General features: G+C 47.1%; 2 protein-coding genes across 6 annotated transcripts in view; both read right to left on the reverse strand.

The window, feature by feature from the left end:
- Positions 1–202: 202 nt before the first annotated feature.
- Positions 203–58007, reverse strand: LOC115464831 (oocyte zinc finger protein XlCOF6-like). The gene is made up of 4 exons (XM_030195189.1): positions 57805–58007; positions 53484–53610; positions 23949–24068; positions 203–2188 (listed from the first exon to the last, which is right to left on the reverse strand). Exons 1-4 carry the CDS (start codon positions 57826–57828, stop codon positions 255–257), a joined length of 2205 nt encoding a protein of 734 aa, XP_030051049.1. The 5' UTR covers positions 57829–58007; the 3' UTR covers positions 203–254.
- Positions 58008–84775: 26768 nt separating this feature from the next.
- Positions 84776–144179, reverse strand: part of LOC115467302 (popeye domain-containing protein 3-like) — a 160091-nt gene continuing 100687 nt past the window's right edge. The window contains exons 1-10 of one of the 5 annotated variants that reach the window (XM_030199164.1): positions 140080–140163; positions 133421–133483; positions 124327–124472; positions 120612–120848; positions 116924–117048; positions 111917–112104; positions 109454–109562; positions 107377–107544; positions 101990–102128; positions 84781–86199 (exon numbers count right to left, since the gene is read on the reverse strand). In XM_030199164.1, the coding sequence (XP_030055024.1) occupies positions 86081–86199; positions 101990–102128; positions 107377–107544; positions 109454–109562; positions 111917–112104; positions 116924–117048; positions 120612–120837 (1074 nt within the window). In that variant the 5' untranslated portion in view covers positions 120838–120848; positions 124327–124472; positions 133421–133483; positions 140080–140163 and the 3' untranslated portion in view covers positions 84781–86080. Of the gene's footprint in view, positions 86200–101989; positions 102129–107376; positions 107545–109453; positions 109563–111916; positions 112105–116923; positions 117049–120611; positions 120849–124326; positions 124473–133420; positions 133484–133905; positions 133910–138735; positions 138754–140079; positions 140164–144179 lie in introns of those variants that run through there. The other 4 variants (XM_030199169.1, XM_030199165.1, XM_030199166.1 and 1 more) reach the window with 4 other exon arrangements.

Here is a 144179-nt window from a genome sequence, read left to right on the forward strand (position 1 = left end):
CTGCTTGGTATTCCCTTGGGTTCGGCCCTAGTTTGTTTACGAAGGTTTCTGGATTAATATTTCCCTGATGCAGATTCTTGCGTAGATTGGTAATTTTTTCATCAAAGTATCTGGCAAGTTTGTCTGCATGTGGGAGGTTTGCATTCGGTGTAGTTACCATTTTGATGTTAAGTTGTTTATTACTTTGTATCGTTTCTTTGTGTCTTTGCGATCCGTGCCTGTTTGTTCTCTGTAGAAGTTTCTTTTGGATTGTCTTATTTTCTATTTGTATTTTGTTTGAATGGTTTCAATCCCGCATGCATCATTTCGTGCCTTTTTAGGTTTGAAAGTTGAGAGAAGCTTTTATTACACTCAGCATATGTAAATGGTTTCTCTCCAGTATGCCTCATTTCGTGTCTTTTCAGCCCTGAGAGCAGTCTGAAGCTTTTATTACACTCAGTACATGTAAATGGTTTCTCTCCAGTATGCCTCATTTTGTGCCGTTTTAGCGTTGAAAACCGAGCGAAGCTTTTATTACACTCAGCACATGTAAACGGTTTCTCTCCTGTATGTACCATTTGGTGCATTTTCAGCGCAGAGAGCCGTTTGAACATTTTATTACACTCAGTACATGCAAATCGTTTCTCTCCTGTATGGCTTATTTGGTGACTTTTCAGCCCTGAGAGCAGACTGAAGCTTTTATTACACTCAGCACATTTAAATGGTTTCTCACCTATATGCATCATTTTGTGCCGTTTTAGTGTTGAAAACCGAGAGAAGCTTTTATTACACTCAGCACATGTAAATGGTTTCTCTCCAGTATGGCTCATTTGGTGCCTTTTTAGGCGTGAGAGATAACAGAAACTTTTATTACACTCAGTACATGCGAATTGTTTCTTTCCTGTATGGCTTGTTTGGTGACTTTTCAGCCCTGAGAGCAGACTGAAGCTTTTATTACACTCAGCACATTTAAATGGTTTCTCACCTATATGCATCATTTTGTGCCGTTTTAGCGTTGAAACCCAAGCGAAGCTTTTATTACACTCAGCACATGTAAATGGTTTCTCTCCTGCATGGCTCATTTGGTGACTCTTTAGGTGTGAAAGCTGAAAGAAGCTTTTATTACACTCAGTACACGTAAATGGTTTCTCTCGTTTCTCTCCAGTATGGCTCATTTGGTGCTTTTTTAGGCTTGAAAGCTGAGAGAAGCTTTTATTACACTCAGTACATGCAAATGGTTTCTCTCCCGTATGGCTCATTTGGTGACTCTTTAGGTGTGAAAGCTGAAAGAAGCTTTTATTACACTCAGTACACGTAAATGGTTTCTCTCCAGTATGGCTCATTTGGTGCTTTTTTAGGCTTGAAAGCTGAGAGAAGCTTTTATTACACTCAGTACATGAAAATGGTTTCTCTCCCGTATGGCTAATTTGGTGCCTTTTTAGGTTTGAAAGCTGAGAGAAACTTTTATTACACTCAGTACATGCAACTCGTTTCTCTCCTGTATGGATCATTTCGTGCCGTTTTGCAGCCGAAAACCAACGGAAGCTTTTATTACACTCTGTACATATAAACGGGTTCTCTCGACAGTGGCTCATGCGGTGTTTTTTCAGTGCTGAAAGCTCAGTGAAGTTTTTCTTACGCTCAGTACACAGAAACTGTTTCTCTTCAGTTTGGGTCTTCCGGTGTGTTTTTCGAGTTGAAAGCACAGCGAAGCTTTTATTAGTAGATTCCATCCATGGAACTAGTTTCTCTCTTTTGACTGGTGAGTGACCTCTCTTCTGTAATCGGAGCTTTGAAAACCAGGGGAAGTTCTTTGGACCATGAGGAGATACAAAATCGATAGACCTGTTAGATGAAGTACATGTAAATTCTTCCTGGCCTTTTTTTCTCTCGTCTCCCTTCTTAAGGTAAGAAGCCCTGTGATCACTATTAGTACTTTGGAAGGGTCTCTCTGGTAAGTGTCTCTGGTACCCATTGATGTTAGAGAGCTCCTTGTAAGTTCTCTCACACTTTGTGACTCCATCCAGTGAGCACCCTGCAGTGTCTGTTTTCTCTTCTGATTCCTGGTGATCCTTCTTTGCATTTTTCCTCTCAAGACCTTGGAAAATATTCTCACAGACATTTTCCGATTGTCTTTGGATTTGTTCTATTTTTTCAGAATCTTTATGTTGATTCTTTTCTCTCTTTCTTTCTTGTGGGAGTAGCTGATCTAGAGGATACAAACAAAATACATTATTGATGTGGTAGAAGATAGGAGCGGTTTCTAAAATGTTACCTGTGTAGAATAAGAGAAAGGACAGGTTCTAGGTATGGCTTTAAAGTGATATGTTCTTATTTACATGGAGGGGCATAATCGAACGCCCATCTCCATGGGCGTCTATGTCCGAGAACAGGTATGTGAAGGGGTGGGACAGACCGTATTTTCGAAAAAAAAAAAAATGGCCGTCCATCTTCCGTTTCAAAAATACGGTTTGTACGGACCAAAATGCCATGGATTTAGTCGTTTCCGAGCTGGGGGTTTGTTTTTTTTAGCGATAATGGAAAATAAAAACGCCCAGCTCAAAAACGTCCCAATCCAAGCCATTTGGCCGTGGGAGGGGCCAGGATTCGTAGTACACTCTCCTGACATGCCAGGACACCAACTGGACACCCTAGAGGTCAGTGCGGTGGACTTCACACAATGCTCCCACATGCATAGGTCCCTTACCACGGGTGCTGAGCCCCCAACCCCCCTCCCCCAAAACCCACTACCCACAAATGTACAACACTACCATAGCTCTTAGGGGTGAAGAGGGCACCTATATGTGGGTACAATGGGTTTTGGAGGCCTCCCATTTACCAGCACAAGTGTAACAGGTAGGGGGGATGGGCCTGGGTCCGCCTGCCTGAAGTGCACTGCGGTACCCACTAAAAGTGCTCCAGGGACCTGCATACATGCAAGCCTCTAGGACTTGTTGCTGCTGTATAATCTTGGCACACCAGTTGACACCTGAAGACTAATGTTTACAAAAACATCCTTTATTGGAATAAGCACGTTTACTCACAATTAACTGCAGATGAGAGGTTGTGCCCCACTGGCAAAGAGTCTCCCTGGTACTGAGATTAGCAGTAGGTCAGAGCTGGCAGAATGCTGTATAATGCCCTCTTTCAGCAACATTCAAGGTAAGAACTAAGTTCTGTAACGTGGCTAACACATGAAAGGGATCTAAAACTGGCTTACAAAAATGGCCACTACCGCATGGACTACCAGAAACAAAACAGGGCACACTCTGACCCAGTAAGCAGAGGGAAAAGCACCACGGGAGTAGAGCCTACCAACTACCAACATCGTGAGCATGTAACACAAGCTAGTGGCGGAGCCCAATACCCTACACCCACCACAATGCATTGCTGATGTGACTCTGCAGTGCGCATAACAGAAAAGGTGTCACACTCACCCGAGAACCACATCAGAACCAGGGAAAGGCTGTCAGAGGATAGAACACATTCTGCTGTCATGGAGGTGGATACGACATTTGAGGCTGGCATACAGGCTGGAAAAAAAAGTTTGTAAAGTGGGTTTTTTTTGGTGGGAGGGGGTTAGTGACCACGGGGGGAGTCAGGGGAGGTGATCCCCAATTCCCTCCAGTGGTCATGTGGTCAGTTGGGGCACTTTTTTGGGACTTGGACCTGAAAAAAAAGGGTCCAAATAAAGCGGACCAAATTCTCGTCAAAAACGCCCTTCTTGTTTCGATTATCAGTTAAAGACGCCCATCTCTCCTCGACCGATAACCACGCCCCAGTCCCACCTTCACCACCCGTTCCCCCCCCCCCCCCATCAACTTTGTTCGTTCCTGCGACGGAGTGCAATTGAAGACGACCAAAATCGGCTTTCGATTATACTGATTTGTTCGCCCACGGGAGAAAGACGCCCATCTCCCGATTTGGGTCGAAATATGGGCGTCTTTCTCTTTCGAAAATAAGCGGATAGTAACATAGTAGATGACAGCAGAGAAAGACCTGCACGGTCCATCCAGTCTGCCCAACAAGATAAACTCATATGTGCTACTTTATGTGTATACCTGACTTTGATTTGTATCTGCCATGTTCAAGGCACAGACCGTAGAAGTCTGCCCAGCATTAGCCCCACCTCCCACCACCGGCTCTGCTACCCAATCTCCGCTAAGCTTCTGAGGATCCTTTCATTCTGAACAGGACTCCTCTATGTTTATCCCACGCATTTTTGAATTCCGTTACTGTTTTCACCTCCACCACCTCCCGCAGGAGGGCATTCCAAGTATCCACCACTCTCTCCGTGAAAAAAATACTTCCTGACATTTTTCTTGAGTCTGCCCCCCCTTCAATCTCATTTCACTTCCTCTAGTTCTACCACCTTCCCATCTACGGAAAAGGTTCGTTTGCGGATTAATACCTTTCAAATATTTGAACGTCTGTATCATATCACCCCTGTTTCTCCTTTCCTCCAGAGTATACATGTTCTGGTCATCAAGTCTCTCCTCATACGTCTTGTAACGCAAATCCCATACCATTCTCGTAGCTTTTCTTTGTACTGCTTCGACTCTTTTTACATTCTTAGCAAGATACGGCCTACAAAACTGAACAAGTGGGGCCTCACCAACGACTTGTACAGGGACATCAACACCTCCATTCTTCTGCAGGTCTATTTGCAAATGGTTGGATCATCTCCACCCAGCGCAAGTTTGTAGGAAGATGAGATATAAGAACCATGAGGAATGGTCTGAATGAGAAGGGGATAATCTGTGTTCTCAGGGAGTTTCTTCGACAGTGATGAAGTAACAACCCCAGCTCCAGACTCCTACGGCAACAGAGCCATTGTCAGGGCAATTCTGGCATCACCCTATCTTACAGAGATATGATGGCAATGTTTATAGTCAACCTGTTAAATGTCTGAAAATGATTAAAGAAGAAAGGTTTCTAAAAAAACAAGATAAAAGATAAAGGGCCTCAGATTCAGTGGCACTTATCTAGGAACATGACTCAGTGAGCAGGAGTTATACCCAGATTTTCAGCAGTATTCACCCAGATAGTGCCATTGAAAATCTGGCAAGAGCGTCTTAGCACGATCCAGATAAAGGAGAGTTAAAGACAAAAATAATTATTATTAATTTAAATTTTGTCTTAACTAGAGCGACTGGTTCGTGTTAAGATAATGTGATAATCAATTAAGCTAGAACCACTTTAGGTGATCTTTCTCTGGGCTCCTAGGCAACGGCCTATCGACATCCTGACGGGAATATCGTCCTAGGCCTTATTATTCTACTTGTGAGATGTCTGCTTATTAGGTGCACAATATGGACACAGCTGTCACTCCAATTTCCAAGAGGTGGAGTGATGCAGAATGAAACTAACCTGCTTCTTTACTGGAAATTAAGGATCCTTCAAGACCTCTGGAAAACCTTATCTGACAAGCCCTTATTTACACAGTTGAAGAAATCAATCCCTCTAGGCCAGATTTCTAAAACAGTTTTACTAAGGGGCCTTCACCTTCCTTTCCAGTAAGGAACTGGGAGTGAGAAGCATTCCTTTTCTGTGTACGTATATATATGCTGACTGGTCACCCTGTCCAGGTTGTGCCCCCTTTTGGGGCAGGCAGAGCAAGAATATAACCAGGGCTTAATTTGTGCCAGAATGGAGAAGAACGGTGTTCTAGTACTTCTTTGGCCTCAGGAAGTGATGTCACAATCTCTGACTCCCCCCACCCCCCCCCCCCACCGTCTCTAATTTGTGATGGCATCCCTCTATCCCTCTTACCCTCCCCCCCCCCAGCCACCTGTATACCTTTTCAAAGCAGTCTCCTGTTTTAGAGGTTGTCAGCAACAATTCACAATGAGCTGCTCGTGCTGACATCAGAGCCTTTTGTATGATGCAACTTCCTGTTTCTGCAGAAGCGGGAAGTGTCAAACAGAAGGCTCCTGATATCAGCACGAACAACGCGTTGTGAATCACTGCTCGCTGCCACCAACCTTTAAAACAGGAGACAACTGACAGGTTAGAGGGAGGGATCCCATTGTGAATTTCAGAAGGGGCAAAGGGGAGAGAAGCTGGACTGAGGGGAGGGGGGGGGAGAAAAAGAAAACCTGGACCATTGGTGGGTGGGTGAGAGAAGAAGAAAAGCTGGATAGGGAGGAGGAGAAAACTATGGGGAGAAGGGGAGGGAAGAGAGTGGGATTCTAGATATGAAGAGGGAGACAGAGGGGAGATACTGACAATTGGGGGAGAGGAAAAGAAGATTGAGTGGAGACAGAGGGGGAGGGGGGGGGAAGATGCTGACTATGAGGGGAAGGAGAGCGAGAAAAAGAAGACGTTACATTGTAGGCCAGAAAGGGGAGAAGCTGAACTACTGGGGTAGGGAATAAAGAGGGTACAGGGAGAAGACAGGCTATAAATGATGGGGGGGGGGGGAGAGACGGAAGATGTTTGGTTACAACAGTTGTGGACAGAGTAAAGATGGGCTCTAAAGCTGTGGGTAGAGAGAAGGAGAAACATGAGATACTAAAGCGACAAAGGTGGAGGAAAGGGAAAAGCTGAACATGGTGAAACCTTGTGGGAGGTGTTTGTTAAGGAGATGAGCAAGAGGAGGGTGGTGAGGGTAATAATGTGGTAATGGTGAGGTGACAGGACGGAATAGAAGACTGGGGCAGGAGTGAGATCAGAAACTGGAGAGCTAGGGATGGAGAGATGATGAAAAGATGACAGGTATGTGAAAAGAAAATGAAGAGAGTAAAATTGCGTTGACAGAAAGGCAGAAAAGAAAGGGAGAAAGAGCTAAAAGGGAAAGATGGATGTGAGGGAATAGAAGAAGACAGAAGGAGAGAGGAGAGAGAAGAAAGGACAAAGACAGCCACTGGAGAAAGTTGGAAGAAGACAAACTCACTGGGACCAACACGATTGGAAAAATAAAATGCTCAGGTGGGGAAAAAAAAAAGTGTTTCTTTCTGAATTTATGAACTGGAATATGTTAGTTTTGGGATATGTGAATTACAAAAGTGTCTTGAGGGTCCTCTAAAAGAATTATTTGTTGTTACATAAGTACATAGTACATAAGTAGTGCCATACTGGGAAAGACCAAAGGTCCATCTAGCCCAGCATCCTGTCACCGACAGTGGCCAATCCAGGTCAAGGGCACCTGGCACGCTCCCCAAACGTAAAAACATTCCAGACAAGTTATACCTAAAAATGAGGAATTTTTCCAGTCCATTTAATAGCGGTCTATGGACTTGTCCTTTAGGAATCTATCTAACCCCTTTTTAAACTCCGTCAAGCTAACCGCCCGTACCACGTTCTCCGGCAATGAATTCCAGAGTCTAATTACACGTTGGGTGAAGAAAAATTTTCTCCGATTCGTTTTAAATTTACCACACTGTAGCTTCAACTCATGCCCTCTAGTCCTAGTATTTTTGGATAGCGTGAACAGTCACTTCACATCCACCCGATCCATTCCACTCATTATTTTATACACTTCTATCATATCTCCCCTCAGCCGTCTCTTCTCCAAGCTGAAAAGCCCTAGCCTTCTCAGCCTCTCTTCATAGGAAAGTCGTCCCATCCCCACTATCATTTTCGTCGCCCTTCGCTGTACCTTTTCCAATTCTACTATATCTTTTTTGAGATACGGAGACCAGTACTGAACACAATACTCCAGGTGCGGTCGCACCATGGAGCGATACAACGGCATTATAACATCCGCACACCTGGACTCCATACCCTTCCTAATAACACCCAACATTCTATTCGCTTTCCTAGCCGCAGCAGCACACTGAGCAGATGGTTTCAGCGTATCATCGACGACGACACCCAGATCCCTTTCCTGATCCGTAACTCCTAACGCGGAACCTTGCAAGACGTAGCTATAATTCGGGTTCCTCTTACCCACATGCATCACTTTGCACTTGTCAGTAGTATTTTAACTTGGCCTAGAACACTAGTCTTTCTGGTTCACAGTTTTTTGCAGTCTAGTAGATGGGAATTTTGGTTTTAAAATATCAAACATAGTTTGGGGAAATATGCATCACTGGTATCTTTGTATTGTGCTCAATACAAGAGTAAATTAAATTGTTTATATTTTTCCAGGGTTGAGTTTGTCAGGCACAATACAAATAACTCCTCCCTTGACATAATAAAGGAACTTGCTGTGTTTTGCCTGTGACTGAGGTGTGATATGCTGTCTACATGTAGTTTGTGGAGAGATCTATAGAAATCCCACTTGTTCTGCTTGACCAGTAGTAGGTGTATTGGTGTTCTAAGGCCCAGTGCAACATTTGTAATGTTTCCTATTCAAAAGTACGGTTCTTGCTGTTTGAATCTAAGGCATTAATGCTACAGTTTTATGTCAGGTTTGCCACGTGTATGTTGAGTTGGAATTTATTCATGTTTTGTAGTTCACAATGAGGGGCATAATAGAAGGAAAACGTCTATCTCCATGGGCGTTTATATCGGAGAACGGGTCCGTGAAGGGGCGGACCGAACCGTATTCTCGAAAAACATGGATGTTTATCTTTTTTTGAGCTGGGCGTTTTTGTTTTTCAGCGATAATGGAAACCAAAAGTGCCCAGCTCAAAAACGAATAAATCCAAGGCATTTGTTCGTGGGAGGGGCCAGGATTCGTAGTGCACTGGTCCCCCTCACATGCCAGGACACCAACCGGGCACCCTAGGGGGCACTTTTACAAAAACAAAAAAAAAAGGTAAAAGAGCTCCCAGGTGCATAGCACCCTTCCCTTGTGTGTTGAGCCCCCCAAATCCCCCTCAAAACCCACTGCCCACAAGTCTACACCATTACTATAGCCCTAAGGGGTGAAGGGGGGCACCTACATGTGGGTACAGTGGGTTTGGGGGGCGGTTTGGAGGGCTCCCATTTACCAGCACAAGTGTAACAGGTGGGGGGGGGGGATGGGCCTGGGTCCACCTGCCTGAAGTCCACTGCACCCCCTAATAACTGCTCCAGTGACCTGCATACTGCTGCCAGGGAGGTGGGTATGACATTTGAGGGTGAAAATAAAAAGTTGTGAAACGTCATATTTTGTGGTGGGAGGGGGTTTGTGACCACTGGGGGAGTCAGGGGAGGTCATCCCCGACTCCCTCCAGTGGTCATCTGGTCATTTAGGGCACTTTTTGGGCCCTTATTCGTGGTAAAACAGGGTCCAGGAAAAGTGCCCTAAATTCTCGCTAAAAACGCATATTTTTTTTCCATTATCGGCGAAAGGCGCCCATCTCTGATCGCCCGATAACCACGCCCCCGTTCCGCCTTCACCACGCCTTCGACACGCCCCCATCAACTTTGTCCGCATCCGCGACAGAGTGCAGTTGAAAACGTCCAAATTCGGCTTTCGATTATACCGCTTTATTCGTTTTTGTGAGATAAACGTCCATCTCCCGATTTGGGTCACAATATAGGCGTTTTTCTATTTCGATTATAAGCTGGAATGTAATTGGTGGTGGAGAGATTTATGTTGCTGTTGCTCAGATGACAAGAGAATCATTACGAGAAGAAATGCCCTAGCTGTTGTGTCAGACCAAACGTCTGTGGAAATGTATGCTCTCCTCCGCTCCCACCCAGCTACTCCTTCATGCCATCCGGCTGCCAGATTTTCAGAGAACAACACTATGGTATCAAATGTGTAAATGTTAAAAAAAAAACAAAAAAAAACAAAACAATGATTAGTCCAAGATTTTGTTGATCATGTTGCAAAATTTGTACTACTGCGGGTGATATTTCTAAATATAATTTGAAAATTCAGATATTTAATTTACTTTATGTGTCAACATTTTTATTGATGATTCCACCTGGTAACACACCCTTGGGGTCATCTTTGACTCTTCTCTCTCCTTCTCTGCTCATATCCAGCAGACCGCCAAGACCTGTCGTTTCTTTCTTTACAACATCCGTAAAATCCGCCCCTTTCTTTCCGAGCACTCTACCAAAACCCTCATCCACACCCTTGTCACCTCTCGTTTAGACTACTGCAATCTGCTTCTTGCTGGCCTCCCACTTAGTCACCTCTCCCCTCTCCAGTCGGTTCAAAACTCTGCTGCCCGTCTCATCTTCCGCCAGGGTCGCTTTACTCATACTACCCCTCTCCTCAAGACCCTTCACTGGCTCCCTATCCGTTTTCGCATCCTGTTCAAACTTCTTCTACTAACCTATAAATGTACTCACTCTGCTGCTCCCCAGTATCCCTCCACACTCGTCCTTCCCTACACCCCTTCCCGTGCACTCCGCTCCATGGATAAATCCTTCTTATCTGTTCCCTTCTCCACTACTGCCAACTCCAGACTTCGCGCCTTCTGTCTCGCTGCACCCTACGCCTGGAATAAACTTCCTGAGCCCCTACGTCTTGCCCCATCCTTGGCCACCTTTAAATCTAGACTGAAAGCCCACCTCTTTAACATTGCTTTTGACTCGTAACCACTTGTAACCACTCGCCTCCACCTACCCTCCTCTCTTCCTTCCCGTTCACATTAATTGATATGATTTGCTTACTTTATTTATTTTTTGTCTAGTAGATTGTAAGCTCTTTGAGCATGGACTGTCTTTCTTCTATGTTTGTGCAGCGCTGCGTACGCCTTGTAGTGCTATAAAAATGCTAAATAGTAGTAGTAGTAGTAATACATAACAAATTGTAAAGCTATCGTTCTTATGTACATTAATCTTTTAAGTTGCTATCATCAATTTTTGTTTTTATAACAGTACCCTATCTTATCCCCCTCCCCCCTTACTACCTTCACTTTTGCCATGCACACTGAAAGAAACAATAGTCAGCATGTTACTTTAAACTCAAACCGTAATTTCCAATAGTAACACCTTACGTTATTCCGTAATTGAACCCCTTATTACTATTATTCCCCCCTCCCCTCCCCCCCCCAATCTTTTTAAATACTCCATGCTCATTCGTAATCCGTTCATGGTCTAGTCCTAGCCAACCTCTTCATTTTCCTACATTTAATGTGTTGGTAAAGGTTCACTGCCTTACTGGTGCTTCTTAAAGCTCTATATACCATTATCCTCTCTGTCTATTGTATTCCTTGTCCAGACTCCCCCCACCCCCCCCCCCCCCCAAAGATACCCTGAGACTCCCTCTCCCTCATGACTCTTCCTTCTCCTTCTTAATGTGTAGAAAATTTATTTAACACTGCACTTTCAGATATTTAATTTAAAAAATATTATGTACGTATTAGCTTCCTTTTTATCTGATGCTTTTTGTGTGTAGGAGTAAGTTGACTTCTGGCCCTGGCCCCACCCCTAGTTCCACTTCCTTTCTGCCTACAAATTAGGCCCCGAGTATAACTGTACTTATAATTTGTTTCTGTTTGCTCTGTTGTTCCATCTCTGGTCACTGTGGAGATTTTGCCACAAGTCTCTGCAGTCCAGGCCCTTCATGCCCCCTCCCTGTGCAAGGGAGGTAAGAGACTGCTATGAGTATCTTCCACCTGTAACTAGAAGCTGTGTAGCTGTTTACTCTGCTGGCATCATATTAAGGGTACTGAGGCAGGTTGTGGGATACAGCTTCTGCTCTCCCTTACCCTGAACAGGTAGAACTTCTGAAAATGCTGTAATGTTGAAAAGGTGAGGTGATGTGGTTAAAAGGTGAGGTGAAGGAAGCTATTAGGGCTAAAAGAAACGCCTTCAGAAAATGGAAGAAGGAACCGTCTGAAACAGGAGCAGACGAGAGAAGGAAAAATTCTAGACTTGGTCCTTAGTGGAGCGCATGATCTGGTGAGGGACGTTACGGTACTGGGGCCGCTTGATAACAGTGATCATAATATGATCAGTTTTGATATCAACCTTGAAGTAACTATACATAGGAAGTCAAATACACTAGCGTTTAACTTTAAAAAAGGAGACTATGATAAAATGAGAAGAACGGTTAAAAAAAAAACAAAAAAAAACTTAGAGCTGGGCAACTGAGAGGGTAAAAACTGTACAACAGGCGTGGACGCTGTTCAAAAATACCATCCTGGAGGCCCAGGCCAAACATATTCCGCGAATTAGAAAAGAAAGACGGAAGTCCAAAAGACAGCCGGCGTGGTTAAAAGGTGAGCTGAAGGAAGCTATTAGGGCTAAAAGAAACGCCTTCAGAAAATGGAAGAAGGAACCGTCTGAAAATAACAACCAGCATAAGGAGTGTCAAAGCAAATGCAAGGCGCAGATAAAGAAGGCCAAGAGAGATTACGAAAAAAAAAAGATAGCAGCAGAGGCAAAAAAACATAGTAAAAAAACTTTTCGGTATATTAAAAGCAGGAAGCCGGCAAAAGAATCGGTTGGGCCGCTGGATGACCGAGGGGAAAAAGGGGCGATTAAGGAAGACAAAGACGTAGCGGAGAGATTAAATCAATTCTTTGCTTGGATCTTCAGAGGATGATTTGGGTGGGATACCGGTGTCAGAAAAGGTATTTCAAGCAGACGAGTCGGAGAAACTTACTGAATTCACGATAAACCTGGAGGACGTAATGGGGCAACTCTTGAAGAATCCATTGAAAAACGAACACGAAGTCCTCCTGAACAGGAACTGAAGACTAAACTTGAACCTGAAATGTAACCAGAATATAAACAATACAGATATCTGGGAGGGGCTATGGATTGATCAGCTATGATTAATGGAAAGAAAATTATCAGGTATGATACATAATTTTACCTTCCATATCATCATGCTGATCAATCCATAGACTGGTGGGATGTACCGAAGCAGTACTCACCCAGGGCGGGACATTGAAATCCCTGACCGCAACACTGAAGCTCCAAACCGGGCCTCCGCCCGAGCAGCCACAGCCAAGCGGTAATGCCTGGAGAAGGTATGGGCCGATGCCCAAGTTGCCGCCTTGCAAATCTCTTCCAAGGAGACGGACCCGGCCTCTGCCATCGAGGCCGCCTGAGCTCTAGTGGAGTGAGCCTTCAGCTGGATAGGCGGCACCTTCCCCGCGGCCACATAAGCCGCTGCAATGGCTTCCTTGACCCATCTTGCCACTGTAGGCTTAGAAGCCTGCAGACCCTTACGAGGACCTGCAAACAGGACAAACAGATGATCCGATTTCCGGAAATCATTGGTCACTTCCAAGTATCTGATGATGACTCGTCTCACATCCAGATATTTGAGAGCAGAGTATTCCTCTGGGTAGTCCTCCCTACGAAAGGAAGGGAGACAGAGCTGCTGATTCACATGGAAGCGAGAAACAATCTTGGGCAGGAAGGAAGGCACTGTGCGAATAGTCACTCCTGCCTCAGTGAACTGCAGAAAAGGCTCTCGACATGAGAGTGCCTGGAGCTCGGAAACTCTTCTGGCTGAAGTGATAGCCACCAAAAAAACTGCTTTCAACGTCAGGTCTTTCAGAGATGCCCTAGACAAGGGTTCAAAAGGCGGCTTCTGCAAGGCTCTTAGCACCAGGTTGAGATTCCACGCAGGCACCACTGAGCGCAGAGGAGGGCGCAGGTGATTAACTCCCTTGAGAAAACGTACCACATCTGGCTGCGAAGCCAGGGAAGCACCCTTCAGGCAGCCCCTGAAGCAAGCCAGAGCCGCTACCTGGACTTTAAGGGAACTGAGCGACAGGCCTTTCTCCAGACCTTCTTGCAGGAACGCCAACACTGAAGAATTTGGAGCAGTGAAGGGAGAAAGTGAGCCTGCTTCACACCACGCTGCAAAGGTACGCCAAACCCTGGCGTAAGCAGTAGAAGTAGAGCGCTTCCTCGCTCTCAGCATAGTGGCGATGACCTTGTCTGAGAAGCCCTTCTTTCTCAGACGCTGCCGCTCAATAGCCAGGCCGTAAGACCAAAGGGGGAGGGATCCTCCATCACCACGGGACCCTGATGTAACAGGCCCTGCTCCACTGGCAGCCGCAGAGGATCGTCAACTGAGAGCCTGATCAAGTCCGCATACCAGGGACGTCTGGGCCAGTCCGGACCCACCAGGATTATCCGGCCCGGATGCTTTGCCACCCAGTCTAGCACCCTGCCCAACATGGGCCAGGGCGGGAACACATAGAGAAGCTCTTGTGTCGGCCACTGTTGGAGAAGAGCATCTACTCCCAGGGATCGAGGGTCCCGTCCTCTGCTGAAAAAGCGCGGCACTTGGCAATTGGCCGATGACGCCATCAGATCTAGGCTCGGCTGGCCCCAGCGCTTCGTGATGTCCAAGAATGCCTGAGCAGATAGCTGCCACTCTCCGGGCTCCAAGGTATGGCGACTGAGAAAGTCCGCCTTGACATTCATGACTCCGGCAATGTGGGCCGCTGACAGCTGTTCCAGGTTCGCTTCCGCCCACTGGCATAGATTCATGGCCTCCTTGGCTAGAGGGGCGCTCTTGGTACCTCCCTGGCGGTTGACATAGGCCACAGCCGTGGCATTGTCCGACAGGACCCGTACTGGCTTCAACGCCAGTACCGGGATGAACTCCAAAAGCGCCAACCGAATGGCTCTGAGTTCCAGGAGGTTGATAGACCACTTTGCCTCTGCAGGAGACCAGAGCCCCTGCGCTGTCCTTCCCAAGCAGTGGGCTCCCCAGCCCGACAAAGAGGCGTCCGTCGTGACGACAATCCACTCCGGGGTCACCAGAGGCATTCCTGCAGACAACTTGTCTGTCTGCATCCACCAGCTCAGCGCCTTGCGCACTGCTGGGTCCAAGGGAAGGCGCACAGCATAATCCTCCGACATCGGAGTCCAGCGCTGCAGCAGAGAGAGTTGTAGTGGTCTCATATGAGCCCTGGCCCAGGGCACTACTTCCATCGTGGCCGTCATAGAGCCCAACAGCTGCACATAGTCCCAAGCCCGAAGAGGAGAGGCTAGTAGGAACTGGTCCACCTGAGCCTGAAGCTTGACAATCTGATTGTCTGGCAGGAACACTCTGCCCACTTGGGTGTCGAATCGAACTCCCAGATACTCCAGGGACTGAGTTGGGCGCAGCTGGCTTTTCTCCCAGTTGATGATCCACCCCAGGGAGCTCAAAAGAGCAACCACCCGGTTCACAGCTTTGCCGCACTCTGCATAAGAGGGGGCTCGGATCAACCAGTCGTCCAGATAAGGATGGACTTGTACTCCTTCCTTCCTCAGGAAGGCCGCGATGACCACCATTACTTTGGAGAAGGTCCGCGGAGCAGTAGCCAACCCGAACAGGAGGGCTCTGAACTGGAAGTGTCGGCCCAGGACTGCAAAACGCAGAAAGCGTTGATGAGGAGGCCAGATGGGAATATGCAAGTACGCTTCCTTGATGTCCAAGGATGCCAGGTACTCCCCTGCCTTCACTGCCGCTATAACAGAGCGGAGAGTCTCCATGCGAAAGTGCCGAACTTTCAAGGCCCGATTGACCCCTTTGAGGTCGAGGATAGGCCGTACAGAACCTCCTTTCTTTGGTACCACAAAGTAAATGGAGTAACGCCCCTTGCCAAGCTGACTTTCTGGCACCGGAACGACCGCACCCAGGCGGATCAGATTGTCCAAGGTCTGCTGCACTGCCACAGCTTTGACCGGAGACTTGCAGGGAGAGAGTACAAACCCGTCTCTTAAGGGTCGGCAGAACTCTAACTTGTAGCCGTCTCTGATTACTTCCAGCACCCAAGCGTCTGAAGTTATTGTGGTCCACTCGCCCAGAAACGAGGACAGCCGTCCTCCAATCTGCACTGGGGCGTGGACCAAGGCCCCGTCATTGGGTACGAGACCCTGGGGGAGGACCGGAGGGAGCACCTCCGGGACGGCGGTCTCTGCGAAAGGAATGCTGCTTGGGGGAGAAGTTCCTCTTGAAGGAAGAGGGGGCAGAGGAGCCCGACCTGCCCGGGCGGTACCGACGGGCTTCCTGAAACCGTCCTCTGGAGGTACCGGGGCGAGTACTAGCCCGAGCCCTGACCTCTGGTAACTTCTTGCCCTTAGACGTGCCGAGATCGGTCACGATTTTGTCCAGCTCGACCCCAAAGAGCAGCTTGCCTTTAAAAGGCAATCTAGCCAGGCGGGATTTAGAGGCGTGGTCAGCAGACCAATGCTTCAGCCAAAGCCACCGCCGCGCAGAGATTGTCTGAGCCATGCCTTTAGCTAAGGCCCTCAAGACATCATACAGCAAGTCTGCCAAATAGGCTAAGCCCGATTCCAGGGCCGGCCAATCAGCCCTCAAGGAATGATCCGAGGGGGAAGCCCGCTGCACCATAGTCAGGCACGCCCTGGCCACATAGGAGCCGCAAACTGAGGCCTGCAAACTTAAAGCAGCCGCCTCAAAGGACGACCTTAAGGCCGCCTCCAATCTTCTGTCTTGGGCGTCCTTTAGGGCCGTGCCACCTTCCACCGGCAACGCCGTTTTCTTAGTCACCGCAGTGATTAAAGAATCCACGGTAGGCCACAGATAGGCCTCACGTTCACTTTCAGGCAAAGGATAGAGGCGGGACATAGCCCTAGCCACTTTAAGGCTCGCTTCCGGGACATCCCATTGAGCCGAAATTAAGGTGTGCATGGCATCATGCACGTGGAAGGTTCTAGGCGGGCGCTTCGTCCCCAGCATAATGGCAGAGCCAACAGGGGCTGAGGGAGAGACGTCCTCCGGAGAGGAAATCTTCAAAATGCCCATGGCCTGCACCAACAGGTTGGGCAAATCCTCTGAGCTAAAAAGCCGCGCTGCAGAGGGGTCATCCGCTCCATCCGAGCGGGGATCAGTCTCCTCCAAGGAATCCGCAAAGGACCGTTGGGAGAACTCAGATACGCTGCCCTCATCTACATCGGAGGAAACAAAGTCCTCCAAGGCCTGGGAATCAACCCGAGGGCGTTTACCTCCGGGGGCCTCAACCTCTTTACCAGACGAGGGAGCAGGGGCAGCGTTTTGCATAAGGAAGGCCTGATGCAGCAGCAAAACAAACTCGGGGGAGAAACCCCCCAGACTGTGCACTTCCGCAGCCTGGGCTACAGCCCTAGACGCACCCTCAACCGGCGCTCGCAAGAGCGGGGGAGAGACATGCTGCGCATCCAAGATGGCGTCCGGCGCAACACTCCGTGAAGGAGCCCGCGCGGGAAGAACGGCACTTAACTTTAGCCGCTTTTGTGCCGTCGCCCAAATTAAGGGCGTTCATGGCATTAATGTCTCCTACCTCAAGGGCGGCCCAAGAAGAAGCCGTCCGAGCCGCGTGGCCGGCCAAGATGGCGGAGGCGAGCAGCGGGGGATGGGCGTTTATGGCGGGAAAAAACCGCCGCGCCGGAGGAAGGACCGGGACACTCATCGGTCACGAAACTGTCACCCAACAAGGGCGAATCAGACTTTAAGACCCCCGCATCCCCTCTAGAAGCGCCCAAGCGATCCGGGGAGCGACTCTTTGCGCCCTCGCCCTCCGACGCCATATGCCACGTGGAGATCAATCGGGGAACCCCCTGCCCGCTATAAAAAGGTAAAAATTACCTGCTTTCCGCTCCGAGCTGTAACGACCTGGTGTCCCAGTGAGTAGCTGCAATAAACGTTTAAATAAACGTCGAAATAAACGCCTTTAAGGACGTTCAAAAATTTTTATTTTTTTTTTGTTTTAACGGAGCCAGCGGGAGGGGGGAGAAAAGGAGGGACCTGGCGCCACCAGGTTTGCACTTGCTCAAGAAGAGCCCTCAACCCCAGGCACTCAACAAAACCTAAAACTTAGGCTTGGAGGCCTAGCCAGAGCTGCTGCTGTGTGTGACCACCACCTGCTGAGATAGAGAACATACTGAGGAGTTTCCGGCAGCACATGACCACATATAGGGAGGCAAAAGTTTGCTCTCTATCTCCACCTGCTGGTAGATGGACACAACCCACCAGTCTATGGATTGATCAGCATGATGATATGGAACACCGATTTTTAAAAAAGGTTCCAGGGGAGATCCAGGAAATTACAGAGCAGGTGAGTCTGACGTCGGTGCCGGGGAAAATGGTAGAGGCTATTATTAAAAACAAAATTACAGAGCACATCCGAGGACATGGATTACTGAGACCAAGTCAGCACGGCTTTAGTGTGGGGAAATCTTGCCTGACCAATTTACTTCAATTCTTTGAAGGAGTAAACAAACATGTGGACAAAGGGGAACCAGTTGATATTGTGTATCTGGATTTTCAAAAGGCATTTGACAAGATACCTCATGAAAGGGTACAGAGGAAATTGGAGGGTCATGGGATAGAAGGTAATGTCCTATTGTGGATTAAAAACTGGTTGAAGGGTAGTTAGTGGGGTTCCTCAGGGGTCAGGGCTAGGACCGCTGCTCTTTAATATATTTATAAATGATTTAGAGATGGGAGTAACTAGCTAGGTAATTAAATTTGCTGGTGACACAGTTATTCAAAGTCGTTAACTCGCGACAGGATTGTGAAAAATTACAGAAGGACCTTACGAGACTGGGAGGCTAAATGGCAGATGACGTTTAATGTGAGCAAGTGCAAGGTGATGCATGTGGGGAATAAAGAACCCGAATTATAGCTACGTCATGCAAGGTTCCACGTTAGGAGTTACGGACCAAGAAAGGGATCTGGGTGTCGTCGTCGATAATACACTGAAACCTTCTGCTCAGTGTGCTGCTGCAGCTAGGAAACCAAATAGAAAGTTGGGTATTATTAGGAAAGGTATGGAAAACAGGTGTGAGGATGTTATAATGCCGTTCTATCGCTCCGTGGTGCGACCACACCTTGAGTATTGTGTCCAATTCTGGTTGCTGCATCTCAAGAAAGATATAGTGGAATTGGAAAAGGTGCAGCAAAGGGTGACGAAAATGATAGCGGGGATGGGACAACTTCCCTATGAAGAAAGACTAAGGAGGCTAGGGCTATTCAGCTTGGAGACACGATAGAGGTATATAAAATAATGAGTGGAGTGCGACAGGTGGATGTGAAGCGTCTGCTCACGCTTTCCAAAAATACTAGGACTAGGGGGGGCATGAGCTGAAACTACAGTGTAGTACATTTAAAACAAATAAGAGAAAATATTTCTTCACCCAACGCATAATTAAACTCTGGAATTCGTTTCCGGAGAACTTGGTGAAGACGGCTAGCTTGGCAGAGTTTTAAAAGGGGTTGGACGGTTTCCTAAAGGACAAGTCCATAGACCGCTACTAAATGGCCTTTGGAAAAATCCACAATTTTGGGAATAACATGTATAGAATGTTTGTATATTTGGGAAGCTTGCCAGGTGCCCTTGACCTGGATTGGCCGCTGTCAGGGACAGGATGCTGGGCTTGATGGGCCTTTGGTCTTTTCCCAGTATGGCATTACTTATGTACTTATGTAAGTCTCCGTCTCAACATTTTAAAATCTCTCTGCAGATGGATAAGAACATCCATTTAGAAAACTTACTTTATTCTCTGATTTCACCAACGATTTGATCTGTATTCTTGCTAGTTGAGAATCCTGGGAGAAATTTAACCCCTTTTTTTGTCCCATTTAACTGAGTTTCCAAGTTAATGCCTCTAGTAACGAAATCGCCAATGAGTAACAATTGTCTGTTCTGTAGAGATCTGACATTGCCCGATGGTTTTTTTGGAACATTGGGAGGGTAATTCTCAATGGCTGGTTTAATGCTCCTGTCTAACTGCTATAGTATTCTAGAAACTGTCCACATAACGGACTACGCACGCCCCTGAACTACCCAATCCTCTCCCAGGTCCACACCCCACTGCAGTTGCCTGCTATGGATTTTGCACACTCAGGGGCTGAAGAAAAGTTTGTGGTCAAGCCACATATGGATGTCTGAGCGCAAGGATTCTATTTCAAGTATAATACTGTGGAATGCAGCAAGTTAATTAAATGCAAATTTTATACTTAGAAAACCTGAAGCAAATGATAGACCCCCCTTCTACAAAGAATTAGATTGCTGGAGAGATGTTATTTTTCTTTTGTTGGATACCTTTCTTGTACAGTTGTGCTTTGTTAACATTGTACTTCCAAAATAAAAAAAAAAAAGAGAGTTATGTAGTTTGAATACGGATGAAGATCTTGAATTACATCCGTAAAATCCGCCCCTTTCTTTCCGAGCACTCTACCAAAACCCTCATCCACACCCTTGTCACCTCTCGTTTAGACTACTGCAATCTGCTTCTTGCTGGCCTCCCACTTAGTCACCTCTCCCCTCTCCAATCGGTTCAAAACTCTGCTGCCCGTCTCGTCTTCCGCCAGGGTCGCTTTACTCATACTACCCCTCTCCTCAAGTCGCTTCACTGGCTCCCTATCTGTTTTCGCATCCTTTTCAAACTTCTTCTACTAACCTATAAATGTACTCACTCTGCTGCTCCCCAGTATCTCTCCACACTCGTCCTTCCCTACACCCCTTCCCCGTGCACTCCGCTCCATGGATAAATCCTTCTTATCTGTTCCCTTCTCCACTACTGCCAACTCCAGACTTCGCACCTTCTGTCTCGCTGCACCCTACGCCTGGAATAAACTTCCTGAGCCCCTACGTCTTGCCCCATCCTTGGCCACCTTTAAACCTAGACTGAAAGCCCACCTCTTTAACATTGCTTTTGACTCGTAACCACTTGTAACCACTCGCCTCCACCTACCCTCCTCTCTTCCTTCCTGTACACATTAATTGATTTGATTTGCTTACTTTATTTTTTGTCTATTAGATTGTAAGCTCTTTGAGCAGGGACTGTCTTTCTTCTATGTTTGTGCAGCGCTGCGTATGCCTTGTAGTGCTATAGAAGTGATAAATAGTAGTAGTAGTAGTCTCTTGTAACCAGAGCTAATATTGTGATGTCATAATGCCTCAGGCCACCAATAAGAGCCAACCTCATCAGTGATGTCACAATGGCTTGATTGTCCTATACTTGGCTTACTTTTATTACATAGCTCTTTGAGCAGGGACTGTCTTTCTTCTATGTATGTGCAGCACTGTGTACGCCTTGTAGCGCTATAGAAATGCTAAATAGTAGTAGTAGTAGTATGAATGATACTTATTTGTGCAAAAAAGTATGTTTAATTGCAAAGAAATGTATCTTGATATAATGGATACAATCCAAACAGTGATGTTATCGGAGAACTAAATCCATATGTTGCTACGTATGGAACGTTGACAGTTCAGAGGAAGGGAGAGAAGAAAATAGCTGGTTTCACAACAATTTGGATTCCGTTTTTGAATTCCCTAACTTCTTGAATGAGAAGTATATTGATAAATACTTTAACGGCTGGAGATCTCGGTGGGACTCAGTTTAAGTAAATGATTCCAGGAACTGTTTCTTTTTACATAAAGACCTTGGATGGATGGAACAAAATCAGCTGTATTGATTTCAAGTGGAAGGGGGGGGGGGGGGATTTTATGGAAAATAACAGAAAGTGTTAATTGAAATACACACCTTACTTGGTATTCCTGAAATGTTTGTAAAATTATTGAGATGTTTATTAAATATGATACTCAATATAGATTGGAAGGTGAGGGGGTTTGATTCAGAGAAACTGAGGAAGAGGAGAGTAGTGGAGTGCCTCAGGGATCGGTGCTGGGGCCGATTCTATTCAATATATTTGTGAGTGATATTGCCAAAGGGTTAGAAGGTAAAGTTTGCCTTTTTGCGGATGACACTAAGATTTGCAACAGGGTGGACACCCCGGAGGGAGTGGAAAGCATGAAAAAAGATCTGCGGAAGCTAGAAGAATGGTCTAACGTTTGGCAATTAAAATTCAATGCGAAGAAATGCAGTGATGCACTTAGGGAGTAGAAATCCAAGGGAGACGTATGTGTTAGGCGGGGAGAGTCTGATAGGTACGGATGGGGAGAGGGATCTTGGGGTCATAGGAGCTGACTCTGTGGGTGCTGTGGGTGCTTGAGCACCCCCAGTATTGAGAAAATTCCTTGTGTCTAGGGAGGGGTTATTTCCACTGGGCTTAGCACCCCCAATAATTTTGAAAAGTTGGCTCCTATGCTTGGGGTGATAGTATCTGAGGACCTGAAGGCGACGAAACAGTGTGACAAGGCGGTGGCCGTAGCTAGAAGATTGCTAGGCTGTATAGAGAGAGGTGTGACCAGCAGAAGAAAAGAGTATAAGACGTTGGTGAGGCCCCACCTGGAGTATTGTGTTCAGTTTTGGAGGCCGTATCTTGTGAAGGATGTTAAAAACATGGAAGCGGTGCAAAGAAAAGCTACGAGAATGGTATGGGATTTGCGTTACAAGACGTATGAGGAGAGACTTGTTGACCTGAACATGTGTACCTTGGAGGAAAGGAGAAACAGGGGTGATATGATAGACGTTCAAATATTTGAAAGGTATTAATCTGCAAACGAACCTTTTCTGGAGATGCGAAGGCGGTAGAACGAGAGGACATGAAATGAGATTGAAGGGGGGCAGACTCAAGAAAAATGTCAGGAAGTATTTTTTCACGGAGAGAATAGTGGATGCTTGGAATGCCCTCCCGCGGGAGGTGGTGGAGAAGAAAACGGTAACGGAATTCAAACACGCGTGGGATAAACATAAAGGAATCTTCCTCAGAAGGAAGGGATCCCCAGAAGTTTAGCCGGTGGTGGGAGGCAGGGCAGGTGGTTGGGAGGCGGAGATAGTGCTGGACAGACTTGTACGGTCTGTGCCGGGGTTGGGAGGCAGGGCTGGTGGTTGGGAGGCGGGGATAGTGCTAGGCAGACTTATAAGGTCTGTGCCACAGCCGGTGGTTGGGAGGAGGGGCTGGTGGTTGGGAGGCGGGGATAGTGCTGGACAGACTTGTACGGTCTGTGCCGGAGCCGGGGTTGGGAGGCAGGGCTGGTGGTTGGGAGGCGGGGATAGCGCTAGGCAGACTTATACAGTCTGTGCCAGAGCCGGTGGTTGGGAGGAGGGGCTGGTGGTTGGGAGGCGGGGATAGTGCTGGACAGACTTGTACGGTCTGTGCCAGAGCCGGTGGTTGGGAGGAGGGGCTGGTGGTTGGGAGGCGGGGATAGTGCTGGACAGACTTGTACGGTCTGTGCCGGAGCCGGGGTTGGGAGGCAGGGCTGGTGGTTGGGAGGCGGGGATAGTGCTAGGCAGACTTATACAGTCTGTGCCAGAGCCGGTGGTTGGGAGGAGGGGCTGGTGGTTGGGAGGCGGAGATAGTGCTGGACAGACTTGTACGGTCTGTGCCAGAGCCGGTGGTTGGGAGGAGGGGCTGGTGGTTGGGAGGCGGGGATAGTGCTGGACAGACTTGTACGGTCTGTGCCAGAGCCGGTGGTTGGGAGGAGGGGCTGGTGGTTGGGAGGCGGGGATAGTGCTGGACAGACTTATACGGTCTGTGCCGGGGTTGGGAGGCAGGGCTGGTGGTTGGGAGGCGGGGATAGTGCTAGGCAGACTTATACGGTCTGTGCCAGAGCCGGTGGTTGGGAGGAGGGGCTGGTGGTTGGGAGGCGGGGATAGTGCTGGACAGACTTGTACGGTCTGTGCCAGAGCCGGTGGTTGGGAGGCGGGGATAGTGCTGGACAGACTTATACGGTCTGTGCCGGGGTTGGGAGGCAGGGCTGGTGGTTGGGAGGCGGGGATAGTGCTAGGCAGACTTATACGGTCTGTGCCAGAGCCGGTGGTTGGGAGGAGGGGCTGGTGGTTGGGAGGCGGGGATAGTGCTGGACAGACTTATACAGTCTGTGCCAGAGCCGGTGGTTGGGAGGAGGGTTGGTGGTTGGGGGGCAGGGATAGTCCTGGGCAGACTTATACGGTCTGTGCCTTGAAAAAGACAGGTACAAATCAAGGTAAGGTATACACAGAAAATGGCACATGTGAGTTTATCTTGTTGGGCAGACTGGGTGGACCGTGCAGGTCTTTTTCTGCCGTCATCTACTATATTACTATGTTAAGAGGGAGGGGGAGAATGAAATGTCATGTTCGTTATCATGTTAAACAGAAAACTATTAGATGATTAAACGATTGGTGACTCATGGTAATGTTCACTCTGTGTGACTTAATAAAAATATTTTCACATAAAATGGATCGTTGCCCCCATCTAAGGACCTGAGTATCTTGTGCCTGCTCAGATAAAGACAAGCCACAGTTCATCTCAGCAGTTTCACCCCAGTCCATCTTCTTACTGCACTCACCTGAGCGTCTGCTTGTCACAGCTTCTCTTTCCTCTGATCCTGGCTCTTCCCTGACGTACGGCTCTTCCCCTCGTTCAATGTGGGATATAATGTCAGGGAGGACAGTCGGAGAGCCTGTTCCTGGGGTTAAGAAAACTGCATTAGGTTTCCCAAAATCATTTACCCCCCAGATTCCATAAATGGCGTGTAAACTTCCACGTGCAAAACTGTGCGCTATCCTGAGATGCTTGCGCAATTAAACTGGCTAATGAGCCGATCAGCTCCAATAACAGTGTGGTAACACTTAATGGCGTTTATTGGCAACAATTAGAATTTGCGAGTGGATATTGCTCAGCGTTATTCTATACAGATCCGCATGCAAAACTTATTGTGCAACGCAAAAGGCAGCAGGGCCACAGGAAGGGCGTGGGCGGGTCAAGTGCACTGTATTACTGAACATTAGGGATCCGTAACTAAATTACGTGCCAAGATTTACACCAGGTTTCCGTTGGCGTAAATCCCTGCGCCCAAAATTTGGCCTGGAAATCAGCTCTGAGCACGTTTCTGTAAATGATGCCCAATTTGTGACATTTTTTGAGTGCCATTTACTGAATCTCGTCCTTAGTGTCCGACTCCTTCAAATTCAAGACTTAAGACAGAAATACAAAAAATACAGAAACCCTCAGGGGAACAGTTTTGGACCCTGCAAATCTAGTTTCAAAAACCTTAAACTCATCTTTACAGCCCAGTTCCTACTTTAAATAGTGCAAAACATCATCATCTTCATTTCAATTTGTGTGAGCTTCCTTATCAAACATATAAACGGCGAGCGACTGTACTCACTCGCAAATGCGCAGTAGAGACTTCCCTCTCTGCCCCGTCCCCCCCGTCAATATGTGATGATGGGGGCGGGATAGAGAGGGAAGTCTCTACTGGCATGCTGCAGACGTCGGAACCGCTCCCCCTCCCCCGGAATTGCCGCTGCCCCTCCATCTGGCCCGAGCACTGTGAACTTACATCACCATGCAGCAGCAGGCACATCAGCAAAGCTGCCGTCGGGCTTCCTTCTCTGCCTTTGTCCCGCCCTCGCCGACGTTACGTCACACGAGGGCGGGACACAGGCAGAGAAGGAAGCCCGCCCCGTCGGCAGCTTTGCTGATGTGCCTGCTGCTGCGTGGTGATGTAAGTTCACAGTGCTGCTCGGGCCGGGTGGAGGGGCGGTGGCGGCGACTCCGGGGGAGGCGGGGTGTGGCCGACCTAGGGGGGGAGGCTCGGAAACCCTCCCATTCCAAAAGTAGCCCGTTTTCACGGGCTCAACGGCTAGTCCCATAAACAACACACAGGTCTCCTTCATCACATCCAGAATAATTCCTACACCAAGTCCTTAGTGGGGAGCACGACCTGGTGCAGGAGGCAATGGTGCTGGGACCACTTGATCACAGTGATCATAAGATGATCTGATTTGATATAAACTCTGGATAAGTAAACCCAAGACAATACGTTAAGTCTCCTTTTTGAAAGTTAAAGGCTATGATAAAATGAGAAGAACTGTCAACAAAAAAACACAAAACTTAGAGGAGCAGCTGCAAAGGTCAAAGATTCATATCAGGCGTGAATGCAGTTCACACATAAAACCAAAAAAGGAGAAACCCCTATGGAGTGTCCAAACCGCAAGAGACCTCCTGCCAGAGGATAAATGCCAAGATAGTCTTTATTGAGTAAAGAACCAAAATGGGACCCATTTATCCTCTAGCTGGAAGTCATTGCGTCATCTCCTATTTCTTCCACTGTGCTGTTCAAAAACAGCATCCTGGAAGCCCAGGAATATTCCATATATTAAAAAAGGAGGTGAAGGAAGCTATGAGAAAATCATTCAGGAAATGGAAGAAGGATCCAACCGAAAATAGTAGGACACAGCATCAGGAATGGCAAATCCAATGCAAAGCGCTGAAAAGGAAGGCAAAGAGGGACTTTATAAAAAAAAGTCTGCATTGGAGAACAAAAACACATGGAGGGGTATAATCGAACGCGAATGCCTATGTGTAAGAATGTCCATCTCCGAGAACGGGTCCGTGAAGGGGCGGGCCGAACCGTATTTTCGAAAAAAAATGGACGTCTATCTCAAAAAAGATATAGTAGAATTGGAAAAGGTACAGCGAAGGGCGACGAAAATGATAGTGGGGATGGGACGACTTTCCTATGAAGAGAGGCTGAGAAGGCTAGGGCTTTTCAGCTTGGAGAAGAGACGGCTGAGGGGAGATATGATAGAAGTGTATAAAATAATGAGTGGAATGGATCGGGTGGATGTGAAGCGACTGTTCACGCTATCCAAAAATACTAGGACTAGAGGGCATGAGTTGAAGCTACAGTGTGGTAAATTTAAAACGAATCGGAGAAAATTTTTCTTCACCCAACGTGTAATTAGACTCTGGAATTCATTGCCGGAGAACGTGGTACGGGCGGTTAGCTTGACGGAGTTTAAAAAGGGGTTAGATAGATTCCTAAAGGACAAGTCCATAGACCGCTATTAAATGGACTTGGAAAAATTCCGCATTTTTAGGTATAACTTGTCTGGAATGTTTTTACGTTTGGGGAGCGTGCCAGGTGCCCTTGACCTGGATTGGCCACTGTCGGTGACAGGATGCTGGGCTAGATGGACCTTTGGTCTTTCCCAGTATGGCACTACTTATGTACTTATGTACTTGTTTTGCGAAAATACGGTTTGTGCCAGGCAAATGCATTGGATTTGGTCGTTTTTTGAGCTGGGCATTTTCGTTTTTTAGCGATAATCGAAACCGAAGCGACCCAGCTCAAAAATGACCAAATCCAAGGCATTTCTTTGTGGGAGGGGCCAGGATTCGTAGTGCGCTGGTCCCCCTCACATGCCAGGACACCAACCGGGCACCCTAGGGGGCACCTTTACAAAACAAAAAAAAAAGTAAAAGAGCTCCCAGGTGCATAGCACCCTTCCCTTGTGTGTTGAGCCCCCCAAAACCCACTGCCCACAAGTCTACACTATTACCATAGCCCTAAGGGGTGAAGGGGGTCACCTACATGTGGGTACAGTGGGTTTTTTTGGGGGGGGGGGTTGGAGGACTCAGCATTCAGCAGCACAAGTGTAACAGGTAGGGGGGATGGGCCTGGGTCCACCTGCCTGAAGTCCACTGCACCCCCTAACAACTGCTCCAGTGACCTGCATACTGCTGTCAGGGAGCTGGGTATGACATTTGAGGGTGAAAATAAAAAGTTGTGAAACTTCATTTTTTGTGGTGGGAGGGGGTTAGTGAACACTGGGGGAGTCTTCAAATCCTTGCTCAAAGCCCACCTCTTCAGTGTTGCTTTCGGCACCTAACCTTTATACCTTTCAGGAAATCTAGACTGCCCCTATTTGACTGACTGTACATTTGTCCTTTAGATTGTAAGCTCCTTTTAGCAGGGACTGTCCTTCTATGTTAAATTGTACAGCGCTGCGTAACCCTAGTAGCGCTTTAGAAATGTCAAGTAGTAGTAGTAGTAGAGTCAGGGGAGGTCATCCCCGATTCCCTCCGGTGGTCATCTGGTCATTTAGGGCACTTTTTGGGGCCTTATTCGTGAAAAAACAGGGTCCAGGAAAAGTGTCCTAAATTCTAGCTTAAAACGCATACTTTTTTCCCATTATTGGTGAAATGCACCCGTCTCTGTTCAGCCGATAACCACGCCCCAGTTCCGCCTTCGCCACACCTCTGACACGCCCCCATCAACTTTGTCCACATCCGCGACGGAGTGCAGTTGAAAACGTCCAAAATCGGCTTTCGATTATACCCATTTATTCGTTTTTGGGAGATAAACGTCTATCTCCCGATTTGGGTCGCAATAAAGACGTTTTTCTCTTTCGATTATAAGCAGGATAGTAAAACTTTATAGGTATACTAAAAGCAAGACGCCGGCAAAAGAAATCAGTTGGACCGCTAGATGACAGAGGGGTAAAAGGGGCAATCCGGGAAGAGAAAGCCATAGTGGAGAGATTAAATGAATTCTTTGCTACGGTCTTCACCGAGGAAGAGTGATACCAGTGCCAGAAATGGTATTCACTACTGGCGAGTCCAGAGAAACTGAATGAAATCTCTGTACACCTGGAAAATCTAATGGAGGAATTTCACAAATTGAAGAGCAGCAAATTACCTGGACCGGATCGGATACATCCTAGAGTACTGATGGAACTGAAAAATAAACTCGCAGCGCTACGGTTAATAACATGTAATTTACATTTTATATCAAGCATGGTACCAGAAGATTGGAGGGTGGCCAACAACCGGATCAAGTTCGCATACAACGGACAACGAGGCCAATCCGGAGCCACAAGAATCACCAACCCTCGGTGACCACTGATCCTGCGCAGCACTCGGCCGATCAGAGGCCAAGGAGGAAACACGTAGAGCAGGCACGCCTGCGGCCACGGCTGAAGAAACGCGTAGACACCTTCGGAGCCGACCTCCCTGCGTCTGCTGAAGAATCTCGCTACGTTGGCATTCCGACGCAATGCCATGAGGTCGACCTCCGGCAAGCCCCAGCTACAACAAATCTGTCGAAACGCGCTACTCGACAGTTCCCATTCCACTGAATTGAGCAGCTGCCGACTGAGGAAATCTGCTTAAACACTGCAATATGGCCCCCCGACAGAAGTCAAACGTGATTCTCCGCCCAACCCAATCTGATCCGATCTGACGAAGAAGGGCAACCTTCAAAAGCTAATCAAGAAATGTATTAAGTTATGTCCAATAAAAAAGGTATCATCTTATTTTCTTTTCCATGTTCTATTTTGTTTGATTTCTATTGTTAACCTTAAGAGTGGACTAACACGGCTACCACACTCCTCCGCCCAACCCAAAATTCTGCTTGCTTTGGCTTGCAGAGCTCAACTCTGAGTTCCGCCTTTCCGATTGATGTAGGCTACTGCTGTCATGTTGTCTGAGAACACTCTCACTGGAGACCCTGGCAGAAGGCTCTGAAATGCCAGCAGGGCGTTCATCACTGCTCTCAACTCCAACCGATTGAAAGGCCAGGCAGCTTCCTCCATAGACTAACGCCCCTGCGCACCATGAGAGAGACAAAAAGGCATCCCCTTCCTCAGGTGGGGGAAAGGAGCCACCAGGTCATACTGCCTCGAGCCCGCGGTAACCAAGGGAGCCTCCTCCAGTAATCCTGAGACACAGGAGACCGGCGGCTCAAAAGGGCCAGCTTTAACGGTTGCGTATGCGCTCTGGCACAAGGTACCACTTTCAAGCGTGGCTGCCATCGACCCTAGCACTTGAACATAGTCCCACACTCAGGGACTCAGTAGTCGCAGGAGACTCCTCACCTGAGAGACTAACTTGAGCCTCCTGCCCTCTGGTAGGAACACCAACCCTTGGGCTATATCGAATTGTACCCCCAGGTATTCCAGCTTCTGGGATGGGCAAAGATGACTCTTGGAGAAGTTGATTACCCAACCAAGGGATTGAAGAATCTCCACTACCCGCTGAGTTGCTAGGAGGTTTTCCAATTCTGACGACACCCAAATGAGCCAGTCGTCCAGATAGGGATGAACTCGAATCCTCTCCTTGCGCAGATAAGCTGCCACCACTAACATCACCTTGGAAAAGGCGCGTGGCGCCGTGGCTAGCAAGAAGGGCAACGCTCAAAATTGAAAATGCTGGCCCAACACTGCGAATCGCAAGAATCTCTGATGAGGAGACCAAATCGGAATGTGCAGATAAGTCTCCTTGAGGTCCAGTGAAGTTAGAAACTCCTGAGGTTGTACTGCCGCGATCACCGCCCTTAAGAGTTTCCATGCGGAAATTGCGAACCCTGAGAAACTGGTTCACCTTCTGGAGGTCAAGAATGGGTCTGAAGGAACCTCCTTTCTTTGGAACCACGAAAAATATGGAATAGCGACCTGTGCGAGTTTCTGGAGTCGGCACTTGCACAACGGCTCCAATGTCCAGAAGATATCTTAAAGCAGCCAACACTGCTGCTCGCTTGACAGAAGTAGAGCACCGGGACTCCAAGAAAGAATCTCCAACCTGTGCAGCAAACTCTATTTTGTAGCCTTTCCTTATTACCTCAAGAACCCACTGATCTGAGGTGATCCTGGCCCACTCTTGGAAATAATGGGTCAGCGACCCCTTATTTTGAACTCCAAAGAGTGAACCGGCACCCCCTCATTAGGCAGGGTGAGCGGCTGCTCCTTGATGGGAAGCCGCCCTGAACCTCGTTTGTCACCACAAAAGGAAGATCGCTGCTGAAATCGAGGACGTTGAAAGGACGAAGGTCTTCCCGGTCGATAGCGTTTCAGCGTGGCTTCCAGACGGAGATCCTGCATATCTTTTAATGCAACCCCTCCCCCTTCAACAGGAAGGGTAGTTTTCTTAGTGACCACCGTCACCAAAGAATCAACGCGGGGAAGTTCAAACTTCTCCGCTTGCCTTGCACTGGGTAAAGACGGCCCATAGCCTTGGCCACCCTTAGGGGTGTGTCCGGCTCTGACCACTGTGCCGAGATCATCTCCTGAATAGCCTCATGAAAGGAAAGGCTTTAGAAGGCCCCCTCGTGCTCGCCATGCGCACATTTACCGCTGCAGCAGCTTGAGCCTCAGGCTCCTCAATGTGCAAAACTTCTAATCCAGAAGAAATAAGAGAGGTCAGCTCTTCCCTTTGAAAAATACGGACCGCAGAAGGATCATCAGGCTCCTCTGCTATGAGTTCCCCCTCCTCCAAATCCTCCGTGCCCAAGGTCCTAAACGAAACCCCGGAACACCCAGGCAGAGGAGGGGCGAGAGACAGCGGTCCAACTGAAATTCCATCGGACCCAGAATCCAGGCACCTGTGCTTGTTAGCCTGAGTCAGACAGATCGGCAACAAACTTGCACCCATTCGCAGCAGGGCAGCCCCAAAATCCCCCTGAGAAGCAGAACAAGAGGGAAGGGAGCGCATCATCAGAAAAGCCTGATGAAGTAGTAAAATGAACTCAGGGGAGAATCCTTCCCTTGCATCAGCAGGGCCCGCCCCCGGTGCTGCTGGAAGCGCAGATTAAGAAGGCCAAGAGGGAGTATGAAAAAAAGATAGCATTAGAGGCAAAAAAACATAGTAAAAAATTTTTTCGCTATATTAAAAGCAGGAAGCCGGCAAAAGAATCGGTTGGGCCGCTGGATGACCGAGGGGTAAAAGGGGCGATCAAGGAAGACAAAGACGTAGCGGAGAGACTGAATGAATTCTTTGCTTCGGTCTTCACCGAGGAAGATTTGGGTGGAATACCGGTGTCGGAAATGGTATTTCAAGCGGACGAGTCGGAGAAACTTACTGACTTCACGGTAAACCTGGAGGACGTAATGGGGCAGTTCGGCAAACTGAAGAGTAGCAAATCTCCTGGACCGGATGGTATTCATCCTAGAGTACTGATAGAACTGAAAAACGAGCTTGCGGAGCTACTGCTAGTGATATGCAACTTATCCTTAAAATCGAGCGTGGTACCGGAAGATTGGAGGGTGGCCAATGTAACGCCCATTTTTAAAAAAGGCTCCAGGGGAGATCCGGGAAATTATAGACCGGTGAGTCTGACGTCGGTGCCTGGGAAAATGGTAGAGGCTATTATTAAAAACAAAATTACAGAGCACATCCGAGGACATGGATTACTGAGACCAAGTCAGCATGGCTTTTGTGTGGGGAAATCTTGCCTGACCAATTTACTTCAATTCTTTGAAGGAGTGAACAAACATGTGGACAAAGGGGAGTCGGTTGATATTGTGTATCTGGATTTTCAAAAGGCGTTTGACAAGGTACCTCATGAAAGGCTACAGAGGAAATTGGAGGGTCATGGGATAGGAGGAAATGTCATAAGTACATAAGTAGTGCCATACTGGGAAAGACCAAAGGTCCATCTAGCCCAGCATCCTGTCACCGACAGTGGCCAATCCAGGTCAAGGGCACCTGGCACGCTCCCTAAACGTAAAAACATTCCAGACAAGTTATACCTAAAAATGCGGAATTTTTCCAAGTCCATTTAATAGCGGTCTATGGACTTGTCCTTTAGGAATCTATCTAACCCCTTTTTAAACTCCGTCAAGCTAACCGCCCGTACCACGTTCTCCGGCAACGAATTCCAGAGTCTAATTACACGTTGGGTGAAGAAAAATTTTCTCTGATTCGTTTTAAATTTACCACACTGTAGCTTCAACTCATGCCCTCTAGTCCTAGTATTTTTGGATAGCGTGAACAGTCGCTTCACATCCACCCGATCCATTCCACTCATTATTTTATACACTTCTATCATATCTCCCCTCAGCCGTCTCTTCTCCAAGCTGAAAAGCCCTAGCCTTCTCAGCCTCTCTTCATAGGAAAGTCGTCCCATCCCCACTATCATTTTCGTCGCCCTTCGCTGTACCTTTTCCAATTCTACTATATCTTTTTTGAGATACGGAGACCAGTACTGAACACAATACTCCAGGTGCGGTCGCACCATGGAGCGATACAACGGCATTATAACATCCGCACACCTGGACTCCATACCCTTCCTAATAACACCCAACATTCTATTCGCTTTCCTAGCCGCAGCAGCACACTGAGCAGAAGGTTTCAGCGTATCATCATCGACGACGACACCCAGATCCCTTTCTTGATCCGTAACTCCCAACGTGGAACCTTGCAAGACGTAGCTATAATTCGGGTTCCTCTTACCCACATGCATCACTTTGCACTTGTCAACATTGAACTTCATCTGCCACTTGCACGCCCATTCTCCCAGTCTCGCAAGGTCCTCCTGTAATCGTTCACATTCCTCCTGCGACTTGACGACCCTGAATAATTTTGTGTCATCGGCGAATTTAATTACCTCACTAGTTATTCCCATCTCTAGGTCATTTATAAATACATTAAAAAGCAACGGACCCAGCACAGACCCCTGCGGGACTCCACTAACTACCCTCCTCCACTGAGAATACTGGCCACGCAATCCTACTCTCTGCTTCCTATCTTTCAACCAGTTCTTAATCCATAATAGTACCCTACCTCCGATTCCATGACTCTGCAATTTCTTCAGGAGTCTTTCGTGCGGCACTTTGTCAAACGCCTTCTGAAAATCCAGATATACAATATCAACCGGCTCCCCATTGTCCACATGTTTGCTTACCCCCTCAAAAAAATGCATTAGATTGGTGAGGCAAGACTTCCCTTCACTAAATCCGTGCTGACTTTGTCTCATCAGTCCATGTTTTTGTATATGCTCTGCAATTTTATTCTTAATAATAGCCTCCACCATCTTGCCCGGCACCGACGTCAGACTCACCGGTCTATAATTTCCCGGATCTCCTCTGGATTAAAAACTGGTTGAAGGATAGGAAACAGAGAGTGGGGTTAAATGGGCAGTATTCACAATGGAGAAGGGTAGTTAGTGGGGTTCCTCAGGGGTCTGTGCTAGGACCGCTGCTTTTTAATATATTTATAAATGATTTAGAGATGGGAGTAACTAGCGAGGTAATTAAATTTGCTGATGACACAAAGTTATTCAAAGTCGTTAAATCGCGACAGGATTGTGAAAAATTACAAGAGGACCTTACGAGACTGGGAGACTGAGCGGCTAAATGGCAGATGATGTTTAATGTGAGCAAGTGCAAGGTGATGCATGTGGGAAAAAAGAACCCGAATTATAGCTACGTCATGCAAGGTTCCACGTTAGGAGTTACAGACCAAGAAAGGGATCTGGGTGTCGTCGTCGATAACACACTGAAACCTTCTGCTCAGTGTGCTGCTGCGGCTAAGAAAGCAAATAGAATGTTGGGTATTATTAGGAAAGGTATGGAAAACAGGTGTGAGGATGTTATAATGCCGTTGTATCGCTCCATGGTGCGACCGCACCTTGAGTATTGTGCTCAATTCTGGTCGCCGCATCTCAAGAAAGATATAGTAGAATTGGAAAAGGTGCAGCGAAGGGCGACTAAAATGATAGCGGGGATGGGACGACTTCCCTATGAAGAAAGACTAAGGAGGCTAGGGCTATACAGCTTGGAGAAGAGACGGCTGAGGGGAGACATGATAGAGGTATCTATATAAATAAAATCCCCCTCAGACATTCTGAATCCCCCTCAGACGTTCTGAAGCTCACCTCACTCCAACTGTGGCTCCTGACCTAGGCTATTTGGACTCCCGCACTCAGCCACGCCCATCTGCGCCCTAGGCCACGCCCCATCTGGACATAAAAACCACTCTCAACGTTCCATTGACCACTGACGTCAATGAAGCCAGTTCGTTTGTTCGAAGCTCTGTAGCACAGTCTGTGGGCCCCGCCCTCGCGTCAAACGTAATGACGTTGAGGGCGGAGCACATTCAAGGAGCCAATCAGTAGCCGAAAGCAGGAGAGAGGGCGGAACGACGAAGAGGAGGCGGGTTCGAACCTCTGTAGCACAGTCTGTGGGCCCCGCCCTCGCGTCAAACGTCATGACGTTGAGGGCGGAGCACATTCAAGGAGCCAATCAGTAGCCGAAAGCAGGAGAGAGGGCGGAACGACGAAGAGGAGGCGGGAGAGAGGGCGCAATGTGGAAGAGGAGGCGGCCCGGCAGCGCTTCTACACACTACGAGGAAAACCTGGCTAGCGCCCGTTTCATTTCTTTCCGAAACGGGCCTTTTTTACTAGTATAAAATAATGAGTGGAGTGGAACAGGTGGATGTGAAGCGTCTGTTCACGCTGTCCAAAAATACTAGGACTAGGGGGCATGCAATGAAACTACAATGTAGTAAATTTAAAACAAATCGGAGAAAATTTTTCTTCACCCAACGTGTAATTAAACTCTGGAATTCGTTGCCGGAGAAAGTGGTGAAGGCGGTTAGCTTAGCAGAGTTTAAAAAGGGGTTGGACGGTTTCCTAAAGGACAAGTCCATAAACCGCTACTAAACGGACTTGGAAAAATCCAAAATTCCAGGAATAACATGTATAGAATGTTTGTACGTTTGGGAAGCTTGCCAGGTGCCCTTGGCCTGGATTGGCCGCTGTCGTGGACAGGATGCTGGGCTCGATGGACCCTTGGTCTTTTCCCAGTGTGGCATTACTTATGTACTTATCCCCCGGGGTTTCTAATCCAGCCAAGTCTCACCATTTGGAGACAGTGGGGGAAGGAGCCAGAAGCTGCGAGTCTGACAGCGGAGCTCTGGTGAAATCCAAGATGGCACCCGTCTCCACGGTCCCTGTGCGGAGAAACCGCAGCGCCAAAAAAAGTACTGGACTCTTCTCCTCCCTCTTCAGTGCAGCCTGCGCTACAGAGCCCTGCCGCCGACCTGCGCTTCCCACAACGGGAACAGCGCATCACCGTTTCAGCTGCCATCAAACATGGCCAGAAACAAACGGGGGGGGGGGGGGGGGGGGGAGGGGGGGAGAGGAAGAACACTGCACTCACCGGATCGCTGGGAAAACAAAACTCCCTGCCACAAGCAGCCACTGATTCTCCGGTCCATCTTAGCAATGGCTTATGGACTTTTCTTTTAGAAAATTATCCTTTTTTAACCCTGCAAAGCTAACTGCTTTTACCACATTCTCTGGCAACGATTTCCAGAGTTTAATTACATGTTGAGTGAAGAAACCTTTTCTCCGATTTGCTTTAAATTTACAACTTTGTAGCTTCATCGCACGCCCCCTAGTCCTAAGTATTTTTGGAACGAGTAAACAAATGATACACGTCCACTAGTTCTACTCCACTCATTATTTTATAGGCCTCTATTATATATGTTCCCTCAACCATCTTTTCTGCAAGCTGAAGAGCCCTAGCCACTTTAACATTTCTTCATAGGTGTTACGATTGCCACTGTTTTCCATGTCTGTGCTCACCTCGCCTTCTGGTGGCCAGAACCGGTGGCTGCTATAGACTGTTTCCCAAGCATGTTTCAGAAGTCATTCCAGTCCGGTTTGGATCTTCCTGTTTGCCAGACTTGCTTGGGTTGTTTGGAACTAAGCAGCACCCTTACCTGTGACCTCACTTGTAATTGCCTTATGCACCTGGCCCTTTCAGCAGGGCCTTTGCAACGCCATAGGTCCCTAGGTTAGTTGGTGTGCTGATAGTAGCACTTCTGCCTTGCTTTATTTCTTGCCTGCATGCCTTGTGTGCTGATAGTAGCACTTCTGCCTTGCTTTATTTCTTGCCTGCATGCCTTGTGTGCTGATAGTAGCACTTCTGCCTTGCTTTATTTCTTGCCTGCATGCCTTGTGTGCTGATAGTAGCACTTCTGCCTTGCTTTGTTTCTTGCCTGCATGCCTTGTGTGCTGATAGTAGCACTTCCGCCTTGCTTTGTTTCTTGCCTCTATGCCTCCTTGTGCGCTGAAAGTAGCACTTCTACCTTGCTTTGTTTCTTGCCTGTATGCCTTGCCTTCTTCTTGTTTGGTCTGTATCTCGCTGCACCTCACGCCTGGAATAGACTTCCCGACATTGTACGTCTAGCCCCATCCTTAGCTGTTTTCAAATCCAGGCTAAAAGCCCACCACTTTAACGCTGCTTTCGACTCCTAACCACTACCCACTTGCCCTGTACCTTTTATCCCCTCCTCTTTAATTCCCTTACCTCTTAATTGTTCTGTTTGTCTGTCCTACCTAGATTGTAAGCTCTTTTGAGCAGGGACTGTCTTTTTATGTATGATGTACAGTGCTGTGTATGCCTTGTAGCGCTACAGAAGTGATAAGTAGTAGTAATAGTAGTAGTCTGTATACAGTTAAGCTCTTAAAGCTCTTCTGCTTTTATCCTTTTGTGGCTGCTTGTCAGCCTTCTGCCATTGTTTTTATTGTTTGTCTGTGTTTGTTGCTTTGTATCCTGCTTGCTTGTCCCTAGCTTCAGTTCCCTTCCTACTTGTCTCTGTCTTGCAAGCCTGCAGCTTTGGTTCTGACCCTGCTTGTCCCTAGCTACAGTTCCCTTCCTATTTGTCTCTGTCTTGCAAGCCTTCAGCTTTGGTTCTGACCCTGCTTGTCTCTAGCTTCAGTCCCTTTCCTGCCTGAGTATCCTGCATCCTGTGTCTGCCAAGCTTTCCGCCTAGCCTGCCTTGTTTGTTCTTTTCCCCTCTGACCTTGAGCCCCTGTTCAGTCAAGCTTGTTTCAGTACCCTATACCCTGTGTGAGAATCCTGAGCCCTGAATCCTGTTTCAGTCAAGCTTGTTTAGTATTCAGTGTCCGGTTTGAGAATCCTGTTGTTCCAGTCAGTCCAGTCCAGTATTTCTTGTCTACCAGCTCCGTCCTGTAAGTCCTGCAGGCCGCCCGCACCTAGGGGCTCAACCTCTGGGGAACGGTGGTCAGCGCAGGTGAAATCCGGTTGCTCCAGTCCTGCTATTCCAGCCAAGTCCGTTCCAGATTCCAGCTCCATCCTCGCTCGTTTGTCCAGTCCTGGTTGGGGGATTTTGTTTGCTGCTGCCGCTCCTCAACAGTAGCCCAAGGGCTCACGTTGTTCCAGTGTCCGAGAGTCTGAGACCGTGACAACAGGGAAGTCGTTCAATGCTCTTTATTATTTTCGTCGCCCTTCTCTGTACCTTTTCTCACTCCACTATACCTTTTTTGAGAAGCAATAGAATGTTAGGAATTATTAGGAAAGGAATGACAAACAAAAACGAGGATGTTATAATGCCTTTGTATCGGCTCCATGATGCGAATGAATTTTGAATACAGTATGCTATTCTGGTCAATGCATCTTAAAAAAATAGCGGAATTAGGAAAGTCAGAGAAGAGCGACGAAAATGACAGAGGGGATGGAACAACTTCTAGATGAAAAAAAGGCTAAAGCAGCAAGGGTTCTTCATCTTGGAGAACAGAAGGCTGAGGGGAGACATGATAGAGGTCTATAAAATCCTGACAGGTGTGGAACGGGTAGATATGAATCGCATGTTTACTCTTTCCAAGCGTACTAGGACTAGGAGGCATGCAATGAAGTTACAAAGTTGTAAATTTAAAACAAATCAGAGAAAATATTTCTTCACTCGGGGATCCTTTTACTAATCTGCATTAAAAGGGGGCCTGCGCTAGCGCCAGTGCGTGCATTTGACGTATGCTGAGGCCCCCTTTTACTACAGTGGGTAAAAGGCTGTCCTTTTGTCAACAAGAAATGGCCATGCGCGGGAAGACAAAACTACTGCTTGCCGCGTGCCAACCCTTTAGTAAGGGGCCCCTTAATTTTCAATTAAACTCTGGATTTGTCAGAGAATGTGGTAAAATCAGTTAGCTTAGCAGGGTTTAAAAAAGGTTTCCATAACTTCCTAAAAGAAAAAAGTTCATAAGCCATTATTAAGGTAGACTTGGGAAAATTCACTGTTTATTTCTAGGATAAGCAGCCTAAAATCTGGTTTACTGTTGTGAGACCTTGCCAGGTACTTGTGACCTGGATTAGCCACTGTTAAACAGGATACTGGGCTTCATGGACCTTTGGTCTGCCCCAGTATGGCAACGCTTATGCTCTTATGTTATCTTCTAACCACAGAAAGGTGATATATCAAACCCCTTCGCCTTTCCAAGATTCAGTGGAGAAAGCCAATGAAAAAGCATGGGGGACTTACTACTACTACTACTTAAAAGGCTGTATTAGAATATTATAATGCCTCTGAAAAAGCATGGGGGACTTACTACTACTACTACTTAAAAGGCTGTATTAGAATATTATAATGCCTCTGAAAAAGCATGGGGGACTTACTACTACTACTACTTAAAAGGCTGTATTAGAATATTATAATGCCTCTGAAAAAGCATGGGGGACTTACTACTACTACTACTTAAAAGGCTGTATTAGAATATTATAATGCCTCTGAAAAAGCATGGGGGACTTACTACTACTACTACTTAAAAGGCTGTATTAGAATATTATAATGCCTCTGAAAAAGCATGGGGGACTTACTACTACTACTACTTAAAAGGCTGTATTAGAATATTATAATGCCTCTGAAAAAGCATGGGGGACTTACTACTACTACTACTTAAAAGGCTGTATTAGAATATTATAATGCCTCTGAAAAAGCATGGGGGACTTACTACTACTACTACTTAAAAGGCTGTATTAGAATATTATAATACTTCTGAAAAAGCATGGGGGACTTACTACTACTACTACTTAAAAGGCTGTATTAGAATATTATAATGCCTCTGAAAAAGCATGGGGGACTTACTACTACTACTACTTAAAAGGCTGTATTAGAATATTATAATGCCTCTGAAAAAGCATGGGGGACTTACTACTACTACTACTTAAAAGGCTGTATTAGAATATTATAATGCCTCTGAATCGCTCCATGGTGTGACATCAGCTCTAGTATTGCATTCTGGTCGCCTTATCTCAAAAAAGATACAGAGGAATTAGAAAAGGTTGAAAGAAGAGCGACCAAAACGGTAAAGGGGATGGAACTCTTCCCATATGAGAAAAGGCTAGACAGGTTAGGGCTCTTCAGTTTGGAAAAGACACGGCTGAGGTGGGATATGATTGAGATCTACAAGCAATGAGTGGTGTAGAACGGGTAGAAGTGAATCGATTTTCAATCTTTCAAATAGTACAAAAACCAGGAGACACTCAATGAAGTTACATTAAATACTTTTAAAACAAACAAATATTTTTTTCACTCAAAGAATAGTTAAGCTCTGGAACTCACTGCCAGAGGATGTGGTAAACTGCGGTTAATGTATCTGGGTTTAAAAAAAAGGTTTGGACAAGTTCCTGGAGGAAAAGTCCATAGGCTGTTATTGAGATGGACACGGGGGAAGCCACTGCTTGCACTGGGACTGGTAGCATGGGAAGGCGCTACTAATTGGGTTTCTGCCACGTACTTGTCACCTGGATTGGCTAACGCTGGAAGCAGGATACTGGGCTAGATGGACCACTGGTTTGACCCAGTATGACTAGTTATGTTCTGACTTAAGACCTCCTGACCAGCATCAATGCAGATCATGCACACTCTCCGAGCAACATCAAATTCCCCCTTCCTCCCCCCCCCCCCACACACACACCCCACATGGCAGCAGCCACACTGTTTCACACCCCCCTCTGGTAGACCTCCTCCAAGAATCTACAGAAAAATCCTCCTATATGTCATCAACCCCACCCCCCCCCCCCCCCCCCCCCCCACACACACCCGAGGATAAAATCCCTAAAATATCCACCCCTGTCAAACCTCTCCCTTTCCCGATAGACTCCCCGGGCTTACTGGCAGAAGTGATGTCTACTCACTTCCTCCTTGATTCCATTTCTCAAAATGGCCTCCTTGATTCCAGTTCTCAAAATGGCTGCCGAGGTATTACTGTTAGGTGTCAGATGTCCATATATGGGCATTTTTCTGAAGAGCATTTTGCCCATATATGGACATCAGCATTCTAGGGCCACCCTAACCTTATTACTAGATAGTGAACATGGACATAGTTGTATTTTTACATTACAAAGGAGCCTATAAATCGCTTGTGCCCAAAGAGTTCACCATCTAAAGAGACTAAGGAATTACAAAGAAATAACTGCAGTTCTGATATTAAACAGATAACAAAACATACTTTTTGAATAGAAAAGTTTAGAACAATTTCCTAAATATCAAATACTGTGTTGCCAGTTGGATTGATGAAGGCAATGAGTTCCACACCGATGCAGCCTGATAGAATAAAGACAATTTAAGCAACTTACACGATCTCGTCTTTCATACAGCAGGAAAACAAAGTAATAGATGTTGTCTGGTATCATAAATCACATTAAACTGTTCCCAGATCCTATCAACTGGTACAGCAGATCTTTTTGTGTCACAAAATCACTAACATTAACATTTACGTCCAACTGACTTCTAATCAAGAAGCCTTAGGAGCCACTGAATTAGTAGTAGAAATTAAAAAGTTTACATCAAGAAGGGAATTCACAATATTAAAAAGTTCTTTAGGACCTAAAGTGTTCGTTCCTATTCATTTGGAATGATACTCTGTTTTACTCAAGATTAATTGTCATTTATAAGCTCCAATCCAGGTCCACCATCTCCATTTCCTTTCCAGCTTTCTACCTTCTCTTTTAGAAGCAATACATCGTCAGTAAATCATTTATCAGACCATCCTAACCTTCTGGGTCAAAAAAGGCAATTTTGTCAATTCCAGTCTTTTAACCAGTTCATCAGTCCTTCCTATCTCAGATCATCACCTAATCACCCTCGCACTTCATCACCCCCCCCTCAACCTCGCCCAACTATAGCCACTGCCTTCAGGAATCTCCAGGCCGTCGACCCCCCTTATCCTATCCTCTCACATCTCCAATCTCTTCCCTTCCATCTTGTCTTCCGAATCTGTCGACACGGCTGTCTCTGCCTACAATGAAATTCTCTCCACTGCTCTGGATACCCTAGCACCATCTGTCTCTCGACCCACTAAGCGCATTAATACTCAGCCCTGGTTAGCCCCTTGCATCCGTTACCTTCGCTCCTGCACCCGATCTGCTGAACGACTCTGGAGGAAATCTCGCACCCTGTCAGACTTCACCCATTACAAATTCATGCTATCCTCCTTCCAGTCCTCCCTATTCCTTGCCAAACAGGAATACTATTCTCAATTAACTAATTCTCTCGGCTCCAACCCTCGTCGCCTCTTCGCCACCCTCAACTCCCTACTTAAAGTGCCCTCCGCTCCCACCCCCCCTCACTCTCTCCTCAAACACTAGCTGACTACTTCCGCGATAAGGTGCAGAAGATAAACCTTGAATTCACTTCCAAGCCTTCTCCTCCCTGTGACTTCTTAACCCACTCCCCCAACCAACCTAGCCTGGCCTCCTCCTCCTTCCCTGAGATCACCGAAGAAGAAACTGCTTGCCTTCTCTCTTCCTCTAAGTGCACCACCTGTTCTCCTCTGATCCCATTCCCACCAATCTGCTTAACAACATCTCTCCTACAGTCAACCCCTCAATCTGTCACATCCTCAACCTCTCTCTCTCCACTGCTACTGTCCCTGACACCTTCAAGCACGCTGTAGTCACACCACTTCTCAAAAAACCATCACTTGACCCCACCTGTCCCTCCAACTACCGCCCCATCTCTCTTCTACCCTTCCTCTCCAAATTACTTGAACGCGCTGTCCACAGCCGCTGCCTTGATTTCCTCTCCTCTCAGGCCGTCCTCGATCCGCTCCAATCCGGCTTTCGCCCACTGCACTCGACAGAAACAGCACTCTCTAAAGTCTGTAATGACTTGTTCCTCGCCAAATCCAAAGGTCACTATTCCATCCTCATCCTCCTCGACCTATCTGCCGCCTTTGACACTGTCAATCATAATTTACTTCTTGACACACTGTCCTCATACGGGTTCCAGGGCTCCGTCCTCTCCTGGTTCTCTTCGTATCTTTCCCATCGCACCTTCAGAGTATATTCTAATGGCTCTTTATTTATTTTTTGTCTATTAGATTGTAAGCTCTTTGAGCAGGGACTGTCTTTCTTCTATGTTTGTGCAGCGCTGCGTATGCCTTGTAGCGCTATAGAAATGCTAAATAGTAGTAGTAGTAGTAGTAGCTCTTCTTCCACCCCCATCCCGCTCTCTGTTGGGGTTCCTCAAGGTTCTGTCCTTGGACCGCTTCTTTTCTCGATCTACACCTCTTCCCTGGGCTCGCTGATCTCATCACATGGTTTCCAGTACCATCTCTATGCTGATGACACCCAGCTTTATCTCTCCACTCCCGACATCACGGTCGAAACCCAGGCCAAAGTTTCGGCCTGCCTTTCAGACATCGCTGCCTGGATGTCCAACCGGCATCTGAAACTGAACATGGCAAAGACTGAGCTCCTTGTCTTTCCACCCAAACCCTCTTCTCCTCTTCCCGTCTCTGTTGACAACGTCCTCATCCTCCCCGTCGCTTCAGCCCGCAATCTCGGAGTCATCTTCGACTCCTCCCTCTCCTTCTCTGCCCATATCCAGCAGACAGCTAAGACCTGTCGCTTCTTCCTCTATAATATTAGCAAAATTCGCCCATTCCTCTCTGAACAGACCACCCGAACCCTCGTCCACTCGCTCGTCACCTCTCGTCTTGACTATTGCAACCTTCTTCTCACTGGCCTTCCGCTTAACCATCTATCCCCCCTTCAATCTGTCCAAAATTCTGCCGCATGTCTTATCTACCGCGTGAACCGATACTCTCATATCACCCCTCTCCTCAAGTCACTTCACTGGCTCCCGATCCGCTACCGTATACAGTTCAAGCTTCTCCTTTTAACCTTCAAATGCACTCAATCTGCAGCCCCCCATTACCTCTCTACCCTCCTCTCCCCTTATGTTCCCACCCGTAACCTCCGCTCTCAGGACAAATCACTCCTTTCTGTACCCTTCTCCACCACCGCTAACTCCAGACTCCGCCCATTCTGCCTCGCATCACCATATGCCTGGAACAGCCTTCCCGAGCCCATACGTCATGCGCCCTCCCTGCCCATCTTCAAGTCCTTACTCAAAACCCATCTCTTCTCCCTTGCTTTTGGCGCATAACCACCTTCCCCACTCTTGATACCTACACTGACTACATAGTTTGTAACCTTTAGATTGTAAGCTCTTTTTGAGCAGGGACGGTCCTTCCCCATGTTAAACTTGTACAGCGCTGCGTAACCCTGGCAGCGCTATAGAAATGCTAAGTAGTAGTAGTAGATAACTTTCATCGACCTTAGTCCAGAACTGAAGCGGGTCAACTAGAAAAATATGCAGTTTTTACATTCCAATTCGGCTTGGACCTTCCTCTCCAAGTACTACCAAAATCAAAAAATAATCTGAACAGGGGACCTCCCTGTAAGAATAGGTCACGCGATCCTTGATTAAAAAATGCAATTATATCCAACTGATGGCCCTTTTCATGTGATTTATGAACCCTCAGCCACACAAACCCCAGTGATCCAAAAAAAAAAAAAAAAAAATCTAAAAAAATAAAAATAATTTGTTTTAGAATCTAAACCATTATCTAAATGTAAATTACTATTACCAACTATCAAACTACACTCATAATCTATTATATTCCTCTTATAAAATAAAATAATGAGGATCACGTGATGGATTGAGAGAGAAAGACGTGGTTCTACTCTCTCCTGGGCTAGCCCTCCCCTAATAACCCATCGCGCCAATTAAAATCTGCGGAAAGACCTGAATTAGAAAAAATTAACTAACCAGAGTGCATGGACTCCTTCGTAGTCAGAGAAAGCAGGGTAATGCCGGGTAGAACTGCGAAGAAAAATCCTGAAAAGCAGCGCGGGCTGGGAGAGGTAAAGATGGCGGCGAGCCCGAAACAGGAAGCCAGCCCTGTGTTTAATGCGACGCAATTATTACAGCTAACGGAGGCAGTGAAAACCGCGCTAGAACCTCAAATAAACTATCCGACCAGCTTGCTGGGGTGGAAACACTCTTGGAGGAGACGACCCGACGGACCGGAGAGCTGGAGGTACGAGTGTCAGAGATCGAGGACAATGAGGCTAATATGGCGGCGACGGTCAAAGATTTGCAGCGCAAGATAAGCTCCCTCACTCAACATATTGACGATCTTGAAAACAGATCCAGGAGGTCGAACTTAAGATTGATCGAAGTACCTGAGTCGGTACCAGACCGATCCTTACCTACTCAATTGGAGCGCTGGTTGAAGACGGAGTTTGCGCTGATAGTGCAGGGCCACTGTGCCTAGAGAGAGCCCACAGAGTGGGGAAAAGAAACGCCACTGGAGCCACGTGATTATAAAAATACATAATTTTATCCATAAAGAAGAAATACTGAGAGGGGCCCGCCTGAAATGGGACACATTGATATTTGAAGGAGCAAACATAAAAGTGTTTCAAGACTATTCAATGGCTGTACAAGAGCGAAGGAAAGCTTTTAACCCTATTTGCAAACGCTTAGTGGAAAACAAACAACGCTTCATGCTGCTTTATCCAGCGCTTCTAAAAGTCCAAATAGAAGGGGCATGGAAGATCTTCTCAACGCCGCTAGAAGCACAAAAGGCCTTACAGCATGAGAACAAGGAGGGCTCAGGACATAGTTGAAAGGCTCACAATGAGTAAATGCAGAGAGAAGTCCAGGATGAGACGGAGATTGGCACAGCCGAAGAACGAGGCTGAAATGCAGACTGAAGCCAAGTAAACCATACAGGATAGTATAAAGAACTTTACGGGGATGTTAATTGCTAATAAGTTGATAAGTTAAGGTTAAGAGCGATAATTTGTATTAGGGTCTTGAACAAGTTTGGGATGGGGGGCAACCCACCATCATTAGATCCTCACTCTCCTAGCAGACGTTGGGAGAGGAGAGTGTGGGGTTAATTGCAGGGAAATGTGGGGGGAGGAGGGAAGAGAGGGAGGGGGAGGAGGGAGGGAAGGGGATTATGAAGGGAAGGGTCCAGAGGGATATGTTAGTAGTGTTGGGGAACAAGGCAGACGATAAGCCAAGACTGTTGTTTACTAAATGTTGATGTTAGTAATATTGAGCAGAACGCAGGGAAGATCCATTATGAGATAGGACAGGGAGCCGCGGTGAGCTGGGCACCGAAGGTTCCAGGGGTTAAATACCATTGTGATGTAAGCCTCCTGAGTAAATTAAATGGTAAAAGGTAACTTAATAAGGTTCTTAACATGGAACGTGGGGGGCGTCTCCACACCAGTAAAAAGGGCTAAGATCCTAGCTGCCTTAAAGAGGCATAAAGCGGATGTGATCTGTTTGCAGGAAACCCGCCTGTCCCCGGAGGAGCATCAAAAGTTGAAACGCAGCTGGGTTGGAGAGGTACATGTGGCTTCGGCAGAGGGGAGGAAGAGAGGAGTAGCCATTTTAATTAGGAAGGGCCTGGTGGCTAAATCACAGCTAATAGGAAGTGACCCCCAAGGGAGGTTTGTGATAATACACTTATGGCTCCATCATAAAGAATATTTAGTGGTAGAGGTGTATGGACCGAATCTCTATGACAGGACATTTTATGATAACACTAGTAAAAAAGCCCCGTTTCTGATGCAAATGAAACGGGGGCTAGCAATGTTTTCTTCTGTGTGCATGTGGGAGTGTGTGTGTCCCTGCCCTCTGGCCTCTCTCCCCTCCCCCCTCTGAGTCCTTCACTGTTACAGAGCCAGCGATTTGATTTCCTGCTCTGCTGTTTTCCTTCACTGACTGTTTGTGTTACAGAGAGGGCGGGGCAGACACTCATGGGGAAACCGGATATCTCTCCCCCTTCACACTTCCAGCCGGAGGCTTCATAGAACGTTGGTGTTGCCTTTTATATAAAGAGATAGTGCAAACTTGTCTTCTCTATAGATCCCTGCCATTACTAATTTTAGGAGATTTTAATTTAGTGGCAGACCCCCTGCTAGACTGCTCAGCGCCTAGGCGAGAAATGAGAGGAGGACAAAGATCAAGAGCCCTAAACCAAATATATGCAAGCACTTAGTACAGTAGATGCGTGGAGGACGTTGCATACGGAGGGCCGAGATTTCACGCACCTGTCCAGAGCACACAGCACGTTCTCGCGAATAGATTATATACTAGTGGATAGGAAGATTTTCGCACAGGTAAGGGCAGCGGAGATTGGACCAGAAGAAATAACAGACCCACGCGATGGTTTGGATAGATCTGAAGGTCCCTGGCACAGATCAAAGAGAGGCAGGGTGGCGTTTCCCATCCTACCTGGCTGCGAATAAGGATTTCCAGCAATATATCCAGGGAAGGTGGGCAGAGTACGCAGAATTCAACTCAGATTATAAGAACCGCCCTGCTATATTTTGGCAAGCGGCAAAGGCAGTTATAAGGGGAGATATAACTGCTTACACGGCCAAGCGGGAGCGTAGATTGGGCCATTACTAATCTGGAGAAAAAAAAATTTCAAAAAGCGCAGATTTATTCAACCCCCCAGTAATTATTTTAAAGCACAAATGCAATCGGCGCAAATAGCGTTAAACACTCTACTCCACGAGAGAGCCTCTAGAGCATTAGTATATAGGAAATACAAACTACAAAGATTTGGCAACAAAACTGGGACGCTATTGGCTCGAACAGATAAAAACTGCGGGGGGGGGGGGGGGGGAGAGAACTGAGTGATAACAGCAGTAAAAGATGAAGAAGGTACTCTCCAGAATGAGAGGGAGAAGGTGGCCCAGGTTTTCCAAAACTTTTTCAGCACTATGTACAAAATCGAAACAGGCGCCAACCCTGGCTGCTGTGCAGGAATACCTACGCACGGCGGGTATAGCCCAACTGACTAGTGAAGAAGCGAGGGACTTAGATAAACCAATCTCAGGGAAGGAGCTGCAAGAAATTATTAAATCCTTGCCTAGCCACTCCGCTCCTGGGCCCGACGGATACACGAGTGAGTTTTATAAAATGTTAGGCCCCTCAATAGTAGGAGCATTGCAAGACTATTATGAGGCAGCAATGGTACTCCAGGGATTCCCTGCTTATGCAAACGATGCCCTGATAACCTTAATCTTAAAACATGGGAGGCCAGAAACACAAGCAGACTCAAGAAAACACAAAGGCAAACGGTCTGCAAGCTCCAAGATGGAAAACAAATGAAGCAGATCGCAAAAATAAAACAGTAATTTATTATTAAAACCTGAAGTTATATATACTGTGATAAACACAGTGTCTGCCCTTACATGAGGAGGCCGCCTGATGGCGCTCGCCTACCGGAAACCTGAAAATGCCCTGATCTGGCCGCTAGAGGGAGCCAAAGAGGATAGTCCATGGTAGTGACCAGAAGGAACGGCTAGGGGGTGCTCGTGGCATAGGACCTGTACTTCCCTGGGGAGGCCACCAGGGGGAACTCTCTGAGTGGAAGCTGGAAAGGTGGAGAGAGTTCTGGGTGCGGACCTTTCTGGAAGCAGGAGGAGAGGCCTAAAGAGAGGGGGGATGGATTATTGGGGACACTATAAAAAGCACCCTCTAAGCCGAGGGAGGGGAGAGAAGATGGGGGGGGACCTGCAACACCCAGAGCCGGAGGATTACAAGCAGGGAGACTGAAGGAAGAGGCCTGCTGAAGGAGAGCTCAAGAGAAGGGTCAGGAGAAGGTTCCCTCCAAACCCAAAGAGGTACTTACCTGGCGGGGGGAGCCAGGAACTGGGTACTATGGTTATGAACAGTTGCTAAGGAGAATGGACTAACAGCCGTGGGGGTGGAGGATAGGACCGTAAGGTTAATGTGAGTAAAGAAGGTCCTATCCAGGGGTGGAGTCTGTTATACCCTGAGACCCAGGTGTCCCACAGTAAACGGTCTCAGGGGGGTGAATTTGCAGTACAAGAATAGCAGCTGGAAAGCCAGGTCCCACTAGACTAGAACATAGTTCCAATAGACTGAATTTACATGTAATCAGCTAATCTGCATATTTCTGTAAGCAAAGGAATCCGCGCTATATTGGTGAATGGCAATGTGCAAATTATCTTATCTTTATTTATTTTTTGTCCTGGCTTAAGCAATGTCTCTCTTGGAATGCTGGAAGCTTCCTGTAGACCTTCTCTTATACATTTTTGTGGGTATCCTTTTTCTTTGAACCGTCTAGACATATCTTGAGACCTGAGTGTATATGTTTTTGTATCTGAACGTAACCGTCTTAACCGTAAAAATTGACTAAGGTAAATTTGTTTTAAGAGCTTTACTATGACAACTTTCGTAATGTAGGTATTTATTGGCATCTGTGGGTTTACGATAAATATCTATGGAGAATTTGTTTTGTTTGATGCATATACTGATATCTAGAAAGGGGATGCTTACTTTGTTAAAATTCATTTGAAATTTCAAATTGACGTCCAAAGTATTTAACCACTTATCAGTGGCGTAGGTTCAGGCCCACCAAGTAGCAGCACGCCTATAATGTGGCTGGCAGGGACCCCAAGCCCCACCAGCCAAAAACTCCCAACAACTGTTTGCTGCCGGTGAAAATCTGCTATTTAAAAGATATACGGGGGGGGGGAGAGGGGATGTTTGAAAGACTATATGGCATGCAGGCAAGAGAGGGAGAAACCAAATCACTTGTAGGACAAGGTGGAGTTCTGCCCACCCACCTTGGGTCCAGGCCCACCCAAACTTGGGTGTCTGGCTACGCCCCTGCCACTTATAGAAATCTTTTAATTCACTTTCTGTGCCTCTCCAGATCATAAAAACATCATCTATGTATCTTCTCCAAATATATTCTTCATATATGTGTTCTTTAAAATATACTTCTTTTCAAAATTTGCTACATATAAGTTGGCAATGGATGGTGCGAATGTGGCACCCATAGCTGTACCTTTGATCTGTTGGTAGAAAACGCCATCAAATGCAAAGAAATTTTTTGTGAGTGCTATTGTGGCTAGTTCTATAATAAATTGAACTGGGATCCTGGGTTGTACATTCTGTTTGAGCAACTCTCCTTTAATTATTTCAATGGATTCTTCTTGTGGGATATTGGTGTACAGACTTTCTACATCAAGGGTGACTAAAATCATATCTTTACTTGATAAATGTGGACGTAAAAATACTGGCCAAATTGATTTCAAATAGGCTTCACCAGTACATTCCCCCGATTAGTGTGTCCCGAACAGGTGGGGTTTGTCCAGAATCGCCACTCAGTGGTGAATGTACGAAGACTATTGCTTGCAATGGGCCAGTGTCAGCAAATAAAGGCTGAAGCAGCGCTGATCAGCCTAGATGGTGAAAAAGCGTTTGACGGCGTAGGTTGGGAATATATAGTTGAAGTATTACGATACTCTGGAATTCAAGGTTGGGCCTATCAGGCGATCCGGACATTACATTCCAGCCCGACGGCCGCTGTGATGGTCAATGGCGTATGAACCCAGCAGTTCCCCATATTGCGAGGAACTAGACAAGGATGCCCCCTCTCCCCCGCGCTGTTCTTGTTGGCCATTGAACCATTATTAAGGACCCTAGTTAAGGAGGACAGAATAGTGGGGGGAGACAAGGTTAAAGTGATGGCTTTTGCTGACGATCTACTGATTGTGACAACATGCCCTGATTCTTCAGTGCGAACATTAATCAATAGAATTATCTCAATTTGGGGATATATCAGGCTTTAAGATAAATCTGCAGAAATCCTACATAATGCCCCCATACAGGGGTGTGCTGGTAAATTTTTAACAACAGGCTCTTTCTCCGGATGTAGCCAGCTCTGCAGTTGGAAGGGCCAGGGATGGCCGGGGGGGGGGAGCAACACTTGCCTCTCTCTCCTCCCTCCCTTTGTGCGGGCACGCTAGGCATACCTTTGCTGGCAGCTAATAAATGGACCGCCACCACTCCCAACATCTTGCTCTGAGCAGCATGCTGAAACTTCTCACACATGCTGGAGAAGTCCAAGCCTGCTGCTCAGAGCTAGAAACAAGGAGCTGGGAGCAGCAGCAGTCTATTTACTTGGCTGGCAGTGCTCAGCATCCCCACCAGCAAAGTAAAAGAGAATTCAGCAGGGGGCCCAAGCCCACATTTTGGGAGCCAGTTGTTAAAGTAGCCATGGAGGGCCCTACTTTAACAACCGGCTCCCAAAATTCTTAAAAACTTAACAACCGGCTCTTGTGAGCCTGTGAGAGCCTGCTCCAGCACACCACTGCCCCCATACCCCCAGGGAGCTACCTCAGGGGTTGAGGATGATTACAAACTAAAAACAGAGGTAGAGATCAAATATTTAGGAGTACAAATCCCACAAGATCTGTCTAAACTTTATAACTTAAATATCCAAAAGCTGTTAATAGACACAAAAATAAAACTGAAACAGTGGCAAACGCTTCCCATCTCGCTTTTGGGGCGTATTGCCATGAATAATATGATGATTGTACCATGCTGGTTATATGTCTTTCAAATGTTGCCACTATACCTTACTAACACAGATGAGAAAAAAGTTGAACACAACATTACAGACATTTTTGTGGCAGGGGAAGAGGCCAAGATTGCCTTTAAATATGGTGTGTACCCCAAAGGAATATGGAGGCCTGGGCTTATTGAATACCAGATCGTTATCGATAGCTTGTACCATGAGACATCTAAATGACTGCTTTCGAAGAACCTCAGATTCTTCTGCAACTAAGATTGAACTTAACTTATTTAAGCCTTATCACTTCAGCAGCTGAAATGTAAAATATCACCTGTCCTGGAAGTTTCTAATATCCTACCAGCTGCCCAAAAGACTTGGAAATGGATATGTAAACCGCATCATTGCTCCCATAGAGCGACTCCCTTTCTGACGCTGTGCGGCAACCCAGCCTTTCCACCAGGTCTCTTATACGGAGTATTTGGCAGGTGGAAAGACCAAGCAGTAGCAAATAATTACCGAGGAGGGAAAGCTCCAATCTTACATAGACTTACAAGGATTACAACTTTTGGGGCCAAAAGACCACTTCTACTATTGGCAATTACACCATTATGTGTCAAGCTTGCCTTGGGAGGCACTTACGGAGGATGTACAGGAGGAACTGGCCTCGGCGCTTTCCTTGAACTCGCAACAAAAAGTACCATTACTGTATCATCATAGACATATTAAGGACACTAAATCTGAGTTGGATTATGCAAAATACGCCAGAGACTGGGGGAGAGGCTTTTCAACCCAGATACCAATCAATGTGTTTAAAGATCATGTGTTAACCTTGCGATAGGTGACCACCTGGTCAGCGTATTGGGAGTTCCAATACAGGCTTGCATTGAGAATACATGTTTCCCCCCCCCCCCCCCCCCCCCCCCCCCCCCCCCCCCCGCAGGGCATGCCACATGGGAGTTTCTCCTGACGGGGCATGCCCAAAGTGTGGAGGGAATGAAGCGACATTGGGACATATGTTCTGGAACTGCCCAAGAGTTGTAATGTTTTGGTCAAGCCTCCTCAATCAAATAGCGAGCATATGGGAAGCGAAGTGGAGATACTCACCCTTATTACTGTTTGGTAAACCAGAACTAAGTACTCCACGGCCTAAAGGATTCTTAGACTTTGTGAAACGTGCAACCCTGATAGCAAAGAAAACCATTCTTTTAGACTGGCTTGAGGTAAAAGGACCCTCGATTTAGACATGGAGAATACAGATGATATCTTTACTGAGGATGGAGAGACTACTAATTCTGGAACGCCCACAGCAGAACAATTTCTGGAGAGCTGGAGTCTGTTCTTAAAAACAATGCCTTCTGGAACTAGGAGTCAGTTGCTGAATATATAGTTATGTGTTTAATGATGTTTAACTGGAATTGTCCCCGTAGCTCAGAGGAGGGGAGGGAAGGGGTAGAGGGTGGGTGGAGGAGTAGGGAGAGAGGGTAGTAGGGGAAGGTTAACTAAAATGGACGATGGCTCATAATATTGATGGTAAATCTAAACGTGTCTGTATATGTTGTGTCATCAATAAAAATGATTTAAACATAAAATAAAATCATTATAAAATAATAAAAACTATCACTGCTGAGGAAAATAAACTAAAAAGCAGCTTAAAAGCCCACTAATGAATCATCTAAAATTTCACACACTATCATTTCTAATGATGGAGAACCTAAAGAATCTAAAACTTTAATTGTAATAACAACTGTGTACGACTGCAATCTTACCACCCCATTTATTAGATCCAGGGAGATGAGCAATTTTGTAGCCTGAGGGACAAACATCCTTCCATCTAGGTTCCCCGATGGATGCTGTTTAGGTTTCAACTGTAAACACAAAGCCTGACTGACTCTCTACCAATAAGACCTTGAGAATACTAGTCTTGCTAACAACAGATCGTGAATGAATGTAAAAATCAGATATCGGAAAAAGAAAGATTCCTGATTAGTACATGCAATTTTTACCAAATTACATCTACATTGGGTTCCGGTTCTCCGAATCCTATAACCTCTCTCTGAAATACCTCTAGGAATTTCTCTGTTCATTGAATATGAACAATTAATCAAATGATCCCTTACTGGCACAGTTCTAAGACTTTCTGCCTCATACATCTATTAACAGAGATATAAACAGGAATATACCATTCAATCGAATCCAGTATAACATAAATCCAATTCATCTTAAACATACTACAATTAATAAATTCAACAAAAATAATCGCTTAACTCTTACCTCACCTAGCAATATAATAAAAACTTCTCAAAAAGCAAAAAGTCACACACAAAATTATGCAAAGTTGCACATGAAGGGGGTGCTCAAGGGGGCACGAGCTGTACGCCCCTTTGGTGTGATGCCTCAAGAGCAGGTGCCCTTATCTGTGAGAGTCACATTGATGTCACCCAGCTGCGACGCAGGTTCGAGTGTCTGCTCCTCCCACAGGTCCTGTTCTTACAAAGAACTAGGGAACGTCTAGGGTGGAAAGATGGCTGATCCCGATGGAACAGTCAGGTGGGTAATGGCTCAAAGTCATTATCACTGTTTACATAGTTTTAACGTACTTGATGGGTTTAACAGGAGATATACACTGGAGGTTCTGTTTTTAATCTATGATTAATAGGTGCCAATTTGTGATGGGAGACTGTCAATTGCTGGCTATTTGATCACTGATGTGATCATTTTGAGTGCAACATCATTTCTACATCATTCTATTTTTGAGTATTATTATATTTCATTTTCTGTGTGATTTTTTTGCTCTTTCTCCGTTTACTTTTTGGCTTTATAATGATGCCCAAACACTGATAATAAAAATGTAAAATTATTCCTTACCCAGTGAGATCAAAGTCTGATAATTCTCCTTCATCACCTCCCTGTAAAGCTCCTTCTGCTCTTCATCTAAATACTCCCACTCCTCCTGGGAGAAAGAGACAGCGATGTCCTCAAATGTGCACCACTTCTGAAATACAAAGCAGAAACACACTCGGAATCTTCTGCATCTCATCCATCAGGATCTCCCAATGCCGGTGCTCAAAGGAGCAGGAAAAAGTCACCTAGGTGCATATTAATTTAAAATCTGTGGAACTGAGAACGTTAAACTTATGTTTTTAACAGAAATGCAAGAAATTGTCTTAAGTGAGCTACTGACAAAATCCTGGCTTAGCTCACCTAGAAAAAGGCCAGTAAGTAGAACTGTACCGAAGACCTCTTTATATTTGCTGCATTTGTATCCCACATTTTCCCACCTATTTCCAGGCTCAATTATTGACAAAGAAAGGCCTTCAGATAAGAGAGGTTAAAAGAAGGTCTGAAACTGACCAATATCTGTGATAGATAGATATCTTCTTTTAGGAAGGCGAAGCTTATTCTGTTGAAAAACAGGTAATAAATGTTTGTCCATTAATAAAGGTAATTGAGAAATGCTATGTAATAGGTTTTCCACTGACCTATGCCCTTACACTTTAGACTTTTAGCATCCTTGCTTAGCTTAATTTCAGCCTTCTAAAAAAGTATGTTATGTTGATTCCATGGAATTCTGTATAGATTAATCAATTACCTCATATGTGTTTAAGGGGTATAAATGTAAGCACTCTAGTCTTGGAAGGAAAGAGTCTTCTCTCCCTGTTTGCATCTCTAATAAAGACTTGGATTGATTATTGGCGAGTGGTTGTGAATATCGAAGTTTGTAATGAGGGATATTGGGCACGTTGTTTAATAAATGAAAATGATATGTTAATGCTAGTCCGGAGTACAATTAATGAATGCAGATAAAATTTAATGCCAAGAAGTGCAGAGTGATGCATTTGGGGTATAGAAACCCAAAAGAGAGATACCGAATAGTAGGGGAGAGATTAGTAAGCTCGACTCAGGAGAGAGACCTTGGGGTGTTAGTGTCGGAGGATATGAAGGTGAAGAAACAATGTGACAAGGCGCCGGCCGTGGCCAGAAGGATGCTAGGCTGCGTAGAGAGGGGCATAACCAGCAGAAGAAAAGAGGTGTTGATGCCCCTCTACAAGTCGTTGGCGAGGCCCCATTTGGAGTATTGTGTTCAGTTTTAGAGGCCGTATCTTGCTAAAGATGTAAAAAGACTGGAAGCGGTGCAAAGAAAAGCTACAAAAATGGTATGAGATTTGCATTGGAAACCGTAGGAGGAAAGACTTGCCAATCTGAACATGTATACCTTGGAGGAAAAGAGAAACAGGGGTGACATGATACAGACGTTCAAATATTTGAAAGGTATTAATCCGCAGACGAACCAGAGACAGGAAGGTGGTAGAACTAGAGGAAATTAATTGAGGTTGAAGGGGGAGCAGCCTCTGGCGTATGCCAGGAAGCATTTTTTTCACGGAAAGGGTGGTAGATATGTGGAATGCCCTCCCGCGGGTGGTGATGGAGATGAAAACGGTCCTCTTCAGTGCACAAACTTATACGGTCTGTGCACTAAAGAGGACAGTACAAATAAAAAAGTAGCACATATGAATTTATCTTCTTGGGCAGACTGGAAGGACCGTGCAGGTCTTTTTCTGCCGTCATCATCTACTATGTGTGTGGGGCCAATATGTTTATCTGTATTAATAAATCCCACCTTGAACGTTCTGAAGCTCACTCCAAGGCAGAGAAGCACAAAAATCCTGTAGTCTTCATAGGCTAGGACCAGTCACCCTCACACATAGACCCGCCCTCAGCCACGCCCCATCTGTACATAAAACGCTACCTCAACATTCTGAAGACAACCTGCTGAAGCCATCTGCAAAATCCCTAAACAGTTCGTAAGTTCATGGTGGTGAAGCCATCCAACTCACCATGTCTCTCTGCCCCGCCCTCGAGGGCGGAACACAGAGAGTAAAGGGATCCATAAAGGCACCCCTACCAACTGGCAACCCCCTCCAACAAACAACGACCCAGGCAGGGGGAGTGTTTCCGTACTCCTCCCCCTGCCTAGGAATCGCTACAGACTGCTGGCAAACTCCCCAACCATACGACCACAAAAGCCACCCGCAAACCCCCCCCCCCACACACACACAAACACACACACGCACACAAACACACACACGCACACAAACACACACGCACACAAACACAAACACACATGCACATAAACGCACGCAAACGCACACACATGCAAACACACACGCAAACACACACACACATAAACACACACACACGCAAACACACACAAACACATACACACGCAAACACACACACACAAACGCACACAAAGAAACACAAACACACACACACACACAGAAACACACACACACACATACAAACAGCCTTGATGGTGCACCTTTAAGTGCCCCCCCCCCCCCGCCGCATCGCCACAACAACCCGTGCAACGGGGCATCAGAAAGCCCCTACCCCCCTTCCCTCCTCACCCAACCCCTCCCCCGCCGCTTCACCGAGCCCCTCTACCCCCCCACATCGACCGCCTCGCCACCCGCGACCGCTAATACAAACTCTGTTCGGCGGCTGCTGCTGTTTCTATTCAGCAGCAGCAGCCCGTACATAAAGAAAACAAACAAACAAAAAAACAACCTCCTAAAACGCACCTCCGTGGAGAACTATCTCACATTGGCTGACGTCTCTGCAGCCGCTCCTCCTCTCCCCTCAACGTCAGTGCCCCTGCCGGAAGACCCTGGAGAAACGCCGAGACGTCAGAGGGGAGAGGAGGAGCGCATGCTGAGACTCCAGCCAATGTGAGCTGCTTCTCAATGGAGGTGCGATTTAGGAGAATTTTTTTTTTTTGTTTTCTTTATGTACGGGCTGCTGAATAGCAGAAGCAGCAGCCGCCGGACACAGTTTGTATTAGCGGTTGCGGGTGGCGAGGGGGTTGATGAGGGGGGGAGGGGCTTGGTGATGTGCCACGGTGGGGGGGGGGGGTCGGGTGATGCGCGAAGGGGGGGACAAGGGGCTTACTTTGGGTGCTGCGCCGGCTGGGGGAGGAAGGAGGGGTCTCGCTGGACATGGGTGGCTGGAAGGAAGAAGGGGAAGGGGAGGGGAGGTCGCTGCACATGGGTGGCTGCAGGGGGGGCAGAGAACAGGGAGATAGGGATGGGGCGCCACACACCACATGGGTGCCTGCAAGGGGAACAGGGGATACAGGACGGACACTGCAGGGCGGGCAGGGGGACAGAAGGGTTGGTGGTCATCAGGGGGGACAGGTGGGTCGATGGACATGGCTGGCCACAGGGGAGGAACAGGGAAAAAGGAGAGAAGTGTCCTCAGACATGGGTGGCTGCACAGGAGAGGAGGGTCGCTGGACATGGGTAGCTGCAGAGGGGGCAGGGGGACAGAAGGGTCGCTGGACATGGCTGGCTGCAGGGGGGACAGGGGAGAGAGGAGGGACGCTGCACATGCGTGCCTGCAGGGGGACAGGAGGGATGCTGAGGGGGGGGGGGCCTGAGACCACATGGGTGGCTGCAGGGGGAGCAGGGGAGACAGGAAGGACGCAGCAGGGGGAGAGGAGGCTTGATGGGCATGGGTGGCTGCAGGCGGATGCTGGACATGGATGACTGCAAGGGGAACACGGGGAGAGGAGGGTCGCTGCACATGCCTGGCTGCAAGGGGGCAGGGGAGAGGGAGGGGGTGAGGGGGTTCCTCACACCATACACACAGTCACTCATTCTCTGTCTACCACATACACTCTCACTCACACACTCACTGTCTTTGTCCCCCTCTTTCACACAGTGTCACACAGAAACACAAACTGTCTCTCACACACTCTCTCTCTCGCACAAACACATACACTCTGTCTCTCTCTCTCTCTCACATTCTCTCTCTGACACACACACTCCATCTCTCACACACGCTCTTTCTGCAACATACACTCCAAGGAAAACCTTGCTAGCGCCCGTTTCATTTCTAACAGAAACGGGCCTTTTTTACTAGTTTTCTATAAATGTATATACCTTCTACAAATCACATAACTCAGCACAACAGAGGTAGAGACTTCTGAGTATGTATAAAATTTGCAGACACAGTTACAATGCGATTACAGCAACCAGAAACCAGTTACCCAGAACCTGAACCAGAAAATCTAATCTCCCTTTGTAGGACCCCTGATTTCCCTCCATCCCCTCAGTATCATTCCCTAGCCCCAAGTCTGCCCAGCAATGTTTGCAACAAAATAAGAAGTTGGGAACAATCCTCCTACCTGAGCAGAAGCTCCTGCAGGCATTTCCCCCTCTGCTTTTGTAGTTTGCAGGATTGGAAATAAATGGGGAGAGAAGCTGAATGGCCTGTCTTTTGCAACGCTGGGAGAAGAGACAAAAGGGCAGAAGCTGAGATTTGATGATGGAAGTTTTAATCTTTAACCTAATGGTTAACAAGAAAAGACTCTGCTCGACCCCTCGTGTCTTCGTTTGCACAGATTGATGACATCATAATGGCAGGGGCGGAGCTTTAGTGCTGCTAAGAGAAACGGTTTTGTATCCTTAGCCCTACCCCTTTTAGTGCTGATTGGTCAGAACGGTGCCAGGGGTTGGACTAGCAGTAGAAGGGTCTGCCCTCTGATAAGGAAGGGGAGAGAACTAAAAGAGAGGGAGACTGGGTCGCTGTGGAAATGGGCGGGGCGGGAGAATGGCTACTGAGCCTTTCTCAAGGAGGTTTAATTGAGCAGAGGCGGCGTGACGTCAAAACGTTGAAGCCACTCTTTCCCCTCACCCCGCTCCATCGTCTTGCGCGTACACTCAAAACAAGGCAAACAAAACGTACGATCTGCTGCACCTCCCTCGTCGTCATTCTTTTGTTGGTAGCATTTTTATTTTTATTTAAACACACTTATATTTTTCAAACATGCACAAAGGAGGCATAATAACAGAATAACTTTTAGCAATGTATTTTAAATCGTAATCAGTGTGTCATTTGGAGGAGCTGGTTAAAGGGACACCCAGTACTACTACTACCACTTAACATTTCTAAAGCGCTACTAGGGTTATGCAGCACTGTACAATTTAACATAGAAGGACAGTCCCTGCTCAAAGAGCTTACAATCTAATAGATAAGAGTGAGACAAATATAGGACAATCAAGCCATTGTGACATCACTGATGAGGTTGGCTCTTAGGCATTGGTGGAATGAGGCATTATGACATCACAATCTCAGCTCTGGTTAAATCACTGCTATATGTAATACTACTACTACTACTTAACATTTCTAGAGCACTACTAGGGTTACGCAGCACTGTACAATTTAACATAGAAGGACAGTCTCTGCTCAAAGAACTTACAATCGAAAGGACAAATGTACAGTCAGTCAAGTAGAGGCAGTCAAATTGGGGCAGTCTAGATTTCCTGAATAGGTATAAAGGTTAGGTGCCAAAAGCAACATTGAAGAGGTGGGCTTTGAGCAAAGATTTGAACATGGGTAGGGAGGGGGCTTGGCCTAAAGAGCCACTAAAACAGGCATCATGTTATGAGATTCAGAGTTTCTATCTACTTATGGCAGTTATATATTATTATTCAGTGGCGTACCAAGGGGGGGCAGTCCGCCCCAGGTGCACGCCGCTGGAGGGGTGCCACACACCTGTCGGCTCTTTGTTTTCATGCTCCCTTTGCCCCGGAACAGGTTACTTCCTGTTCTGGGGCAAAGGGAGCATGAAAACGAAGAGCCGGCAGGCGCGCAGTGCCCTCCCCCCAGCGGCGTGCACCCGGGAGGGGTTCTTTCGCCGGGGGACCAGGGGTTCTTTCGCCGGGGGGGGGGGTCGCGCTGTTCCGGGGGGGCGGGGCGCATCGGCAATCCGCCCCGGGTGTCAGCCCCCCTAGGAATGCCACTGTTATTATTATTTGTTACATTTGTATCCCACATTTTCCCACCTTTTGCAGGCTCAATGTGGCTTTGCCGATTACGGTCTGAACAAATACATGGTATGAATGAATACAAAGTGATATTGTGGTAGAATGATATCCTATATAATAATTCTCACCTCCAACAGGACGTGCCTGGGACCGTGCCTGCCAGAAGAGGTCTGCTAGGCAGGCACGCACTGACCTCAGTGACATCAGTGACAGACAATTTGGCAAAGCAAAACAATCTGAGTGCTGGCCATTAGGACACAGGGTTGATAGGAGAGTTTTAAAAGACTGAAGGAACCGAAAGTGTTAAATGGGGGGAGGGGGGGAGTTCTGAACTACTGAAAGACATGAACATTTGGGAAAGGAAAACAATCTGAATGCTGGCCATTAGGACACAGGGTAGATAGGAGAGTTTTAAAAGACTGAAGGAAACGAAAGTGTTAAACTGGAGAAGGGGGGGGGGGGAGTTGTGAATGACTGAAAGACATGCAAATTTGGGACAGGAAAACTATCTCAATGCTGGCCATTAGCACACAGGGTACATAGCACAGTTTTAAAAGACTGAAGGAACCGAAAGTGTTTGGGGGGGGGGGGGCAAGTTCTGAATGAATGAAAGAAATTAATATTTACGAGAGGAACACAATCTGAATGCCGGGCATTTGTACACAGGGTAGATAGGACACTTTAAAAAAAAAAATGAAGGACGTGAAAGTGTTACATCTTGGGGGAGGAGTGAGGAGGAAAGCGGTGGGGTATCTAGATACTGGGCGTTAGGGCCACTGGGGTACATAGACTTTTGAAAGCCTTAAGGAACCCAAAGTGTGGGAAGGAGGAGGAAAAGGAGGGGAGGGAACGGGGTGAGGGGCATTAGGAACAGGGGAGGGGGCCCTGTCACACACTCTCATTCTCACACACACACACTGTCACACACAGTCTCACTCTGTCACACACCCGCACATTCACTCTGGCTCTCTCTCTCAAACATACACACTCCCAGGAAAACCTTGCTAGCGCCCGTTTCATTCGTTCCAGAAACAGGCCTTTTTTACTAGTATCCCATATTAAACAGGAATTAGGTTGAAACCTGGGAGAATTTCAAATCTTTTTTTCTTCCTGTGCCTACTACTACTACTATTTATATAAATGATAAATAGTAGTAGTAGATCAAAAGATGGTTGTGGGAACTTGCTCCTTTTGTTTTGTGGAATGTAGTGTTATAAAAATGCACCTGATATTATAGTTTATCACTACTATTTGTTTTTTAATTATTAAATGACGAGGGCAGAGCTACCTTCATGCAGAAATCCAGAGTCAGTCTACATGTGCCAACATTTTCCACTTGTGATATATATGTATTTCTTCTTCAAGTCAGTTTTCAATTGCAATTTCTCAGTTATTACCCAAATTTTATTTATTTATTTGTTACATTTGTATCCCACATTTTCCCACCTATTTGCAGGCTCAATGTGGCTTACATAGTACTGGAGAGGCATTCGCCGACTTCGGTATGAACAATTAAAAAGTGTTGTGGTAAAATAAGGTTCATGTGGAACGGACACATTGGTAGAGTTACCATATGTCCGGATTTACCCGGACATGTCCGGGCAACCAGGCGGGTTTTGCCAATCTGCCCGTTCGTCCGGATTTCTGGTGGTCTAGTGACCTCTTCCGCCTTTGGGGCAGGAAAGAGCCCCCTCTTTCCTGCCCAGAGCACTGCCCTTCTGCATGCATCCTTCCTGTTCCTGATCCTCTGCGCCGATTCAAAATGGCCACCGAGAGTTGAAGTGACCTCGCGAGACTTAAACTCTCGGTGGCCATTTTGAATCTGCGCCGAGGATCAGGGACAGGAAGGATGCATGCAAGGCAGCGCTCCGGGTAGGAAAGAGGGGGCTCTTTCCTGCCCCAAAGGCGGAAGAGGTCACTAGACCACCAGAAATCCGGACGAACGGGCAGATTGGCAAAACCCGCCTGGTTGCCCGGACATGTCCGGGTAAATCCGGACATATGGTAACTCTACCAATGTGTCCGTTCCACATGAACCTTATTTTACCACAACACTTTTTAATTGTTCATACCGAAGTCGGCGAAGAGATCACTAGACCACCAGGGCAGTAGTAAGGTAAGGGGAGGGGGGTGACGGAGTATGTGACCGGGGGGGGGGGGGGGAATGTGACGGGGGGTAGGGTGGGGCGTTAAAGGGGTGGAGCGGGTGTGTGGTGGGGCGGGGCATGTGTCCTTTTTGGGGGACAAATTATGATAACCCTATGCATTCGTGATCGTAGAGCGGAAGTTATGTTATACCATTGCGTGCTTTGGTTTCGTTGTGTTGCAGAGTTCAGGCATTTATGTATGATCGGTAGGGTATGCCTTTTTTTTAAATTATTTATAAGAATTTACATTTACAAGCAATAAAATAACTTGCCAGAAATACAGAGAAAGTAATACACAAGAATTATTTCAATCAGGTAATTCTATGCTCTTCCTTAGACCGATATACTCATATCACCCCTCTCCTCAGGTCACTTCACTGGCTTCCGATCGGATACCGCATTCAATTCAAGCTTCTCCTTCTTACCTACAAATGCACTCAGTCTGCTGCCCCTCACTACCTCTCTACCCTCATCTCCCCTTACGTTCCCGCCCGTAACCTCCGTTCACAGGATAAATCCCTCCTCTCAGTGCCCTTCTCCACCACCGCCAACTCCAGGCTCCGCTCATTCTGCCTCGCCTCACCCTATGCTTGGAACAACCTTCCTGAACCCTTACGCCAAGCCCCCTCCCTGCCCGTCTTCAAGTCTTTGCTTAAAGCCCACCTCTTCAATGCTGCGTTCGGCACCTAACCCTTACCGTTCAGTGAATCCAGACTTCCCCAATTTGACTGCCCCTATCGGACCGACCGTTCACTTGTCTATTAGATTGTAAGCTCTTTGAGCAGGGACTGTCTCTCTTTGTTAAATTGTACAGCGCTGCGTAACCCTAGTAGCGCTCTAGAAATGTTAAGTAGTTAAGTAGTTAAGTAGTAGTAGTAGTAGTAGACCGCAAAATAGGGAGAGTGAAACAAGACAAGGAGATGAACTAAACAACAGTAAACAGAAAAAAAATGTGGTATTAACCTGATTCCCCAGTTATTATTTATCTGAATCATTATTCCACATTGATCGTCTGGTTGGCTTCTTCAGACCCAAAATGGTGTATATTCAATTTATTTCATTGGAAACATACTTGTTGTCCAATATGAGTAGGAATAACACACCTAATTTCATTTTTTCTCTTTTAAAACCAGAAATTATTTAACAAAGCGAACACTTGAGTCTCTAATCCAATTCCCACTGATTAAGGTAATCCCAGTTTCACAGGCTTCACTCCTTTTGAATTAATATTACTAAGTAATAATTTATATTACTAAGAGGAATCATTACAAAGGAAAATAACAAAATTTTCAGGAAATATTTCTGAGGAAATCTTTAGGAGTCATACCCGGAACTCTGGGAAAACAGCAATCTCAATATTAATCACCTGTAATAATACTCATTTTGTTAAAATTTCTGGTCTATTATCATTTTCAAAATCTTAACCATTTCCTACTCCTGTAGTACTTCATTTACTGTATCAATTTTTCTTTCTCAAAGGGTTCAATTAGGTTATCCATGTAGCTCGCTAATAAGATTATATCTGAAGCAAAGTTACTTACTACCACCATTAGGTCCTGGAGCGCCTTCCAGATGATATTCAATGTAACCTCCACGGGATCCAAAAACTCCAAGCTGATAGCTCTTACGGGTTTAGGAGTGGCACCGCTGTCTCGGGTTCAGCTGTAAACAACTTGATTTGTATTTAAATCCTTTGCAGCTTGGGTAGTGGAGATTGAGATATGTTTGTGTTGATCCAGATGTGTTTCTGGTTGGTAGGTCTATGAGGTCTGTCATGTATCCTGGGGCTTCGCTGTAGATAATTTTGTGAACCAGGGCACAGATTTTGAAAGCAATACGTTCTTTGATTGGGAGCCAGTGCAGTTTTTCACGTAGGGGTTTTGTGCTTTCAAATCGCGTTTTTCCGAATATAAACCTGGCTGACATGTTCTGAGCGATCTGAAGTTCCTTTAAGATTTGATCTTTGCAACCTGCATGAATTCCATTACTGTAGTCTATGTGGGTTAGTACGATTGATTGTATCAAGTTGCGAAATGTTCCCCTTGGGAAGAATGGTTTCACCCATTTAAGTTTCCACATTGAGTGGAACATTTTCTTTGTTGCAGATTTCACTTGGCTCTCTAGTGTAAGGTTACGGTCCATTGTGACGCCGAGGATTTTCAGGCTGTCTGAGCTAGGGAGGGTGTAATCTGGGGTATTTATACTTGTGGGGTTGTCCGCATTGTATTGGGATGAGAGGATGAGACAGTGTGTTTTTTTTTCTGTATTTAGTTTTAGTTGAAATGCATTTGCCCATGATTTCATGATGTGAGATTGATTTTGTTGGTGATTTCTGTCAGTTCATGTTTGTAAGGAATGCATATATTTTATTTTTGTTACATTTGTACCCTGCGCTTTCCCACTCATGGCAGGCTCAATGTGGCTTACATGGGGCGATGGAGGGTTAAGTGACTTGCCCAGAGTCACAAGGAGTTGCCTGTGCCTGAAGTGGGAATCGAACTCAGTTCCCCAGGACCAAAGTCCACCACCCTAACCACTAGGCCACTCCTCCACTCCACATAGTGACATTGTCTGCATAAATGAAAGGGTTTAGGCCTTGGTTGGATAAGGACTTGGCTAGTGGGGTCATCATTAAGTTGATCGGTGATAGTGGTGATATATTTGAATTTGATGTCACTTGATATGTTCTAGTGGTTAGGAAACCCTTGATCCAACTAAGTATATTTCCACCAATCCCGAAGTAATCTAGTAGTCTTAGTAGTATATTATGGTTTACCATGTCGAATGCACTAGACATGTCGAATTGGAGAAGAAGTATGCTTTTACCTGTTGCTATTTCCTGCTTTATTTATTTTATTTTTTATTTGTAGCATTTGTATCCGACATTTTCCCACCTATTTGCAGGCTCAATGTGGCTTGCATTTGCCGTAATGGCAATTACCATTCCGGACTACAAATATGCACATGGTTTTGCGATCAAGTGCGTACAAACATGGTGAAAGAATACATTGTGATCTTGCGTACATATTAGTACATGGTTTTACAATCAAATGCGTACATACACGGTGGAGGAGACATTGAGGCATATTTTCAAAGCACTTTGGGAGGCTAAGTTCCATAGGTTTCTATGGAACTTTGGAAGGCTAAGTGCTTTGAAAATATGCCTCATTGTGATCTTGTGTAGGTGTCAGCGTTGTGTAATTGCTCAGGTGAGGACATTAGGGTGAGAGTATTAATGTATGACGGTGAGGTTAGTTGGCCTTTTGTGGTTGCATAGTAGACGATCTTGGCTAGGAGAGTCACTAGTACGGTTTCAGTGCTGTGGATGGGGCGAAATCTTGATTGTGATTCATGTAGTATTGAGAACTTGTTTGTATAATCAGTAAGTTGTTTGGTTACCATGCTTTCCATCAGTTTGACTACCAGTGGGATTGATGCTACTGGGCGGTAGTTAGTGATTTCGCTTGGTTTTTATTCTTGGTATATTTTGATATAGGGGTGAGTAGGATATTGCCATTTTCCTTAGGGAAGAGGCCTTGCTGAAGCATGCAAACACAATTAAGTTTTGGAATGTTACTGAATTCTATTATTCAGTCTCACTGTATTTCCAGTTTTGGCACAGTATGAGTCATCACAAGGGCAAAATAGAAGAAAACCAATGGACTACATTAGGGGTTTATAGCCCATTTAGTTATGCTTAAACAAGTGAGAGATCTACATGAAAGAAAATATTGATTTTTATTATGTTGACTTATGAAAACAACTTGGCCCAGAAACATGCTCAAAACAGAATAATCCATTTGTACAAAAGAGACGAGGTGAAGATGTGATTTCATGCGCCCCAACGAAAAGAAAGTTTAATTTTACTTCCAATCTTTAGGACACCGGGCTTCCCAAGGCAGATTACAACAACACGTAAGATGAACCCATCAGTAAACAGGACATCCTCACTGAAATTTGGCCATGTATTACTGTATTGTATAGAACAGTGTAGAAAAATGAGCACAAAGCACAGCCTTTGTTGGTGCTGTTTCCACCAGTTACAATCATTTTTAAGCTGTTTTAGTGATATACTACTACTACTACTACTACTACTACTATTACTACTACTTAACATTTCTAGAGCGCTACTAGGGTTAGGCAGCGCTGTACAGTTTAACAAAAAGGACAGTCCCCACTCAAAAGAGCTTACAATCTAATGGGCGAAATGTCAAGCGTCAAGTGGGGGCAGTCTAGATTACCTGAATAGAAGTATGGTGGTTAGGTGCCGAAGGCAACATTGAAGAGGTGGGCTTTGAGCAAGGCTTTGAAGATGGGCAGGGAGGGGGCCTGGCTTATGGGGTGAGGCGAGGCAGAAAGGGCGGAGCCTGGAGTTGGCGGTGGTGGAGAAGGGAACTGAGAGGAGGGATTTGTCTTGAGAGCGGAGGTTACGGGTAGGAGCATAAGGGGAGATGAGGGTAGAGAGGTAATGAGGGGCTGCAGATCAAGTGCATTTGTAGGTTAATAGGAGAAGCTTGAACTGTATGCGGTACCTGATCGGAAGCCAGTGAAGTGACTTGAGGAGAGGGGTGATATGAGTATATTGGTCCAGGTGGAATATAAGACGTGCAGCAGAGTTCTGAATGGACTGAAGGGGGGATGGCAGAGTGGGAGGCCAGTGAGGAGTAGGTTGCAGTAGTCAAGGCGAGAGGTAATGAGGATATTCAGTTTTTATTTCATTATATTTATATCACAAAAACAAACAGAAGTGTCCCCTTGACCATAAAAAACACAGTGTACGAAAAAAATGAGGTAGGGGGTAGACCAAATGTCCATCCAAACAGTAGGATAATTGAAAAAAACAATTCCAAAGGTACAAATTTGTACAACTCAGTTCCAAAGACTCTATGCATTCCTGAGTTTCGGCGCTACTGCGCTTTCCTCAGGAATCAAAGCCACTGATGATAAACACTGTGAAGGATCCCACCGCTCCTCTCAGGAAAACTCTGGCCTCCGGCCCAAGTTTTATATAATATTCCAGCACAGCTCCCGAGATACCCACCAGGGAAATTATCCCAGCGGTTTCAAGAATGCAATCCCAAAAACAAACAGTTTAGAAAAGGTAGTTTTTAATAATGCAGTTCCAAAAGCAAAGCAGTTCAGGAATCTCCACAGCTTCAAAAATGCAGTTCATAAACCAACAGGACATGAATCTCAGCAGTCCCAATGATGCAATTCAAAATAAGTAATCCCAAAAGCAAAAAACGTTCCACAAAGAAAAACAAGCAGTTCAAAGAAAACAAGCACTTCCAAACAGGCAGTTCAAACAAGCAGTTTAGAAATCCCATCAGCAGTTCAGAGGCAGAAAGCTTCCAGGAGTTCCTTCCCTCTTCTGGCCAGCTTCCTGGCTCCTCCACGATAGCCACTGCCTTCCCTTGTTTACCAAGACCCTGCACCAAGCGGTTACCTGCTGCCTGAACCTTTTACCTTTGGATCTTGCCAGAGCTGCAATCTCCATCAGCTCCTCTTGTCTCACTTCTTCCTCCTTTTCTTCCCCCTTCCATTCCTTGGGATCCTCGCCCCACCAGTGGCGTACCAAGGGGGGGGGGGCGGTCCGCTCCGGGTGCACGCCACTGGGGGGTGCCGCGGCATGTGCTTGCTGCGAGAGTTCGCTAACTTCTCTCCACTGCAGCTCCCTCTGCCTCCGGGGCACAGGGAGCTGCAGCGAATGAGCAAAGTTAGTAAACTCACAGCAGGCGCGCGCTGTGGCACCCCCCCCCCCAGCGGCATGCACCCAGGGGGGGCTCTTTCGTGGGGGGGTGTCTTTCACCAGGGGGGGTCCGCGCTGCATCGGGGGGGGGGCGCTGCACCCAGGGGCGGGGCGCCACCCCGGGGTGTCCACCCCCCTAGGAACACCACTACGCCCCACCCATTCCCCAGCTGATCATCCTCCCCCTCATTTGCTCTGCTTAGAGGCTTCCCCTCCACTCCTGGCCTCCTCTTCGTGTCTTGGGTTTCACCTTTACCTGCCTTTCCACTGGGGGCTGCTGGGGTAGGAAGTCTTTGATTCTGTTGTAAGACTTCCTCAAGGTCTGCTGGGAACCATAGTTTTTACCCTGCCTCCAGCCCTCTGGGGAAAATGATCTATGCCTTCTCCTGACATGTGGGACTCCCTGAGCAAAGAATCTGGGTTGTCCCCTCCTTTGGGCCTCCTCTGCCGGTACCCCCCCCCCCCCTCTCTGTTCCCTTATCCCCTTCTTCACAACACGCATAAATTAGCTAGAGAATCCAAAGTACAGCATCCATATGCTTATGGCTTTTCAAACGACGAGAGGTTCCGCACTGAACTATCTTCTTAGCCAAGCCCCCATATACATCAGACACGAGACCGTGGGACCCTCTCCACCATTAACTCGCTTGGAGATGAGGGTCCAGAAAGCCTTCAGCCTGACTGGACTGTGTCGGCAACAGCACCTCAGCCACTGTCATATACAAATAAACTGTTAGTGCAAATTTGTACTTTTTGAAATTTTTTTTTCAATAAACCTACTGTTTGGACAGACATTTGGTCTACCCCCTACCTCTTTTTTTTTGCACACTATGATTTAGTGAAGAGAAATCTTGCCTCACAAATCTACTACACATCTCTGAAGGGGTGAACAAACATGTGGATAAAGGTGAGCCGGTTGATATTGTGCATCTGGATTTTCAAAAGGCATTTGACAAAGTACCTCATAAAAGACTCCAGAAGAAACTGGAGAGTCATGGGATAGATGGTAAGTGGGTCATGTGGTTACGCAAAAGGGGTGGGGTTTGGGCAGAGTGAAAACATCATATCCAGTCACATCACCCCTGGGTGCAGGGAGTGGGCATGGCGGGCATATCCTCACTTCTGACTGGCTGAAACCAGAAGTGGGCACGTCACCTGTCAGATTTGACAAAAGCTATGGACATATACTACTGCTACTGTCCCGTTCCGGGCTCTTACCTGGCGCCCCGCGGCCCGTGGCGGTCGTCAAAGGCGTCAGGGGAGCGCTGACCGACGGGTGGGGGCTGCCGCGGGGATCGTCGCGACGATGGAGTGCTTCGAGGCCGGCGATCCCAAAGAACTAACGCCGGCCTCGGAGAGTGAAACCCGCCCGCCAAGATGGCGGCGCCGACGTCGGCGTCCTCCTCGCTGCAGCAGGACCAGCGAGGAGGCTCCGCCCACCCGCGCCGGATTGGCGCATCTTCTGGGGAACTCCGCCCATCAAACGAAGGGACCAATCCGGTTCCCGGGGTCGGCGGGGCTGGAGACGATTGGCGCCAGCTGTTCTTCAGTCAAGGCAAGCGGGGGATTTAAACGGAAGCACGGAGGGGAACCAGTGCTTCCGTTTTCTTGTCTGAAGCCGTCCTGCCAAGAGGATTCCAAGCCTGTTTGTTCTTCAAGACTGCTAGCCGCCCTGCTAGCCCTTTCCAAGTTTGTTTGTTCTTCCAGACTGCTAGCCGTCCTGCTAGCCTTTTCCACGTTTGTTTATCCTTCAAGACTGCTAGCCGTCCGGCTAGCCTTTTCCAAGTGTTGTCTGTTCTTCAAGACTGCTAGCCGTCCTGCTAGCCTTCTCCAAGTTTAAGTTTGTCCTTCAAGACTGCTAGCCGTCCTGCTAGCCTTTTCCAAGTTTGTTTGTTCTTCAAGACTGCTAGCCGCCCTGCTAGCCTTTTCCAAGTTTGTTTGTTCTTCAAGACTGCTAGCCGCCCTGCTAGCCTTTTCCAAGTTTGTTTGTTCTTCAAGACTGCTAGCCGCCCTGCTAGCCTTTTCCAAGTTTGTTTGTTCTTCAAGACTGCTAGCCGCCCTGCTAGCCTTTTCCAAGTTTGTTTGTTCTTCAAGACTGCTAGCCGCCCTGCTAGCCTTTTCCAAGTTTGTTTGTTCTTCAAGACTGCTAGCCGCCCTGCTAGCCTTTTCCAAGTTTGTTTGTTCTTCAAGACTGCTAGCCGCCCTGCTAGCCTTTTCCAAGTTTGTTTGTTCTTCAAGACTGCTAGCCGCCCTGCTAGCTTTTTCCAAGTTTGTTTGTTCTTCAAGACTGCTAGCCGCCCTGCTAGCCTTTTCCAAGTTTGTTTGTTCTTCCAGACTGCTAGCCGTCCTGCTAGCCTTTTCCACGTTTGTTTATCCTTCAAGACTGCTAGCCGTCCGGCTAGCCTTTTCCAAGTGTTGTCTGTTCTTCAAGACTGCTAGCCGTCCTGCTAGCCTTCTCCAAGTTTAAGTTTGTCCTTCAAGACTGCTAGCCGTCCTGCTAGCGGTTTCCAAGACTGTGTTCCTCCTCCATGCCAGCTAGCCGTCCGGCTAGTCCTTTCCAAGACTGTGTGGTGCTCCAAGCCAACTAGCCGTTGTGCTAGCAATTGTCTAGTCAGCGTACGTCCCTGTTGTCCGCTAGCCACCCGGCTAGTCCACAGTACCTAGGACCCTGTACCCAGATCCGACCAGGCCAGCCGTTCCCCGTGGTTCCAGCAGTCCTGCTGGCCGCCCGCAGCTGAGGGCTCAACCCTCGGTGAACGGCGGTCGCCGCGGGTGAAGATTCGGGGTGTTCGGTTATTTCCTGGTCTGCGGAGCTCGGGAAATCTCAAGAGCTCACCTCCACAAACGTGACATCAGAGACGCGACAGAAAACGGAAGCCATGAGCTCGCCGACACAACCGGATCTACGGGACCTGGCCAAGGTTCTACAGCAGCAACAGGAACAGCTGAATGCCCTGTCTGGGGCGCTCCAGAATGTATGTTCTCAACTTTCCACGCTTCAGGTACAGAACCAGGCCGCTGCGGTCCAAGGGGCCGCAGCAGCTCCCCGTATGGGAGGGTTCCGCGTGGGACCTCGGTTCCCTGAGCCGGCACGATACGACGGGAACCCAGCAGGTTGTCGAGGGTTCCTCCACCAGTGTAATCTGGCCTTCCGGATGCAACCAGAGGCCTTTGCTTCGGATCACAGTAAGATAGGCTACATTATGGGCCTGTGTACAGGAAAGGCCCGGGACTGGGTGGTTCCTCTGGACGAACAACAGGATCCTATTTTGGAGGACTATAGCGAATTTCAGCGCCGGTTCCGGATGGTGTTTGACATTCCGGGCAGACCCTCCTCCGTGGCATCGGAGCTGCTTCGGATTCATCAGGGAGAGGGTACAGTGGCCGACTATGCCATCCGGTTTCGTACCGTAGCCGCAGAACTGCGTTGGAATCCGGAATCCTTGATGGCCATTTTTATGGAGGGATTACAAGAACGAATCAAGGATGAATTAGCCGGACGGGAGATTCCCGGATCATTGGATGCCCTCATCTCACTCTGTATCCGGGTAGACACCCGATTCCAGGAGCGAGCCAGAGCCCGGATGGAGCGGCAGAAGTGGGGACGAGGCGCCCCCAAGACGAGCAAAGGGTTGGCCTCTCGTCAGGCGAGCCGGGACGCTACGGAGCCCGGAGAGGAGCCCATGGTAATGGGCCGGCAGCGGTTGACTGCCGCCGAAAGACAACAACGACAGTCTAAGGGATTGTGCTTCTATTGTGGACAGGCTGGGCATTTCCTGCGGACTTGTTCTCTCCGGCCGGGAAACGCTCTCCCCAAGGCACCCTGAGGGGAGGTTTCTTGGGGCACTCCGCTCCCCTACAGGAGACCTTGCTCGTCCTACCAGTGACCTTGCGGTGGCAGGAGGCCACGCTTCAGACCCGGGCCCTGGTGGACTCGGGGTCTGGGGGTAATTTTATTGGACTTGAACTGCTCCAGCAAATGGGCTGGCCCCTGCTCCCCCAGAGACCAACGCTGCGAATAACCTCCATCCAGGGAACTACCCTTCCACAACCGGTCACTGAGATTACGCCGATCTTAGGATTGCAGGTTGGGGAGGACCATCGGGAGGAGGCCGAATTCTTAGTATTACCCCGGACCATTCACCCGGTGGTTCTGGGATTACCATGGTTACGATACCACAACCCTGTTATTGACTGGACCAGAGGGAAGATTCAAGCTTGGGGCACTTCCTGTCAAGAAACTTGTTGTAAGGGTCGGGCTGGTTGTTGTCCGGCGTTAAATACGGTGCCCGGAGAAGAACCAAGTGAAGGGAGCGCCCTGCCTGCGGAGTATAGAGACTTTGCCGATGTGTTTAGCCCCAAGGAGGCGGAAGTACTACCTCCACATAGGCCTTTTGACTGTGCCATTAATCTGAAGACAGACACAGTGCCTCCTCGGGGTCGATTGTACAAATTGTCCCGCGGAGAATTCAAGGCTATGCGAGACTATATCCAAGAAAATCTACGGAAAGGATTCATCCAGCCGTCGACCTCCCCAGCCGGAGCGGGGTTTTTTTTTTTGTCGCCAAGAAGGATGGAACCCTGAGACCTTGTATTGACTATCGAGGATTAAATGCCATCACCGTGAAAGATCGGTTTCCTCTGCCCCTCATTCCGGAGCTCTTGGACCAACTTCAAGGGGCCCAGATCTTCACGAAGCTAGATTTACGGGGAGCCTACAATCTAGTACGAATCCGGTCAGGGGATGAATGGAAGACGGCCTTCAATACCCATGAGGGACATTTCGAATATCGGGTAATGCCATTCGGTCTGTGTAACGCCCCTGCGGTATTTCAACGTCTGATCAACTGTGTTCTAGAAGAATTCCTCAATTCCTCGGTGATTGTATATCTGGACGATATCCTAGTTTACTCCAAGGACCCCAGGGAGCATTCGGGCCATGTACGGGCGGTATTGCACCGCCTACGTCAAGCCCATCTTTTTGCGAAGCTGAGTAAATGTGCCTTCCATCAGCACTCCTTACCATTTTTGGGGCATATTCTGCTTCCAGGAGGGTTACAGATGGAACCAGATAAGCTCCAAGCCATTCGGGAGTGGCCTCAACCGAAGGGCCTGAAGGCCTTGCAACGATTCTTGGGCTTCGCCAACTATTATCGCCAATTTATTCCCCAGTACTCCAGCTTGACAACACCGCTGACGGCGCTCACCCGTAAGAACGCAAGGGTCAAGGATTGGCCGCCTGAGGCGCAAGCGGCTTTTCGTCTAGTCAAGGAGGCCTTTGAGTCCGCGTCTATTCTGTTGACTCCTGACCCTGCGAAGCCCTTCACGGTAGAGGTGGACGCATCCGCGCTGGGCGCCGGAGCGGTCATTTCTCAAATCAACCCCGAGGGCCGGCGTCAACCGTGCTCCTTCTTCTCACGAAAGTTCTCTCCAGCCGAGCGGAACTATACGGTGGGGGATAGGGAACTATTGGCCCTGAAACTAGCACTACAGGAGTGGAGACATTTACTGGAAGGAGCGGAACACCGGTTTACGGTCATCACGGATCATAAGAACCTCCTATACCTTCAAGAGGCCCAGCGGCTGAATCCCCGACAGGCCCGGTGGTCATTATTCTTTGCTAGGTTCCATTTCCAACTAGTGTTCCGGGCAGCCTCCCAGAATACCCCGGCCGATGCACTCTCTCGGGCCTTCGAGGTACCAGAAGAGACTACGGAGACTCACCCCATGCTAGACCCCGATTGTCTTAGTGTGGCCACGGGGGAGCTTGCCCAAATCCCGAAATTCGTGGCGGCCGCGGATCGGAAGAAGGTGCTGCAATGGGGACACTCGTCAAGATGGGCCGGTCACTTCGGGTATCACAAGACGCTCCGATTCATCTCGCGACAATATCGATGGCCACAGATGAGACGAGATGTCTTCCAGTTTGTGACCTCCTGCCCGACATGTGCCCGCACCAAGCCAATAGGAGGACCTCCCGTAGGAGACCTACAGCCCTTGCCCGTACCGACCAGCCCTTGGACGGAGATATCCATGGACTTTATCACGGAATTACCACGGTCCCAGGGTTATACGGTGATCTGGGTGGTGATCGATCGATTCTCTAAGATGGCTCACTTTGTTCCCTTTGCGAACATTCCGACGGCCGCCGCTCTAGCTCAAGCATTTATTCAGCACATCTTTCGACTACATGGACTACCCACCAGGATCATCAGTGACCGAGGGCCCCAGTTTACCTCCCGGTTCTGGAGAATGTTATGCAAGGCCTTGGAAGTGGAGAACCATTTCTCATCCGCTTACCATCCACAAACCAATGGCATGGTAGAGAGGATAAATCAAACCCTGAAAGGATTCTTAAGAGCCTTTGTTAACCAGCGACAAGATAACTGGGCGTCTCTACTTCCTTGGGCCGAGGTCGCATATAACCAAAGTACCCATTCCTCCTCAGGACAGTCCCCGTTCTTCCTGGTATATGGACGACATCCGCGGGTTCCAGGGCCGTTCCCGGCTACCGCCATGACGCCAGCTGGGGACCAAGTGGTCGCCGACCTACAGAAGGTCTGGAGAATGGCTAGGGAACAATTACAGAAGACCGCGACCAGGAACAAGCTCTTTGCTGACCGTCATCGGCGGCCCGCCCCCGTGCTTCAGCCAGGACAGAGGGTATGGTTAAGCACGAAACACTTGAGACTCCGAGGGTCTTCCCGTAAGCTGGGACAGCGATACGTGGGACCGTATGCCATCCAAGAACGAATTGGATCAGTAACATATCGCTTGCGGCTACCCGCCACCCTGCGAGTACATAACGCCTTTCATATCTCGCTATTGAAGAGGTTCCGGGAATCCAGGTGGCACCCGACTCCAGCCCAGGAGAAGGATCTCCAGGTGTCCCCAGAACCGGAGTACGAGGTAAGAGAGATTCTCGACTCAAAGTGGCGGCGGGGAAGACTGTATTACTTATTATCCTGGAAATCTTTTGGCCCCGAAGATAATTCCTGGGAACCCGTGGCTAATGTTCATGCTCCAGAACTGGTCAAAGCCTTCCATGCTCAATATCCATTCAAGCCCGGGCCCCGAAGGAAGGGGTCTTCCGGGGAGGATACTGTCCCGTTCCGGGCTCTTACCTGGCGCCCCGCGGCCCGTGGCGGTCGTCAAAGGCGTCAGGGGAGCGCTGACCGACGGGTGGGGGCTGCCGCGGGGATCGTCGCGACGATGGAGTGCTTCGAGGCCGGCGATCCCAAAGAACTAACGCCGGCCTCGGAGAGTGAAACCCGCCCGCCAAGATGGCGGCGCCGACGTCGGCGTCCTCCTCGCTGCAGCAGGACCAGCGAGGAGGCTCCGCCCACCCGCGCCGGATTGGCGCATCTTCTGGGGAACTCCGCCCATCAAACGAAGGGACCAATCCGGTTCCCGGGGTCGGCGGGGCTGGAGACGATTGGCGCCAGCTGTTCTTCAGTCAAGGCAAGCGGGGGATTTAAACGGAAGCACGGAGGGGAACCAGTGCTTCCGTTTTCTTGTCTGAAGCCGTCCTGCCAAGAGGATTCCAAGCCTGTTTGTTCTTCAAGACTGCTAGCCGTCCTGCTAGCCCTTCCCAAGTTTGTTTGTTCTTCAAGACTGCTAGCCGCCCTGCTAGCCTTTTCCAAGTTGTTTGTTCTTCAAGACTGCTAGCCGCCCTGCTAGCCTTTTCCAAGTTTGTTTGTTCTTCAAGACTGCTAGCCGCCCTGCTAGCCTTTTCCAAGTTTGTTTGTTCTTCAAGACTGCTAGCCGCCCTGCTAGCCTTTTCCAAGTTTGTTTGTTCTTCAAGACTGCTAGCCGCCCTGCTAGCCTTTTCCAAGTTTGTTTGTTCTTCAAGACTGCTAGCCGCCCTGCTAGCCTTTTCCAAGTTTGTTTGTTCTTCAAGACTGCTAGCCGCCCTGCTAGCCTTTTCCAAGTTTGTTTGTTCTTCAAGACTGCTAGCCGCCCTGCTAGCCTTTTCCAAGTTTGTTTGTTCTTCCAGACTGCTAGCCGCCCTGCTAGCCTTTTCCAAGTTTGTTTGTTCTTCCAGACTGCTAGCCGTCCTGCTAGCCTTTTCCACGTTTGTTTATCCTTCAAGACTGCTAGCCGTCCGGCTAGCCTTTTCCAAGTGTTGTCTGTTCTTCAAGACTGCTAGCCGTCCTGCTAGCCTTCTCCAAGTTTAAGTTTGTCCTTCAAGACTGCTAGCCGTCCTGCTAGCGGTTTCCAAGACTGTGTTCCTCCTCCATGCCAGCTAGCCGTCCGGCTAGTCCTTTCCAAGACTGTGTGGTGCTCCAAGCCAACTAGCCGTTGTGCTAGCAATTGTCTAGTCAGCGTACGTCCCTGTTGTCCGCTAGCCACCCGGCTAGTCCACAGTACCTAGGACGCTGTACCCAGATCCGACCAGGCCAGCCGTTCCCCGTGGTTCCAGCAGTCCTGCTGGCCGCCCGCAGCTGAGGGCTCAACCCTCGGTGAACGGCGGTCGCCGCGGGTGAAGATTCGGGGTGTTCGGTTATTTCCTGGTCTGCGGAGCTCGGGAAATCTCAAGAGCTCACCTCCACAAACGTGACATCAGAGACGCGACAGAAAACGGAAGCCATGAGCTCGCCGACACAACCGGATCTACGGGACCTGGCCAAGGTTCTACAGCAGCAACAGGAACAGCTGAATGCCCTGTCTGGGGCGCTCCAGAATGTATGTTCTCAACTTTCCACGCTTCAGGTACAGAACCAGGCCGCTGCGGTCCAAGGGGCCGCAGCAGCTCCCCGTATGGGAGGGTTCCGCGTGGGACCTCGGTTCCCTGAGCCGGCACGATACGACGGGAACCCAGCAGGTTGTCGAGGGTTCCTCCACCAGTGTAATCTGGCCTTCCGGATGCAACCAGAGGCCTTTGCTTCGGATCACAGTAAGATAGGCTACATTATGGGCCTGTGTACAGGAAAGGCCCGGGACTGGGTGGTTCCTCTGGACGAACAACAGGATCCTATTTTGGAGGACTATAGCGAATTTCAGCGCCGGTTCCGGATGGTGTTTGACATTCCGGGCAGACCCTCCTCCGTGGCATCGGAGCTGCTTCGGATTCATCAGGGAGAGGGTACAGTGGCCGACTATGCCATCCGGTTTCGTACCGTAGCCGCAGAACTGCGTTGGAATCCGGAATCCTTGATGGCCATTTTTATGGAGGGATTACAAGAACGAATCAAGGATGAATTAGCCGGACGGGAGATTCCCGGATCATTGGATGCCCTCATCTCACTCTGTATCCGGGTAGACACCCGATTCCAGGAGCGAGCCAGAGCCCGGATGGAGCGGCAGAAGTGGGGACGAGGCGCCCCCAAGACGAGCAAAGGGTTGGCCTCTCGTCAGGCGAGCCGGGACGCTACGGAGCCCGGAGAGGAGCCCATGGTAATGGGCCGGCAGCGGTTGACTGCCGCCGAAAGACAACAACGACAGTCTAAGGGATTGTGCTTCTATTGTGGACAGGCTGGGCATTTCCTGCGGACTTGTTCTCTCCGGCCGGGAAACGCTCTCCCCAAGGCACCCTGAGGGGAGGTTTCTTGGGGCACTCCGCTCCCCTACAGGAGACCTTGCTCGTCCTACCAGTGACCTTGCGGTGGCAGGAGGCCACGCTTCAGACCCGGGCCCTGGTGGACTCGGGGTCTGGGGGTAATTTTATTGGACTTGAACTGCTCCAGCAAATGGGCTGGCCCCTGCTCCCCCAGAGACCAACGCTGCGAATAACCTCCATCCAGGGAACTACCCTTCCACAACCGGTCACTGAGATTACGCCGATCTTAGGATTGCAGGTTGGGGAGGACCATCGGGAGGAGGCCGAATTCTTAGTATTACCCCGGACCATTCACCCGGTGGTTCTGGGATTACCATGGTTACGATACCACAACCCTGTTATTGACTGGACCAGAGGGAAGATTCAAGCTTGGGGCACTTCCTGTCAAGAAACTTGTTGTAAGGGTCGGGCTGGTTGTTGTCCGGCGTTAAATACGGTGCCCGGAGAAGAACCAAGTGAAGGGAGCGCCCTGCCTGCGGAGTATAGAGACTTTGCCGATGTGTTTAGCCCCAAGGAGGCGGAAGTACTACCTCCACATAGGCCTTTTGACTGTGCCATTAATCTGAAGACAGACACAGTGCCTCCTCGGGGTCGATTGTACAAATTGTCCCGCGGAGAATTCAAGGCTATGCGAGACTATATCCAAGAAAATCTACGGAAAGGATTCATCCAGCCGTCGACCTCCCCAGCCGGAGCGGGGTTTTTTTTTTTGTCGCCAAGAAGGATGGAACCCTGAGACCTTGTATTGACTATCGAGGATTAAATGCCATCACCGTGAAAGATCGGTTTCCTCTGCCCCTCATTCCGGAGCTCTTGGACCAACTTCAAGGGGCCCAGATCTTCACGAAGCTAGATTTACGGGGAGCCTACAATCTAGTACGAATCCGGTCAGGGGATGAATGGAAGACGGCCTTCAATACCCATGAGGGACATTTCGAATATCGGGTAATGCCATTCGGTCTGTGTAACGCCCCTGCGGTATTTCAACGTCTGATCAACTGTGTTCTAGAAGAATTCCTCAATTCCTCGGTGATTGTATATCTGGACGATATCCTAGTTTACTCCAAGGACCCCAGGGAGCATTCGGGCCATGTACGGGCGGTATTGCACCGCCTACGTCAAGCCCATCTTTTTGCGAAGCTGAGTAAATGTGCCTTCCATCAGCACTCCTTACCATTTTTGGGGCATATTCTGCTTCCAGGAGGGTTACAGATGGAACCAGATAAGCTCCAAGCCATTCGGGAGTGGCCTCAACCGAAGGGCCTGAAGGCCTTGCAACGATTCTTGGGCTTCGCCAACTATTATCGCCAATTTATTCCCCAGTACTCCAGCTTGACAACACCGCTGACGGCGCTCACCCGTAAGAACGCAAGGGTCAAGGATTGGCCGCCTGAGGCGCAAGCGGCTTTTCGTCTAGTCAAGGAGGCCTTTGAGTCCGCGTCTATTCTGTTGACTCCTGACCCTGCGAAGCCCTTCACGGTAGAGGTGGACGCATCCGCGCTGGGCGCCGGAGCGGTCATTTCTCAAATCAACCCCGAGGGCCGGCGTCAACCGTGCTCCTTCTTCTCACGAAAGTTCTCTCCAGCCGAGCGGAACTATACGGTGGGGGATAGGGAACTATTGGCCCTGAAACTAGCACTACAGGAGTGGAGACATTTACTGGAAGGAGCGGAACACCGGTTTACGGTCATCACGGATCATAAGAACCTCCTATACCTTCAAGAGGCCCAGCGGCTGAATCCCCGACAGGCCCGGTGGTCATTATTCTTTGCTAGGTTCCATTTCCAACTAGTGTTCCGGGCAGCCTCCCAGAATACCCCGGCCGATGCACTCTCTCGGGCCTTCGAGGTACCAGAAGAGACTACGGAGACTCACCCCATGCTAGACCCCGATTGTCTTAGTGTGGCCACGGGGGAGCTTGCCCAAATCCCGAAATTCGTGGCGGCCGCGGATCGGAAGAAGGTGCTGCAATGGGGACACTCGTCAAGATGGGCCGGTCACTTCGGGTATCACAAGACGCTCCGATTCATCTCGCGACAATATCGATGGCCACAGATGAGACGAGATGTCTTCCAGTTTGTGACCTCCTGCCCGACATGTGCCCGCACCAAGCCAATAGGAGGACCTCCCGTAGGAGACCTACAGCCCTTGCCCGTACCGACCAGCCCTTGGACGGAGATATCCATGGACTTTATCACGGAATTACCACGGTCCCAGGGTTATACGGTGATCTGGGTGGTGATCGATCGATTCTCTAAGATGGCTCACTTTGTTCCCTTTGCGAACATTCCGACGGCCGCCGCTCTAGCTCAAGCATTTATTCAGCACATCTTTCGACTACATGGACTACCCACCAGGATCATCAGTGACCGAGGGCCCCAGTTTACCTCCCGGTTCTGGAGAATGTTATGCAAGGCCTTGGAAGTGGAGAACCATTTCTCATCCGCTTACCATCCACAAACCAATGGCATGGTAGAGAGGATAAATCAAACCCTGAAAGGATTCTTAAGAGCCTTTGTTAACCAGCGACAAGATAACTGGGCGTCTCTACTTCCTTGGGCCGAGGTCGCATATAACCAAAGTACCCATTCCTCCTCAGGACAGTCCCCGTTCTTCCTGGTATATGGACGACATCCGCGGGTTCCAGGGCCGTTCCCGGCTACCGCCATGACGCCAGCTGGGGACCAAGTGGTCGCCGACCTACAGAAGGTCTGGAGAATGGCTAGGGAACAATTACAGAAGACCGCGACCAGGAACAAGCTCTTTGCTGACCGTCATCGGCGGCCCGCCCCCGTGCTTCAGCCAGGACAGAGGGTATGGTTAAGCACGAAACACTTGAGACTCCGAGGGTCTTCCCGTAAGCTGGGACAGCGATACGTGGGACCGTATGCCATCCAAGAACGAATTGGATCAGTAACATATCGCTTGCGGCTACCCGCCACCCTGCGAGTACATAACGCCTTTCATATCTCGCTATTGAAGAGGTTCCGGGAATCCAGGTGGCACCCGACTCCAGCCCAGGAGAAGGATCTCCAGGTGTCCCCAGAACCGGAGTACGAGGTAAGAGAGATTCTCGACTCAAAGTGGCGGCGGGGAAGACTGTATTACTTATTATCCTGGAAATCTTTTGGCCCCGAAGATAATTCCTGGGAACCCGTGGCTAATGTTCATGCTCCAGAACTGGTCAAAGCCTTCCATGCTCAATATCCATTCAAGCCCGGGCCCCGAAGGAAGGGGTCTTCCGGGGAGGATACTGTCCCGTTCCGGGCTCTTACCTGGCGCCCCGCGGCCCGTGGCGGTCGTCAAAGGCGTCAGGGGAGCGCTGACCGACGGGTGGGGGCTGCCGCGGGGATCGTCGCGACGATGGAGTGCTTCGAGGCCGGCGATCCCAAAGAACTAACGCCGGCCTCGGAGAGTGAAACCCGCCCGCCAAGATGGCGGCGCCGACGTCGGCGTCCTCCTCGCTGCAGCAGGACCAGCGAGGAGGCTCCGCCCACCCGCGCCGGATTGGCGCATCTTCTGGGGAACTCCGCCCATCAAACGAAGGGACCAATCCGGTTCCCGGGGTCGGCGGGGCTGGAGACGATTGGCGCCAGCTGTTCTTCAGTCAAGGCAAGCGGGGGATTTAAACGGAAGCACGGAGGGGAACCAGTGCTTCCGTTTTCTTGTCTGAAGCCGTCCTGCCAAGAGGATTCCAAGCCTGTTTGTTCTTCAAGACTGCTAGCCGTCCTGCTAGCCCTTCCCAAGTTTGTTTGTTCTTCAAGACTGCTAGCCGCCCTGCTAGCCTTTTCCAAGTTTGTTTGTTCTTCAAGACTGCTAGCCGCCCTGCTAGCCTTTTCCAAGTTTGTTTGTTCTTCAAGACTGCTAGCCGCCCTGCTAGCCTTTTCCAAGTTTGTTTGTTCTTCAAGACTGCTAGCCGCCCTGCTAGCTTTTTCCAAGTTTGTTTGTTCTTCAAGACTGCTAGCCGCCCTGCTAGCCTTTTCCAAGTTTGTTTGTTCTTCAAGACTGCTAGCCGCCCTGCTAGCCTTTTCCAAGTTTGTTTGTTCTTCAAGACTGCTAGCCGTCCTGCTAGCCTTTTCCAAGTGTTGTCTGTTCTTCAAGACTGCTAGCCGTCCTGCTAGCCTTTTCCAAGTTTGTTTGTTCTTCAAGACTGCTAGCCGCCCTGCTAGCTTTTTCCAAGTTTGTTTGTTCTTCAAGACTGCTAGCCGCCCTGCTAGCCTTTTCCAAGTTTGTTTGTTCTTCAAGACTGCTAGCCGCCCTGCTAGCCTTTTCCAAGTTTGTTTGTTCTTCAAGACTGCTAGCCGCCCTGCTAGCCTTTTCCAAGTTTGTTTGTTCTTCAAGACTGCTAGCCGCCCTGCTAGCCTTTTCCAAGTTTGTTTGTTCTTCAAGACTGCTAGCCGCCCTGCTAGCCTTTTCCAAGTTTGTTTGTTCTTCCAGACTGCTAGCCGTCCTGCTAGCCTTTTCCACGTTTGTTTATCCTTCAAGACTGCTAGCCGTCCGGCTAGCCTTCTCCAAGTGTTGTCTGTTCTTCAAGACTGCTAGCCGTCCTGCTAGCCTTCTCCAAGTTTAAGTTTGTCCTTCAAGACTGCTAGCCGTCCTGCTAGCGGTTTCCAAGACTGTGTTCCTCCTCCATGCCAGCTAGCCGTCCGGCTAGTCCTTTCCAAGACTGTGTGGTGCTCCAAGCCAACTAGCCGTTGTGCTAGCAATTGTCTAGTCAGCGTACGTCCCTGTTGTCCGCTAGCCACCCGGCTAGTCCACAGTACCTAGGACGCTGTACCCAGATCCGACCAGGCCAGCCGTTCCCCGTGGTTCCAGCAGTCCTGCTGGCCGCCCGCAGCTGAGGGCTCAACCCTCGGTGAACGGCGGTCGCCGCGGGTGAAGATTCGGGGTGTTCGGTTATTTCCTGGTCTGCGGAGCTCGGGAAATCTCAAGAGCTCACCTCCACAAACGTGACATCAGAGACGCGACAGCTACAGCTGTCTAAAAGCCTCTGTGGCATAAATGCACGGAAAGCAAATCACAATTGAAAAGCTCGGGACTTAGAGGGCTTAGATAAAGGGGATAGACTTAGGAGTAATCTAAGGAAATATTTTCTTATGGAAAGGGTGGTGGATCCTTGGAACGACCTCCTAGTGGAGCTGATGGTGATGAAGATTGTATCTGAATTCAAGAAAGCTTGGGGAAAAAATACATAGGATCTCTAAGGGAGAGTAGACAGTAAGGATGGGTAGACTGGATAGGCCATACGGTCTTTATCTCCCTTCATGTTTTCTGCTTCCCTTTCCCTCTCTTTACACCTGTCCCTTCTTGTTGTTCCCTTTCCTTGGGTTCTCAGGCACTTGTTTTAATGGGAAGGGGAATGGGACGCTTTTCTCCGAAGTGGGGCAATGGAGGGTTAAGTGACTTTTACCCAGAGTTACAAGGAGCTGCAGCGGGAGTCAATCCCAGTTCCCCAGGACCAAAGTCCGTTGCACTAACCACTAGGCTACTCCTCCACTCCTTTCAGTACCCTTCAGACAAATCCCTCCTTTCAGTACCCTTCTCCTCCACTGCCAACTCTAGGCTTCGCCCTTTCTGCCTCGCCTCTCCCCATGCTTGGAACAAACTCCCTGAGCCCATACTCCGGGCCCCCTCCCTGTCCATCTTCAAATCATTGCTCAAAGCCCACCTCTTCAATGTCGCCTTCGGCACCTAATCACTACATCTCTTCTCAGGAAATCTCATCTACCCCAACTTGACATTTCGTCCTTTAGATTGTAAGCTCTTCTGAGCAGGGACCATCCTTATTCGTTAATTTGTACAGCGCTGCGTAACCCTAGTAGCACTCTAGAAATGTTAAGTAGTAGTAGTAGTAATGGACCTCCATTTGTTGCTTGTCTCATTGGTCTGATTTTGGTGACAATTTTAATTTTATACATTTGTTATAATTTTAATGTGATACCCTGCCCTGCCCCCCCACCCCCCAAGCTTGTTCTTTAGCTTTTGTAAATCACCCTAGTATAACTGGTGGTATGTGAAGAAATGTGCCCGCTTCATGGAGTTATTTTACTGGATTTGCATTGATTGGACTGATTCTTTATTAAGTGATTTTATATAAAATAACTCAAACAATATCATAACTAAACTATGTAAGCCACATTGAGCCTGCAAATAGGTGGGAAAATGTGGGATACAAATGCAATCCTATATAATAATTCTCACCTCCAACGTTCTGACTTGCCTGGGACCGTGGCTCATTCCGAGTTGGTCTGCTAGGCTCCATAGATCAGGCTGACATCACAGTAGCCATTATGATGTCAACTTCAGAACCCGGGGGGGAAAAAAAAACATGCCTCACAGCTGATCCATGTCCAGAGGAGGGTCGCTGGACATGAGTGGCTGCCCATCGTTCCAAGAATTCAGTCTTGTCTAAGAAAATCTTGGGTGCTTTATTCAAGCGTAAACCCCTCGGAATTAACTGATGTGTAATGTATTCCATTAATAATGTAATAAAAATAAATGAAAAAGTTTTTTTTTTTTTTTTCGAATACACCTACAGTGATCCACCAATCTGGATCCCTGATCTGTTACATTTTACTGCCTTTTCCATGTGTTTTCAGTTCAGCTCCGGTCATGGTCTGTATAGCCTCAGTACTGAATCTTCATGGGGTGGGAAGGGAGGGGAGTCTTGGGAATTAAATTAAAACTTTGCAATGTAGGAGGCACTTTTACACAACATATGTTATTCAAATGTAACTTTTGTTTTCTATAGATTACTGCTGTTATGCATTGCAACCAATAAAAATGATTAAAAAGGTTACAGAATTAGGGACTTAGATCTTACATGATAGGACAGAGGTGGGCAATCTCAGTCCGCAACCCAATTGGGTTTTCCTAATGAATATGCATGAGATTTGCATGCATTACCTTGGAGATCTCACATGATAGGACAGAGGTGGGCAATCTCAGTCCGCAACCCAATCCGGTTTTCCTAATGAATATGCATAAGATTTGCATGCATTGCCTTGGAGATCTCACATGACAGGACAGAGGTGGGCAATCTCAGTCCGCAACCCAGTTGGGTTTTCCTAATGAATGTGCATGAGATTTGCATGCATTGCCTTGGAGATCTCACATGATAGGACAGAGGTGGGCAATCTCAGTCCGCAACCCAATCCGGTTTTCCTAATGAATATGCATAAGATTTGCATGCATTGCCTTGGAGATCTCACATGACAGGACAGAGGTGGGCAATCTCAGTCCGCAACCCAGTTGGGTTTTCCTAATGAATGTGCATGAGATTTGCATGCATTGCCTTGGAGATCTCACATGATAGGACAGAGGTGGGCAATCTCAGTCCGCAACCCAGTTGGGTTTTCCTAATGAATATGCATGAGATTTGCATGCATTGCCTTGGAGATCTCAGATGATAGGACAGAGGTGGGCAATCTCAGTCCGCAACCCAATCCGGTTTTCCTAATGAATATGCATAAGATTTGCATGCATTGCCTTGGAGATCTCACATGACAGGACAGAGGTGGGCAATCTCAGTCCGCAACCCAGTTGGGTTTTCCTAATGAATGTGCATGAGATTTGCATGCATTGCCTTGGAGATCTCACATGATAGGACAGAGGTGGGCAATCTCAGTCCGCAACCCAGTTGGGTTTTCCTAATGAATATGCATGAGATTTGCATGCATTGCCTTGGAGATCTCACATGATAGGACAGAGGTGGGCAATCTCAGTCCGCAACCCAGTTGGGTTTTCCTAATGAATATGCATGAGATTTGCATGCACTGCCTCCCTTGTAAGCAAATAGATCTCACGCATATTCATTGGTGAAATCTTGAAAACCCCACTGGGTTGCAGCCTTCATGGACCAAGTTTGCCAAACCCTGTCATAGGACATGTGTAACCTTTGCATCATTATGTTCCATCCTTTCAGGCCTCTGCCTTCAGCATTGGATACAACATAGCACAAGGTTTCAGTAGGGATTTTAACTATCAAAATAAAATCTGTTGCTAAGACATTATGTTTGATGATGAGCATCTAACACAATTGCTAATCTGCAGTAGTTCATAAAACTCAACCCAGAAATTACGAGGATTCCAGGCTACACCCAGCATGCCGAGGGACAGAAGACACAGGACCATGCTCTTCGAAAGAATGGTTTCAAGCCACACATCATCAGCATGAGAAACTGCGGTAACCAACCATGCCTATTTATTGGTACAGTGCAAATAAATAAATCCAACCACCAGTGGAAAAAAAAAAAGTTATAACATCATTTTTCACAGACTACAAAAATGGAGGCAATAGGTGCAAGGGCTGGAAGTGAATCTTAAACCAGACACAAAGTTGTATGTTTAATTTTGTCAACTGCAATGGTAAAATAGTGATCTGTTTTTTTGTTTTTTTTTTAAACTCTGGTATATAAAGACTTTTAAATAAATAGATAATAAAAATGTCCACAGTTAGGAAGAAATTGCCAGTCTGATTGGCTGATAGTGGTAACTAATATTGGTTCATCAATTAGTCCAGCAAACCACACATCCAGAAAACTTCCAGTCTGGGCTACTGCCCAAAAGTGACATTTAAACTTATTAAAGGACCAGAGTAAATGGACTTCATAACACTCTAGAGCAGGGATGGGTGACCACATTCTTCCAGGGCTGTTTCCCCCAATGAAGATGCGTGAGATCTATCGGCATGCACTGCCTCCTCTGTATGCAAATAGAACTCATGCATAGGCACTGGGGGAAATCCTGAAAACCTGACTGAGTTGTGGCCCTTGAGGACCAAGATTGCCCACTCTAGATTTACTGACTGGGCCACACAGTCTGCAGGTGAAAGACAGAAAAACTAGACTTCTTTGCCATTAAAGAGGATAAAACTTGGATATAACATCATCACCTCTAAGTAATGGCATTATGTCTTTCAAATGCCAGAGTCCAAGAAAGCACAAAGGCAGACGGTCTGCAAACTCCAAGGTGGAAAGTAAAAAGAGCAGATCGTGTAAAAGGAAAAATGTAATTTAGTTCAAACAATATAGCAATTCTTATATAAATATAAACAGTCCGACACACTTCTTTTTCCTTTTACACGATCTGCTCTTTTTACTTTCAAATGCCAGAGACAGCAACCTTCATGTTGTTCTACAGCCCCCCTCCCCCCCCTTTGGTCCCAGGCTGCATTCTGCTCAGGGGAGTCGCTGGAACTTAGGGGTGATGGGGAAGGCAGCTTCAAACACATCATCCTCAACCCCTTCTTCGATTGGGTTCATCTTCGATGAAGCCCTCAGGTAAGGAGACTGGCCTTCTAAAAGATAAAAAAAAAAATAATGAAAACGAGGGTGTGTCCCAGGTCCCACATCCTAAATTTGATCGTGTTTTAAAGAGCTTTCTATTGATGGTTTTCCTAAATAGTAAAAGCACAGTTCTTTCATGGCCAGCAGTAAGAAGCATGGATTTCTGTCAGCCCATATAGATATTATATATTTGTATTAAAAAAAAAAAAAGGTTGATTATGAAACAACATGCCTTCCCGTCCTCTCCTCCACGCTTTAGGAATTTTAATATGTAGAATGGCAAGAGGACAGAGTAATATTTATTTATACATGTATTTAGCCCGCTCTACCGATAACAGAATGTGTTACAAATATACATACATAATCATATAAACAAACATTATATACATCACCATCACACAAATCACAGAATACAAAACCCATCATCTAAAATACCTAAGACAGATGGGAAGGCAGTCTGGAACGCTGCTTGCCTTCACTGCTGATGCCGGACCCTGAGGTAAGAATTTTTAAATTACAGCCGGCACGCAGGAAGGCGAGGGGCTGCCGAAGGACACGTCGTTGTTGCACTCCGAGGGCACAGAGAGAGAGGGAGGGAGGCGCGGGGCTGTGGAACTCGGATGGGAGTGGAAGGAGGGAGGGGGCTGGAACTCGGGGGGGGGGGGGGGCGATTGTGTACTGACCTCCGCTGGCTGATGCTGGCTTCCCTTCCCAGGTCGTCGTTGCACTCCCAGGGGACAGAGAGAGAGAGAGGGAGGGAGGAGGAAGGGAGATAGAGGGGCATGGAACTCGGAGGGGAGAGGGTTGGAACGGGGGGGGGGGGGGGGGGGGGGGGTGATTCTGTACTGACCTCCGCTGGCTGGTGCTGGCTTCCTTTCCCTCTCACTTCTCATTGGTCCACACCCTGATGTCATCCCCAGGGCAGACCAATGGGAAGTGTGTTACAAACCCAGGCATCCAGACGGAGGTGCAAATTATTATATAGGATTGTCAATAAATCAAATTTTCCCAAATTCTGGTCGGGGGGGGGGAGGGAGGAAGGGAAGATGGGAGATTCACTGGTTACTCACACTGAACCTCGGGTGGGAGGCAGCAGTTCACTCTAAGGACTGTTACTGCCCCCAGCAACTCTGTGCCTCAGAGTGGTAACTTCTGAAAACCCATCTGGAATGAAGGTATTTGAACAGGGCTTTTCAGAGCACGACTGACCAAGCTTTTTACCCCAGCAGGTAGGTTTATTTATTTGAACTTAGCTCATGTTGAGTTACGTTCAGGTACAGTAGGACCTACCCTGTCCCTAGAGGGCGTACAATCTAAAATTTGTACCTGATGCAAAGGAGATAACATTGGCACAAACCGCTGTTATCTGAGACAAGTACAAATATTGACAAACCAGAATCGGTGCTCTTAAAATACTGCTGTTGTACAACCATCCTAATAGAGCAGAATTGGAGAAAGCCTCATGAGTGCTGGGGGGTTGTGCAATCAAAACACACTTCTTACAACTTTTACTGAAGCTACACTTCCTGAAGAAGCAAAGAGGGAGCTCTCTCACAGTAGAGGTCTGCACGGGAACGGGGTTTGCGGGAATCCCCTCTGGGTCAGCAGGAGTGCCGCGGGGACGGAAATAAACAAGCGGGATTCCCGTGGGGATGGAGGATGTTCTGGCGGGATTCCTGTGGTGATGCACACACATACCTTTGTTTTAGTGGGCGGAAACCAAGCTCTCCTCCAGTACGAAAAGAAGGACGCCCTCAACTGCCCCGTCGCAGGGACGGCCAAATACCAAGGGGGGTGTCGGGCAGAGCAAAGGTGTGGATGTGCTCTGAGAAACGTCCATTTTGGGCGTCCTTAACTGCTCCATCGCAGGGACGGCCAGACTTCAAGGGGGTTGTCGGACAGAACAAAAGTGTGGATGTCCTTCTCAGAGAAACGTCCATTTTGGGCGTCCTTAACTGCTCCATTGCAGGGACGGCCAAATAGCAAGGGGGTTGTCGGGCAGAGCAAAGGCGTGGATGTCCTTCTCGGAGAAACGCCCAGTTTGGGCGTCCTTAACTGCTCCATCGCAGGGACGGCCAGATTTCAAGGGGGTTGTCGGACAGAACAAAAGTGTGGATGTCCTTCTCAGAGAAACGTCCATTTTGGGCGTCCTTAACTGCTCCATCGCAGGGACGGCCAAATTTCAAGGGGGTATTGGAGGCATAGCAAAGGTGGGACTTGAGCACCTAACACTTAGACGTCCTTCATGCATAATCTTAAAAAACAAAAAAAGGACGTCCCTGACGAGCATTTGCATGTTTTCACCCGGGTCTCTCTCTGTCTCAACTCAAGTTCAACACGTGCAGGAGATTTGCTCAAGTTGTATGTAGTGAGTCTTCCAGGCACTGCCAGGCCTCAGTATCCACAGAAGAGAACTACACAGAGGTGAGTTCAGCTGACTACTTTTATTTTTTATGTGTGTGTAGGCAGTTTATTTCTCTCATGGTGGGAACTGGCTGTTTGTGAGCTGTTTTACTGCAGCTAAAGCATTAGCCTACCCACTTGTTTCTTTTGTTGAGGGCATTGTGCTGTTTGGGTGACCAATAATTCTCTCTATTTTAGTGTGGAAAAAACTTCAGTTTGTTTTATGTATTTACTAGTGAAAAAGGCCCATTTCTGACAGAAATGAAACGGGCGCTAGCAAGGTTTTCCTCGGAGTGTGTATGTTTGAGAGAGTGTGTGTGAGATTGACTGTGTGAGAGAAAGTGAATGTGCGCGTGTGTGTGTGACAGAGAGAGAGAGAGTGAGAGTGGGTGCGAGTGTGTCCGTGAGAGAGAGTGTGTGTGTGAGAATCAGAGTGTGTGCCAGGGGCCCCTCCCTCCTCTCTCCCAGTTCCAGGGTCCGCTCTCCATCCCTCCCTCTGTCCGTCCGAGTTCCAGGGTCATCCCCCTTCCCTCCGAGTTCCAGGGTCCCTTCCAGTTTCAGGGTCCCCACCCTCCCAGTTCCAGGGTCACCTTCCCTCCCTCCCTCCCAGTTCCATAGCCCCCCTCCCAGTTCCAGGGTTCCCCTACCAGTTCAAGGGTCCCTCCCCCTCCCTCCCAGTTCCATGGTCCTGTCCCCCTCCCTTCCTCCCTCCCAGGGCCAGTCAAACCCGGTAAGCACCGCAGGGGGGCGCCTGCCTTCAAGGGCGCCGCTGCGGGGCTGCGCCACCATACCACACCGCCCTTGGGGCTTTAAATCTTTAATTTACCTCCGTCCCAGCAGCTGCGTCATTTGAAAGCCCTGCCCCATCTCTAGCCTTCCCTCCCTTCGTGAGTTTGTTCCGCAGAGTCCTGCCTTCTGACATCATTTCCTTGAGGGCGGGACTCTGAGGGAACGAACTCACGAAGGGAGGGAAGACTAGAGACGGGCAGGGCTTTGAAATGACGTGGCCGCTGGGACGGAGGTAAATTTAAAAAGACTTTAACCATGCAGGGTGGGAAGAAGAAAAAGGGGAATGTTGGGGAGAGAAGAGGGCGGGCAGGTGGCCATAAATGGGAAGGGGATGGGGGTGAAGGAGAATCAAAGACAGGGGCAGGGTGGGAGAAGAGAGAAAGGAGATGGGGGGGGGGGCGCCAGAGACTCTAGGACCAGCCCTGCTCCCTCCGTGGGAGGTGCTTGGTGGGGGGGGGGGGGGTTGCTATTTGCTGTCAATCTAAGGAGACACTGCTTCTGGTGTCCAGCCGCTAAGTCCTGTCCTAACCCACAGGCAGCTGGAGGTCCCTCATACTCTTTCAGTGACACACATTGAGAGGCAACGGCTGGATAAACTGTTTTAGTGATATTTAATTTAGATTTCATGATATTCATATGTACAGATGTGTAGCTTTCAAATACATTAAAAAGGTGTGCAGTAAGAAACCAAAAACAAAAACCTTTTGTCCTTTACCTGTTAAGGCGCAGTTTATCCAGTAGAAACAGCTTTAGACGTGTTTCAGATGGAAGAAGGGAACAAAAACGACCCCCATGTAAGCCGCATTGAGCCTGCCATGAGTGGGAAAGCATGGGGTACAAATGTAACAAAAAAAAAATGTGGATCAGCAAGGTGTGCTTGGTTTTGAGTGTATGGGAATGACGGCTGTGTTGAGGAGTGGAAATAGAGATTAACCAATGGGCCTCCTTGTATAATCGTCCTGCTGCATGACCAGAGTCGGAAAGGAGAGGGGGTGCGGTGGAATGGTGAGCGAGCGGCTGTGGGAGTGTGGGCGGGGGTACGGGGTGCAGTGGCGATTTTGTTTGGTTTTGAGTGTATGGGAATGATGGCTGCGTTGGGGAGTGGAAACAGAGATTAACCAATGGGCTTCCTTGGTTCGTTGAGTGTCTGTGCTCCACCCTTGACGTCATAACGTTGTGACGCGAGGGCGGGGCAGACACTCATGGCCAAACCAGATATCTCGCCCGCCTCAAGTTTTCGGCTTGAGGCTTCATTCGAACGTTGGAGGAGCCTTTTATATATAGAGATTGCCCTTTTTCTAAGATTCAGTATATAAATGAGTGAAGAAATATTTTCTCTGATCCGTTTTAAATGTATTACTCTGCATTGTGTGCCCCCTGTCCACTCCACTCAGTACTTTATACTTCCTTTTTTACGGGGACGGGCGGGAACGGAGATCACTCACAGGGACGGGCGGGGTCGGAGGAGATTACTCATGGGGACGGGCAGGGGTGTGCTGGTAAATTTTTAACAACAGGCTCTTTCTCCGGATGTAGCCAGCTCTGCAGTTGGAAGGGCCAGGGGTGGCCGGGTGGGGGGGGAGCAACACTTGCCTCTCTCTCCTCCCTCCCTTCGTGCGGGCACACTAGGCATACCTTTGCTGGCAGCCAATAAATGGACTGCCACCACTCCCAACGTCTTGCTCTGAGCAGCATGCTGAAACTTCTCACACATGCTGGAGAAGTCCCAGCCTACTGCTCAGAGCTGGAAACAAGGAGCTGGGAGCAGCAGCCGTCTATTTACTTGGCTGGCAGGGCTCAGCATCCCCACCAGCAAAGTAAAAGAGAATTCAGCAGGGGGGCCCAAGCCCACATTTTGGAAGCCAGTTGTTAAAGTAGCCATGGAGGGCCCTACTTTAACAACCGGCTCCCAAAATTCTTATAAACTTAACAACCGGCTCTTGCGAGCCTGTGAGAGCCTGCTCCAGCACACCACTGGGGACGGGTTAGATTCTGGCGGGGATGGGTTTGATTCCGGCGGGGACGGGCCGCATTTCTGTCCCTGTGCAACTCTCTACCTCACAGTTCTACCCATAATCCCAGTTCAGAAGATGTTCCTCACACATCATTCAGCACCCGGGAGCTGATGTCAAGAAGGCCTTCCTGTTGTAACCAAGCCACACTGCTTTGCCGTTCCCCTGGCAAGGGATGCATTAACGTTACTCTTAAGAACATTTCAGCTGGTATTTGTTTGGATTGGGGCTGAATGATGAAGAGAACTGGTACAGGGTTTCAGAGCCTTTCACATCCAGGACACTAGTTCAAAGCTGGTTCAGGCTGGCAGTGAGTGAAAAGAATTAGTGGTCGCTTCATAAAAACAGGCATTCACTTCACAAGTAAACCAGCATTTTAACCACAGACACCTCTTGGCAGTTCCAGGGGAGAGGCCGCTGATAGCACAGGCTTGGAACAGACTCTTCCACCACTTCACCCAGAGGTATTACTATTACTACTTATTTCTATAGCGCTACTAAATGTACGCAGCGCTGTACACTTGAACATGAACAGACAGTCGACAGAGCTTACAATCTAATCAGGACAGACAAACATGACAAATAAGGGATAAGGACAAAGGGTAGCAAACTTCCGTGCACAATCCCAAAGAGTAGCAAGATTCCAGAATCCCAAAGAGTAGCAAGATTCCAGAATCCCAAAGAGTAGCAAACTTCCGTGCAGAATCCCAAAGAGTAGCAAGATTCCAGAATCCCAAAGAGTAGCAAGATTCTAGAATCCCAAAGAGTAGCAAACTTCCGTGCAGAATCCCAAAGAGTAGCAAGATTCCAGAATCCCAAAGAGTAGCAAACTTCCGTGCAGAATCCCAAAGAGTAGCAAGATTCTGGAATCCCAAAGAGTAGCAAGATTCCAGAATCCGAAAGACTAGTACTACTACTTATCATTTCTATAGCGCTACTAGACGTACGCAGCGCTGTACACTTAAAACATGAAGAGACAGTCCCTGCTCGACAGAGCTTACAATCTAATTAGGACAGACAAATAGGACAAATAAGGGATAAGGGAATTACTTAAGGTGGGAATGATAAAACAGACATGGGTACTGAACAAGTGAACAGGAGTTAGGAATTAAAAGCAGCCTCAAAATGGCTTCCCAAACTGGGGGTCACAAACCCAATTGGGGTTACCATCTAGTCAAGCCCGCCATAAGAGTAGTCTCTTGCACAGCCTGGGGGTCACGTGCTTTCATTGGAGTCAAGGCTGCATAAAAATTGATTAGCACAGTGCTCACCACAGCCATGGGTCTCGCCATGGAAAGCAGCGAGTGTCCCCAGTAAAATTCAACTTTATAGCGTAGCCCACCCTCACATTATACTGCATATAAATATAAATAAATATATTCATGTCAGTTCCGCTCAGTGATCAGTTGTGATGCAATATATATACACACACCAATTACAAGCAGAGTTCCCTGCATCCTTTCTCCCATGTTTCTCCTGAAAGTGATTTCTAAGAGGTCTCAGAAGACTCTTTTCCTTCCCTTCCCTAAAATTTCTTTGTTCAGGGCAAGTCCCACATCTCTCACCAGTGGTTAGCATATCTGGGTTTTAAAAAGGTTTGGACAAATTCATGGAAGAAAAGTCCATAATCTGCTGTTGAGACAGACATAGGAAGCAACTGCTTGCCCTGGGTTTTGTAGTATGGAGTATTGCCACGATTTGAATTTCTGCCAGGTACTTGTGACCTGGCTTGGCCACTGTTTGGAAAACAGGATACCATTGGTCTGACCCAGTATGGCTACTCTTATGTAATGTGATTATATTTACATTCTGAAAAGAGGAATCTGAGCTGAGGGCCAGAGCCAGCTCGTTACGTTAAGCACCGACCATTTGCAAAATACTGCAGTGGTGCCCTGAAGGAGCTAGCTGAGGCCCCCAAGGTAGACGCTTTCCCCCCTGCGAGCAAGCACGGTGGGAAATCACTCACGTAGAATGAGTCAGTCCTGCTAATACAAACCTAGGAAAACAAAAGCCCAGGAATGCGGGACACCCCAACTGCCAGTAGAGATGATGGAACTCAACCCACGTCAAGATAACCCACTGCCTTCGGGATCAGCCCAAAGAACAACATTTTTCTTTCAGGTGTAAAACTAGAAGATCTGCAGCCATATCAACCAAGAGAAGCCAGTGTAGGACCTTTTCAGTACCTTCTTGGGGAGGACGGTGTGCTAGAAAGAAGACTCTCTTTCAACAGAAAGCAGCGCTCTGCAAATGGCCCCTTCCGTACGCGTTACAGAACTCCTGCTGGTTATTCCCTTAACATGAAAAGCAGACAACAGGGTTTTTGGTTAGTCACAAAACACAGTGCTGACAACAAGTACAGTCTGGGCAGAGGGTCCCCCAGTGACCAAGGCCATTGCCCTCACCCCCATCATATAGCAGAGTACACAGAATAATACAAGAGGTGCCAGCTATTACCACAGAGTCTTGGCTAGACAAAAACTCTCCCCATGCAGACCTCATGCACCTGGGTTACTTCCATGAAGGAACCAAGGAGATGGACACTTATCAGTATTATTATCTTAAAAAGATACGTTAATACACCTTTAACACAAGTTTATGCACAGGACCAGAAGGTCAGATGCAATACTAGTGAGCTGCCCTAACAGGACAGGATTAAGTCTCGATTATAGAGCGGGGCAGATTTCATGAGTGCACCAAGACACTATCAGCTTATTACACATGAGGTTATCATCTATATAAGCAAACACCTGTTACTAGCATCCTACAGGTCATCTAGGAGAGATGGGGGATTACCCAAAAAACAAACAATTGGGCACTTTAAAATTAAGCAAATTATTCATAATGACTTCACCTTGACCCCTAAAGTTCTCTCAGTGGAGCTGTCTATTTTGGGTATTTACCAAATGGAAGTTAAGACACCTTTTGGATGGTTGTGGCAAGGACTGCAGGTGAGGCCGATTGGAAAAATGTGCTTGGCCTGGGTTTATATATGGGACCACCTTGCTCTTGGAAAAAGGGACATTAGAGAAATATGATTTTTTTCTGAAGTACCCGGCAGTATGGAAAGTCTCTCGCTTGTGCTATTGTGTCAGGAAAAGTCACATGCAGGGCCGCCGAGAGTTGGGGCAAAATTCCCCGGGCCCAGCCTCCAAGCCTCTACCTGCCTGCTTCGGGTCTGTGTGTCTCCTGCTCCTGTGTGCTGGGACCCGGATGATTCTATTAACATGATAAGCCGGACGACCCAGGTTATCATGTTAATGCAATCATCCAGGTCCTGGCACACAGGAGCAGGAGAAGAAAGACCGAAGGAAGAGCAGTCAGACACAGAAAGATAAGGGGGTGGGCCTGCCCTGGGCCCTGCTGTATCTCTCAGCAGCCCTGGTCACATGGGTGGGAGAGGTTAATAGATTTAACTTATACAGAAGTTGGCATGTCCCGGATGTGGGTGAGAGGGCAAATGGTTGTCCGTGAGGCTGGGACCTTGTTGATTTCCTTCCAAATATTGAAATGAAGTGTACTGTATGTGGTTGCATTTCAGGCAATGTAACTGGCTGCTGTATTTTGTAATTTTCCTTGATGTGCTACAATGAATTGAGATGATACTTCCGAACATCCACCTGAAGTCTAACTTTGAGGTATATCTCTACGTGCTCCTCCCAAGCCCTGCTCTGTGGTACATAGTGATTCTCAAATGTAGAATCCAGGGTCCCACTCCCACATACAGGGTTTCCCTATGATCCTGCATGGGCAGTACCACACAAACACAAGAAACTCCTTGTTGGTTGTACTTGATGAATTGTTTTCCATAGCAGTAGTTTGGAAGAAGAGGGACCCGAACCTCACAGAATGCTCAGCACAGCAGCATGGAATCAACCAGGGTGGGCTGGATGGACCACCAGTCTGACCCAGCATAGTTATTGTTATGTTGGGAAGGTATAATCCAAGGCATCTCAGGAGGCCCAATGCCCAGAGATGATGCTGGGCTAACTAGGAGAGAGTTACAATACAAATTCAAAATTCTTACTCTTACGTATAAGGCCGACCAGGTTTCTTTGGAACTTTGGAAGGCTAAGTGCTTTGAAAATATGCCTCCTAGTTAGTTATCATCGCTTCTTCTCCCATATACTCCTGCATGCTGTATCATCTTCTTGTATCACCCCCAAGTTGAGCTAAACGGGAATCGACCCGAAAGTCTGCATTCTTTTATCTTGCTCCATCGCTATGGAATTCCTTACAGATATGTTTTTTCTTTTGCACTGGAACAGAGCTGGCGTTCCCCACCACAATCGCCATTTTTGAACACTAATGGCTGTTAAACTGCAACTCCTCTTCAGATTCTTGGACGCCGGGGGTTCCCGGAGGAAGGATTTTCCGAAACAGAGCTCTGTAGAGCCAACGGTTGATTTATACTGCACATCCAGATCAATAACTTTTTGAGTATCTGGGCATATAATGAGAGTCCTTTTGGGCTTGTTCATTGCGCTGTATTGCCCAAGGAGCCGAGGGTGTGGTTCACCATGGTTTGGATAACTGAGAGGAACCATTCTCTAAATATTTTGTTAGTTTCACTACATCCCCTACTGTGTTTGGCTGTTATTACACATTGGAAAAATTGTTGGTTTTTATTGACATTTCTCATGTTGTTGCAAACGACAACCCATCCCTACGAAGAGTGGCAGGCGCTTCTCATTTCTCTGTCTCAGAGGAGAAGCTACAAGACTGAACGAAGATCTCACTCCTGTGCAGAGAAGCTGGACATAGCAGAGGCGTAGCCAGACAGCAAATTTTGGGTGGGCCTAAGCCCAAAACGGATGGGCACAGAATTCAGTCCCTCCTGGCCCCACTCCGCTCTCTGCATTCTGCCTCTCCCCCTACCCTCAAACACAAAATATTAAATACCTGAGATGATGGGGATCCCCAAACTACACCAGCTGAAGATTTCCTCCTCCTCGGCAGTTGGTGCTCTTCCAAACAGCAGCCGACAGCACTTGACTTGAGCTGATGCCGCCGCCAATAGTCCGTACACGCTCAGTGCTTCTGCATGGGTGAAAACTGAGCATGTGCAGAGGGGTCGGTATATGGTGCCAGCTGCCGTCTGGAAGAGCACTGGCTGCCTGAGGAGGAGGAAAACTTTAGGCTTTGTGGATTCCCACCAGCCCCAGCAAGAGTGCCACAATTTTGGGTGGACCTGAGTCCAAATTGGGTGGGCTGTGGCCCACTTGTAGCTACGCCACTGGGACATAGAGTCAGAGAAGGAAGCTCCTAATCTAGGATGTCTCTACAATGCATCCTGACGGGGGTCTAGGCGCTTTTGCTGATGGACTGTACTTTCTGTGAATGTTGGATCGGTTTCCACTACGGATATTGCCATAGAGAAGTATTTTATCATTATTATTACTATTTTAAACTTCCGGAAAACACTAAAAACTAACCTGTTTAAAAAGGCATACCCTACCGATCCAACATTGCCTGATCTCTGCAACACAACAAAACTAAAGAACGTAATGGACATAACACAACTCTTCCGTTCTACGATTCCCTAGTGTGGCTGTACCACATGAACTTTACCTACCACAACATCACTTTGTATTTGTTCACACCGGAGTCAGCAAACGCCTCTCCGGTACTATGTAAGCCACATTGAGCCTACAAATAGCTGGGAAAATGTGGGATTTAAATTTAACGAATAAATAAAATAAATTTTATAAAACTCTAGGTAAGCTTTTTGAGACACGTGGCTGTGTGGTTTGTTTACTGGAGGTAAAAGAGGAAGCTAAAATCCTAAGGGTCTTGAATTAAGTCTTCCTCCACCTACAAAAAGCACGCTGGAGCCTCCTAAAGGTGTACAACGTGGCCCCTCAATTCCCAGCTCTGCCTGTATCCAAGGAAAGAGAGAGACAGAGCAGAAAGGTTTACACAAGTATGAGGCAAGGATAAGAAATGTGTACTTTTTATGGATTATTTTGGGCTTATTTAAGATAATTATATAAAAAAAACCAACAACTCATGAAAGCTGTATCAAAGATATTGCATACCACTTCAATACTATTACTTAATATACTGCCTTGCACTAAATCAAATCAGATCAGATCAGTAGCTGAGGTTGAAGCTTCAACAACCGGCATTAATCACTGACAATTTTCAAGCTTCCGTCACTTCAGCCCCTTTGCATGGCCAACTAGAGGAAGGACAGCCACTGCATCCGCTTACTTATCCACCCTCCTTATACCATATACACCAACTCAGATCCGTCTAGACGTCACCCGTGAAACAGCCTTCAATTACGCAATGCCTAAACTCTGGAACGAGCTCCTACTGGCAATTAGGTCAGAACCTTCGCACACACGGTTCAAACACCTTCTCAGAAAAACGGTTAGTCTTACCTACATTCTCTCCATTCCTTCCCCCCCCCCCTTCGATTTTAATGTCTGTGAACCGCTTTGATGTATTATTACATCAAGCGGTATATCAAGTCTTAATAGATAAATATGGAATTAAATGTGACACCCTCGCTGGGATAGAGTGAAGAGATCCTGTAGCCCATTCACTCGTGCTGTCCAGTACATCAGCTGGAATTTTTGTGCACAGCAGTCACTGCTTTGTCTGTGGATGCGACGGCTGTATCCAGCCTACACAATTCCCCACTGCTGATCAAGAGGTCAAAGTGCACTTCACAATGACACTGTCAGTACCAGTGCCGTAGCGAGGGCGGCTGACACCCGGGGCGGGTCGCCGCTGCCCAACCCCCCACCGGGTGCAGCACGGCGCCCCCCCCCCCCTCGGCGCGCCCCCTCCCCCGGAGCACACTGTTACTACTAGAAGCGAGGGGCGGGAGGGAGGGCCGATCCGCCCCCGAGTCCACATCGCTGGGAGCTGCGTCAGCTCCATTGGTTCCTTGCTCTCTCTGCCCCAGAACAGGAAGTAACCTGTTCCGGGGCAGAGGGAGCAAGGAACCAACGGAGACGACACCCCCCCTCCCAGCGGTGTTCACCCGGGGCGGACCGCCCCCCCTCTCCTACGCCACTGGTCAGTACACATGTACACACAGCTCTGTGGGAAGGAGGAGTAGTTCACTGGTTAAAGCAATGGGCTACCAAGGAAACACCAAGCATCACTTTGTGGGCACCAAGTCCAGCATTGGTATCGAATGATAGTTGAAATTCCCTCCCCACATCCTTCCAAGGGGTTGTCAATGCCACCTCTGCAACATCCCCAACGCTGGAAAAGAAGACCTGATCCGAGAATCCAACCGAATCCACTGCACGGCAGCACTGCCACCAACCTGGTCCGCGCTCTGGTTTTTTCTAAATTTCACTGCTTACAAATAAGCTTTTCTGTATCTCTGAAAAAATCATTAAATTTAGTGATGAAAGACAATTATATTTCCTCAAAAAAATTGGAATTTTTGGAGAACCAATTGAGAAAAAATAATTTGCGAATGATAAAATTTTCCAAAAACATCATATATATCTGCAACTGAACTTCTCAAGAGATATTTCTCAGATATTTTGCAAATACCAGCAGATAACCACCCTGTGGTATCAAAAGTGATATATATTTCTTCTAAACCTTTTGTATCTGAGAAAGTGGATATGAATCTAACAGATATTTTGGAGAAGTCAGAAATAGCAGATAGGGCTACTCTTATAGTGACTTTCACTCTCGATATAGATAGGAATAATGTTTTAAAGTTGTACTTTCGTCATATGGCTGAGAGTTTCTTTGGCTCCAAGATTAAAATATTTCCTGACATCTCAAGGGAATCGCAGGCCAGGCAACGAGAACTCTTGGCTTTTAAACCGAGGGTGATGGCCCTTGGTGGGACCTTTATGGTCCGATTCCCTTGTAAATGTTTTATCTCCTTAGATTCAAATAATTACCTTTTCTTTGAGCCTAAGAAACTATTAGAATTTGTGGAGTTAAAGGAACAAATGAAGAATCCCCTCCAACAGCTTCCTGTAGTTATCACAGTACCGGCTGCAACCACCGTTTGACCCTCTTCCTTCAGTAAGAATGATTTAATTTTCTCTTTAAATTTTATGTAATTATTTCTTTCTTGGATCTCCTGGTTTGAGGTCAATTATTCAAGAATATATGTGAGGGAAATATTATTTTCTTTGTATTGTAATAATTGCTTTTTCTGTATACATTTATGATGTTAATTATTGTGAATGTAATAAATGAAAAGATTAATAAAAAAAAAAATAAGCCTTTCTTCCTAACAATCAATCATATAACTAAGGAGAGGAAAAGACTTCAGACACTCGATAACCCCTACTTGATATTTGATAGCAGGTATCGTGCTGCTCAGCGTTTACTATCGAAAATGAATTTTTCTTAATGTAGACTTGCTGGCGAGCATCCTCACGAGTCATAAATACCTCTCCAGTGTGCCTATCTATCTCCGCCCCTCTAAGATAGAAGCCGGCGTAGGAAGAGGGCGAGGCAGATTATGGGACCTGCTTCTTACGAAGCCAACTGCGAAACAGGAGCTCGCTGCTGGGCGTTACCCGTTAGTCCAAACCACATAACAGATAAGTGCCAGAGCGTCTTTGATAAGAATGTTAAGAATAATAAAGTATGCAAAGAAAAGCTACGAGAATGGTATGGGATTTGCGTTACAAGACGTATGAGGAGAGACTTGCTGAACTAAACATGTATACTCTGGAGGAAAGGAGAAACAGGGGTGATATCATACAGACGTTCAAATATTTGAAAGGTATTAATCCGCAAACGAACCTTTTCCGGAAATGCGAAGGCAGTAGAACGAGAGGACATGAAGTATTTCTTCACGGAGAGAGTAGTGGATGCTTGGAATGCCCTCCTGCGGGAGGTGGTGGAGAAGAAAACGGTAACGGAATTCAAACATGCATGGGATAAACATAAAGGAATCCTGCTCAGAAGGAATGGATCCTCAAGGAGCTTAACCGAGATTGGATAGCAGAGCCGGTAGTGGGAGGCGGGGCTAAAGGTTGGGAGGCGGGGATAGTGCTGGGCAGACTTATACGGTCTGTGCCAGAGTCAGTGGTGGGAGGCGGGGATAGTGCTGGGCAGACTGAAGAACACAGGTACAAATCAAAGTAGGGTATACACAAAATTAGCACATATGAGTTATCTTGTTGGGCAGACTGGATAGACCGTGCAGGTCTTTTTTCTGGCGTCATCTACTATGTTACTATGTTACTATGAAAGAAAAATAACACACTGAGAAAGAATATACTAAGCGACAAAGGCACACACTGGAGAGGTTTTTATGACTCATGAGGATGCTCGCCAGCAAGTTTTTCAGTAGCCGCTACGGCGAACGGTTAAAGCCACGCAGAACCCCTTTGTGCATTAGACGCTAAATAACGTTTGCTTTAGACCAGCTATAACTGGTCTAAAGCAAATATCTGCAACCAGTCACTAGGGGTATTCAGAAGTTTGAAATCATGATATTTGGCTGCTTGTAACTTTGGGAGAACGCAGGAGGACGTGCTGACCAAACAATCCACGCCTAAAGGCAATTTCCAGTTGGCTTCTTTAAATTAAAAGCTGAAATCAAGAGATGCTGCAGATCAGATGTATTAAGAAATCGTCTTTGGATAACCTCCCAAATATTGCTGGCGTTATGAATCCGATTAAAGAAAATATCAAATGTCCGCAAGATGTACTGGACTCAAATAAGACCATTTTTTTTATTTTTTCATGAAGATTCATTAACAGTTATTAGTCGGGGGTTGACGAGGGCCACGAGGAGAAATACAGTAATCCTCAGCTATCTACACTGTTTTAAGCTTCATGTTTAAGGGACTTGAGAGAAAAAAAAAACCCCCAAGCTATTTGAAAGACAAAATTCAATGGTAAAACACCGGGGAGGGGGGGGGGGGGAAGGGTGTTGACATCATTCGCGTAAAAAATTCCATCGCCAACAGAAGACTGGAAGTGACAAGAGAATGTGCTTTTTCACAGGCAGTACTATATCTCTGGAATAGGATGCCAAAAGAAATGCATTTTTTGTCGTCGTCATTTGATTTTAGACTAGCAATGTTTTTTTTATATTGGCCTTTGAGAAATCAGCTATTTGAAGGATAAATGAGTAATGGATCCTGCTGCTGATAGGTAGGCAGAGGTGAGAGTATTAGAATACAGACGTCATGTGTGTTTCCTCTACCGAATACAACTGGCTGCAAAGTTATGAGAGGGATACTTCAGATACCAAGATAAACCTATTCAGTAGGAGATGCAATTTTATATTGTGATGGCTTAGGGCTAGTATGGGATTAAATGCTGGGTTTAGTGTATGTACATTATGAATTGTTTTATGTTTTTATAGGTTTTATGATTTTAATATTTTCAATCTGTTAATAGTCATTTATTTTATCTTGCTAGTCGCCATTAATGAAACAGGAGCTGACATGGAGCTTTATTCTCTGCTTCTCTGTGTAAGTTATACTTCTTGGTTGCTGCTGTAAATTCAATAAAAATAAATTTAAAAAATTCCATTTCTTTGTCCATCATCTTAAACTTATATACCAGCCACTTCTAAATAGTAGGCTGGGGATTTACAACAGGTTAAGAGTGGCTGTTTCCAATCACATGGTTCGGGACTTACGCAGTGAAGAGGCAGTGGACGTTCCTCGAAGGAAATGATGCAAGCCATCATCGCTGTCGCTGGTGCTCACCATGCTGTTCCTCATCTGCATGACGGAGAGCTGGGAGCACACGCTAAGCTGCCGGTCTGACTTCGATGTCTGGAGAGGCAGAGAAGAGAATGGCACGAGGTTTTACATCAGGACTCATGGACATACAATACTGTTTCTCTCTTCTCCCCTTTCCCCCCCTCCCCCAGACCGTGTACTGCCTGCCTGCTCTATGACTCACGGGGCATGCAGACAGTGGGGTGGGGGTGGGAGTAGGGTTACCGTTTTGTGTCCTCTGAAAAAGAGGACACGTGTCACACCATGCCCCTTCGGATCCTCATTCCGCCCCCTTTCCCCCCCGTCACATAGTCCCTTCCCCCGCGCCCCCCCATCACATGCCCCCCTCCCATCTTCCCTGGTGGTCTAGTGACGTCTTCGGGGCAGGAAAGAGCCCCCTCTTTCCTGCCCGGAGCGCTGCCTGCCCTTGCCTACACCCTTCTCGGTCTCGGCTGGGGATTCAAAATGGCCACCGAGAGTTGAAGCGGCCATTTTGATTTCCCAGCTGAGACCGAGAAGGAGGATGGGCAAGGCAGCGCTCCGGGCAGGAAAGAGGGGGCTCTTTCCTGCCCCGAAGACGTCACTAGACCACCAGGGAAGATGGTAAGGAAGGGGAGGGGAGAGCCACGGCGCCAATGGATCGCGCAACCGCACGCACACCCTCCCGCACGTTTGTCCAGAAATCTGGACAAACGTGCATGTGGGCAAAACCCGCTGGACGCCCCAGACATGCCCTCAAAAAGAGGACATGTCCAGGGAAATCCGGATGAATGGTAACCCTAGGTGGGGGGAGGGGGGAGAGGACAGGAAGGAAGAAAGATGCAGTCACACAAGCTGCTGATACAGCCTATGCCTCAGAGACAGCAGGGCCAGCAGGTCCTTCACAGGCTGCAAGCATATGGCTGGCTCTCCCGCACATATTGGTGCTTTGATTTGATGGAGGGAAGTAGAGATTTGAGGGAAAATACAGAATGGGTAAGTCGGAGGGAGAGAAGAGAGGGAAATGATGGACTGGGAGGAGGAGAGAAAGAACAAAACAGGGGCTGGAGGCTGAGAAAGAGAGTAGGGATTTAAGGCTATGGAAGGAAAGAGTGATAGGAAAAGGCAGAGTTGGGCAGAGAGAAAGAAAGCAGGAGCTGTAAAACTGTGTCAAAACTTTATGTGAAGAGTTAACCTAGCACCGGTCTGAATACTGGCCACTGCCCTGTTAAATTGTGGGTCCCAGTCATAAGTGTTGTCAACCCCCTCTCACCCCCCCCCCCCCAGTAGCCCCCCATTCTGATCCTCATCCAATCCCAGTGGAAGAGTAGCCTAGTGGTTAGTGCAGCGGACTTTGATCCTGGGGAACTGGGTTTGATTCCCACTGCTGCTCCTTGTGACTCTGGGCAAGTCACTTAACCCTCCATTGCCCCAGGTACAAATAAGTACCTGAATATATGTAAACCCACAGAAAGGCAGTATATGAAGTCCCGTTTCCCTTTCCCTATTTGAGATTCTACATGGACTGTTGCTAGTGGAGAAGTAGCCTAGTGGTTAGTGCAGTGGACTTTGATCCTGGGGAACTGAGTTCAATTCCCACTGCAGCTCCTTGTGAGTGACTCTGGGCAAGTCACTTAACCCTCCATTGCCACCGTACAAAATAAGTATCTGCATATATGTTAACCGCTTTGAATGTAGTTGCAAAAACCACAGAAAGGTGGTATATCAAGTCCCATTTCCCTTTCCTCCATGACATCACAATATCAGAAGTGAGCCAAGTATTGGGCAATCAAGCCATTGTGATATCACTGATGAGGTTGGCTCTTATTGGTGGAATGAGTGGACGAGTAGCCTAGTGGTTAGTGCAGTGGACTTTGATCCTGGGGAAACTGGGTTCGATTCCCACTGCAGCTCCTTGTGACTCTGGGCAAGACACTTAACCCTCCATTGCCCAGCTATGGCAATGATTTGCTGGTACATTTGTCCTCCCCTGCTTAATCTCTACCTGTGTTGTTGGAAAGCTTTGCCAAATATGGGTCATTTTCAGGCTTTCATCTTAATATGCATAAATCTGAGGGATTGCCAACTTCTCCTGGGCTACGCCATCAGTGGGTAGGGGAATTCCCTTTGAAATGGGAATTAGATAGAGAAAATAGTTCCAAGTAAACCGCCCCTTAAGGGTATCGTGCAGCCTGGAATATTCAGTATTTCGAATAGCCAAGCAATGGTGCTCTGAAGTCTAGAAGAAAACACAGTTAATACCAAACAGGCAAACTCTTGGGGCCAATATGCAGAACCTCACTGACCAACAGCCACGCAAGGCTGACAGGAATGAAAAAATAGCCCTGGACTAAAAAGACCGAGCCTGCAGCCAAACGGAGCCAGTGAGAGACTTCCCCCACTTTGGAAATGGCAGACTAAGATCTCCGGATCGCAAAGGTACAAGTTCCAGCAACGGCGCCGCCCTCTAGGACCGCGAAGACGAAAAAAAACAACTGAGTTTTGTGATCCAGACACGAGCCGTGTCCCACAAAAAAAAATCAAAGCAACTGGTACCAGCTCAGAAGGGTCCAAGATCAGAATCAGATGCCGGCCAGCGAAATTCAAAGAAAACTTCGCAAGTGGCCCCCCAGAATACATTGCCAAAGGCGGGAAAATAAATCAGGTAACAGGCAAGAGAAAGAAGGAAAAACAACCTTCTTCACTAGTGACAGGAATTAATAAAGGTTTACCTCAGAGGCAGAAAAGGAGGGAAAAACAGTGCCCTTTTTTTTTTTTAAACAACCTTCTTCACTAGTGACAGGAATTAATAAAGGTTTACCTCAGAGGCAGAAAAGGAGGGAAAAACAGTGCCCTTTTTTTTTTTTTTAAACAACCTTCTTCACTAGTGACAGGAATTAATAAAGGTTTACCTCAGAGGCAGAAAAGGAGGGAAAAACAGTGCCCTTTTTTTTTTTTAAACAACCTTCTTCACTAGTGACAGGAATTAATAAAGGTTTACCTCAGAGGCAGAAAAGGAGGGAAAAACAGTTTCCTTTTTTTTTTTTTTAAACAACCTTCTTCACTAGTGACAGGAATTAATAAAGGTTTACCTCAGAGGCACAAAAGGAGGGAAAAACAGTGCCCTTTTTTTTTTTTTTTTTAACAACCTTCTTCACTAGTGACAGGAATTAATAAAGGTTTACCTCAGAGGCAGAAAAGGAGGGAAAAACAGTGCCCTTTTTTTTTTTTTTTAAACAACCTTCTTCACTAGTGACAGGAATTAATAAAGGTTTACCTCAGAGGCAAAAAAGGAGGGAAAAACAGTTTCCTTTTTTTTTTTTTTTTTTTTTTTAAAACAACCTTCTTCACTAGTGACAGGAATTAATAAAGGTTTACCTCAGAGGCAGAAAAGGAGGGAAAAACAGTGCCCTTTTTTTTTTAAAACAACCTTCTTCACTAGTGACAGGAATTAATAAAGGTTTACCTCAGAGGCAGAAAAGGAGGGAAAAACAGTGCCCTTTTTTTTTTTTAAACAACCTTCTTCACTAGTGACAGGAATTAATAAGGTTTACCTCAGAGGCAGAAAAGGAGGGAAAAACAGTGCCCTTTTTTTTTTTTAAACAACCTTCTTCACTAGTGACAGGAATTAATAAAGGTTTACCTCAGAGGCAGAAAAGGTAGGGGAAAACCAAATTTCTTCTTCTTCCTTCTTTTTTTTTTTTTTTTTAAACACCTGTCCTCACTAGTGACAGGAATTAATAAAGGTTTACCTCACAGGCAGAAAAGGAGGGAAAAACAGTTTCCTTTTTTTTTTTTTTAAACAACCTTCTTCACTAGTGACAGGAATTAATAAAGGTTTACCTCAGAGGCACAAAAGGAGGGAAAAACAGTGCCCTTTTTTTTTTTTTTTTTTTAACAACCTTCCTCACTAGTGACAGGAATTAATAAAGGTTTACCTCACAGGCAGAAAAGGAGGGAAAAACAGTTTCCTTTTTTTTTTTTTTAAACAACCTTCTTCACTAGTGACAGGAATTAATAAAGGTTTACCTCACAGGCAGAAAAGGAGGGAAAAACAGTTTCCTTTTTTTTTTTTTTTAAACAACCTTCTTCACTAGTGACAGGAATTAATAAAGGTTTACCTCAGAGGCAGAAAAGGTGGGAAAAACAGTTTCCTTTTTTTTTTTTTTTAAACAACCTTCTTCACTAGTGACAGGAATTAGAAAAGGTTTACCTCAGAGGCAGAAAAGGAGGGAAAAACAGTGCCCTTTTTTTTTTTAAAACAACCTTCTTCACTAGTGACAGGAATTAATAAAGGTTTACCTCAGAGGCAGAAAAGGTGGGGGAAAACCAAATTTCTTCTTCTTCCTTCTTTTTTTTTTTTTTTTTTTTAAAACAACTGTCCTCACTAGTGACAGGAATTAGAAAAGGTTTACCTCACAGGCAGAAAAGGAGGGAAAAACAGTTTCCTTTTTTTTTTTTTAAACAACCTTCTTCACTAGTGACAGGAATAAAGGCTTACCTCAGAGGCAGAAATTCAGATATACCCACCACCACAGAAGAGAACCCCCCCCACGGGAAGACAAATTACTTCATACCACAATTAACCATTACCCTGTTAGAAAGACAGCCAGGGGAGGGAACCAGGGTCACTGGATATCACCCTAGCTGGCAGATGAGGAACGCAGGACCACTGAGTATCATCTAAAACTAGCCCCAACGCGGCTACCAGCACACCCCTGGCTCCACTGTCACCAGAAGAATCTGGGACAGGAGCTACCAGCCAGCAATCCAGACCGTCCACCATCCGCTAGGAGACAGAACGAAAATACTGAACATTCCAGGCTGCACGATACCCTTAAGGGGCGGTTTACTTGGAACTATTTTCTCTGTCTCCTTCCGCTGGTAGATGGACACAACCCATTAGTCTGGACTGGTCTGGTATAGATGACAAGGAAAGAAATGTTTAAAATACTTATGTGACATCAATGAACAGAAGGCGAGTCTCTTTCAATTGAAAGGAAGCTCTGGAACAAGGGGGCATAGGATGAAGGTGAAAGGGGACAGACTTAGGAATAACCTGAGGAACAGCCTCTTGGAGAGCTTGGGACAAGAATATAGGATCTCTAAGGGAGTGAAAGGGAGAGTAGATGGCATGGATAGGCAGACTGGATAGGCCACAAGGTCTTTATCTACTTACATTTTTCTATATTTCTATGTAACCCCTCCAATAATCCATTTGCACAGTATCCAGTGAGCATCAAAGAGAACCACAGAAAACCTCTCTCACACCCACACATATGCCAAAAGAGAAATAAATACAAAAAGCAACAACACAACTTACCTTGCCATTTAATGTCGGGTCATTCAGTGAATACAGCTTGTTGGTAATGTCTTTACCAATCAGATACTTAAACATTTCATACAGGAACGGTTCAGACTCCAGGAAATAGGTCAGCCTTTCCCTTGACCAGCATAAGAATTTACAGTTATCATCTGCTGTGATGGTCACCTGGAGAAAGTACATGAGATGACCAATAAGCCAGCGCTAGTTTGTTTTAAGATTATATTGGCATGGGAGACGTACTGAAACATTCTAGAAGAGGACAGAGGTAGACCATAGGCATCACTATCAGGTGCCACCTCCCTGTTGAAATCCCAACCAGAACCGGACAGAACCTATAGGCTGTCCTGGCTGGGGCAGCACCAGATCACATGGCAGCGCCTTCTTACAGGTGCTGAGCAGAGCGATTCCTTGAACTACAGGGCTCTCTATTCATGGAGGCCCTGTGAGCCTGAAGCAGATGTTTGAACTACGCAGGACTCCACAGACACAGCGCCCTGCAGTTCAAACACAGTAGGACTGAACCATGCCATCTGGCTCCTGTAAGAAGGAGCTGCCACATGACCTGATGATGCCGTTGCCAGCAGCAGAGCTGCACCAGATACTGGGCCAATTGGCCAATGATGACATTTGAAGAAGGAAAAAGGGGAACAAAGTAGATGGGGTGGTTGGGGGGGGGAGGAGAAAGGGTATCGGAGCCAGAAGTTGGATACAACTTTGGAGGTGGTGAAGAAGGGGATCAGAGCAAAAGAAGGATGGGAGGGAACAAAGCAGAACTGATCTCTGAAGAACTGGGACTTGGTGAGTTAGTGGGGGTGTGTTGGGGAGTACAGCAGCAGAGACTGAGTGGGAATTTGGAGAGGATAGTGAGGACCTGGTAATTGGTAGGTATGAGCTGGGAGTATGAGTGAAGGAGTGAGATTGGGATGAAGTGTGGGAAGAGGTTGAGAGATGGCCAACATTCAAATGAATGAACGGTAAAATCCACGTGTGGTAGAAAGATGATGGGAGAACCCATGTGCCAGTTGCTCTCTGAGCCATCTTTCCTCACTCACAACCCACCTGCTTTTCACCCTGGCAGCAGGAAAGATGGACTCTTCTGCGCATCTTCCATTAACGGTTGCAAAATTAAAAAGTTAGATGCTGTTGTGGGGTCAGTACATAAGTACATAAGTAGTGCCATACTGGGAAAGACCAAAGGTCCATCTAGCCCAGCATCCTGTCACCGACAGTGGCCAATCCAGGTCAAGGGCACCTGGCACGCTCCCCAAACGTAAAAACATTCCAGACAAGTTGTACCTAAAAATGAGGAATTTTTCCAGTCCATTTAATAGCGGTCTATGGACTTGTCCTTTAGGAATCTATCTAACCCCTTTTTAAACTCCGTCAAGCTAACCGCCCGTACCACGTTCTCCGGCAATGAATTCCAGAGTCTAATTACACGTTGGGTGAAGAAAAATTTTCTCCGATTCGTTTTAAATTTACCACACTGTAGCTTCAACTCATGCCCTCTAGTCCTAGTATTTTTGGATAGCGTGAACAGTCGCTTCACATCCACCCGATCCATTCCACTCATTATTTTATACACTTCTATCATATCTCCCCTCAGCCGTCTCTTCTCCAAGCTGAAAAGCCCTAGCCTTCTCAGCCTCTCTTCATAGGAAAGTCGTCCCATCCCCACTATCATTTTCGTCGCCCTTCGCTGTACCTTTTCCAATTCTACTATATCTTTTTTGAGATACGGAGACCAGTACTGAACACAATACTCCAGGTGCGGTCGCACCATGGAGCGATACAACGGCATTATAACATCTGCACACCTGGACTCCATACCCTTCTTAATAACACCCAACATTCTATTCGCTTTCCTAGCCGCAGCAGCACACTGAGCAGAAGGTTTCAGCGTATCATCGACGACGACACCCAGATCCCTTTCTTGATCCGTAACTCCTAACGCGGAACCTTGCAAGACGTAGCTATAATCAGTCCCAGCTCTCTTGGCCGCCCAGTATTCGATTTTGCAACATTTAACACACATACAAAAAAAAAACCCCAAAACAAAACACATATGGCTCACCTGAAATTTTTCCCCCCGATTCAACTGGGTCGAACGAAATTCAGGAGAATCTATGTAAGCATTGGGGTATATATTGTGGAGAAAATGCCCTCGATACGAAACTTTCATTCTAATAATAATAAAAAAAATAAAAACTTGTTAATAAAACAAATCAGAACCTTGGAAAAATAAAACCCCAGCATAACACAACAGTGAAGCCCCACTGGTGAATGCAATAAGAGCGTGCCTGGAGCCATCACAAATGGCAGGCACAGGGTGAGCCAAGCTTGGAGTACAGCCCTATGTTAGATTCGGAGGGCTACTTCTGCAACCTTCCAGCTCCAGTTCAATAGCATGCACACCGACGGCAAATCTGGACCTTGGCTCAGAGCAGGTGGGGGAATGGAGCGCTAGAACTGGAGACGCTCCTGGGTCAGAGAACTCCGTCAGCATAAATATGTTGCTTTGCATCTGTGGGCCTCAGCATTCCCCACTTCAACTGGCATTATGCGCCATATTTCCTTCTCGGCAATCACGCTAGCGGTAGAGACTGACTGAATTTTGGTTTGGGCCAAAATACAGGTGTATTTTCAGCTGAAACCAAAACTCTGGTGCAGCCCCTGCTTCCTCTCCACCTCCCCCCCCCAGGAACAGCTCCTGTTTGAGGGCCCCCCTCACAGAACCCCCACTCACAGGCTTACCTTAAAAGCACTGCTAATGCAGCAGGGACAGGAGCAATCTGCACTAGCTTCTGCCCCTGCCAGCTCGGTTGTCAACATGGCTGCCAAGACTTCAAACCAGGGGCGTAGCTACGTGGGGCCACGGGGGCCTGGGCCCCCACAGATTTGACCCTGGACCCCCATGCCGACGACCCTCTCGACCCCCCTCCCACTGCCAACCCGCCGTCAACGTCTGCTACCTTTGCTGGCGGGGGACCCCAACCCCTGCCAACCGAGGTCCTCTTCTTCCTTCGTTCTGTTTCTGAGTCCGACGGACCTCAGAAACAGAATGAAGCCTTCGCGGGAAGAAGAGGACCTCCTCAGCTGGCGGGGATTGGGGTCCCCCGCCAGCAAAGGTAGGCGACGGCAGGGGAGGATTGGTGGCGGGAGGGGGGGTCGTCGGCAGGGGGTGGGGTCAAAGTTGTTGGTGGTGGTGGCAGCAGCAGGGGGGGTTGGAGGGGGGGGGGGGGGCTAAAATGTGCCCCCTCACCTCGGGCTCTGGATCCCCCTCCCGCCGAAGTCTGGCTACGCCCCTGCTTCAAACAGCAGCTTCACGGGACTGAAGCCAAAAGTCGAGGCAGCCATGTTGAGATTGGAGCTGACATGGATAGGCAATCGGTCCTACCTGTGCAGGCTCCAATCTGAACAAGGCTGCCACGACTTTTGGCGACAACTCTCGTGAAGCTACTGTCTGAAGACCCAGGAGCCATGTTGACGATGCCAGCAGGGATGAGTGCAGATCGCTCCTGCCCCCACTGCACCACCAACGCTTTTAAAATAAGCCTGGGGTGGGGCGGTTTCGCCCTACAAGCTGTGGAATAGGTAAGAGGCCTTGCCTTTGCTTTTTTTGAGGGGGTCCTATTTTTTTGTTCTGGGGGGTAGGGGGAGCCCAGGGATACTGGACCTCGGAGGTGAGCTACTTCCGTTCGGGTGGAGAAAGGGAGGAAGTGCAGTGCAGTTTCATTTACAGTTTATGTTTCGGCTGAAACCGAGCAACAAAATTCGGTCGCAGGTTTCGTTTTGGCCAAAACCAGAAAAAAAAATGGTTTCAGTCAGCCTCTAACTGCCAGGAACATGTCGCTCTCCCATCTATCCAAGAGGCGACTGCACATACATTTCTCAAATATGCAACTCAAAAGCATTCTACTATTTTCTTTGGGGACTAGTGGCGTAGCTAGGTGGGGCCTGAGGGGGCCTGGGCCCCCTCCCGGCGAACCCGCCCCTGCCGCCACCTACCTTCACTTTTGCTGGCAGGGTACCCCACTCCCCGCCAGCCGACGTCCTCTCCATCCTGCTCCTGCTGTTGCATGCATTGCTGACATCCTGCACGTTGTACGTGCGACGTCAGACTCAGAGAACAGAACTCTGTTGCAGCAAGAGCAGGACGGAGAGGATGTCGGCTGGCGGGGAGTGTGGTCCCCCGCCAGCAAAAGTGAAGGTAGGCGGTGGCGGGGGAGGGTTCGCGGCGGGAGGGGGGGGTCGGAAAAGACGTGGGGGGGGGGGTAAAATGTGCCCCCTCCCCTCGGGCTTTGGACCCCCCTCCCATGGAAGTCTGGCTACGCCCCTGTTGGGGACTAGTACAGTTTGCCCATAAAATCCAAGCAGAGTCATCGGGCATCACAGTCTCGCACAAGAGAAGTTAAACCAAAATCTATACACCACTGCTATTTTCTTTTTAACCAAGCCATTTATCGCAGATGTGTGCTGTACGTTGCTCCACAATCCCATCACAAAGATCAACCCTTGGCTGTTCTTCACCACCTACTTTCCTTTCAACAGGATACTCAGGCGGTCGTCAACAGAGGTTTTGTCCTCTCCGGCGTAAATTTGGCCCTTTTTCAAGTTCTGGATGGTACAGAATTGGCCGGTCAGCCTCTGGAACGTTTCCGGTGGCACGTGGAGAGGTTCAAACATCCTTTTGTAGATGCCTTTCAACTCTTTCTCTATCTTGATCTAGAAAAACACATAAAAAAAAAAAGAAAACGAAGTGAATCCAAATAAAAAAAATGGAGAAAAGGCAGAACACAGGGAGAAACGTCTCAGGCGTGTGGTGAGGTGCAAGGCTCAAGAACAAATGATTTCAGCGGCTGAAATACGTTACTCTATTTAGGATTTGAGATTATAACCTGTTTAACCCTTTCACTACCTATGAACAGCACTTAGGCTTTTAAAGACCTCAATTCTAATAACTTCAATATTCAATAATCATTCCAACAATAACTGAAATAATTGCTTCATCTTTCCTGTGTGAATTTTGTAGTTCTCTTTCTTGACTTCAATATATGCATTGTTTTTGTTTTGCAAACCACTGTGAACTATCAGTTAGGTACAGTGGTATGTCAAGCATTAATAAAACTTGTATTACAGTGGGTGTCGCCAACTCCACTGCAATCAACCCAGCGGCGGCAGGCGAAGCACCTGGCCAAGGCACAGGACAAGGCACAATAGGCAACCAGAGTTTACAATAGAGGCAGAGATCAGGGCTGGCACAGTAGGCTCAGCTGGAGCCAAGGCAGGACCAGAGGCAAGGCTGAAGCCGAGGCAGGGCTGGAACCAAAGCAGGAAGTGAGGCAAGACTGGAATAGAGGCAAGGCAGGGCAAGTTGGACTGGAGGCAGACAAGGCAAGCTCAAGAGACCTGCTGCGAAGGCAATGAGAGGCAAAACCCTGTCACATTAAAAGGGCCTGGGGGGGGGGGGGGGGTAGGCAACATCAGCAGGGAGCACCCTGGTTCCTGCCATGAGATCCTCAAAAGGCACACATACGCCTAAGGATACTGTCAGTGAAAGAGGCCAGCAGGAGCAACGCTCCACATTGGCAAAGGCCATGCTGCTGGCGGTCCATCCAACACTGATAGCTACCCCAAGAGGCCGTGGTCCTGACCCCGCTCTCTCGTCAAGCCCTACAGGGGAGTCAGACTGCGGGGCATGGCCCAGGGTCGTGACAGTATCCCCTCCTCAAAGGGTTCCCTCTCCTTGGTCTGGGGTCGAGTCTATGGGGAAGCAGGCAATGGAACCTTCTCAGCAGCAAAGGGACAAGACGGTGGCTGGTAGAATTACATGAGCTGTCCTTAATAAGTACATAAGTAATGCCACACTGGGAAAAGACCAAGGGTCCATCGAGCCCAGCATCCTGTCCACGACAGCAGCCAATCCAGGCCAAGGGCACCTGGCAAGCTTCCCAAATGTACAAACATTCTATACATGTTATTCCTGGAATTGTGGATTTTTCCCAAGTCCATTTAGTAGTGGTTTATTATGCGTTGGGTGAAGAAATATTTTCTCCGATTTGTTTTACATTTACTACACTGTAGTTTCATCGCATGCCCCCTAGTCCTAGTATTTTTGGAAAGCGTGAACAGACGCTTCACATCCACCTGTTCCACTCCACTCAATATTTTATATACCTCTATCATGTCTCCCCTCAGCCGTCTCTTCTCCAAGCTGTATAGCCCTAGCCTCCTTAGTCTTTCTTCATAGGGAAGTCGTCCCATCCCCGCTATCATTTTGGTCGCCCTTCGCTGCACCTTTTCCAATTCTACTATATCTTTCTTGAGATGCGGCGACCAGAATTGAACACAGTACTCAAGGTGTGGTCACACCATGGAGCGATACAAGGCATTTGGTCGTGGGAGGAGCCAGCATTCGTAGTGCACTAGTCCCCCTTACATGCCAGGACACCAAGCGGGCACCCTAGGGGGCACTGCTGAGGACTTCACAAATTGCTCCCAGGTACAATGCTCCCTTACCTTGTGTGCTGAGCCCCCCAAACCCCACAACTGTACACCACTACCATAGCCCTAAGGGGTGAAGGGGGGCACCTACATTTGGGTACAGTGGGGTTCTGGTGGGTTTTGAAGGGCTCCCATTTACCACCATAAATGTAACAGTTAGGGGGTGGGGGTGGGCCTGGGTCCGCCTGCCTGAAGTGCACTGCACCCATTAAAACTGCTCCAGGGACCTGCATACTGCTGCGATGGACCCGAGTATGACATTTGAGGCTGGCAAAAAATATTTAAAAAGTTTTTTTTTTAGGGTGGGAGGAGGTTAGTGACCACTGGGGGAGTAAGGGGAGGTCATCCCCAATTCCCTCCGATGGTCATCTGGTCAGTTTGGGCACCGTTTTGAGGCTTGGTCATAAGAAAAAAATGGACCAAGTAAAGTTACCCAAGTGCTCGTCAGGGACGCCCTTCTTTTTTCCATTATCAGTCGAGGACACCCATGTGTTAGGCACGCCCAAGTCCCGCCTTCGCTATGCCTCCGACACGCCCCCATGAAATTTGGTCATCCCTGTGACGGAAAGCAGTTGAGGACGCCCAAAATTGGTTTTTGATTATGTCGATTTGGGCGACCCTGGGAGAAGGACGCCCATCTTCCGATTTGTGTCGAAAGATGGGCGTCCTTCTCTTTCAAAAATAAGCCTGATAGTGTACCTATCTCTACGACTTGGTGCTGCATATGACTACAAGAAATTATTACTAATAGTAGCAATTTGACCATTCTCAGAACTAGAGTGGAATCCTTCTGAAAACAGGGCCCACTTTATTAGCACAGAGCCCTGTCGTTTCCACATTAAGGGGGCTTAGCGTGTTGTTAGGCTTGTCATTCCTGTGCACTAAGCCAGTGGTCCCCATACATGCTCCTGGATGCACACCCCAGCCAGTCAGGCTTTCAGGATACCTATAATGAATACTCATGAGAGAAATCTGCGTGCACTGCCTCCACTGCATGCAAATCTCTGTCATGAATATTCATTGTAGATATCCTGAAAACCTGACTGGCTGGTGGGGTGCCTCCAGGTCCAGGTTTGGGAACCACTGCACAAAATGGCCGATTTTTCTATTTCCAACATTAACGATTTTCTCGTTCGCATGTCTGCACTTACCAACACCTATTTTGTAGGCGGTAAGGGGTCATGCGCTAATCCATTATTGCACGGCAATATAGCTGCGCTGATTAATGCAGCGCATGCCTACTTTCTGCCCCCCCCCCCCCCCAGCGCTAAAATTAAAGGTTTAAGAGTGTGGGAAGCGTGCGCACACACAAAAATTACTGTGGGATGCCTGAGCATGCCCTGCAGTAAGTTGCGTCCACGTGAGCATGGGAGATGAGCAGACGGATTTTCATGCTAAACAATGGACTAAACTGCTCTACAAACAGAAGCAATGCAGGGCTGAGTTACAAAAGGCCCGCTATTAGAAATCATAGTAACATAGTAAATGACGGCAGAAAAAGACCTGCACGGTCCATCCAGTCTGCCCAACAAGATAAACTCATATGTGCTACTTTTTGTGTATACCCTACTTTGATTTGTACCTGTCTGCTTCAGGGCACAGACCGTATAAGTCTGTCCAGCACTATCCCCACCTCCCAACCACCAGCCCCGCCTCCCACCACTGGCTCTGGCACAGACCGTATAAGTCTGCCCAGCACTATCCCAGCCTCCCGCCACCTGCTCTGCCACCCAATCTCGGTTTAGCTCCTTAGGATCCATTCCTTCTGAACAGGATTCCTTTATGTTTGTCCCACGGGTGTTTGAATTCTGTTACCGTTTTCATTTCCACCACCTCCCGCGGGAGGGCATTCCAAGCATCCACTACTCTCTCCGTGAAAAAATACTTCCTGACATTTTTCTTGAGTCTGCCCCCCTTCAATCTCATTTCATGTCCTCTCTCCCACACACTCCATCCAACTAGTGCCGCTCTCTCTTGCCCTTCAATCAAGATCTCAGTGGACTATTAACCCTGCCCTCCCCCCCCCCCCAGATCCAGCACCTTAACAGGCTATAAATCTGCCCTTCCCTCATTACTGGACAATATTTTGCCTGCACCATCCTCCAACCAGTGCCTCACTGGACAGCACCTTCTGCCTTTTCCTGCCATCCTTGTTGTCGCCTCCAGGCCGGAACCCCTTGGTCTACACCTCTGCCTCCAGCCTCCTTCAGGTCAGAACCTGTCTCGTCTACCTCCAGACTCCTCCTGGTTGGAACCAGGGGCATTGCCAGAATTCACCGGGAGGGAGGTCCACAGCCTGAGGTAGGGGGGGCACAGATTAGCCCACCGCCGACCCTCCCCCATTGCCGCTGGCGGCGGGTCCCCAACCCATTCGCTGATCTGTTTCTGAGACTCCTGACGTCCTGTATGCACACGTGCAGGACGTCAGGAGTCTCAGTACTCACAGAAACATATCAGCGAATTTGCTGGAGACGGGCGCTGAAGAGGACTTTTGGCTGGCGGGGGTTGGGGACCCCCGCCATGGCTGGGGGGGGGGGGAGGAGTCAAAAGTGGCGGGGGGGGCGAAAGTAGAGGGGTCCAGGGCTAAATCTGTGGAGGCCCATGCCCACGTGGCCCCACCTAGCTACACCCCTGATTGGAACCTGTCTGGTTTGTACCCTTGCCTCCTTCAGGCTGGAACCCCCTTGGTCTAATGGTTAGTAGAGTGGGTTGTAGACCTGTGCAACCGGGTTCGATTCCCACCGCTGCATAACGGTCGGCAGTGGATTGAGATTCTGGGGAACCGGGTTCAATTCCTTCTGCAGCTCTGTGTGACCCTGGGCAAGTCACAACCCTCTGCTGCCCCAGGTACAATATATTCCACTTAGATTGTCAGCCCCCTTATGGAAAGTACTAGTACCTGTATAGAAGTAGACCTCCAGCCTTCTCCTGGCCAGAACCTCCTGGTCCACACCTCCGCTTCCAGCCTCCTCCTGATCATTGGGTTATGTGTCTCACCTCTCTCTCAGTTCCCACCATAAGCTACAAAAAGTTAACTCACCGGCCTTTTCTTGTATACCAAGTACACGAAATGCATCAGGTTGACCACAAGGAACAATGAATTCCAGATCATTATATCCACCGCACAGCGAAACAACGTTGTCCAGATGATAAAAAACATACATCCTATGGGGGAAAAGAAAAACAAACTTTTTAGCTGCGTTTTAAAAATAAAAGTTACACTGAAAGAGGGTGGACCGAATTTATAGTGAGTTTTAACTCAAGCTTTTCATCTGAGAAAAGATTTCTGCTGGATTGCACTCTAAATTATGGATAGCAATGAATGTATTTATTTTGTAGTGATCGGCCCTGAAGCAGAGCATCACCTTTTGATTTGATAATCATATTTAACACGGACATAATAATTCTTTAAAAACTTTTTCTGAATGTGTTTTTAAACACTTGGATTTATCCAGCTGATACTTAATACTGACCTATGATTCTACTGTACAACACTCTATACAATACTTCTGGAGAATCTGAATTATGACGGTCCACCTAATTAAGTTCCGAACACTGGATACCCAAGTAGTTTTTGACTGTGAATTTCAATTTATACTTGGAAGCTTTACTGTATTTGTATTGGTGATATCTTAAAAATAAAGTCAGTCATTTCTTTTTCTTGTATACTCTGTTCTGAACCTGTGATGCAGGCTGAGGGGAGATATGATAGAGGTCTATAAAATAATGAGTGGAGTGGAATGGGTAGACGTGAATTGTTTGTTTACTCTTTCCAAAAATACTAGGACTAGGGGGCATGCAATGAAGCTACAGAGTAGTAAATTTAAAACAAATCGGAGAAAATGTTTCTTCACCCAACCAGGGGCGTAGCCAGACAACAGATTTTGGATGGGCCTAAGCAAGAAGTGGGTGGGCACCAAGTGTTCTCCCCCCTCCCCCACTACGACCAGAAAAATATCTCAGCTGGTGGGAAACGCTTCTTTCCACCTTGGCAGTCTGCAGCAGGCATGCACTGAAAACTGAGCATGTGCAGGTGCTGGTATCGTGGAGAGTAGTGTTTTCATTACCATCGGGGGGGGGGGGGAGTCTTCTGCTGGCAGAGCTTGGGATCCCTACCAGCTACCGCTAAACATGTGCTACTGTTGGGTGGGCCTGAGCCCTAAGTGGGTGGGCCCTGGCCCACCTGTGGCTACGCCACTGCACCCGTGTAATTGAACTCTGGAATTCATTGCCAGAGAATCTGGTAAAGGCGGTTAGCTTAGTGGAGTTTTAAAAGAGGTTTGGACTTGGGGATCACACCAAAGCCCCTTAGAAAGCAGGTGGCCGGCACTTACACCTGATCAGATCAGGTCCTCCCTTCCTTCTCCGTATTAACATTTTATTATGCTAGAGGAAGCAACGATTAACCGACTGTAACAAGTAATGAAAAGGTCTCCTTTCTTTCTTTATGTTTTTATTGACTTTCTGGCTCTGCGTGTCGTTCCTGGTCAATTACAGCCCACCTTTGCTGGGTTATGGCATCACAAAACTTTTACTGACAACCACCCAAGGCTTCTTCACCTATTTTTAAAAGTCCCACCTAGCCATTCCAGTTACTCTTCTATATCCAGTAATTGGGAAACAAAATGGGAGCTGGGCAGACTTCTACGGTCTACGCCCTGATCGTGACTGAATAGATAGGGATGGGCTGGAGTGTAAATTTTAAGGGGCTTTGACGTTAGCTCCAGAACTTAGTACAAGAACGGTGCTGGGCAGACTTCTGGTCTGTGCCCTGAGAATGGCAAGGACAAATCAAACTCAGGTATAAAGTATCACATACCATGTAAAATGAGTTTTCTTGTTGGGCAGCTGGATGGACCGTTCAGGTCTTTATCTGCCGTCATTTACTATGTTACTATGTTACTCTCTGGGGTTCTACATGGAATGTCGCTACTAATTGGGATTCCAGAATCTTCTCACTCTTTAGGATTCCAGAATCTTCAGAACTTTTAGTACAAGAACAGTGCTGGGCAGACTTCTACGGTCTGTGCCCTGAGAATGGCAAGGACAAATCAAATTCGGGTATTAAGTATCACATACCATGTAAAATGAGTTTATCTTGTTGGGCAGACTGGATGGACCGTACAGGTCTTTATCTGCCGTCATTTACTATAAGTTAGGGCCACAGACTGGAGGGGTCCCTCTGACACCTGTTCACCCTAAGTCTGGGTCAAGACTCCATTCCACAAGAACTGTAGACATCGCATTGCTCCTATGGTGTTTGACGCACACTGGCGTACCCAGTTTTAAAACCCCAGGTACTGCCATTCAGGACCCCTCAAGAAAGTGGTCCCTAAAATTTTGGTATCTCTTTTTATCGTGTGTCTCCTCCTGGACAGCTGTGGTCTTCTCAAACCTCATTTCACGTACCAGCACTGCGGAACAGGCTTCCAGTAAAAGCCAGAGTGACAACTGGTATTATTCAGTTTGGTTTTTTTTAATTATCAAGAACCTGGCTTATCACACAGGCCTTTGGGGCACAGTGATTTGGACAATGAAAAATGTATTTGGCTGAACGCTCATGGCTCCTGCTGTTTAGCTGAAGTAAATTGCATTTGGCAGAATATTTTCAGCTGCTGCAGTGCTCATTTCATTCCTCTTTAATTCAAAACGCAATTTGATAAAATAAGTAGCATAGTTGCTTTTAGATAAGGATTTTTCTCTCTTTTATGTTTATCTGGTTATAATCAGTAGCTGAGTGCTAGATGTTTTTAAATACTGTATTAAGTTCTGAGATCATTTTTCAGTGTGTAATGCAAAAAAAACAAAACTGTTCACACTAACCACCCCACCCTCACCTCCACAAAATTCATCCTCACTCACATCCTTAAATTCTACAGTAAAAAAAACCACCCAACACGGGGTCAGGTCAATAGTCAGCCGGCACTGGGTAGTACCATGAGGCAGCCACTAGAGGTCATGGCAGCCATTTTGATGAGGCAGGAGCAAGTGGGGTTTCCTCCTGCCCCCAATGGACTATTAGGGATGCTAGGCAGACCCCGGGAGGGGAGGATCGGATGGGTTGGAAAAGCCTTTTCAAAATTATGCAGGTGCTGGCTGATATTCAGTGCCGGCAGCTGCACAGCTAAGTGCCAGAATTTAGGACAGCTGTTGAACTGTCATAAATTCATCCGCTTAGCCACCTTGGTGCTGGCAGAAAGAGAGAGAGAGAGAGATGGGGGAAGAGACATGTCGCTCGGGGGAGGGGGGTCACCCATGGGGCCACCAGGGACTTTTTTTGAAATGCTGAAGGGAGTTAGGGGGGGCTGGAGACCCACCAGACCCGCAGCCCTCCCTGAACTTGGGAGAGGGGTCGTCGGGAGGACCAGCGGTCCTCCAGACCCCTTTTGCCTTGCTTGGAGCAGGCGTAGTTGGGGTCTGGTGGTCCCATGGACCTGTAGCCCGTGTTTGACAGCCCAGACCTGTCAAACAAGTGCGGGAGGATTGTGTTGAGCGCATGCTCATGCACAATTCTTCCGCACTTCTACCCCATGATCAGAGAGAATTGAGTGCTTAAATTTGCATGCAATTATCTCTGATCATAGGTCTAATAATGGCCCGCAATGTTCCAGCGCTATTTTTAGAGCGTTGTTTGGAACATGTGCGGTGCTTTTGATTATCTGGCTGCTAGTAGCGATATAGAAACAATACGTAATAGCTGTAGTAGTAATAATATTATCCAGACCTACCTAAACACAGCATGGCTCGGAGCAGAATCATATGTATGCTCAAAGTGGTGGGGACGACCAGGCCAACAGCAAAGCAAATATTTGCCAGGTGAAACACCAGATGATGCATCTCTCGCCAGTGTTCGCAGATTACCAGTGTCTCGTTGTACGACATGACTGTGTTTCTGGATTCTGGGGTGAAGAGCGGTGGCAGGGTGCTTATTCTAATTTCCAGAGAGCTGTTCATCGTGAAAATTCCTGCAGAAACACAACCAGTGTAAGCAAACACTGAGATGTTATAAAATCGTACAGCCAAAGGGAAGACCTGGCGGCAACTGCTGTGAATTACCATGTGGATGGCTAAATTTAATTTCCAGGCGTGGTTTCTGCTCTCTGTACTGCGGACGCTACAGAGGTAACACTCACAGTCCCTGGAGGGGGGGGGGGGAGGAAAGAATTTTAGCTGTCGATAAACAGCGACACCTGGTGGCCAGTGTGAAGCTCCACTTTAGCCTGGTACTGGAAGGCAGCAAGGGTTGTGGCCCCTGGGTGACGGCTGCCTCTGTCATGACTGGGCTAAATGAACTAAACATAAAAACAAAGGGGGGAAAAAGTCTTGAGTAGATCATTAAAAGTGCAGGTCTGGAAAGAAAAAAAAAAATTCAGGACATGGCAAGAATTTCTCATATCACAAAAAAAAATCTCTACTAGGAAGGCAAAATTAGTACTTAAGAAGGAATACAGTTCTGTGAAGTGCATCAAGCTTTAAAAATAGGAAAGGGAAAAAGCCTCTGAAATCAACCCAACCTCCAACCCAGAGATTATCACCATTTTCCAGCGCTTATTGTAGATTGCAAAATCCCTGACACAGGCACATGGTGGTGTCAGGACATTGACTAATAAATTTACATAACTATTACCATACTGGGAAAGACCAAAGGTCCATCAATCCCAGCATCCTGTTTCCAACAGTGGCCAATCCAGGTCGCAAGATCCCACAAGATCCCAAAAAGTACAAAACATTTTATACTGCTTATCTCAGAAATAGTGGATTTTCCCTGTCCATTTAATAATGGTCTATGGACTTTTCCTTTAGGAAGCCATCCAAACCTTTTTTTAAACTCCGCTAAGCTAACCGCCTTTACCATATTCTCTGGCAACGAATTCCAGAGTTTAATTACACGTTGAGTGAAGAAAACATTTCTCAGATTCGTTTAAAATTCACTACTTTGTAGATTCATCGCATGCCCCCTAGTCCTAGTATTTTTGGAAAGCGTAAACAGATGCTTCACATCTACCTGTTCAACTCCACTCATTATTTTATAGACCTCTATCATATCTCCCCTCAGCCGCCTTTTCTCCAAGCTGAAAAGCCCTAGCCGCTTTAGCCTTTCCTCATAGGGAAGTCGTCCCATCCCTTTTATCATTTTCGTCATCCTTCTCTGCACCCTTTCTAATTCCACTATATCTTTTTTGAGATGCAGTGACCACAATTGAACACAATATTCGAGGTGCAGTCACACCATGGAGCAATGCAAAGGCATTATAACATCCTCATTTTGGTTTTCCATTCCTTCCCTAATAATACCTAACTACTTGCCTTCTTTGCCACCGCAGCACACTGAACAGAAGGTTTCAACATATTATCAACGACGACACCTAGATCCCTTTCTTGGTCCGTGACTCCTAACCTAGAACCTTGCATAACGTAGCTACAAGTCGGGTTCCTCTTTCCCACATGCATCACTTTCCACTTGCACACATTAAACGTCATCTGCCATTTAGACGCCCAGACTCCCAGTCTCTTAAGGTCCTTTTGTAATTTTTCACAATCCTCCCATGATTTAACGACTTTGAATAACGTTGTGTCATCAGCAAATTTTCCACAGATTATACTTCTGGCCATCTCTGCGGTTATTGTCTGACATATGACATATGATTCCCCCCCCCCCCCCCCCCAATACCACCTGAGTCTGTTGGCGTTAACTAGCAGCAGTGCCAGTCTGCTAAAAGAACAAAGGACCTGCTAAAATGAAGCTTCTCACTTGCTTCTGCACTGACTCCACTTCTTATGAATTGCAAGGCTGATAAAGTGGGCAGTTTCATTACACACAGGCTGAGTAATTTAACCTCAACTTCCTTGAAAAATGTAATTCTAACAATAATTTGACAAATTCAAAGCACTAAGTAAGCAGATCCTATATAATAAAAAGCACCTCCAACGTTCTGAAGCTGACTCCATGGCACAGAAACCTTGAGCATTTGTGCTCTCTTTATCCATCTCCAGAACTGACGTCAGTACTTCCGGGTTCGTCACAAGCAGCAGTGACCAACCACACAAGGGTTCCTAATCGCTCCGCCCTCGAGGGAACTCTGTAGAGTTGCCAGCCCCTGGGCCCGCGCCTCCGTCCCTCTCAGAACGAAAGGGAGAATGGCAAAAACCACTCCAGCGGCAACAGCATAAGCCGCTGCACCAACGGCGGCTCCAAGCGCGACCAACAAAAAGGTGAAGAAGCTGCCTGGGGTGGCAATAGTGCGCAAGTCATCAGGCCCCAGCGTCTCTGAGCTCGTGACCCCCCTCTCGGCGCATCACCCAAGCCCCCCCCCCCCCGGCACATCAAACACCCCCTCCCCCCCGAAGCCCATCAAACCCCCCCCCCCCCACCGGCACATCAACCCCCTCGCCACCCGTAGCTGCCAGTGGTAATGATGTCCTGCCACTTCTCCTGTTGAGCAGCAACGGCAGGTACAAAAAAAAAAAAAAGCGATAAATGTTTTTAAACCCAGCCCAAATCATTCGCAAATGCCCGAGTCTTAAAACACAGTCTCTGCAGCCACTCCTCCTCTCGCCTGTCACGTCGCTGCGCTCCTCCGGGGTCTTACTCCAGGGGCAATGACATGGAGGCGAGAGGCGACTGCGTTTTAAGACTCGGACATTTGCGAATGATTAGGGCTGGGTTTAAAAACATTTATTGCGTTTTTCCTTTTTATACCAGCCGCTGCTGCTCAACAGAAGAAGCAGCAGCGGCCAGTCAGCGTTACCACTGGCAGCTGTGGGTGGCGAGGGGGTTTGATGTACCGGGGGGGAGGGGAGAGTCGCTGGACATGGATGGCTGGAGGGGGGGCAGGGGAGAGGGAGGTGGAGAGGGGGTCCTCAGACCAGAGAGGTGGGGGTGGGGGGACCCTGTGAGGGGGGGGGGGCTCACACTCACTCACTGTCTCTCACATACACTATCTCTGACACACTCCATCTCTCTGTCACACACACACACAGTCTCACACACACAAGACACTCTAGAAATTATGCATATTTTCAAAGCACTTAGCCTTCCAAAGTTCCATAGAAACCTATGGAACTTTGGAAGGCTAAGTGCTTTGAAAATATGCCTCGTCTCTCACACAAACACACACACACACACACACGCCATCTCTGTCTCTCTCTCATCCTCTCTCTGACACACACACCATCTCTCACACACACTCACTCTGAGGAAAACCTTTCTAGCGCCCGTTTCATTTGTGTCAGAAACAAGCCCTGCTTTACTAGTTGTCTAATATCTCAGAATACGAGTTATAACCTTGAAAGACAAGAGATTTATGGTCCCAATTTAAACTCAGGGGGTTCCGAGACTTGATTTCTCAAAGAAGAGTAACTACTTCGTTCCTACCATCAGACCTGAACATGTATGCCCCAGAAAGATACCACTGCCTGAAGAGAAAAAGGGAGAAGCCATACCGAGCCCAGAAGGCGATTCACTCTTTAGTACTGGAAGTAGCAGCTCAGCAGCCAAAATAAACAGAGCCTGCTGCCAGAATCTCTTGCAAGGTGATGAGCTTCTGAACAGTCGTAAAAGTCACCGATTCAAATCGCCTTTAAAGGAGCTGTTTGAACAGAGAAATATGGAGTGAGCAAAAAAAAAAAAAAGCACGATGGAACTGCTGTACAATGTGAAGATAAAATGCTCTCTCATTTAAATATTTAACACGCTTTTAACAGGATACATAATGCATACTTACAAAAGCAAGATAAAACATTAACATGTATAAAATACAACAGAACAATCGCTTAGACAAACACAATCCTCATGTACACCAAAGCAGGAAAACTTCAAACCATGCAGTTAATCCCGTGTGCATAAATAAATGAGTTTTTAATGCTCTCCTAAAACCTCATAGATCCATAGCTGTTCACAGGGGACCAATGATTTCAGTGAATATAGAGATATGCAACAAGTCACCAACAGAAAGAACAGAACAAAAATACCAACCACAAGAAAGAGGAAGAAAGCGAAGTTCCAGGAAAGGATGCCTGGTATGTTCCACGTTTTTGGAACACTTTTGGGATAGACACATCTATGACTAGATATATTTGGGGAGGGGGGGGGGGTAAGTTAGCAATAGTGGTGTTTGGAGGTATTGTGGAATTTTTGGCAAACTTGTTACCCCAATATAGAGATCTGCTGTCTCTGTTGATCAGCCTACACACATAAGGCCAAAAGTTTTGGCTCTGTCCCCATCTGCTGGCAGGAGGAACATAACCCACTCAGACTGACAAATCTGGTAAGGATAAGTAATATTTTTTTCAGTATTTCTGCTTGTACTGCTGTTTGTACATTCAAGTTATCCTATATTTTTAAAATAACTTAAAAAAAATTTCAATAAATGTTGTTGTACCCCGCGCTTTCCCACTCATGGCAGGCTCAATGCGGCTTACATGGGGCAATGGAGGGTTAAGTGACTTGTGACTCTGGGCAAGTCACTTAACCCTCCATTGCCCCATGTAAGCCGCATTGAGCCTGCCATGAGTGGGAAAGCGCGGGGTACTAATGTAACAATAATAAAAAGAGTAAAATAAGAGTTAAAAACCCAAGGTACATAGCAGCAGTGGTGTGCTGGAGCAGGCTCTCACAGGCTCGCAAGAGCCGGTTGTTAAGTTTTTTAAAATTTTGGGAGCCGGTTGTTAAAGTGGGGCCCTCCATGGCTACTTGAACAACTGGCTCCCAAAATGTGGGCTTGGGCCCCCTGCTGAATTCTCTTTTACTTTGCTGGTGGGAATGCTGAGCCCTGCCAGCCAAGTAAATAGACTACTGCTGCTCCCCGCTCCTTGTTTCCAGCTCTGGGCAGCAAGCTGGGACTTCTCGAGCATTTGAGAGAAGTTCCAGCATGCTGCTCGGAGCAAGATGTTGGGAGTGGTGTCTGCCAGCAAAGGTATGCCTAGCATGCCCACACGAAGGGAGGGAGGAGAGAGAGGCAAGTGTTGCTCCCCCACCCCCACCCCCCCGGCCACCCCTGGCCCTTCCAACTGCAGAGCTGGCTACGTCCGGAGAAAGAGCCTGTTGTTAAATTTTACCAGCACACCCCTGCATAGCAGCAAAACAAAGCAAGAAAATAGGTACCAAAATTATTTTCCTTGGCTCCTAAAATGTTTTTGACTGGTACGTAAGGGCCTCTTATCAAGCCACGTTAGCAGTTCCTGTACAACAATGCAGACGGAGCCCATTCAAAACAAACGGGCTTTGTTGGCATTACCAAATCAGGAGCCACTAGTGCACAGGATCATTTTTCAGCACACCTTTAAAAAATGGCTTTTAGGGGGGGGGGGGGGGGGGAATGGACGTGTGGCAAAATGAAAATTAGAGCACATCCATTTGGGGTCTGAGACCTTACCGCCAGCCATTGACTGAGAGGTAAAGGCTCATGCATTAACTGGGCAGTAACGGTCAATGCGCGTCAAAATGCCGATTACTGCCCACGCACCAGAAAATAAAAATATTTTCTGACGCGCATATTGGATGCGCGTCAAAAATGAAATTACCACCCGGGCCATGCGGTAGCCGGGTGGTAACTCAGAATTTATTTGTTACATCTGTATCCCACATTTTCTCACCTATTTCTAGGCTCAATGTGGCTTACATAGCACCAGAGAGCTGCTTGCAGACTCCGGAGTAAACAAATACAGAGTGATGTTGTGGTAGGATAAAGGTCATGTGGTAGGACCACATAAAGGAAGCGTACAACGGAAGAGTTGTGTAATGATCATTACGAACTTTAGTTTTGTTGTGTCGCAGAGATCAGGCATTTATGTTGGGTCGGTAGGGTATGCCTTTTTAAACAGGTGGGTCTTAAGTGTTTTTCTGAAGTGTAGGTGGTCGTATGTAGTTTTCAAGGCTTTTGGTAATGTGTTCCACAGTTGTGCGCTGATGTAGGAAAAACTGGATGCGTAAGTTGATTTGTATTTGAGTCCTTTGCAGCTTGGGTAGTGCAGATTTAGGTACGTTCGCGTAGATTTGGATGTGTTTCTAGTTGGTAGGTCAATCAGGTCTGTCATGTATCCTGGTGCTTCGCCGTAGATGATTTTGTGAACCATAGTGCAGATTTTGAAGGCAATGCATTCTATGATCGGGAGCCAGTGTAGTTTTTCGCGGAGGGGTTTTGCGCTTTTGAATCGTGTTTTTCCGAAGATGAGTCTTGCTGCCGTTTTGCACGCATAAGCACTTAAGTGGCTTAGAAAATGGACCCTTAAGTTTTCTACATATATATTGGTTCTGAATAAAACTCCCCTTTCCAGGCAAACTGAGCAGATCAGTTAACTTTGTGCAATACAATATTACATTTATGGTTATACTAGTAAAAAAGGCCTGTTTCTTAATGCAATGAAACGGACGCTAGCAATGTAATGAGTTCCTGCCATTAATATTTCCACGGTTGTATTCTGAATATAATTGTTGTTTACATGTGTAAGATTTCTTTATATACAATAGTTTTTGTGTAAACTGTGTTACAATGTGGTAAACGTTTTCCTTGTTCAGGCCCTTCAATCAGTTTAACAATCACATCAGAAGAGCTCCTTACTCATGAGAATGCAACATACAGTTGCCCATGTGAGAGACTGAGAGTGACAGTGTGTTTTACAGACAGTGTAAGAGAGAGATACACAGAGTGATTGAGTGTGTGTGTGTGTGTGTGTGTATGTGTGTGTGTGTGTGTGTGTGTGTGATGTGTGTGAGTGACAAAGTGATTAAATGTTTGTCTTCCCTTCCGTTCCGTGCACTTGCCTCCACTGATGTTCGTACCTCCCTGTATATGATTGTTTGTTAGAGATTCAATCCACTCCACTTCCCTCCTCCAAGTTCCGTTCTGTCTGATTGGTTCTTCGTTCCTGTGACGTCACGTTTGTTTGCTTGGCAACTATGCAGCATTCCGTTTCCTCGACGTGAGGGCGGGGACAGTGAAAGCCAATGAAACGCTGAACTACAGACTTACGAACCCTACACTGCCACAGAGTCAGCTTCAGAATGTTGGAGGTGCTTTTTATTATATAGGATTCTGCAATATATCAGGTACTGGTTCTATGTGGATCACAATGAAGGGATTAGTTCAGATGGGGGTGTACCTCAAGGAATTGTCTGGATGGGAACATCTGGAATAAGTAGAAAAGCAGTGGGCAAAACTGAAAGGAGCTACTGTAAGGGCAACAAACCTTTTTTGTAAGAGGGAAAGGAGGCTGCAGTGGTTCTCAAAAGTAATAGCTGAAAAGGTAAGGGGGGGGGGGAAGGTTAGTTTTCATAAACCACAAGAGATTGCAGAAAGAAGACAGTCAAAAATATCTGGAAAAGCAAAGAGAAGCTGGTAGAGTAGTCAGGAAAGCAAAGATGCAAATGGAAGAAAAAAAATAGCCAATACGGCAAAATGAGGGGGACAACACATTTTTTTAGATATGTTAGTGATAGTGCAAAAGTGGCATTGTAAGACTCATAGGTGAAGGGGAGGAATATGTAGAAGTTAATAAACATAAGGCAGAACTGATTAGGAAATATTTCTGTGTTGACAGGTGAAGGACACGGAGCACTGGGTCGTAATCTATAACTGTGTGTGTACATTTTGGAATGCCCATTTCCCTGCCCATAACCATGCCTCTTTCTGCCTGCGTTAGAAGTTCGACACACTTCATTCCAGAATACGCTTAGCAGTTACGCACGTAAATTCTAATCAGTGCCAATCGGTATTCATAATTGCTTGTTAAGTGTTATCGGCACTCATTAGCTTGTTAAGCTATGCACATTGTTATAGAATCCACGTCGATTTCAGCGTGGATCTCTAGGCGCGCTATACAGAATCTGGAGGATAGTGCAAAGTGGATTAAAATGATAGCTCTAATCAGAAAGAATAAAAAAAAAATCATACAATACTACAGTAGAAATTTAAAAAAAAACCAACAACTTAAAACCAGATCAGATTATTGATTTAAGACCAATTAAGTTTTCAGTGCTTTATGAAAGGAGATTTAAGGCATGATAACTCGTATTTCAACAGGAAGTTTATTCCAGATTGACATTAAAAAGGGAGGGGGGAGAGGGAGGGCTACGGTGAAGACTAGATATTTTGCATAAGTCATGCTATATTAGCACACGATCTCAATGAATAAAATGGGACCTGTGGTAAAGTAACATGTCTGGGTAACCCACATTTATAACGTTCCCCCCCCCCCCCCTTAGTGTGATGAGTTTGAGTCTCTGGTATCAGAGTTGATATTGTGATGTCATAACGCCTCATCCCACCCATGTCTAAGAGCCAACCTCATCAGTGATGTCACAATGGCTTGACTGTCCTATACTTGGCTCACTTTTATTACATACAGTGTATTTTGTCTAGCGAAAAAGGTGCCTGTACTCAAATGCCAGGCAACCCTTCCAGCGTGGGGTAATCACTGAGGGACCCACTCCACAATAGCCAGGCCCCCTGTAACCAGTCACAGAATCTATGACAAAGCAGAATTGGATGTGTAGAGCCTGAGCTCTTTCATTAAAACTTGGGGCTCGATGGACCTTTGGTCTTTCCCAGTATGGCAATACTTATGTACTTACGGGACCATGGGTCAATTTTAGTAGACAATGGAAAAGGTGCCGGTACTCAGTACCCCCAAGTACCCCATCAAAGAAAGCCCTGATTACATACAGTAGTTAAATTTCTAGAGCCATTTCTTTAATCTTTAATTAAGGGGTAAAGTTATCAACATGACTACCGTTAAGATGTATTATCTCTCTATATAAAAGGCAACACCAACGTTCTATGAAGCCTCCAGCCGGAAGTGTGAAGGGGGCGAGATATCCGGTTTCCTTATGAGTGTCTGCCCCGCCCTCTCTGTAACACAGTCAGTGAAGGAAAACAGCAGAGCACGAAATCAAATCGCTGGCTCTGTAACAGTGAAGGACTCAGAGGGGGGAGGGGAGAGAGGCCAGAGGGCAGGGACACACACACTCCCACATGCACACAGAAGAGAACATTGCTAGCCCCCGTTTCATTTGCATCTTCTCTCTATATAAAAGGCAACACCAACGTTCTATGAAGCCTCCAGCCGGAAGTGTGAAGGGGGCGAGATATCCGGTTTCCCTATGAGTGTCTGCCCCGCCCTCTCTGTAACACAGTCAGTGAAGGAAAACAGCAGAGCACGAAATCAAATCGCTGGCTCTGTAACAGTGAAGGACTCAGAGGGGGGAGGGGAGAGAGGCCAGAGGGCAGGGACACACACACACTCCCACATGCACACAGAAGAGAACATTGCTAGCCCCCGTTTCATTTGCATCTTCTCTCTATATAAAAGGCAACACCAACGTTCTATGAAGCCTCCAGCCGGAAGTGTGAAGGGGGCGAGATATCCGGTTTCCCTATGAGTGTCTGCCCCGCCCTCTCTGTAACACAGTCAGTGAAGGAAAACAGCAGAGCACGAAATCAAATCGCTGGCTCTAACAGTGAAGGACTCAGAGGGGGGAGGGGAGAGAGGCCAGAGGGCAGGGACACACACACTGTCTCCCACATGCACACAGAAGAAAACATTGCTAGCCCCCGTTTCATTTGCATCAGAAACGGGGCTTTTTTACTATCTCTCTATATAAAAGGCAACACCAACGTTCTATGAAGCCTCCAGCCGGAAGTGTGAAGGGGGCGAGATATCCGGTTTCCCTATGAGTGTCTGCCCCGCCCTCTCTGTAACACAGTCAGTGAAGGAAAACAGCAGAGCACGAAATCAAATCGCTGGCTCTGTAACAGTGAAGGACTCAGAGGGGGGAGGGGAGAGAGGCCAGAGGGCAGGGACACACACACTCCCACATGCACACAGAAGAAAACATTGCTAGCCCCCGTTTCATTTGCATCAGAAACGGGGCTTTTTTACTATCTCTCTATATAAAAGGCAACACCAACGTTCTATGAAGCCTCCAGCCGGAAGTGTGAAGGGGGCGAGATATCCGGTTTCCCTATGAGTGTCTGCCCCGCCCTCTCTGTAACACAGTCAGTGAAGGAAAACAGCAGAGCACGAAATCAAATCGCTGGCTCTGTAACAGTGACGGACTCAGAGGGGGGAGGGGAGAGAGGCCAGAGGGCAGGGACACACACACTGTCTCCCACATGCACACAGAAGAAAACCTTGCTAGCCCCCGTTTCATTTGCATCAGAAACGGGGCTTTTTTACTAGTTTTATCATAAGTCGTGCTATTGTAGCACAAGATCTAATTGCTTTAAATGGGACCTGTGCTAAAAAAGCATCACTTATGGTAAAATAATCCATCATAACGGTAGCCCACATTGATAATTTCCCCCCTAAGTCCCCAATAACCGGTGGAAGATGCAAAAAGAATGTTTGGAACTTCTAAAACTAAGTTTGACTTTTCAAAAACACCCAACTGGACTTTTGGTGATTTCAGTCAATGATCTGGAAGCTGGAACCCAAGCAGACTCAAAAACGCATCTACACCACCTCTGTAGGCTGTGATTCCTTTAATTGGAACAAAATAAGAAAAGAACAAAGTAATAAATAGAAATAAAACAAAACATAGATAAGAAAATAAGATGATACCTTTTTTTATTGAACTTAATACATTTTTTGATTAGCTGTCAAAGGTAACCCTTCTTCTTCAGACCTTCGAAAGCTAATCAAACAATGTTAAGATGGTTCAATAAAAAAGGTATCATCATCTTTTCTTTTTATTTATTACCTTTAAAAGTGGACTAACATGGCTACCACATCACTCTACTGAAGAACAAGTAGATCTCTTTGTGACAAATGCTATACCAAGTTGTAAAAGACACATTTTCTGTTTCCATTTAGATACTGTAACACAATACTTGCTACACAGAATATGTATCTTTACCTTAAACCTCTCAAATTCATGAGGGGAATGTTTAGTTTTGCTTGTATATAGAAGGTGGATGTAGTAACACCAGTTAGCATATCTGGGTTTAAAAAAGCTTTGCACACGTTCCTGGAAGAAAAGTCCATAGTCTGTTATTCAGATGGACATGGGGGATGTCACTACTTGCCCTGGGTTTGGTAGCATGGAATATTGCTACTCTTTCGGGATCTGTATGGAACTTTGTTACTCTTTGGGATTCCGGAATCTTGCTATTCTTTGGGATTCTGCATGGAATGTTGCTACTATTTGGGGTTCTGCCAAGTACTTATGACCTGGATTGGCCATTGGAAAACAGGATACTGGAATAGATAGACCATTGGTCTGACCCAGTATGGCTATTCTTATGCTCTTCTAATATGAAAAGTTATGCAAGAAAACAAAATATAAGTGCAAATTACACTACTGTATTAAAAAAAATAAAATAAAAAAAAAAAGAACCCCAAAAACATACATGTCCAATTAGACTTCCCAGAACTGGTCCCTTTGGTTTAAGGGAGAGAACCTAGAACATTTTAACCTGCTTTGAGCTAATGTTACTTGTTTTGAAAATACTAATAATTTTTTTAATGTATGTACAATTTACTATAGGGTGTATGTGTGTGTTTTGTTTTTTTTACTGCAACACATCTGAGCTTTATTTTTGTAGAATTGATCAGTAGCTGACTCCTGGGTGCTACACACCATTGAATATATCGATCGCTTACACATAAAAGTAGTGTTTTTTTCTAGCAAAAAAGCTGTCGGTACTCAAATGCCAGGCCACCCTTCAGAGGTGGGGTGATCACTGAGGGACCCACCCCACAATAGCCAGACCCCCTGCAACCACTCACAGAATCTATGACAAGGCAGAGTCGGTGTGTAGACCCCTGAGCTCTTTTCAGTAAAATTTGGGTTCCATGGGTCAATTTTAGCAAACAATGGAAAAGGTGCCGGTACTCAGTACCCCCAAGTACCCCCTCAAAAAAAGCTCTGCATAAAAGTGATTTATAAGAAGTAAACAGAGCAGATCTCAACTGGGCACATACAGCCACATTCTATAAGTGGCTCTCAAAAACTGCCATTGAAACAATTAGCGCTAAGCGCTGTTCTGTCAAGGGCATGTGTCCTTTATAGAACAGTGGTTAGGGCTGATTCCCGGGCCAAACTTAACTGAAACCTGGTGTAAATGCTGGCACTCAAGCTGGACATGCTGACCCAGTATTCCATAACTACACGTGTAACTTTTTGGAACGCCCCTGACATGCACATGCCCCTCCCATGGCCACACCCCCTTTTGAGATACACTCTATGGGAGTGAGGCGCCAATTCCTTATAGAATGGTGTGCAGTCAGGTGCGCATGCAAAATTTTTGAGTGCCAATTATCAATATTTGGTTTCTAGCACCCAATTACTGATGGTTCGGAACTCATTACTGAATTAATTTGCATGCGCAAATCTGAGTGCCATATATAGAATCCATGAGATAGTGGACGTTTTTGATCCTAGCAGTGATTCGGACATCTGAAAGCACCAAGTGAAAAGTGAAAACACAGCCAGTTCTCTGGAAGACTTGTGGATGGAATTTCCAGGGAGTTAAGGCATTTGAAGATAAACCAGACATCCCAGGGTACATTTTCAGTCTGTCACCCAACTCAAATTCACCAAGCGCTGCGTCAGACAGACACTAAGCAGAATAACTGTTAGGGAGGTACTCCAGGAGCAAGCCTGAGGAAAAGCAGAGAGGAGATTGTGTACTGGGGAAAAAGAGTCAGGGAGCTGCAGGGCCTTGCGGTGAAAAACACTGTATTAAGATTATTTTAACCTATGTCGTCTGAGTAAGTCACATTCTTTCTCTGCAGAAGCTGAAAAATGAAAAAGAATTACTAACAATCTGTCTATTATTAGTAGGTGATCCTATATTTGAAGTGGTGCAGATGAAGATAAAGTGAAGGAGGCACAGGAGTGAATATTTGCAGCTGCGGCATGCGTGTCTGGAGGATCTGGAGATCGTCTCCACATCTGACTTTATAACGAAGAAGAAACGGGTACATTTCAGGATGGGAAGGAGTGAGTAAAGGCGGCCTGTGAAGCGTTTTCCTTAAGTCCAAAGTTAGGTCCAAAGGTTCTGGAGTTCTCGTCTACCATACCCAACTAACACTAATAAGAGAGCTACCTGCTACTCCACTTCTGTACTGCCATGCTCCTGTTACCTCTCCTTCATGTGCTGCCTCTTTGTTCCACACCGTTGGGCATATTAAAACAGGATCTAGAGAGCTCCGGATCGGCCTTTAATACTGAAAGCTGCTTCTTTCTCCCATTAACCTCTTGTGGCTCCCTCCTTCTCTTCAGCTCCAAGCACTAACTCTCGACAGCTTGACTCCCCGCAGCTCGGCAAGTTAAAACAACATCTGGAGATGTCTGGATCCCCGAGATTCAGAAAGCTACTATTTGCATTGCCAGCCTCTGTTGCCCCTTAGCCTAGTGGTTAGTGCAGTGGACTTTGATCCTGGGGAACTGAGTTCGATTCCCACTGCAGCTCCTTGTGACTCTGGGCAAGTCACTTAAGCCTCCATTGCCCCTGGTACAAAATAAGTACCTGAATATATGTAAACAGCTTTGAATGTAGTTGCAAAAACCTCAGAAAGGCAGTATATCAAGTCCCAGTTCCCTTTCCCTATTTGAGATTCTACATGGAATGTTGCTATTCCACTAGCAACATTCCATGTAGAAGCCTGCCCTTGCAGATCAGCAACGCAGCCGCGCAGGCTCCGTTTCTGTGAGTCTGATGTCACAGAAACAGAAGCCTGCGCAGCCGTATTGCTGATCTGCAAGGGCAGGCTTCTACATGGAATGTTGCTAGTGGAGGAGTAGCCTAGTGGTTAGTGCAGCAGACTTTGCTCCTGGGGAATTGGGTTTGATTCCCACTGCAGCTCCTTGTGACTCTGGGCAAGTCACTTAACCCTCCATTGCCCCGGTACAAATAAGTACCTGAATATACTATCCTGCTTATAATCGAATGAGAAAAACGCCCAAGTTCCGACCTAAATCGGGAGATGGACGTTTATCTCACAAAAACGAATAACATGGTATAATCAAAAGCTGAACTTGGACATTTTCAACTGCACTCCATCGCGGAAGCGTACAAAGTTGACGGAGGTGTGGTGAAGGCGGGACTGGGGCATGGTTATCACCCGAACAGAGATGGGCGCCTTTTGCCAATAATGGAAAAAAAGTATGCGTTTGTAGCTAGAATTTAGGGCACTTTTCCTGGACCCTGTTTTTTCACGAATAAGGCCCCAAAAAGTGCCCTAAATGACCAGATTACCACCAGAGGGAATCGGGGATGACCTCCCCTGACTCCCCCAGTGGTCACTAACCCCCTCCCACCACAAAACATGTTTCACAACTTTTTATTTTCACCCTCAAATGTCATACCCACCTCCCTGGCAGCAGTATGCAGGTCCCTGGAGCAGTTGTTAGGGGGTGCAGTGGACTTCAGGCAGGTGGACCCAGGCCCATCCCCCCCTACCTGTTACAATTGTGCTGCTTAATGCTTAGTCGTCCAACCCCCCCCAAACCCACTGTACCCACATGTAGGTGCCCCCTTCACCCCTTAGGGCTATAGTAATGGTGTAGACTTGTGGGCAGTGGGTTTTGAGGGGGATTTGGGGGGCTCAACACACAAGGGAAGGGTGCTATGCACCTGGGAGCTCTTTTACCTTTTCTTTTGTTTTTGTAAAAGTGCCCCCTAGGGTGCCCGGTTGGTGTCCTGGCATGTGAGGGGGACCAGTGCACTACGACTCCTGGCCCCTCCCACGAACAAATGCCTTGGATTTATTCGTTCTTGAGCCGGGCGCTTTCATTTTCCATTATTGCTGAAAAGCAAAAACGCCCAGCTCACAAATTGTCGAATAAAACATGGACGTCTATTTTTTGCGAAAATACGGTTCGGTCCGCCCCTTCACGGACCCGTTCTCGGAGATAAACGCCCATGGAGATAGACGTTTTCGTTCGATTATGCCCCTCTATGTAAACCACTTTGAATGTAGTTGCAAAAACCACAGAAAGGCAGTATATTAAGTCCCATTTCCCTTACCAAAATGGCTATTACTTTTAGCAAGGGGAATCAAATAAATCCCTCCCCTCCCCAAAGATTTTTCAGGTTCAATATACTGTGAACTCCACAGAGCATGGACTATCTCTTAAGCACAGATCTAATAGTACTATAGAAATGACAGACAGTACAAGCAGCTTTTTTTTTTCTGTTTGGTTGCAAAAGCCCCCTGAAGCTCTCTCCTTGTTCTAAATCAGGGCAGTTCACCGAGGGGCCCATTTTACTAAGCTGCGTGGGCGCCTACGCGCTTCAATTTCGACCTACCGCGTGGCCCGGGCGGTTAATTTCAATTTTTTTTATGAGCGTCCACTAAGCGAACCCAGAAGGTAATCAGTATTCTACGAGCGTAGACCATTACCGCCTGGTTAACGAGCGAGACTTTACTGCTAGGTCAATGGCTGGTGGTAAAGTCTTAGGCCCAAAATGGACGAGCACCAATTTTTTTTTGTTTGTTACATTTGTACCCCACATTTTCCCACCTATTTGCAGACTGAATGTGGCTTACATAATACCGTAAAGGCGTTCGCCAGTCGGTTGATAACAAATACAAGGTTCTATTGTGGTCGAATGAGGTAGATGTGTCAGGCACCGTTAAGGTCGAAGGGAATGCAGATTGTATATTGTCCAGTATGACCATGGTTTGTGCTGTGTTGCTGGGTGTGAGGATTTACGTTGGATCGGTGGAGTAAGCCTTTTTGAAGAAGTTGGTTTTTAGTGATTTTCTGAAGTTTAGGTGGTCATAGATTATTTTTAGTTTTTGGGAGTCCATTCCATAGTTGTGCGCTTACGTAGGAGAAGCTGGATGCGTAAGTTGTTTTGTATTTAAGTCCTTTGCAATCTGGGTAATGTAAGTTTGGGTATGATCGTGATGATTTGATTATGTTTCTGTTTGGTAGATCTATGAGGTCTGTCATGTATCCTGGGACTACGCCGTAGATAATTTTGTGGACAAAGGTGCCGATTTTGAAGATGATCCGTTCTTTGATAGGGAGCCATTGCAGCTTTTCTCAGAGGGGCTTAGCACTTTCGAAGCGTGATTTACCAAATATCAGCCTGGCAGCTGTGTTTTGGGCGGTCCGGAGTTTTTTTGCGAGTTGTTCTTTACATCCTGCATAGATTGCATTGCAGTAATCTGCATGGCTTAGGACCACTGATTGTATTAGGGAAGAAAGGTTTTATTCATTTAAGTTTCCACACTGAATAGAACATTTTCTTTATTACGGAGTTTACTTGGCTCTCAAGGGTAAGGTTGCAGTCAATTGTGATGCCGAGTATTTTTAGGCTGTCCGCACGTCCATTTTCGGTCCCCCCCCCCCCCCCCCAAAAGGTCTTTTTTGCAGGTGCACTGAAAAATGGACCTGTGGGTATGCAATACACATGTCTACACCAGCGCACCTTGGTAAAAGGACCCCCTAGGGCCCTGTTTACTAAGCAGCGCTAAGGAAACGCTAGCGTATTTAGTGAATAATAATACTAAAGGACACCCATAGGAACAGGTCACCTATTAAGACGGGTACAATTTTTCTCTCTCTGTCTTTGCTGTTACCTAGTACTTTAAGGAATACATCTCAGTGGTACGCCGGTTCAAGTCTGTTTTAATTTCCTAGGATTTGCGTAGGAATGAGTTGGAAACATTCACTGCAATTATTCTGTATACAGTTAACCCAATACCAACATTTAAAATTGCTCATGTAATCTTGAAAATGCAGTTTATTCACATTTCATTCAAAAGTAATGACATTTCTCTGGAAAGACTAAAACCCTAGAACAACATTACAAACTTTAAAAGCATCCGAAGACAACCCGGGGGGGGGGGGGGGGGGGGGGGAGGGGATTTTTATTCACATCATTTAACTTCCCTGTTTGGCCTCTTTCTGGTTACATTTTGAACAAAATGTCTTCTACATCAATATGGTTAGACAGAAAATACATTACTGAATTTCATTCCTATGCAATTTATATTAACTACAGATTTAAGCCTCCTTTCAACAATACTAGAACCACATTTTGGTCTTTTAGAATTTAACATCTAAACTCAACAGGTGGCAATCTTCTATATAGCACAAACCAACAGTTAAAATAGATCGATCCAGCATACCCTGAAAATCCCGGCAAAGTGCCAAATTTGATCACTGAAACAAATTATAAACTCAACTTCTCTCACATTTGAAGAAGTAATTCATCAATTTAATCTTGCTAAGTCTTCTTAGATTAACTGGTTATATTTAGTGCGCACTATAAAAACAGAGCTATATCAATCTAGAAAATCTGCAGAACAACCCTTCCTTGCAATTAAATAGTAGCTACAAAGACATATAGAAGGCAAAAATAATCTCATCTTTCTATAAAACTTCAAATAGATCTATTTTCCCAGCAAACATAGGGGTCCTTTAATGTTCATAAGATTTATTCAACACTGGCCTTGTTTCAGGACACGGCCATTCTTCAGGGGTCCTATGAATGTAGCATGTATGAAAAAAAGAAGATCTAAAAGGAAACTGCCCCATGTAAGCCGCATTGAATCTGCCATGAGTGGGAAAGCGCAGGGTACAAATGTAACAAAAATAAAATAGATACTATTGGAGATTCTACATGGAATGTTGCTACTCTTTGAGATTCTACATGGAATGTTGCTATTCCGCTAGCAACATTCCATGTAGAAGCCTGCGCGGCCACACTGGTGATCTGCAAGGGCCGACTTCTACATGGAATGTTGCTAGTGGAATAGCAACATTCCATGTAGAATCTCAAATAGTAGCAACAGTGGAGGAGTGGCCTAGTGGTTAGGGTGGTGGACTCTGGTCCTGGGTAACTGAGGAACTGAGTTCGATTCCCACTTCAGGCACAGGCAGCTCCTTCTGACTCCATTGCCCCATGTAAGCTGCATTGAGCCTACCATGAGTGGGAAAGCGCAGGGTACAAATGTAATAAAATAGATACTATTGGAGATTTTACATGGAATGTTGCTACTTTTGGAGATTCTACATGGAATGTTGCTACTTTTGGAGATTCTACATGGAATGTTGCTATTCCACTAGCAACTTTCCATGTAGAAGCCTGCGCGGCCACATTGGTGATCTGCAAGGGCCGACTTCTACATGGAATGTTGCTAGTGGAATAGCAACATTCCATGTAGAATCTCAAATAGTAGCAACAGTGGAGGAGTGGCCTAGTGGTTAGGGTGGTGGACTTTGGTCCTGAGGAACTGAGTTTGATTCCCCACTTCAGGCACAGGCAGCTCCTTGTGACTCCATTGCACCATGTAAGCTGCATTGAGCCTGCCATGAGTGGGAAAGCACAGGGTACAAATGTAACTAAAATAAAATGGACAATCTGATTTATAAGTACAATAAAACAGTGTCTCTGTATAAAAACAGCTAACTCCTGACGTGCTTATTACCACCTGCAGCAAAACTCCAACTAACAGAAACTTGCTGTGGTTACAAAAAAACAAACAATCTCAACTGATAGATAAGCAGAAGCAGTTTTTTAAGCCACCTTAACTGTGACATAAATGGTAAATGCCCGTATTAATTATCTGACTTCATGTGCAACTTTCTTTAAATTAGTCCCCTTAGTTTCTACCTCCTCTTACTCTTTACTTGAATATTTTTTACTGATGTAATTATCTATTGCTTATGTTTGATTTATTCTTGCTGTACACCACCTTGAGTGAATTTCTTCCAAAAGGTGGTAAAGTATATATTTAAAAAGCCTAATTTGCCAGCACGGTCTGCCCATTTATTCTAGCCTGTAAAAAGCTTGATCACTTAGGGAATATTGTTTTTCGTCCCAGTGAGTTTCTGTTGAAATTTCAGGGTCGTCCCTTGTGATCTTGGGTAAGTCCGGCCACCCTCCATTCCATCAGATTGCAAGCATCAGGGCGAATTTAACGCGGTGGGGCATCAGCTGGTACCACCCGTTCTGCACTTCCAGCGCCGGAGATAGCAGCCGGCTGCTGTCAGTTTCAGCAGCTCCGCAACCAGCGCTGGGATCCGGCTGCGTCGCTTCAGGGGGGCTGACGGCCAGGTTCTTTGCCCCCGTCAGATCCACAGCTGCAACTGACGGAGCAGATGCAAAAATCTGCAAGTGAGACACCCCGGGGCAGCAACAACAACCCCCAGGGGCAAAAGCCCAATCCCCCAGCGGCATGGGATCCTACTCCCCGCAGAGAGCATATTTCCAGACCTCCTGCTCTTCCACCTACCGTGTTGCACGAGCCTCCCCCTGGGCTCGTGCAGGCAGCACGAGCGCTACAGGCTGCGCCCTCCTCCTCCGGCGTTCTCCGTACAAATGGCAGCTCGCGACCCCCTCCTAGGCTCGTACGTACGTACGTCCCGACGCGGACGCCAGAGGGGGCGCTGCGTGCCTGCCTTACTCCTGGTCCCCTGCTCGGACTGAGGTACAGTTCAGGTGGTCGCCGGTAGGGGGAGAGGTTCAACCACGGAGACAGGGTGTTTGGAGCCTATATCCATATGTGAGCTAAAGGTAGTGGGCGGGGCTTGCCAGCAGGAGGCGGAGCTCGCCGTGGTTTTCGTTCACCCAAAATAATAGCCAAAGACTATTAGAAATAAGGGACTGCCTACGTACGTGTGCTCTATCTGTAACAAGTCTAAAGCTGTTTCAGTTGAATAGGCAGTGCCTTAAAAGTTGCAGGACAAAAAAGTGTTTTTTTATTGTACTTATTTTTTAATTTATGAAAAAAATTCCCATACGTACATATGACTATCAAGAAATAAAAATTGAATAGAATTAAACAGCTTAAACAATTATTGTAGGCTTCAACATTGGAGCCTCATTATTTTATACATTAATACGATCCTTTACTACTACTACTTGTAGATCGGCTCAACAAGTATGGGAACTAGATCCTCAGAAGCTTAGCCGAGATTGGGTGGCAGAGCTGGGGGGGGAGGCGGGGCTAGTGCTGGGCAGACTTCTACGGTCTGTGGCCTGAAAATGTCAGATACAAATCAAGGTAAGGTATACACAGAAAGTGGCATGTATGAGTTTATCTTGTTGGGCAGACTGGATGGACCGTGCAGGTCTTTTTCTGCCGTCATCTACTATGTTACTATGTTCCACAGTTGTGTGCTTTTGTAGGAGAAACTGGATGCATAAGTTGATTTGTATTTGAGTCCTTTGCAGCTTGGGTGGTGGAGATTTAGGTATGTTCGTGATGATCGGATTGTGTTATTTATGTAAACAAAAAAAAAAAGGAACTCTTATACATCTCTTGGTGGAATGCCCTAATCTTTTTTATTTTTTGGTCGGATGTTTGGAATAAGCTAAAAGAGATATTTGGTTTCAATGCAATATTTGTACCGAAATACATAATTTGGAAGTCTGTTTGTATTCCATTTTCTCTCTCAGATGATGATAAATTATTGTTTGATTTTTTAATATCTGTAGCTTTAAAATTGATTATTTCGCATCGGAAGGACAATTCTAGACTTAAGAAATGGAAGACCTTATATCGTTATTTAACTTCTAGTCATTCAGAGAAGTAAATCTCAGCTTTTGTAATTGAAAAAAGTACTCATGCATGTGTTATGTTTTGTTTTGAAAACGTTGTGTTATATTTGGAAAATTCAATAAAAATAAAATTGAAAAAATTATTGTAGCTGGTAGCAAAAGCAGTTATAGACTCTGTATTTTGTGCTCATTTTTCTACACTATTCTATAAAATACAGATGACCAAATGTCAGTGAGGAGATCCCTGTTTCCTTATGGGTTCTTCTTAACTGTTGATGTAATTTGCCTTGGAAAGCCTGGTGTTATAAAGATGGGGTATATTTAAATTAAACGGAAGTAAAATTAAACTCTCCTTGTCTCCTTTCATTGGGGCGCATGGAATGACATCTTCACCTCATTTTTTTTTTTTTAGAAATTTTAATTTTAGATACACAAATGGATTATACTGTTATTTGAGCATGTTTCAGGGACGAGTGGTTTTATAAGTCAAAATAATACAAATAAATATTTTGTTTCATACTGTGAGCTGGTCACCCTTCCAGGACCCGGCTTAGCTTTCTGCACACACCATCACCGTTGGCTCCACAGCTCCCTGGAATTCACCACAACTCTGCCTTCCTGTCTCCTTTCACAAATGCTCATCACAACCAGGCTTCTTATGACCAAAGGTTTTATTAGTTTCCATTGAACATAATCTTCATTGCTTATTTCTTCTTTAACTTAAACATAACCAAACATTTGCTCAATGTCTTTTAGTTAAACCCCTTCAGACTCAGAGCAGTTCCTCCGGCTTGCACCATTGAAACAGCCAAACAAAAGCATTTACTTTTACTTCTCAGAGGTTAGTGCATGAGTGGGATAAGCATAAAGGAATCCTGTGCCGAAGGAATGGATCCTCAGGAGCTTAGTCAAGATCGGGAGGCGGGGCTGGTGGTTGGGAGGCGGGGATAGTGCTGGGCAGACTTATACGGTCTGTGCCAGAGCCGGTGGTGGGCAGCGGGACTGGTTGTTGGGAGGCGGGGATAGTGCTGGGCAGACTTATACGGTCTGTGCCAGAGCCGGTGGTGGGCAGCGGGACTGGTTGCTGGGAGGCAAGGATAGTGCTGGACAGACTTGTACGGTCTGTGCCAGAGCCGGTGGTTGGGAGGAGGGGCTGGTGGTTGGGAGGCGGGCTAGTGCTGGGCAGACTTATACGGTCTGTGCCCTGAAGAGCACAGGTACAAATCAAAGTAGGGTATACACAAAAAGCAGCAAATATGAGTTATCTTGTTGGGCAGACTGGATGGACCGTGCAGGTCTTTTTCTGTCGTCATTTACTATGTTACTATGTATGTCACCTTTCCAGCAGAGCCCTTACTCAGTGTTTCCATCTCCACCTTCTAGCTTTCCACCATTGCTTTAATAAAGCTGCCTGAAACCCTCTCACACCTGGTTCCACTTCCCAATCAACTCCCGGCTTCTCACTCTCTTGCCCAGAATCCTTCCTCTTACTCTGATTCCCTTGCTGTTGCACTGCATTCTGGGCTTTGTAGTTTCCTGCCCCCTCACAATACAGATCTCTCATTTGTTGAAACATAACTAAATGGGCTATAAGTCTCTAATGCAGTCCATTGGTTTTGTTCTATTTTGTTCTTGTGATGTCTTATATTGTGACAAAACTAGAAATACAGTGAGACAGAATAATATAATTCAGTAACATCCAAAACTTATTTTTAACATTTTAATCATCTTTCCTAAAAGCACAACATATCTACTATAATAAAACTCAACCTCAACGTTCTGAGGACACTGACGTCACTGAAGCCAAGCCCTGACTTCCTTCAAAAAGGTTTGAAGGTTCGTGGTGGTGAAGCCACCAAAATCGCTCCGGGCCCCGCCCTCGAGGGAGGAGCAATGGCAGAACAACCAAGGGGTTGGCAGGGAGGGAGGGAGGCAGGGAGGCGGGGGTGGGAAATCGCTATGGGCCCCGCCCTCGCGTCAAATGTCATGAGGGCGGAGCAATGCCACAACAACGAAGGGGTTGGGGGGGGGGTGTTGCCGATGAAAACCTTGCTAGCACCCGTTTCATTTGCTCTGAAACGGGCCTCTTTTACTAGTTGGTTGATAAGTTTCATACAGAACAAGAAAAACCAATGAACCATCCAACATGGCACAATATACACTTTTACAGAGAACATACCCCAAGAACCCTTCCCCTCCCATACTTCCCTCTCTCACTATAAGCCCACCTGACTGTTTCCACCCACCAAAATAACACAACAGATCGGTAGGACCAAAGCAGTAAAAAACAAGTAATGTCATAAAGAATACAGTTTATACAAATTGTTTAACCACCCTTAGGTTTTACTTTCGGGTTAAACAAGCAATACCATGTGCATGTAAGGTCTAGATAAATGAATTATCTATGTTTAAGGCATACGTCCTAAATATGTAATACTTGATAGCAATAATGAAACAGTGATGGAATATTCACATAGTAGGCAGCCAACAGATTTATTTTCTACTGAAAATAATGTTTATTAATTCACCTGTTCGTCCCAATCCAGAGGAATGCTCCACACGCTGCAATAGCTAGGGAGGAACGAAGTGGACGCCACAAGGATATGAGAAAATACTGAGTTTTATTCACTTACCAAGTTAGAAAAACAGTCAGTCAATAATAGTACAGTCTACAATGCTTTTCTCATGGGAGTGTACTCAGGATGCATACAGGTGCAGTCTCTATGCACAACTCCACAGACGTAGGAAATACAATCACTTATATATGGTAAACTTAACGTTGAGTCTATGGGATACCTGTCATTAGGCCTGCCTTTTTTCATCTTCCTCATT

Source organism: Microcaecilia unicolor, chromosome 3 (assembly GCF_901765095.1).
Source record: "Microcaecilia unicolor chromosome 3, aMicUni1.1, whole genome shotgun sequence".
NCBI classification, from domain to species: domain Eukaryota; kingdom Metazoa; phylum Chordata; class Amphibia; order Gymnophiona; family Siphonopidae; genus Microcaecilia; species Microcaecilia unicolor.

Excerpts from the sequence above, each read along its gene's own strand:
- LOC115464831 (XM_030195189.1), bottom strand. The coding sequence starts at position 57,828 with ATGCCTGCAGGAGCTTCTGCTCAG. Across the intron at positions 24,069-53,483 it reads TCAGACTTTGATCTCACTGG|GAACAGGCTCTCCGACTGTC; the intron begins GTAAGGAATAAT and ends TCTTAACCCCAG. Across the intron at positions 2,189-23,948 it reads TGTGACAAGCAGACGCTCAG|ATCAGCTACTCCCACAAGAA; the intron begins GTGAGTGCAGTA and ends TGTATCCTCTAG.